The sequence below is a fragment of the Lepidochelys olivacea genome, assembly GCF_965140295.1.
Source record: "Lepidochelys olivacea isolate rLepOli2 genome assembly, chromosome: 2".
Lineage (NCBI taxonomy): Eukaryota > Metazoa > Chordata > Testudines > Cheloniidae > Lepidochelys > Lepidochelys olivacea.
The window spans coordinates 33,343,808-33,487,986 of NC_140412.1; the positions used below are offsets into that span (position 1 = coordinate 33,343,808).

Consider the following 144,179-nt stretch of genomic DNA (forward strand, 5'->3'; position numbering starts at 1 on the left):
CTCTCTGCCCTCCATGCCTGGCTGGGCCCGCCTCTCCTGGTATCTGGCGCTGCATTTTCCTGAGGCAATGTGTGAGGGGGCATGCAGGGTCATATGCCTCCCCCCAAGATTTCTGCCAGGATTCACACCAGAATGTGGCCAGCAACAACCTTTTGGCACTGTGTGGGAGGGAAGGTATGCGAGTTGCTTCCAGCTGCAGGAGAGGAGGAGTGGGGAAGGGATGACCTGGCCCATATCTTCACAGAGCTCATCTCTTTTCCCCTTCCCCTCCACAGGAAGCAGCTTGTCCCTTCCTGCCCGCACAGTGTCAAAAGACGGCTAACACCACCAGGCTGCTGCTGGTCACTCACATAACACACCCGCCTTTGGCTACAGCACGGGCAGGAAGGCGTTAAGCCCTAAGGATGCATTGTGCACCAGGGCCCCGGGAACCTGACTGCAGGGGCTTCAGTGGCCATGGAGCCTGGTCAGAGAGGTGGCTCAGCAGGAGAGGGTGCCTAGGGGACGGAGCAGCTCTACGCTCTTTGGGGACAAGACCAAGGGTGGTGTGGGGCAGGCGAAGAGGGTTCTAAGCAGTGTTTCCTCTAATTTTTTACGTACATGTGCGGAATGAATTTCGTTATGTGCACCAATATGGAGGTGATGTGTGGCGGGGGTGGGGGCGAGGGGTTCAGAGTGTGGGAGGGGGCTCAGGTCTGGGGCAGAGGATTGGGGTGTGGTGCTCTGACTGGAGGTGCAGGCTCTGGGGTGGGGCTGGGGATGAGGAGTTTGGGGCCCAGGCTACCCAGGGGAGAGAGGACTCCCCCCAGCCCTCTCTCGCGGCAGCAGCTCAGGGCTGGGCTGGGGCAAGGGCATCTCTTCCCCGTTGCGGCAGCTCTGGCGGAGTCAAGCTGGGGGAGGGGTGCCTCTCCACAGTCACGGCAGCTCCAGCAGGGCTAGGCCAGGGGACGGGCGCCTCTCCATAGCCGCAGTAGCTCCGATGGGTCAGGGCTGGGCCGCGGGAGGGGCACCTCTCCCCACCTGCGCGGCCCTTGGTAGCCCGCTGCACAGCCGCGCAGCTTACAGGCAACTTAGGCGCTAAGTCCCTGCTGGGAGGGGGGCCTGCTTTGAAGCCTGTAGATCCAGGGCAGGAAGAGGCTGGAAATCACTTTCTCCTCCCTCCCACCCTCACTCCAGAATCGGCACGCAGCAGGGGTAGGGTGACCAGGTGTCCGGTTTTGGGCCGTTGACTGTCTGGGTGGCAGCACCATTGTGCCGCGCAGCAGGGCTGGCAGTCTCCCTGCTAGCCGCCAGGCTGTGCGGCTCCCGGCTCGGGAAGCAGCCAGCATGTCTGGCTCTTAGCCTTAGGGATGGGGCACGTGTGCCCTGCCCCCCACCCTCCCACAGCTCCCAGATGGCTGTGGAGGGGTGGAGTGGTGCGCGCCTCTCCCACTGCTGCCCAGCCCTCTTCTCCTCATGCTCCTCGTGTGGCTGGGCTCGAGCTATGGCATGTGCCCGTCAGTGAACTGCAGTCTGTCTGTCGTCCCATCGCCGGCAGCCAGGAGTTTGAGGTATGTGTATCCCCATCTCCGAGTGCTGGGAACGGGGCTGCACCCCCATTCCCCTCACTACATCCTTCCCCATCCCAACCCCCCCACACACATCCATACCCCATCACTGCATCCCTCCCCGTCCCACCCCCACTCCCCCTCACTTCATCCCTCCCCCATCCCATCCTGTCCCCCACACCTACCCATCCCAGCCCTGAACCACTTACAGCATTCTCCCACCCACTCTCTCCACCTCCCAGAGCCACCACCCAATGTCCCTCACCCCCTACAGCCCTGCACCCCATTCACCTCCATACACTGTGGCACTCCCATTACCTACCTATTCACCCGTGCCCCCCACATCCTCATGCACCTGTAGCCTTCTGCCTCCCCCTGCATCCCCATCCACTCCCATACCCCCAATAGTCCCTCCTCTCTCCTTCACTTCCCCTCTCACCACCCTGCTCTTGTCCTTGGGCTCTTTCCCTCCCCATCCTCTCTCCTCCACCCCCACCCTCCTCCCTTCCTAGCTAGGTGATTCAGGCAGCCCCTGGAAAAGTGTCTCTGTGTAGGCAAGTGTGTGCATGCATGCACTGTATGTGTATAAGAGACACTGTCATTTTACGTAGGGAGGTGTGTGTATTGCCACATGTGTGAATAAAATTTGCAGCCTAACTCTTTGACTTTTCTTCCTTTTGCTGGCTTGCGCACAAAAAAATTGATGACATAAAATGTGTGTGTATTCATTTCATAACAAGTTTTTAAAAGAGAAGGGAACTCTAAAAGAAATGTATTATTTCTTAAAAAGTGAATGTTGTTGAGTAGTAATTGCAGATGAGCCAGAGTATCAGACGTTTCTCCCCATCTTTGTCTAGCTCCATTATAAACTCTTTGTTGCAGACTCTCTCATTTTTTGTGTATGTCCAGCACTTACCACCCTGGAGTCTTGATCTTAGCTGGGGTCTCTAGGCACTGAACAACAATTGTAGTAATAAATAATGTGGAAGTATATGTGCATGCTAGGTGTGTACACATGAATACACGTGTGTATCTGCATGTTGGTGTGGGAGTCAGTTTCTACAGATTTATGTATATAGGTATCTGGACAGGTGCATTTCTGTGGTTATACTCTATCAATTCGTATTTGGGCTTCAGGAGTGGGCCTTTAATGGACCTAGTGCAGATGTGATAATATGTGGTCCTAATTCCACACATAAAATTACAATAACTTTAGTGAACAAAAAACCTGGAGCTGGTTACAAAAAATGGGAAGAGGGGAGGGAAAGAATCATGAAAACCTTTGTGAAATTTCATTTTTTTTTAAATTACCCTTTTTGACTATTTTACTGCCAGCCCTAGTGTCCTGTGACAAATAAAACCGGAACTTAGCATAATACATCTGTCAAAACAATAAATATTCCTCTTGGGTCCTTGCAGTGAAAATGAGCATGGGACAAAGGGTGGGGGAGAGCAAGCAACAGAGGGAGGAGGGATGGAGTGAGTGGGGGCGGGGCCTCCAGAAGGGGCAGGGCCTCAGGGAAGGGGCAGGGCAGTGGGCGGGGCAAGGATGTTCAGTTTGCTGGAATTAGAAAGTTGGCAACCCTAAGCAGGGGCTGCGCTGACAGTCCAGCAGGGGGAGCGGCCTGGCCCCGCACACATCGCAGCTTCACCTCGCACCAGCCTTTTTCACCCACCCCCATCATCGGCCACTGAACCCTCCCACTCACCACTGGTGGGCGGTCGGTCGGTCGGCTGGAGAGTAGGGATCCAGCCAGCAACAGGACCCACCAGGAACGATGGGGGAGGAGGCAGAAAATACCAGACAATTGCCTGTTGTTAAGAACAAGTTGGGACACCTGCAGGAGGCCTTAAATACGGGACTGTCATGTTAAACAGACATCTGGTCACCCTATCCAGGTGGGATTGTACTTGGGCAGGTAGCCCAGGCTGTTATCTGTGCTGCAGCAGCTACACTGTTATTTTTAGCAAGCTAGCTCAATCAGTGCTAGCTGAGGTATGCCTACACGTGCTGCAGTTGTGCCTCCTGTCTGCTGTGTATACATATAAAAAGAAACTAGCAGGCCTTTGGTATGAGCCTCAGACTTTTGTGGGGTAGGAAGGGGTCCCAGGAGTACCTGAAAAATCTCAGGACTCTTAGCAATGCCACAGTCTTGGGCCATAGTATCCATAAAAATGACATTAAATAACATAGCAGGAAATGAGAGAGATGGGCCCTTCACAGGCAAGCCACAACGTAAGCACTTATGGAGCCCCAGAGCCAGTGAATTCACTTAAAGCAGGTGACATTTTCCTGATTTTGTTTTTTATACTAATGTCTACATTTGTTTTCCAAGTGTCAAAGAAACCCAGCCATGGTGTGGAGCCAGAAGGAGCATTTACATCTTTTCAATTTCCCATTGGAAGTAAGGATGCTGAACTACGTCTATCAGAAGTTGAAGCATACTGGCGGTGCAGTGTGGGGGAAGCTGGTACTGCCGCCACCTGTTCTGTGGATAAATGGCCAACATCTTGCTTAAGGGCCATCAGTCCACACCAGGACTCAATTCACAACAACAACTAAAATCCAAAACAGCCACACATTAGGAGACCATCCACATTGTTCTCATAAGAACAGCCATACTGGGTCAGACCAATGGTCCATCTAGCCCAGTATCCTGTCTTCCAACATTGGCCAATGCCAGGTGCTTCAGACAGAATGAACAGAACAGGTAATCATCAAGTGATCCATCCCCTGTCTCCCATTCCAAGCTTCTGGCAAACAGAAGCTAGGGACACCATCCCTGCCCATCCTGGCTAATAGCCGTTGATGGATCTATCCTCCATGAATTTATCTAGTGCTTTTTTGAACCCCATTATAGTCTTCGCCTTCACAACATCCTCTGGCAATGAGTTCCACAGGTTGACTGTGCATTGTGTGAAAAAATAGTTCCTTTTTTGTTTGTTTTAAACCTGCTGTCTATCAACCGATTCAGTGACTATAGGTGGAAAAGAAGAGACAATTGGATCATTTTTCACTCTCATATTAAACCAACTTCCTATGCCTTTTCCAGAAAGCCTCCATTCATAACATATTTATTGTTAGATATAGGGCCTGAAAAAGAACAACACACTGTACTGTGCAACTTGTGACAAAGTTCCTCCTCTGCCTTGGTGGGTCCTACACTTTCGGGTGGATTTGCTCGCCTCAGAGGTTCATGGCAGCCATCCGTTTGGCTGCTTTTGCTAGAGGCTCAAACCTGCCATTCACTCAGCTGACCTCATCACTGGCCAGCATTGGGGAAACAGAGAACAATCTTCGCAGTGTCTGTTGTCCCACCTAGTGGGTTGGGGACAGGCCAGATCCCTTTCCAAATTAGACCCTCCCCTCTCGTGTGTCTCACAGACCAGGTCAACTCCTCCTGTGTCAGATAGGGAGTTGGGGGGATGGGTGAACCTGGGCCCACCTTCTACACCGGTTCCAGCCCAAGGCCCTGTGGACAGCAGCAATCTACAATGTCTCCTTTATCAGCTATGCGACAGCTACAACTCCATGGGCTACTTCCCGATGGCCTCCCCCCAGCACCTTCTTTATGCTCACCGCAGGACCTTCCTCCTGAAGCCTGGTAATGCTTGTACTCCTCAGTCCTCCAGTAGCACGCCTTCTTACTCCTTGCACAACCCCCACTAACTGATGGGAGGTCCTTTTTAAACCAGGTGTCCTGATTAGCTGTTGTATCAACCAGGCAAGGTACTAACAAGCTTCAACAGGACTTTATTTTCAAAGTGGAAACCTCTTTACCAAGCTGCTGCTGCACCCTCTGTACCTCTCCCAGCCTCTCAACTCCTCCCCACTCCTTCCTGTTTCCTGTCCTTTCAGACTCCCAACAGCCAGTACTCCCAATTCTAATAATTACAAGCAACATCTAAACACCACATAAGCCTGCCTGCCACCAGTGATTCTAGTAAGTTTTTAATTGGCTACAGGTGTCTTAATTAGCTTGCCTGTCTTAATTGGTTCTAGCAGGTTCCTGATTGCTCTAGGGCAGCCCCTGCTCTGGTCACTCAGGGAACAGAAAACTATTCATCCAGTGGCCAATATATTTGCCTTCGACCAGACTCCTGCACCCAACTGGTCTGGGTCAGTCACAAACTGTATTTATGGCTGCCATGGCAGAAAGGCGGCCAATAGGTGTGCCAATAATATTGTTATCTGTATGCCAAGATAACAATATGGCCTCTAATAGGGTGATGACAGGACAGTGTCAAAACTGGTGTTCCCAGCTCTCAACTTCAGTGCTCACAGCTTCAACAGCAACTCGCTGGAAGGCCTGGATTCCATTCTCAATGGCAATAGGGGTACCAGAAAACACGATGGTAGTTCCCTCCCCATCCTGACAGATCTCATCCTTTGCATCCTGGCTTGTCTGTAGCACACACCTAACTGTGTTATTATAATTAGATTTGTGCTGTTCTGCTGGGTGATGACAACTCAGCTAGATAAATACAATACCTGCTATATCTCAGGCCTTCAAACGCCCATGTGCTGAGTGGAACAAACTAGTTCAGCATCTCCAAACTGTGGAACACAGATAATGTAAAGTTTGGAACTGAATTAAATCCTACTGTGACAAGTACAAACACTTCAAGAATTTGGTCTGGTGACGTTAATTAATGACCAAACCATTGGTGCTTTGCAATGGATTTCATGATTACCTGAAGGAGGATTAATTATTTCTGCAGCACGCTGGCATAAATCATTTGGCTTCTCTTGGACCCCTCACCAAGTTATTTTAATGATGCTTGGTTTCTGCCTTCTGTGTGAGTTTTCTATCCCACCAGACTATTTAATTCATTCTGGGAATTATTCAGAACAACAGTCTGCCACTCCACCAGCACTGTTGTAATAAAGGGACTTGCATATTTCCATGATTTCAGTATATAACTGATCTACTGCTTTAGATTACCTTCATTTTGACCCTAATTTTAAAAAATGTGTTTCAAATGCACTATGCCAGACTAGATTCATTTAGTCATTCATTTATTTTGAAAGCTGTATTTATTTATTAATATAGAGGGTGTGAGAGTGAAAGTTTCCGTGTTATTTTGGCTTATATTGGCCATATGCCCAGCTGGTGTAAACTGGCGTAGGTCTGTACTACTTGAGGATCTGACCCCCTAATAGTACCTGAATGTTGTTCAGGGACTGAGCAGCTACATGGTTATATACTGCACTGTCCTATCTTTTGTGCCCCCATTAGTTTCTGATGAATCCAATTTTTGGAGAGAGGGGGGAGTTTCTAGTGATTGTGATTGTAGAGACAGCCTTTGAAATAAGAAGTGGTACAGTGCTATCTTCCCAAGTCTTAAGATGGAAACAGTAGAACTGGTTCTTATCTCTCATTTATTTTACACTAAAAATTGGATTTTTTTCATTGTATTGAATTATTCCTATTTTACACATGTGAGAAATAGGAATCAAGCCTAGCAGCTCTAAAGTGTGTGTGAACAACTTCATCTTAAAGAAATGTTAATTCTGGAGCCTACTGAAGACAAATTAAAAGCAAAAAGTGTTGATCAATTCATTGCTCAACATGTCAGCAGAAACTTTACTATTAGTTATTATTTGCATGGAGGTAGCACCTGAAGACCTCCCTCTATATTGGGGCCCCATACTGTTAAGTGATATACAACTTCACAGGAAGATGTAGTCCCTTGTCATAAAGGAAACATTCAGCTACTCTAGGATTCAGGGCAGAGGTTGACTATAGTACCACCACTTCATGACCCCCCATATTAATTCCTGGTTTTGTGAACATTAATATGATATAAATGAGATGATCAGTTAAAACGGTTACAGCTCTAGGCGTTCCCAACAGCTATGTCAAACTCAATAGCATTTCTGCTAAAATGAACTCAGGGACTTAAATTAATTCTCCCCTGCTGCAGCAGTGTGAGGAATTTGGAATCAACATTTTGTTGGATGTTTATGGAATGATGGGAGATTTCAATGTTCTTTGAGGGGCTCAGGGCCAACTACCACTTGACTAATGCTCCCTTTAAAGAGAAATGCAACTCAGACAGATTTTGTGGGCTCAGTTGTTAGCCTGCCTATGTGCCCCATGCAGGGCAGTAAACAAGCATAAATCCCTCCCCACAGCACCTCTGCATGGGCTACCTCTATTGTGAGTTACAACACAGGGATAGAGTAGGTGAGCAGGGAGTGGGCAGAAAGGGGTGAGGAGTGGGTGAAGCCTTGGCTGAGCCTATCCAGTGCACCAGCTAGTGCAGCAGAGCTGGTGTGGAAGGGGAAGTGAACAGCACAAGGTTGGTGCAATTGAGAAGCAGGAACCAATGAATTTTTGATTCTGCTTCACAATTTGATCTTTGCTGTGCTCTTGGGGCAGTGCAGCTATGCACTGCCCCTTACTCACAGTGCATTGCTAGGTGCTAATCCGGCCCCCATGGAGATAACCAGTTGTAGATCTTCCAAAGAGCCTGAATTTAATCACCCCTGGTGACAGCTTTCAGTTATATCTTGGGAATGGAACAAGGTTTCTACTCTGTATAAAGCCTTGATTGGTAAACATCCAACTTCAGTGAGAATCCCAAAGCCAAATGGAGAATGCATTTGGACGTAAACGATGAATGGGCAGATCAGAACTCCATGACTAAACTAAAGACCTAGACTGGTTACATGTAGCAAATTTTATTCACAGAGAATAAATGATGACCCCTAAACGGCTGCTTGAATTAAATAAGAATATTAATGACAAATGTTCAAAATGTAAGACAGATGCCTGTGACTTTTGGCATGAAATTTGGGATTCCCAGAAGGTTCGGGAATAATACACTGGGGTCATTCCTGAAGATCCAAAATATTCCCCAGCTGCTGATCCCCTCAGAGATGTCTTACAATTGGGCCTGGATAAACATAAAATCAATACATACGCATTTCCTTATCTATAGGCTGAGATTATAGACTGTATCATTGATAAAGGAAATGTTTCCCTTTGTAGGAGAATGCAGCCAAGGAATTGTTGATTATCTGTCTCTGAACTTAAATACTCAATGGATCATTTGATTCCTTTAAAAATATGGGGCTAACCTAAGTTATCTGGAGCTGATTCAGGGGTGCTGGAACCATGGATGCGGCAGCACCTCCTGGTTTGAAGTACAACCAAATACATGGTTTCCATTTTCAGCAAGCCCACTATAAAAACTGTTCCAATGCCCTGCTGATCTGATCTTTTTCACTCATGCAACCTGCAGGTGACTGCTTGGAGCTCCGTTGCCTTACTGTTCCCCTGTTCGGCATACAATACTTTTCTCTTTCTATTGATGCCACTTGCCTCTCCATTCTGTATTATTTAGCTCACCTGCCTCAAAACCACCCCACACTGGCACTTGCAGCTCTTGTTATGTTGTTTTAAGAAAATGAATAAAATCAACACAAAATAAGGACTAAATGTTAGCTCTTATCTGGCATGATTTTAAACCCACGAATGATTAGCCTATAACAGAAAAAAAATGTAGCTAGATCCCCCAAGATATAAATAATGGGCCTGAGCCAATGCCCATGCAAGTCTGTGGGAAAACTCTCAAATTACATCGGTGGGCTTCACACAGGCTCATTATCCCTATTTTACAAATGAGGATACTGAAACACAGAGAAGTTAAGAGAATTTTTGCTGGGGACACACACAAAGGAAAGGCTAGAGGTTGGATTAGAACCCATGTTTCCTAACCTCCAGTCCCTACTTCTAACCACCAGGCAATAATATAATACATTCACAAAGCTAAGCCCTGTAGAGCTCTTTCAGCTATAGATTTGATACAACTCCAACTTTTCCATAACCAAGCCAGGCTACCATCTGGTCTGGCCTTCACTCACAATGCAACATGTACCACTGCTTGCCTAAGTGACCTGGGAAAATCTTACTTCAATTTAAAAAGCTATGTGATCTAATACAGACAGATCTGGGAATTCTAGAATAAGGCTGGGATGTTTGGGGTGTCACTTTCCACCAATAGTCAGAACAATTTCTCCACTCAATGATTTCAAAGTTGGTCGGATATCTGGGAACAAAAAAAAAAAGTGTATTACTTATAGTGTGTTTCCTTCAGTTGGATGAATGGATGCCAGATTTCCAGAAAAGAGCCCTGAATTTCATTTTCAAAAGCAAAATATTAGGAAGTTTGGTTTTCCACAGAGGCTACTTTCTCAGCAGCTTTCTCAGCAATTCATTTTAACAGGACACACTTTCTGGCAATAAAAAGAAGATTGTAACTAATATAATTAAGTCTGCAAAACAACCCCTAAGCTGAAATGTGTCTCCCAATAGAACAAGCATAAGATTGTTCATTACAGTGCTCTCCAGGAATAACAAAAACAATTCCCAAAAATGCATTATAAATGGACATTCCCAGAATTAATGATAAAACAAACCAGATGTTCTCTTACATTTGGCTCATAAATGGAAAGCCAATATGCCAAACCAAAAAACCATCGTTGGAAAGCTACAAGCTGTTTATGAAGGAGCTTATACTGTGTTTCCTTTTACTATAACAGAAAGAATTACTTATCAATATTCTTAAGACAATCTATTGATAAATGAAGGCTCCTTTCCAAGGGGAAAGTAAAGGTGAATTTTATATTTTACATAAAGTGAATTTGAATGTAAAGTCATTTGGAATTAAGCAGATACCTTTTTGTCCAAATTAAAAATATTGTATACTTATCTCAAAATTACCTCAGATGCAGTCACAACTCCCCAAAATATCAAAACAGTACAAAATGTGGTCTTGAGCCTAGATACCTTTACTCACATGAATAAATCTGACCCATATGCCAAAAGCCAGTAGGAGAACACTTCAATGTCCCTGGATATTCAATAACAGATTTAAAGGTAGCCATCCTTCAACAAAAAAATCTTCAAAAACAGACTTCAAAGAGCAACTGCAGAGCCACAATTCATTTGCAAACTTAACGCCATTAATTTGGGCTTGAATAGGGACTGAGAGTGGCTGGCTCACTACAAAAGCAATTTTCCCTCTCTTAGCATTGACACTTCCTCATCAATTATTGGGAGTGGACCACGTCCACCCTGACTAAATTGGCCTTGTCAACACTGGTTCTCCACTTGTAAGGTAACTCCCTTCTCTTCATCTGCTAATATATTTATGCCTGTATCTCTAATTTTCACTCCATGCACCTGAAGAAGTGGGGGGTTTTACCCATGAAAGCTTAAGTCCAAATAAATTTGTTAGACTTTAAAGTGCCACCGGCCTCCTTGTTGTTTTTGTGGCTACAGACTAACACAGCTACCCCTCTGATACTTTTTACCCATATGGTTAATCAGTAGTCCGGTATTTATTTTCTACTGAATTGGGTAAGGTTCTATTCCCATGAGTAATGGTTATAAAATGGCCCCTAAGTCTATTAATGCTGTAGACATTACCATATATGAGGGTAAATAAATTTTGTAATATAATGATACCTAACATGGTGGCTAGATCTCAGCTTGTGGAAATCTGTGTAGTTCCACCTAAAATCAATGGAATTAAGCTGATTTACACAAACTGAGGATTTGGACCAATGTGTTTCCTAAGAAAAATAATATCCTTATCGCAAGTAAGTGGGGTGGGGAGAGATGAGTTGGGAAGAGAATGGCAGACAACCACATATGCTGATAGTAGACTAGAAACATTTAAAAAATGTAGCAGCTTTAGGTAACATTAATAGAATAGAAAGATTTCCCATCAAGGAGACAGGTTCCTCTTGCTACATAAATGCCAAAGTTGAGATGCCTATTTTCAAGTCAGGTCATTTCTATTTTTAATTATTGAACTATATTTGTTTTTAATTATCATTAATAATAATTTGAATTGATTTCTATTATACCAACTCATGTAGCAAAGGCAAAAACTAGCCTTCATGCTGGAGGGTCTTGTAATAACAGACCCTACCATAATGCAGTGTATACAGGGGAGTCGAGTTAAAGCTAATGAGGAAATTGTAAAGCTAATTTCCTAACTCTATGCAATTAAATTTGAGATTATTTTCACATCATAATTCTGTATATAATCAATCAAAGCATTAGGTTCAGCTGCAGGTACCTCCAGACCTTGTCCACAGCATAAAAAGTCTTCAGGACCTTTCACTGATGCTGAGCTCTCACATATCAGCATCAGTGAGTAACACATTCTTCCACCATCTCCATTTGGGTTGGGAGATTGTGTTCCATCCTTGCTGATGATGACCGGTCATAGTAATATTGTTTGGATAACAGCAACACAATTTACTTGGTCCTAAAATCATTGGTCCTGAGAAAACTGCAATGGGTGCTGAATGTAGTGGCCTACCTCTTCAGCTGCATGGGTTAGCACAAGAACACCACCCTGTACTCCTTCCAGAATACCACACAAAGCTTAAGGTCTCTGTCCTCATTCTCAAGATGCCAAATGGTCTGGAGCTAGGATACTTGAAGGATAGCCTCACTCTCAGATCTTGACTTCCTTGACTATTTTGCCCTCAGCCACAACAGAATTTGTCCAATGAAAGAGGAACATTCATTTGTGCAGGAGACAGGGCCTTCTTGCACCGTAAAAGACCCAAGAGTCTCTGGAGCCTAGAGCAGTGGTGGGCAACCTGCAGCCCATGAGGGCAATCCGCTGGCGGCCACCAGACAGCTTCCTGCAGGTCTCATTGACCGGGAAGGGCAAACCGGGGCCACTGGGTTATTTTTAGTGGTGTACACAGCGTATATGCCTGTCGCTGGAACTAAAGAAATAATAATAGGAAATTGTATTCTATTGAGAAATATTGGATCCCACAGCTAAAGCATCAAGACCGGGGCAGGAAAATGAGGAGAAACTGAACTCTGAACTTTCACCATTTATACTGTTTGGTAACTTTTGCCATTTGTTTCAGTTTATGCAGTGGAATTAGGTTAGTCAGTTTAACTTTACTTTCCAGTTTTCCAGTCAATTTTGCATTCTGGTATTCCTGTATTAGTAGCTGAGTTGGGCAAATCAGATTTTGTGTTATCGGGACGAATCCTATGAAATCACTTCCGCCACATATGTTCCCCTTTTGGGTTCACTTTCTGAGAACATCAAAGCAATCCGTTTAGATCGGTCAAAACATCTGTACACAACACATTCCAGACTCAAATGGAGGCGTATTGGTGGAAAATTAACTGTTATGCATGAGTACTACTAGTACTTCTATGGTCTTCCAACCGGAGAACAGAAACAACATCGTGAAATTCATCAAATATTCACAATCAATCTGTAGAGTAAAAATCTCAATAAGTTTAAATAATGAACAAATTGAAGAAAGCCATGATGTATCCACAGATCTTCCGTGAGCAGCAAGGCCCTTATCCAAAGCACATTGGAGCCAATGGGATCAGGTGCTTAAACAGGCCTCATTTGCCCAGTACATTATTTGTGCAAATTAATAAGCAGCTCTAACTTGCAAGATTGTACATAGTTTGGGTTGCAAAGACTACAGGGGAGGAATTTTTATTTGACTAACAAAACCCTGTTTCTATTGGAATTCTCTCTGTGTGTCTTTTCAACTTCAGGAGTGACTTGGGGAAGCCTGCTCTTTACGCTGAAAGCAGTATGAGGATGACATTCTCTCAGTGGACGCACAGTTGTATTTTCAGTGTGCTTCCCACTGGCAGCAGAAACATACAGTGCTTTACATTTATTTGGCTGCACAGTAACGAGGCAACAGTTAAAAAATATTGCTGCAGATAACAAGAGTCATGTGGAAACCTTCCCCTCTCTTTTACACTGCTGGCACAACTTTTAAAATGTGTCTGAACAAAGAAACTACTGGTGGAAAGTCCACACTAGCGTATATTTAGTGTCCCTGTTTTAATTTATCAACACAACATCCCTGCTCTCAATATATTTATAAATCAAGCACATATACAGAAAGCCATTTTCATCACTGCATTTGTATCAATGGATTTTTTTCACTGATTCACATTAAATTATTAGATATTTCGATCACTTTATGTTACCTTTATCTGCACATTTCATACATTTATTTCAGTAGGTCCTATGGGTGAGAACTTAAATCAGTCCTCTGTGCTCTCTAGGGACAGTAATGATTCCATGGTGCCTTTAGAAAGAGCAGTAGTTTATCCTGATGTCCTCAGCCAAAATTCGTTTTGTCCTAGTCCTGTGTAATACCCGGCAGCTTTTCAGTGGTTCTGCATATATACAGGCTCTGATTCTAGAAACCCTTATTCCCTTGAGTTACATCAACATAAACATGGAGTAACCCAGGGCAAAGCAGGCCCTATGGCCCAAATCCTCTTGGACACTTGACTCCTCTGGTAATCAATGGGAGTTAGGTGCCTAAATAATTTAAGGATCTGGGCCTAAACACCTACTCCTATCAATGAAGGCTGAAGGATTGAGCCCATAATTGGTAGAACTCATTGAGATCTTTCAGGCTGAAAGGTGCTATATGAATATAAACTATTTAAAACATATTATGTATTTTTAATATTGTAATTCACCTAGGTCTTCTGATCCTGTTGACCCTTACGTTTCCTATGCAAAGAAAGGAACTTTGACCCTTTCTCCTGCAAGTTACCATTACTTTAGTGTTTTTAAATTAATTCCCCAGGCCTACAGTTAATTAAGAACAAATTATTTGCCAGAATTCTGAGGTGTGTAATTGGACTGGTAAAAAACCTTGAATGTTTAGATTATTCTTCATTAAAGGACACAATGTCAAAAAAGTTACAGGCAAAACAGTTTATTGTTCTCTGCTAAAACCCTAATTCAATATTTACACTAATGAAAAATCAACAATAGGCAAGTTGAAACCTTTCCCTAAGGTAATAGAAAAACATAAATGTTGCTAATCTGCAGCAAGAGAAATTTAGGTTGGATATTAGGAAAAGCTTTCTATCTATAATGGTAGTTAAGTTCTGGAATAGGCTTCCAAGAGAGGTTGTGGAACCCCCAAACACCCGTTTGGGATGATCTAGGTTTATTGGTCCTGCCTCAGAGCAGGAGGGTGGACTTGATGACTTCTCAAGTCCACGTCCAGCACTTGATTTCTATGATTCTATGATCATCAAGATATAAATTCTGTTGTGGAGAAAAGGAGACTCAGCAGATGAATTCCAGTCAAGCAGAAAATATTATCACAGTAGTGAGAGCCAGATTCTGGCTTAATCTACCTTCTGCATGAGCCCATGGGTTTCAGTGGAAATAAACATGACAAAATGCAGCCCATCTGATCGATAAACTTCTCTGTAGTGTTGTTTGGTTGCTTTCAGTTTACTATCTTCGTATTTCTATTATATTAAATATATATATATTAAATCTGAAGATAAGCTAATACATTTTTATTTGTTCTTAACATGTCTGTTCTATCAGTAATTTGCAGTAGTGAGGAATTGCAGAATTGACTATATACAGAATTATTATTTGTATTACAATAGCTTATTATGTGCGGCCCTTTACTAACATATTGAAAGATGGGCCTTGCCCTTCTGCCCTGAAGAATTTACAATCAAAAGTTCCTGATCCTGCACTAAGGATCTAGCAGGCACAGAGCTGTTCAGTGAGACGACCCATTGGGAGTTCTGTGCATAAAACATCCCATGAGACTGCTTGTGTAAGTAAAGTTACTCACACACAAGCGTTGGCAGGATCCATGCTTGAAGAGTAATCCAAATCAAAGAAAAGGAAGGCACAGTTTCAAATCTAAAATGTTTTTCTCATTTCATCATGATCGATTTTGATAATGAGGCCTCTCCCCAAGTATTTCCTTTGTTGTCTGACTATTAGACTAGGGAATTAATTATTATTAGTGCTTGTAGCTTTGATTGTTGTGTAACTATGGGAACAATTCCATGTATCAGTTTGCTTCTCTGTGTCTTTAGGAAGAAACCTCACTATACTTATCATTTTTGGAATCCATTTTTCTGGATTATAATATTTGTAAATATTCAAACATCCAAGTTAAAACTATTTTAGATTGTGAGAGTAAAAGATTAATTGTCGCTATTATTTGTACAGTGCCATAAATATGCGTGGTGCTTTACAAACAAATAAGGGTGGGATTTGCAAAAGTTGCTCACCATTAACCTAACTGCCCCCACTGCAGCCTATGACCATTACCATTGATTGCAATGGTAGCAGATTTAGGACATCCAGAGTGCATCTGAAACCTCTCCCCTCAACCTCTTAAAAGATGAGGTCCCTCCCTGGAGTGTTTACAATACGGGGGCCTAATCCTGCAAACATTTACTACTGAGCCTAGTACTTACTCAGCATTTCTTCCCACACCATCTGGTGCATAAGGCAGAAGTCAAACAGCACCAGTCATTTCTATCCTGGGCCCTTTTTTCCAGATCTTTCATATTCAGATGCAATCACGCACGCTCCATAGCACAACAACAGATGAAGTGGTGCCTAGATTCACTCCTCTCTCTCTTGCCCTGGGATTGCAAAAGAAATGCTTGTTTAGGTAGCATATTATCATCAGGCATTCTTAAATGATGTCCCAAATACCTCCATCTCTTCTTCCATGCTACTTGCACTCTTGTCAATAGTTGTGCCCATTTGAGGACCACTTCATGGACTTATTCTATCAGTCTATTTTACTCTGTGTATGCTACACAGACACCTGTATTGAAAGCTGATCAATTTGCATTGGATAGACTTATTATTTTTCCAGAACTCTACTCCATGTAGGAGGATGTTTAGTATGTTGCTTCTAAAGATTTTAAGTTTGGTCTTTTTGCTAATCACATTGGACTTCAATACTGTCTTGAGTCTTTAAAATGAAGCACTGGCTTTATATATTCTGGACTTTATACCACACATGAAATCACTAGTATTGTGAATTATGCTACCAAGATAAGTAAATTTATTAATAGTTTTCAATGATGCCCCTTCCTAGTAGATGAAATCATTGGTAGGTAATATAATTTTCATAACTTCTGTCTTTGATTTATTGATAAGACGACCTACTTGCTTGGCAGAATTTTCGAGATCGTCTGTCTTTTTGTGCAAATCTTCTATTTATTCATAAGACAGAGATCTGCAAGTCTTCCTCCAAGCTCACCATCTATCCATGCAATGCCTATTCTGACAGTCTGCTGCACAACAAAGTCACTTCAAACAAGATGAAGAACAAAGATGCAACTTTGCCTGACATCCATGTTAACTTTAAACCAGTCTGCTAACTCCTGGTTTATCTTTACTTCATGCACATTGAGAGTTCTGATACATTTTTAATAATTCTGTTGGGGATTCCATAGGTCTTACTGCCAGTCATAATACCACTGAAATCAATAAACTATGCATGTGTTTGCAAAATCAGATCCTAGATTAAGACAAGACCGCCAGATGACGTAGACTAACACTAAGAAAAGGAATAGACATGGAGACAGGAGTACAAGGGCTACAGCAATATGATCATTTGATTGCTGGAAATGATGCTCACACATTTTTGGAGTTAAGATATTGTATTTATTGCTTTAGCATATCCTTTAGGAGTTTTAATGTATCTGAGTAGTTTATGTTATAATAGAAAGTAATTACATGTAATTTGCTAACCTGTCATACAAGGAATCTCCTGTTAAATGTAATCAAGGGGAATGACAGTCTCATAAATATGAGATATCTAAACACTTCTGAAGAAAGATGACTTCTGAAAGCTGTGTGACTGCAGTAGTCATCTACCTCCTACACCAAGTTTTAAAATAATAATAAAAAATGGTTTTAACATCTCCAGATCCTTGTTCTGATCTGACACCACAAATTTGGCTCTACGCAGCACACCCTGCACTTAAAAAAAAAAAAAAAAATAAAAAATCACATGTGTCAGTGCTTTGGCGTGGGAATTAACACTCTGATGACTAGAAGGAAAACATCTGAGAGATTTTAAAAGTTATACTCAGGTGCATGAGACAATGGAGCCACGTCTGTTTTCATCAGATGAGGAGCTGGCACAATGGATTTTGAGTTGTTCTTTTTAAAATATTGCTCTATAGACCTACACCAAGTACAGTACAGCCATAACAGATAGGAAAAGTATCTAAAATGTATTGGGCCAAGGCATTTCACAACTTCAATACACATTGTGTCATGGCTGCGTTGCATTGTACGAATAGCCGTAGCCAGGCATGAGGGGGGAAGGAAATAAAGGGATTAAGAAAAATATCAGAAAAACAAATGGTAAAAGGAAAGGACAAAAAGGATGGGCCTTTCAAAAAGCTTAATCTGCTCCCATTGAAGTCAGTGGGAGTTTTACCATTGACCAACGGCTATAGAGTTAGGCCAGAACTGAGCACTTTTGAAAACCCAACCCAAAATGTTTAAGGATTGGTGAGAACAGAGGAATTCTCTGGAGAGATTTGCCCTGACTACTCTCGGAAACATATTTAGCCAAAGGAACCCCAACAATGTTTCAGCTAAAATAGTTCCATAGCATGATTTGATTTACAAACAAATAAGGGTGGGATTTGCAAAAGTTGCTCACCATTAACCTAACTGCCCCCACTGCAGCCTATGACCATTACCATTGATTGCAATGGTAGCAGATTTAGGACATCCAGCATGCATCTGAAACCCCTCCCCTCAACCTCTTAAAAGATGAGGTCCCTCCCTGGAGTGTTTACAATACCGGGGCCTAATCCTGCAAACATTTACTACTGACCTAGTTTTCAGTTGACAGAATCAATCTGTGTAAAAGCAGTATTTAAAAATTTGTTCTAGATCAAAGGGTTTTGAAATTGAAGCCAATTACCATAGTATGATTAAGGGACTTTAAACACAGTTTCTAAGTATGAGTTTAAGAAAGTGTTAAGACATCCAGCAAGAAACAGCAAGGAGATCAAGCAACTTGATTGCTGATGGAAGAAGCAATGGAAAAGAACAGAAAATCTGAGTAACTCTGGTACATGACAGGTTTCAGAGTAACAGCCGTGTTAGTCTGTCTTCGCAAAAAGAAAAGGAGTACTTGTGGCACCTTAGAGACTAACCAATTTATTTGAGCATGAGCTTTCGTGAGCTTGTTTCATGGTCTCTGCGTATATAATGTCTTCTGCAGTTTCCACGGTATGCATCCGATGAAGTGAGCTGTAGCTCACGAAAGCTCATGCTCAAATAAATTGGTTAGTCTCTAAGGTGCCACAAGTCCTCCTTTTCTTTCTGGTACATGAATGACAACAGAAATCAAGCTAGAGATGAGATGACCAAGAGTGTGTGTAGAATTTTAACCAAGAACAGAGATGTGAAAAGATGAAAGTTTTACCAGCTCAGGTCATCTGGAAGAAACTATTAGATAGGCTCAAACAACATGAAACACCTAAATGTCATATGGTTCAGAAAATACTAGTGAAATATATTAAATATCAATAATTTGAACCACTGTGAGACTAGAATCAGGCAAGGATTCCAAAATTGATTATAATACATTGCAACCACCATGTGTTTATTAGGGTATGATCTGCTGTATTCTAAATAATCTGATTGTAGATACGATATGATGTATGACTTAAGAAAACTTTATTCTTAAATTTGCAAAATACTTTGTACATAGGAATAACTCTTATGATTATTAGGAATGAAAATTACAGACCTCCTTTTTCTGCTATAATCACAGATACATAAAATGGAAAAGTTTTTAAACTGACATTCCATTTTCATCACTGCTTAGGCACAAAATGTGAAAGACATCATAGATTTATGCAGTAGCCACCAAGGAAATTCTATTCAATATAAATCAGTGAAATTGGATATATTCATATTGATCAGGCAGAGATTAGGGAAAGATGCTCATTCCTCAGCAGTCAAAGTGACAGATTGTATAGGTCTTCCACAAATCTGACATGGTTTCTTAATTAGAAACATAAAGGAAACATATATACAAATCCCACTGGCATCTGGAGGAAATGAGGGGAGAGTGCCAAAATGATAAACCAGTATTTATAGGGAATTCTTTCCAAGAATGAATAACTTTTGTTTAATTATATTAAACAAGTTGTGTAGAAATACTAGGAGTAATATAAACATGCCTGTCATTGAACAAAGTAGCAATTCCTATTTAAAATAAGCTAATTAGTTTTACTAACTTAATACATTTGAGAGCTGATGTGAAGTCCCAAGGCTTAGCCTGCTTACATTATAACAACCTTACCTGATGGTCTCTCAGTGGAAAAGTCAAACCTTTATGGGGCAAGAGAAATATGATCCTATATATTATTCTAACATTAACAAATCTCTAATGCAGCTGAGTCCATTGAGATTGTTCAGATAAAATCTTATCTATGGCATGATTTGTGTTTCGTTTTTACAATCAAAGTTGTAATTAAAAAAACATTTTTCCAAAAATAGAAAAATCCTTTGCCATAAACAGGACGACAACAAGAAACTTTTCTTTTCGCATGATCTTCTCCAAAAGAAGCTTTTAGCTGGGAATGGACAGGCTTCGGAATTTAATAGTATGATCGTTTCAAAACTGAGTAGACATGGACACATTTCCTAATAAATGTGTCCTCCTTTTTCTCCCAACTATATCCTTGAATCATAGCCTATTTTGATCTTTTTAAACGTATACACTTTCACCACCAGGAATTTACAGGAGCCAACACTTACTTACTTTATAACCATAAATAACCATCCTAGACAACCCAAATAGGTTAGATTTTTTTAAAAAAAAGCAACTTAAGCTTATAAATGTGCACAATAAACATATGCCACGTAGAACAAGTGCGCAGTGAGAGTATAGATTGTACTTATTGCAAGGAAAATAAGTGTCATGCTTGTTCACAAATATCTGACACTTTGCTTGTTCTAGTGCAGCATTTCTCAAATGTAGCCACCGTGGCCACATGCAGCCACCAGGGGCTTTTCTTGCAGCCGCAGCCTTCTGCATGGTTATTGGTGGGGGGACAAAGCAGTGGCCCCTCTCTGGAGACACAAAAGCTGGAGGAGCAGGCAGCCAGTGAGTTTCCCCCTTCCATGGGTGGTGCTGTTAGGCTTCAGCCCTGGGGTGGCAGGCTCCAGCCATGGGGCTTTGGGCTTCCTTCCCCAAGCTCACCATCCCTCCCCGCCATTGCCCCTGGCTCCATGCCCACCTCCCCATTCAGGGCTCAGTTTGTCCCCGGGATTGTCAGGGCTGAGTAAGTCTGCTGTGAAAAGCGATATTTGTGTGTTTGTTAATATCGAGGGTGACCAGATGTCCCAATTTTATAGGGACCGTCCCGATTTTGGGGTCTTTTTCTTATATAAGCTCCTATTACCCCACACCCCCGTCCCGATTTTTCACACTTGCTGTCTGGTCACTCTAGTTAATATCACTTTCCACAATAGACTTAGTAGCTAGCAACCAAAAAAAGAGAAAGAAACAATAAGAAAAAAGACAAGAAAGTGCAAAGCACCTTATTTGTGTTTCTATTCTGTTTAGGTCCACTGAAGAACAGAGACAACTGTACATTATTTTTATTATTGAGTCTGCAAAAAAAAGTCCTACATAAATTAATTACAATGATTTGGGCATGTATATGTGCATATTTATTTGGTTTTCCTCAAGTTAATTAAGTATTTTTAGGAAATATGGTCAGAGTGGTCCAGAGCAAGAGTTGGTGGCTGCACTCCAAGGCCACCAAAAATTTTGTTGTGAGAACCCGTTAGTGTATGAGGGATGCTCAAGGACTTTGGTTATTACTTGGATCTCTAGCATTTTTGGGTGGATCTGAGGAATAACGTTTCACCTACCATTTCCAAACATAGGCAAGATTTTTGGATTTTTTTTTTTTTTGTGGCAGTGGGAAGGAAGCAGGGATTGGCACCACCATGTTGCGTGACGGACACTTGACAAAATTACCGTACTTAGTGACAGACATTGAGGGGGAGGGGGAGTTATGTCATTCAGTCATTACATTTTTAAAAAAATTACCATGGACCTCAAAATTTTTACCATGGACACTTGTGTCTGTGTATGGACACGTTGCTGACTCCTGGAAGGCAGAATCAGCAAGATAACTCTTTTCAGAGAAAACCCTAAACTTACTTGACTCCTATCATAAAAATCAGCATCACCGCATGCTTCTGGCAATAGAACAAATGGAGCCCAGCTTCTTCTGCTGCAGTCTGTGCATATTTCCCAGAAAAATACTGCAATGGACAATTGTCTTAATAAGCTGTGGGCCTGACTATCCATCTACTGCAGGGTGCTGTGTTCATTCTAGCAACTTTTAGCTATTTATATAGTACTTTATAAATATTAATCAATCATCACTGTAGCATAGTGAGGTAGACCAGCATTATTGTCCCCCTTTTACAGACAGGGAAAATAAGGGCCAGATTGTGCTTTGAAGGCATTGGCCTATGCTGATGGTATTGCCAAATCACACCTCTAGAAGAGCTCTGAAAGCTCTTCTGATTATTACTATTGTGGTAGCAGCTAGGAGCCCCTGTCATGGACCAAGACCTCATTGTGTTAGGCACTGCATGAAAAAAAAGAAAAAAACCAGAATAAGATGTTCCCGTCCCCAAATGCTTACAGTGATCTGGCTGCTTGGTACTGTTGGAAAGTATTGTTGATGAAATAATAAGAACAAATGAAAAGATCAGGACTATGGAATATGCTCAAATGTTTTTTAACATCTTGCCTTACTGACCCAATTGATAACAGAGTAGCATCTTGTCCATAGGTGCCAATTCCGTGGGTGCTCTGGGGCTGGAGCACCCAGGGGGGAAAATTGGTCCCCGCTTCTCCCCACAGTGCTTGCTGCCACAAAACACCTGTTTTGCAGCATAACAAGCTCTGGAAGGGAGTGGGGAAAAGAGGGAACATGGCGCGCTCAGGGGGGTAGGCGGGGAAGGGGCCAGGGCAAGGATTTGGGGAAGGGGTTGGAATAGGGGCGGGGCAGGGGCAGGGGCAAAGGGGGGGTCAAGCACCCACTGATGCCAGCAGAAGTTGACGCCTATGACCTTCTCACTTTGAGAAATGCTGATAGGCAGGTCTTGTCTCCTATAATACAGCATCCTATGCCAGTCTGACACACTTTTAAAGCATTGGCCTATAAGGGCTTGTCTACACTTACAGCGCTGCACTCCATCTCCCCAAGAGGCAGTAGTTATGTCGATGGGAGAAGCCTTCCCATCAACATAACACTGTCTACACCAGGGATTAAGTCGGTATAACTCTGTCACTTAGGGATGTGAATTTCCCAAACCCTGAGTGCCGTAGTTATACAGACATAAGTTTGTAGTGTAGATCAGAGCTGTATAAAAGAAACTCAAGAACAGCCTTTGCACCTACATTGCTGAAAAGATTGCAAACATTGGAAGGGAATAAAAATACTGTATGTAACTTGTGCATGTAAATTATGCCTCTCTCATTTAGGCCACTCTGTTTCTGAATGAATGTCCTCACTCCACATAAATTAACCATGGCTGCATACATGTGTGAATCACAGGATACCAATTTATCAGAGAAAATAAGCCCTTTGACACAAATTTTGCTCACCTTACTCATGTGAGCATTCCTCCCATTGAAGCCAACGGGGCTGCTTGCATGAGTACAGAGAGCAGGATTTGGTCAATTAGGTGGCTATCAAATTTAAATTACACCAATAACTGAGATGCATGGGTATCAGCGACAGGATGACTGGACCCAGAGCACACAGTTACTCAAATTCTTCAGTGTCTGTTGGAATGCTTAAAGGCTAAAACAATCTTGGGCTCCTTCCAGCCAGTGCATATCACTGTCAGCTCTTCAGATAGTTTACCTTTCCCAAGAAGCTTTTTCTTACCTTATCAATTTCCAGATCTACTGCCTGAGCTCTCCAATTACTGCATTTAACTACAGCCACATTACATATACTTTACACCTCATCTTTATCTATTCCATTTTGGTGATGTGATCTGATGCAAACTTCTTAAACAGAGCGTTGAGATTTAAGTGACTGACATCTTTAGGCTTACTTCCTAAAAAGCTTTCAGTTTAAGCAGGAGCTCATATGGAGCCTTGAGAAGCTGGCACAGTGAGCTTTCAAATGTAAATGATCTTGTCCACAAGCTTGAACACAGTATTAGTCAAATGGAAGTATTCTAGAAATGCAAGGTAAAAAGGCCTATAGATGGAAAAACCTGTAATACTCTTTGCTTTTCTGATCAGTTTCTTAAAGGAGACTCTAGAATTTGAGAAGATACCACAGGAGACAATCAAAATGAAAAGGGGACTTGAGAAACTAGAGACCAAATTCACATCTTAGTTTAATTAGTTTAAAGGAAACCTGCAAAGAAAAAAAAATTGGCTCTTTTTTGTTTCTTTATTAGATAGAAAGAAAGCCTAAAAGGGGTTGTTTTTGCCTGCTTTTTAGTAAAGTGAATAAAAAATGCTGACAATTTTTATAAGAAATTTCCTCTATTTCAAATTTGTAAAAAGATTGACCAACTTCCCCCCGTTCCCAGTACACTTTTTATTATTTGACATTTATTGTAGCATTCTGGAAAATCATGTTATCGATCTACAGATTAATATAAGCAGCAAATTTCTCATGAACAAATATCCAGAATCAGAGCTGTGTCAGTTACCTTTGATTTGACACACAGGTCACAATCTTGTTTCTGTTCCCTGATTGAATGAGAAAAATACTGCATGATTTCTAATCCCCGTGCTCAGATTTATAATGTCAGAGTTCCCTCTGACGGATTGTCATCTAATGTTTTGTTAAATTTGATGTTTCTTTGAGCATTCCTGCCGCAAAACTAAAGGAATATTAACTAAGAGCAAACAAGAAACAAACGAATGCAAGCACAGCAAATCTGAGTCAATATCTGTGGAAAAGAGATACTGATGTAAGTATAATAATAAGTGACAATGGAGATGAAATTAACAATTATTGTAAAATAGCTGAGTTATTGAACTGGTTTCCTCATATCAGCATTAATAAGAAAAGATATTAGGAGATAATGGAGACGTTTACGATAATCATCCACAAACCAAGTAGGAAACAATTGTTAAGGCTGTTCTTGTACAGCGTATCTGGGGTAATGAGATGAAACTGAATGAAAGAAAACCTAGGCTAAATAAAAACTTTCTGAAATTGAAGAGTGACTAAACAGTATCAGGATAGACAAGCCACACAAGCTACTGTTGGGCACAAGGTCCCCAGTCCTGCAAACATGTAGGCACATGCTTAACTTTACACAAGTGGCACTATGCACATGGTTTCAGGAGAGGTGCCAAAAGTTGTATTTAGGCATCTAACCAAGTGGCCTGATTTTCAGAGATACTGAGGACACACAGCTTCCATTTAAGCCCATCCTTGAACTCCGTGACCTCCTTCAGGAAAACACCCCTATTCAGGAAAGCACTTAAGTGTGTGCTTAAACTTAACACATGCTTAAGTCCCACTGATTGAAGTCACCTGCATAAGTGCTTTCCTGAATAGGGTGCAGAGGGAGTTGTTGGTTGCTCAGTGGCTCTGAAAAAAACAAAACAAAACAAAAAAACCACCCCTCCTTTAGGATGAAGCTTTAGGCAGGCAAGTTTGAAAGTCTTGGGCCCAAGGGCAAGGCTACACTTGCAGATGTAGAGCGCTTTGAGTTAAACCCGCCTTCGGAGAGCGCAGTAGGGAAAGCGTTGCAGTCTGTTCACACTGACAGCTGCAAGCACACTGGCGTGGCCACATTTGTGGCACTTGCAGCGGCACTGGGAGCAGTGCATTATGGGCAGCTATCCCACAGAACACCTCTTCCCATTCTGGCTCTGTGGCTTGTGGGAAGGGGGCGGGGTGGAGGGTGCGGGGCATTCTGAGTCCTGTCCCAATACCCCACGATGCATCGGTTCACATCCCAGCAATCCCTCTGCTTCCGTCCACATTTGGCGCCATCTTTCAACGTTTTGTGTACTGCGCGCTCTGTCTTTCCTTTCCATCTGTGGGAATGGAGCCCAAACTGTTGAGGAGTATGCTGACGAGTCTCGCCAGCACATCACATTTGGCAGTTGAGTTATTCCTTATGATCCAAAGTGACAGTGAGGGCTTTGATGAGGATATCGACTCGAGTAACACATGACAGGAGTTTGCTTGTGGCATTCACGGACATGCTCACCACCGTGGAACACTGCTTTTGGGCTAGGGAAACAAGCACTGAGTGGTGGGATTACATCGTCATGCAAGTCTGGGATGATGAGCAGTGGCTGCAGAACTTTTGGATGAGAAAAGCAACTTTCATGGGACTATGGGATGAGATCGCCCCCACCCTGCGGTGCCACGAGAGTGAGAGCTACCCTGATGGTGAAGAAGCGGGTGGCTATTGCAGTGTGGAAGCTGGCAACTCCAGACAGCTACCAATCGGTTGCTAACCAGTTTGGAGTGGGAAAGTTGACCATTGAAATCGTGTTGATGCAAATTTGCAGGGCTATTAATTTCATCCTGCTCAGAAGAACCGTGACTCTGGGTAACGTGCATGACATTGTGGATGGCTTTGCACAAATGGGTTTCCCTAACTACGGAGGGGCGATAGATGGCACGCATATTCCAATTCTGGCACCAGCCCACCTAGCCTCCAAGTACATTAATCAGAAGGGGTGTTTCTCTATGGTTCTCCAGGCATTTGTGGATCACCGTGGGCATGTCACTGACATTAACACAGGCTGACCCGGAAAGGTGCGTGATGCACGCATCTTTCAGAAAGCTGCAAGCTGGGACTTTTCAGAAAGCTGAAAGCCGGGACTTTTTTCCCAGACCAGAAGATCACCGTAGGGGAAGTGGAAATGCCCATTGTGATCCTTGGACACCCCGCTTACCCATTAATGCCGTGGCTCATGAAACCCTATACAGGGAGCCTTGACAGCAGCAAGGAGAGGTTCAACAACAGGCTGAGCCGGTGCAGAATGACTCTGGAGTGTGCTTTTGGCCATTTAAAGGGCCTCTGGCGCTCTCTGTATGGGAAGCTGGACCTGGCCGATGACAGCATCCCCGTGGTTATAGCCGCGTAGTGTACCCTCCATAACATTTGTGAAGGGAAAGGTGAACGATTCACTCAGGCATGGAACTCAGAAGTTCAACACCTGGAGGTAGAATTTGAACAGCCAGAGAGCGGGGCTATTAGAGGGGCCCAGCATGGGGCTACAAGGATTAGGGATGCCTTGAGGGAGCAATTTGAGGCTGAAAGCCACCAGTAATGTCTGGTGCCCTGCACGGGAGTGAGGTGCAGTGGATCAAATGTTAGTAGGAATCTGTGTTTGCTATGCTGACTTGCAGTGCCTGTTTCTTTCCTGGGCTAAGGTATCTTTTACTTTATGCAATAATAAAGAATTTTTTCAAAGCCAAAAAATCCATTTATTGAAAAGAAAATTCGTTTATTGAAAAGAAACACAAGTGCTTGAGAAACAGAAAGGGCAAGGGGGTGGGCTGTGGAATGGTACAATCACAGATTTGCGTATGTCCTGTTCTCATACTCAGCCTTCCTGTCTGGAGTGCTGTGCAATGAGTGCTGCACTTCAGCATGGCTATACTGCATGGTGATGGGGGTTGAGTGCAGTCGGTAAGGGTCGTAGTTTTCAGGGCTGGGTGGTGAAGCTACAGATGTTGGAGGCAGCTGGTGGTGGTAAGAACCCAGATATTGGGGAAAGTGGGTTGGAGGTGACATGGGGGCACATGGGAAAGAATTCTGGGACAAGGGCTGCCGGGTGGGCGGGCATGGTAGTGCTCTGCCTGCATGGCTACAAGCGCCTGGATCGAGTCCGCTTGGCGCTCCATTATGCTTATCAGCCGATCCGTGCTTAGCTGCCAGAGCACTGTGCTTTTGTGCCGGTGCTCCTCACTCTGCTGGCGGATCCTCCTTTGACTGTCCCGCCACTTCTGCACTTTTTGATTTTCATTACTTGAATGCTGCATTACTTCATGCAACATGTCTTCCTTGCTTCTACGTGGCCTCTGATTCTTTGGAGTCTTTCGGCCAGTGATAAAACGGACGGCTGAGATCTCAAGGTTGCATCTATAAAGGGAAAATGCAGGCAGCATTGCTCACCCCAGACAAAGGAATGATTCCCCCATACTTAGAAGCAAGCACAGTCTACACAATAGCATAATTTGCCTGTCCCAAAGCGAGCGCACATAACCCCCAGGAGCCCCAAAATGGTGAGTAAGCACAGGGTCAAGCGTGACTGATTGTTTCATGGCTGTACTGTCCTCTGGGTTTCTTTGCCTTGGGGAGAGCTAACAGCAGCAGGGGGCCCCTATACTGAACACTGTCCTCACATTTTCCACAGGAGTTTGTCCAGGAAAGTATCTTGCTGCTGAGGGTGACCTGGGAAGCAAGGGAGGATCTTCTACTGCAATGCAGCTTCCACCCTGGCCCGTGTGCAGCAAAGGTCCCCCCACCCCTCATGGTCAGCGCCACTGTGCAAGTTAGCCTTACTGGGACAAGGACCACAGTGGCTCTCCCACGAAACCTGTGCAAGCGCATTGCCCAAGTTCTGGATGAGACCTTTGAAGAGATCACTGAGGCCAATTACTGTGATGTGAGAGAGCACATCAATGCCCTATTCCGCATCTAGGCATGCATGCAGCCCTAACCCTCCTCACCCCAAGAGCCCACACCGAATAACTTCCTTCCCAAAATAAAAGCCGCTTACCGGGAACATCCTCTGGTGTTTGTTCTTCCCCAAACACTGGCCGCTGTGACTGGCTACCTTCCTCCTGGCTTGAGAACAGCTCCTGGCTGCATGCATCTAGGGATGCCGGGGTGTCTTCCTCTGCCTCAGCACCCTCGCTCCCACTTTGCTCCTCCTCCTCCTGCCTTGTTGCACTGGGCTCTGAAGTGTCCATGGTGGTCCTCGGAGTGGAGGTGGGGTCGCCCCCAAGTATCGCGTCCAGCTCTTTGTAGAAACAGCAGGTCACTGGGGCAGCACCAGAGCGGCTGTTTGCCTCGCGTGCTTTGTGGTAGGCGTTCTGCAGCTCCTTCACATTAATCCTGCACTGCAGTGCATCCCGGTCATAGCCCCTTTCCATCATGTCCCTTGATATTTGCCCAAAGGTACTGTAATTCTTACGGTTGGAGCGCAGCTGGGACTGGACAGCTTCCTGCCCCAAGACACTGATGAGGTCCAGCACCTTGCCGTTGCTCCATACTGGGGATCACCTGGCGCGTGGAAGCATGGTCACCTGGAAAAATTCGCTGAGAGCACTCCACGCCTGGCTGAGCAAACAGGAAGGGGATTTTCAAAATTCCCAGGGAATTTAAAGGGCGGGTCTGATGGTTGGTCACCTGAGGGCAGGGCAGTAGAGTTCAAAGTGATGACCAGAGTGGCTAGAACAGGCATTGTGGGACACTTCTGGAGGCTAATCAGAGCACACTAACAGACCAGGGTGTCCACACTGATGCTGCAGCGCTCCAGCAGGGGCGCACCAAATGTTATTCCACTCACCGAGGTGTTGTACCAGGAGCGCTGTAGCCGGGGAGTCAGAGCACTCTACGTGCCTTGTCAGTGTGGACGGGTAGTGAGCTAGTGTGCCCGGGGCTCCTTTAATGTGCTCTAACTCGCAAGTGTAGCCAAGCCCTAAGTCTCACACTCCTCCTCCACTTCACCAGATATACAGACACACAAACTGGTACAGATTTATGGAACAGTCTTGTTCAGAGAGTTACAAAGACCATGACATTTTATATGAAGAAAAATCCCTCTAAACAGCATGGCTTTGGTCACATAAATCACAGCCAGGACAAACATACACCTTTAATCATGATTATTTTCTAAAAAAAAATGCAGCTTTTAGATTAATGTAACAATCACTGATTGGCAGTTTACATAATTTAGAACCAGTAATCTAAAACCTGTCTCAAATTAGAAAAATATGATGTGGAAGTAGTTGATGTTAAATTGGAATTTTTCTGATTGCACTATTTATCAGGTAGGATTTCAGTTAATTAAACTGAGCTATGAGTAATATGAAAGGGTATAGTTATGGTCAGTTTTTATCTTTTGCTGTGCAGGGTTGTTAGGACTTGAAAATTACATGCAGGCAGGATTGGAAAAGATCCAGTGTAGACCACACTAACATCTGGTGAGGAGGGCTTACTTTAAAAAAAAAAAAAAAAAGTGCGTCTTGACAGTAGTAAAATAAAAATGACATGCACCTCTGACTAACGGTTATATGAAAAGTTAGCAGTGCGTTAATTATATTTTAATGGGAAAGACAGTGTCCCAATCTCAAATCTTCCAAACCCCAATCTGGAATCTATTCAAGACTGTTTTAACTACATTCTAACGAGTTTGCTTTACATAAATTGCCCTTTAAAAAGCAGTGAGAAATAAAGATAAAACTCTAATCTTTAACTATGATTTCCTGTGCTAGTCAATCATTTCAACCCATTAAAAAACTTTGCTTGGCCTTCAGGAAGGAATTGGCAGGGATTATATTTTGGCATGATAGAGAATATAGCTATCAATATAAAGTACGAATGCAGTTTGTAATGTTAAATATACCAGTCCCATTAACGAAGAGGTGAACAAATATATTAAGTTTATTTAAAGTTTGCAAAGAAGAAAGAATACCGAAATAAGTTATTTTATATAGACAGCTTCTCCCACAAAGGTTCTTTTCATTTTCTTTCAAGCCACTATTTATGCATGGAATTGCCTTCCCCAAATTAATCCTTCATATCCCTCCTGAAGACTCACCTCCTATCATGATGCCTACAGGAAATCACCACCTGTTAATGGGTAAGGAGAAAGCCAGTGGAGATTGATTATCTTTATTTATATTTTAAAATAAACAAAAGCATAGAATCATAGAATATCAGGGTTGGGAGGGACCTCAGGAGGTCATCTAGTCCAACCCCCTGCTCAAAAGCAGGACCAATCCTCAATTAAATCATCCCAGCCAGGGCTTTGTCAAGCCTGACCTTAAAAACTTCTAAGGAAGGAGATTCCACCACCTCCCTAGGCAACGCATTCCAGTGTTTCACTACCCTCCTAGTGAAAAAGTTTTTCCTAATATCCAACCTAAACCTCCCCCACTGCAACTTGAGACCATTACTCCTTGTCCTGTCCTCTTCTACCACTGAGAATAGTCTAGAACCATCCTCTCTGGAACCACCTCTCAGGTAGTTGAAAGCAGCTATCAAATCCCCCCTCATTCTTCTCTTCTGCAGACTAAACAATCCCAGTTCCCTCAGCCTCTCCTCATAAGTCATGTGTTCCAGACCCCTAATCATTTTTGTTGCCCTTCACTGGACTCTTTCCAATTTATCCACATCCTTCTTGTAGTGTGGGGCCCAAAACTGGACACAGTACTCCAGATGAGGCCTCACCAATGTCGAATAGAGGGGGGCGATCACGTCCCTCGATCTACTCGCTATGCCCCTACTTATACATCCCAAAATGCCATTGGCCTTCTTGGCAACAAGGGCACACTGCTGACTCATATCCAGCTTCTCGTCCACTGTCACCCCTAGGTCCTTTTCCGCAGAACTGCTGCCTAGCCATTCGGTCCCTAGTCTGTAGCTGTGCATTGGGTTCTTCCGTCCTAAGTGCAGGACCCTGCACTTATCCTTATTGAACCTCATCAGATTTCTTTTGGCCCAATCCTCCAATTTGTCTAGGTCCCTCTGTATCCTATCCCTGCCCTCCAGCGTATCTACCACTCCTCCCAGTTTAGTATCACCCGTAAATTTGCTGAGAGTGCAATCCACACCATCCTCCAGATCATTTATGAAGATATTGAACAAAACCGGCCCCAGGACCGACCCCTGGGGCACTCCACTTGACACTGGCTGCCAACTAGACATGAAGCCATTGATCACTACCCATTGAGCCTGACAATCTAGCCAACTTTCTACCCACCTTATAGTGCATTCATCCAGCCTGTACTTCTTTAACTTGTTGACAAGAATACTGTGGGAGATAGTGTCAAAAGCTTTGCTAAAGTCAAGAAACAATACATCCACTGCTTTGCCTTCATCCACAGAACCAGTAATCTCATCATAGAAGGCCATTAGATTAGGCAGGCATGACCTTCCCTTGGTGAATCCATGCTGACTGTTCCTGATCACTTTCCTCTCCTCTAAGTGCTTCAGGATTGATTCTTTGAGGACCTGCTCCATGATTTTTCCAGGGAATGAAGTCCCTGGAAAGCAAAACAACTTCTAAAAGATTAGGAACAATCAGTTTATGAATTTGAATTATGGCCTAAGTAAACCTGTGTTCCTATCATTACTCTTGTTCTCCCTTCCCTTTTTCCCTGATATATTGTTTATTCCACATACTTGTCGCATGTTGCCTTAAATTGAACTATAAAGTCTTTGGGGCAGGGACTGTATAATCTTGTGTGTTTGTACAGCACGTAGTACAGTGGGGCTCCAATCCAGATTGAGGCCTGTGTGTGATACTGCAATATGGCTTCTGGTATCTGTGACATCTGGGCAGAGGAGTTTCCAATTATGACCAAAGTGGTCACTGTTGTAGGGAATGGGGCATTGTGGGAGAACTGCTGGAGAACTGTTAGGGTCGATGCAGGTCATGCAGTGTCTACACTCACACTGAGTCAACCTGAATAGGTCAACCATGGCTTTATGCCATTCAGGGAGGTGGTTTTACTGAGTCACTGTAATGGAGTGCTTACAAGGCCGGAGACAAATTTGAGCACAGACACATGCACACACTGGTCGGCACAATGCGACTTATGTCAACATAACTTTGTAGTGTAGACCTGGCATTAGTTTCCCCTGCTATTGATGTGAATATTTCACACAGCAACAGCAAGTTACATACATATTCAAATATAGGTAAATATGATTATAAAACCACAAAAACTGGCATGGGGTTGCTAGGGACTTTCAAAGGCTATGTCTACACTAGGCCCTGGTCTACACTACAGGGTTAGGTCAAATTTAGCCGCATTAGGTCAATTCTACACAAGCAACCCTGTTCCGTCGACCTAAAGGGCTCTTAAAATCGACTTCTTTACTTCTCCCCGGCAAGGGGAGTAGCGCTAAAATTGACCTTGCTGGGTCAAATTTGGGGTAGTGCGGGCACAAATCAATGTTATTGGCCTCCGGGAGCTATCCCAGAGTGCTCCAATGTGACCGCTCTGGACAGCACTTTCAACTCCGATGCACTAGCCAGGTACACAGGAAAAGCCCTAGGAACTTTTGAATTTCATTTCCTGTTTGGTCAGCGTGGCGAGCTCAGCAGTACAGGTGACCATGCAGTCCCAGAATCACAAACAAGCTCCAGCATGGAGCGAATGGGACACTGGATCTGATTGCTGTATGGGGAGAAGAATCTGTGCAGGCAGAACTCCGATCAAAAAGAAGAAATGCCAATATATATGCCAAAATCACACAGGCAGGGCGTGATGGACAGAGGCTACAACAGGGACACACAGCAGTGCTGTGTGAAAGTCAAGGAACTCAGGCAAGCCCACCAAAAGACAGAGGCAAATGGTTGCTCTGGGTCAGAGCCCCGTACATGCTGCTTCTATGATCAGCTGCATGGCGTTCTAGGGCGGGACCGTACCACTACCACTGTCCGTGGACACCTGCAAAGGGGGGAGTCTCACACAACATGGAGAAGGATTTTGTGGATGAGGAAGAGGAAGAGGAGGAGGAGGAGAAGGAGAACGCGCAGCAGCAGGCAAGCGGTGAATACATTCTCCCCGGCAGCCAGGATCTTTTCATCACCCTGGAGCCAATGCCCTCCCAAGGTGGGATCCCCGACCGTGAAGGCGGAGAAGGCACCTCCGGTGAATCCACATTTTTAACTACAGTACAGAGTTTAAAAGCAATCATGTTTAATGTTTTCCCTGAAGACCTGGGATGCATTTGCGGCCAGTACAACTACTGGAAAAGTCTGTTAACGTGTCTGGGGATGGAGCGGGAATCCTCCAGGGACATCTCCATGAAACTCTCCTGAAGGTACTCTGAAAGCCTTTGCAGAAGGTTTCTGGGGAGGGCTGCCTTATTTCATTCTCCACGGTAGGACACTTTACCATACCAAGCCAGTAGCAAGTAGTCTGGAATCATTGCAGCACAAAGCATGGCAGGAAATGGTCACGGGTTTTTGGTCACATTCAAGCAAGATTCGGTCTTTATCTTTCTGTGTTAGCCTCAGGAGAGTGATATCATTCATGGTCACCTGGTTGAAATAGGGGAATTTTTTGTAAGGGAACAGTAAAAGGACCCCGTTCATGCTGGGCTGTTTGCACTTGGCTAAGAGGGATCATCTGATAGCTACGTGGCAGGGGGAGGGGTGAAGGGATCATCCCAAATAGCCACACGGAGGGATGGGGGGAAGTGTGTGCTTCACATCCACCTGAAAACCGCAGCCCCTCCTTTTAAATGGCAAACCCAACCGGCATTGCTTGCTATGGGAAAGGAGGACACTGCAGTTTGAAAACATTCCCACATGTTATGAAGGTGTTAGAAGCCAAACCCGCGTAGCCTCTGGCTTACCATGGCTGCCTGGAAACTGAATTCTGTTGCCCAGCCATGTGTGATGTGTCATCATACCAGCAGGATCTCAATGTAAAAGGCAAAATGCAACCTTGTACCTAAAGCACATGTGCTGTCTGCTGTGAATTTCTTGATTCACTGTGAAAGAGTTTCCCTTTTGTTCTTAGAAATATATCATCTTAAATTTTACTCTCCCTTTTTATCCCCCTGCAGGTGCAAATGTTTCTATTCTCCCCCTATCATCTCCGTTCCTGAGGTTATCACAGATTAGAAGGCAAAAAAAAAAATGCACTCTCGATGACATGTTTTCCAAGCTCATGCAGTCCTCCCACACTGATAGGGCACAGCTGAATGGATGGAGGCATTCAGTGGCACAGTCCAGGAAAGCATTAAGTGAGCGAGATGAGAAGAGGCAGGATGCAATGCTGAGGCTAATGGGGGAGTAAACAGACATGCTCAGGCATCTGGTGGAGCTGCAGAAAAGCCAACAAGAGCCCAGACCGCCGCTGCATCCACTGTACAACTGCCTGCCCTCCTCTCCAAGTTCCATATCCTCCTCACCCAGACGCCCAAGAACACAGGGGGGCGGGAAGGCTCTGGGCACCCAGCCACTCCACTCCAGAGGATGGCCCAAGCAACAGAAGGCTGTCATTCAAACAGTTTTGATTTGTAGTGTGTCTACAATAAGCAATGTGCCCTTGTCCTTCCCTCCTCCACTACCCCACCCGGGCTACCTTATCAGTTATCTCCCATTTTATTTTAATTAATAAAGAAAGAATGCATGGTTTCAAAACAATAATGACTTTATTTCCTTTGCCAGCTGTGATCGAAGGGGGGAGGGTGGTTGGCTTACAGGGAATTAAAATCAACAAAGGAGGTGGGTTTGCATCAAGGAGAAACACTCAACTGTCACACCATAGCCTGGCCAGTCATGAAACTGGTTTTCAAAGCCTCTGATGCGCAGCATGTCTACCGGTGCTCTTCTAATCGCCCTGGTGTCTGGCTGTTCAAAATTGGCAGCCAGGTAATTTGCCTCAATCTCCCACCCCGCCATAAACGTCTCCCCCTTACTCTCACAGATATTGTGGAGCACACAGCAAGCAGTAATAACAATATTGGTTGTGCTGATGTCTAACCTAATCAGAAAACAGCACCAGCGAGCTTTTAAATGTCCAACGGCACATTCTATGACCATTCTGCTCTTGCTCAGCCTATAGTTGAACTGCTCCTTACTACTGTCCAGGCTGCCTGTATATGGTTTCATGAGCCATGGGAGCAAGGGGTAGGCTGGGTCTCCAAGGATAACTATTGGCATTTCAACATCCCCAACAGTAATTTTCTGGTCTGGGAAGTCAGTCCTTTCTTGCAGATGCTCAAACAGCCCAGAGTTCCTAAAGATGCGAGCGTCATGCACCTTTCCCAGCCATCTCACGCTGATGTCAGTAAAACGTCCCTTGTGATCCACCAGTGCTTGCAGCACCATTGAGAAGTAATCCTTGCGGTTTATGTACTGGTTGGCAAGGTGGTCCAAGATAGGGATATGCGTTCAGTCTATCGCCCCATGCTCAGGGGCCAGGTTCTGCACGCACTGCAGTATAACGCGCAAGGTGTTTACAATGCTTACAACAGCACCGGTGAGCTGAGCAGGCTCCATGCTTGCCATGCTATGGTGTCTGCACGGGTAACCCAGGAAAAAAGGTGCGAAATGATTGTCTGCGGTTACTATCACGGAGGGAGGGAGGGGAGACTGACAACATGTACCCAAAACCACCCGTGACAACGTTTTTGCCCCATCAGGCATTGGGAGCTTAACCTAGAATTCCAGTGGGCAGTGGAGACTGCGGGAACTGTTGGATAGCTTCCCACAGTGCACCGCTCCGTGTGTCGATGCTAGCCACAGCAGTGAGGATGCACTCTGCCGACTTAATGCGCTTAGTGGGGACATACACAATCGACTGTATAAAATCGATTTCTAAAAATCAACTTCTATAAAATCGACCTAATTTCATAGTGTAGACATACCCTCAGAAAAAAGGTGTGTGTTTACAAGCTAGCTAACACATGACAGTTAACAGGTTGTAAAGACATGCAAGTTGTAGTTTTACCTTGATAGTGCTGGTTGACATGATTGGTAAAGTCACTTTGTCTACAGTAGCAGTGAAATCAATGGCAAAACTCCCATTGACTTCAGTGGGGTCAGGATTTCACACTAGGATTTTACACTGTGTTAGTCATCTCACTGTATAAACACATCTTTGTTCCTATTGAAGATATGGCCTCTGGTTACCAGAAAACAAAGGGTTAATTGTAGCTTTCATTAAAAAAAAGTTCCTCATGCTTGGAGACAAAACTTGAAAACATAACCTGAGTGTACCCTAAATGCTCAAAACCCAGAAGGCAAATAAAAAAGAACCTCAAAACTACTGTTTATTTAAAAATCTCATGATCTTTAAGCATCTGTCTCATGATTTCATAATGCTTGAGGTTGACAATACTGCTCTCCTGGCTTGTTTTATTTAAAATTACTTCACCTATCATTAGACAGACAAGGTGGGTGAGCTCTGTGTAGCTTGAAAGCTTGTCTCTTTCACCAACAAAAATTGATCCAATATAAGGTATTACCTCACATACCTTGTCTCTCTAATATCCCGGGACCAATACAGCTGCAACAGCACTTCACCTATCATAGTCAAGGGGGAAAAGCAATTGTGCTAAGGAATGTTGTCACTTACTATGTCTTACAGGCCTTCAAACTCCTGCTGATAGTTAAGAGTACACCCTCTTTGTGCTAAATTTCTGGTCCTGTTGCACCATAAATTCCAGTTCAGGGTACTAAGTCCTGTCATCTCACTTGAGTTCAGGTGGCACAAATGCTGAGTCATTCATCCTTGGGTCAGTAACGCTGAACTCATTTTCTTCCACCTTCACAAATACATTTTAAAAATCATAAGTCACCCACCTCGTATAACACCAGTGGGCAAGACAAAATGCTGACTTGGGCAGATTGGGTTTCAGCCGGAGGGCAGCTGCATGCAGACACACGAGCAAACCCATCTGCTCCTCTAGGTGCCAGGCTTGGCTCCCTAGGAGCCACTTTATATAAGCTTAGGCATTGCTTCTTTCTATAGTTTCACTACAAAATGTTGAGAGGCACCTAAGGACCAAGCACCTGCAAAATACACTTATTCTGAAGAATAATCTTTCATTAAACAGCATCTAAAACCACTAACTCAGCAAATAAATACCTACAGTGTTCCTGAAAGCGGAAAAAAACAGGCCAAGCAGTTTTTCTTCCAAGTCTGAAAATTAATTCCCAGGCTGTGAACATAGCCAAATTTTATCCCACAAATACATTTTTGGCTGCTTTTAAATCCCTAAGTATATTGGAACCAGTGACTGAGTTTTTACCGAGTATCTGCTCAGTAGTTAAAATTCAGTCACTACTTCCAATATGGAGGATCACTTACAATGAGTAAACTGGATCTTATACAATAATAGTCAATCTATAAAGGGACTAATATGGATCCCTTCTACACATAGCTGCTGGGGCTGCTGCTGCACCTCCTGGCTTAAAGTGGTTTCTATCATGCACAGGGTTTACAGTTTGGTTCAGTGGCTCTCAGCAACCCCACTGTACAAATTGTTCCAGCACCCCTGCTTCTATACTGTTTAATTAAGAGGGGAGAATTAAATTAAAATTAAATTAATTAAAACAAGAGAAGCAGAAGCATGCAATATCTTTTTACACCACATAGTTGCCTCTGGGAGCAGTAAGCGACTTTAAGAAATTTTGGAAGCACAGAGACAAAGGATGACTGATACTTTTGCTGTCAAGAGGTGAGACTTTCTGAACAGCCCAACCAGTTCTGCAGAGGGTGCGCTGTGCAGTGTCAGTCCATAGCCCCTATCTATCACCGAGAAAGACTTGATAAGAGGGGATTAAAAAGGAGGAAGAGAGAAAGGTGAGTGGAGAGACTGAAGGGCTAGGCACATAAAGCTTTATTGGAGCAAAATTCTAATTCTTTAGAGCTAGGTGATACTTCGGTTTGTGAGATTTTCTTTTCAGAATTCCTGCGTCATTCAAGCAACAGCCCCCTGGATGAAACTGCCACAGGTCTTTTAAAGCCGATGACATTAAGCTCAGGGTCAAACACCAGCAGGCAAAGCGGTGAGCCCTTTGGTATCAAAATGCTCCTGTTTAGTTGTCTTTCAGCACATGCTCCTTCCAGCAGGATACTGGAAACTCCCCTCACTCCACCAGGATTGCGTTTACAGATGGGAATCTTTCTTCCCTTTCACTCACGGCTGCTGTTTAGCAGCATTACGGCTCAGAGCTGCCTTTAAGGCCCATTTCTGCACCACTAATACTGCAGAGCTGCTCCCTCCCCATACTGCATCTGGGAACCAAAAATCCCATCTTCAGCTCCCCAGTGTACAGCATCTTTTAGATAGTGTAATTTGAAAGCAATGTCACAGGCTGGTCCCAGGAGAGTCTTTCAGGCTTTAATCACAGACCACAACCACTCTAGGTCTCCTTCAGCACCACCACGTTTTATTGTATTCTTCAGGCCTCAGCCTGTAGCACTCTTCACATATACTTAGGGTGAACAGTCAGCAAATGTGAAAAATGGGGACGGGGGGTGGGGGGGGTTAGCAGCCTATATAAGAAAAAGCCCTCAAAATTGGGACTATCCCCATAAAATCGGGACATCTGGTCACCCTACATATACTTATAGCCCATAGCCAGCTTCCCCACCTACTTCTAGGGAAGGGAGCAGTACTAGCAGTATCCAGTCCTACCTACTTCAGCCTTCCTTCAGGCTCCCTGCTCTTCTCCAGTGCTTCCTTCCTGTCTGTTTATATAACCCCAGCTCTGTGGGTTGCTTCCCTTCAAATAGCCTTTCAGCTGTAGCTCTGTGCAGTTAATTGGCACCCTCTGTCAACTACCTGTCTTCCAACTAGGTCCCAGTTAGCATGTACTGGTGGGTATTAGAGTGACAGGGTGCTGAGCTGGCTCCTGGCTCAGCACACCCTGTTACAAGCACCCATAACTTAATCTCTTCAAATTCTCCAAAAAACTCTACTACTCTGAAGGCTTTCATAGCTCTATCCCGCCACCGCCAGCACCACCCCCACCTCGCCTTGCCAGTGCAGCATCACAAGGGGAATGAAAAATGGAGCTCTGGTTACAATCTGAACTATGGAGCTGCTCCCAAGCAGACCACATCCAGGGGAAATTTTAATGAGCTGTAACTCAAAAAGAGTCAGACCAATGCACCATACAAAATAAGGCCCTGACCCTGCAGTGGGACTCTGCACGGATGCAAGCACAGAGGTCAACCTGTGTGGATCTCATTGTGGGATCAGGGCCAAAGACAGTTAGGTAGCTTCTATGATTAATCCATTGCTACAAAGGAATAAAAACACAGTGACTCAAACCCCACACACTCAGGCTAGCCTGCAAGTGGAACCCAGATCTGTAGCATTGAACTAAAGGAAACTCTCTTAAGTATTGCCCATAGAAAGACCTTTTAGGTCTTGTTTACATGGGAAAGTTGTACCAGTTTAACTCAAATCCTTTTAAAAGCTGCCATAACTAAGGCTATGTCTACACTGGAGACCTTACAGTGGCGCAGCTGTACCGATGCAGCTGCGCCACTGTAAGGTCTCCCACGTAGCCACTCTGTGCTGACAGGAGAGAGCTCTCTGATCGGTTTAAACAATCCCCCGCCCATGAGTGGCAGTAGCTGTGTCTGTGGGAGAATGTTTCCCACCAACAAAGAAGTATCTGGGTGGACAGCGCTGTCGGTGTAACTTATGTTGGTCAGGGGGTGTTTTTTCATACCCCTGAGCAACGGGGCTAGAGCCAGTGTAGACATAGCCTAACCCAGTGCAAACCTGGTGTGGACATACTTTGATTTAACTTAAAACTGTTCCCAACTGACAAACTGAATTGAAAAAAAAATGTTCCTATACTGAAATAAGAGCATCCACACAGTTTAGGCGGGTATTGCTATATTGGTTTACTTTCATACTTAGGTGATATCCATGAAACTTTCCTGTGTAGTCCTTCCCTCTGGCTCTCTTATTTCAGAAGACACAGTTTTTCCTTTTGCTGAGTCAATTCTAAGGAGACCCATTTCATCCGGTTACCAGGATGAGTTGCAGTGTAGACATAACCTAAAAAGAAAAACTAGTGGCACAGTCTTAGAGCCCAGGTCAATGGATTTGGCCTTACAGAGCTCTGCTGCAGGGCTAAAAATAGCAGTGTAGATGTTCCTGCTTGTACTGAAGCCCAGGCTCTGAGACCCTCCCCCTCGCGGGCTCCTTAGTCCAGTGACCTTTTGGCAATTTTCATGCCAAGCCAATTCTCAAAGCCAAATAGGTTTTTATAGGAAAACCTGGTTGCAGCCCTAACTATCCAGTCATGACAGTGATCGTGGAGTAATGTCAGGTGTTCATTATATATCCTTTTTATAAATCCTTTTTGATGAGATTACAAGCTTGGCTGATAACGCTGTTACCTTGAACAGAATCTACTTAACTTGGGTAAGGCGTTTTACTTGATGTCAGATTACATTTTGATTAAAAGCTAGAATATATGAACATGGCACACAATAAATAGATTAAAAACTGGCTAACTAATAGGTCTCAAAGTGTAATTGTAAATGTGGAATCATCATCAGGCAGGTGCATCCCCAGTGGGGTCCCTCAGGGATCAGTTCTTGGCACTATGCTGTTTACCTTTTTATCAATGTCCAGGAGAAAACAAAATCACTACTGATCAAGTTCGCAGATGACACAAATATTGGGGAACTGGTAAATAATGAAGACGACAGGTCACTGATACAGAATGATCTGCATCTTTTGGTAAACTGGGTGCAAGAAAACAATATGTGTTTTAACTTAGATATATTCCTGTTAGCTGAAAACAAGGCAGCTTGGTTCCAACACTGAAGAAGCTTTAAAGCTTGTCTTTCTCACCAATAGATGTTGATCCAATCAAAGATATGACCTTACCCACCTTGTGTCTTTAATATCCTGGGACCAACATGGTTACAACAACATTGCATACAAAAAATTCAAATTTGGGCTGACTCTTTAGAGGTCTATGATTAACGTAGATTCTGAAAGATAGATATGTTACTTCCCTTCCCCCCGTGTGTATTATGAGGAATCTGGTATTTTGGTGTATTTGGAAAAATCAAATTAAAATGTGTTTCAATATGGCTAAATGTAAATGTATATATCTGGGAACAAAGGATGTGGGCCATACTTACAGTGTGGGGGACTCTATCCTGGGAAGCAGTGATTCTAAAAAAGATTTGGGAGGTGTGGGGGATAATCAGCTGAACATGAGCTCCCAATGTGATGCTGTGGCCAAAAGAGCTAATGCATCCTGAGAGGCATAAACGGGGGAAATGTTGAGTAGCAGCAGAGAGGTTATTTTTACCTCTGTATTTGGCACCAGAGTGACTGCAGCTGGAATACTGTGTCCAGTTGCGGTGCCCACAATTCAAGAAGGATGTTGGAGAGTGTTCAGAGAAGAGCCATGAGAATGATTAAAAGATTAGAAAGGACATGACTTATAGTGATAGACTCAAAGAGCTCAATCTATTTAACTTAAAGAGAAGGTTAATGGGCAACTTGATTACAGCTTATAAGTACTTACATGGGGAACAAATATTTAATAACAGGCTTTTCAAGCTAGCAGAGAAAGGTATAACAATCCAACGGCTGGAAGTTGAAGCTAGACATATTCAGGCTAGCAATAAGGTGTAAATTTTTGACACTGAGGGTAATTAACCACGGGTCTTGGTGGATTCGCTGGATGTTTTTCTAAAAGATCTGCTCTAGGAATTATTTTGGGGAAGTTCTATGGCTTGTTGTTATAAGGAGGTCAGACTAGATGATCACAATGGTCCCTTCTGGCCTTGGAATCTATAAATCCTCGCAGCTGTACCAGGCCCTAATAAAGACAATTACCCTACACAGACAATACTTGTACAAGACTAAATTAACGCATGCCTTTGTGAAATAAACTCAAACAGTGAGTTTGAATACGATGTACCTTATGAGACACATGGTTTAGCAGGGCTTAAACCTCATATACCTCAAACATATCTTTTAAAGGGGGCACTCAAACTGGAAACAACACATGCTGCATAGGGAAAGCCTGGCATACAGTTAACTTATTGATTTCTGTTTAACATACTACAGACCTTCTGATTCTACAGCATTACATGTTTTGAACCTTTTAGTAAAGTGGAGGTTTCTCGTTTCAGTTTAACTGCTGTTAATCTGTTCCAAATGTTAACATTGCAAATAAGGTCTGGTTACTGTCTCGGCCCTGAGTTGATAATAGGAACAGAGTTGATCAGCATCTGGTTTAGTTCAGAGTACAACTTGCTGCCTAATACTGCAGAATTTGGGTTGGAAGATCCCTGCATTTCACGAACACCACAAAAAAAATTTTTTTTAAACTAATAGCACTTGCATACAGTCATGTGTCATTATTTATTGCTCTATAGGTTTGCTAAAGATGGAATATCACATTACTAATTTTGGCAAATTCCAGCACACGTAAACAGGCCAAAACCTCTTAACATAAATTATACCAGAGCTGCCTAATGATAATTAAAAAAATTCATGGTGCATGCTTTCCAGAGTTATGATGGAAAAACATTTTTAAAATAAGAAAAAAAAATTAAATCAGTTTCTTATTTCATCTTTTCCTGCTGAACACAGATACATGATCATGTAGTTGACAATGCCATATTCTCAATATATAGCAAATATGGTTAAATCTGGATGCAATGGTGACCTAAAATAATTTTATAAGCAAAATAGAGCATTTTAAGGGAATACAAAAAGCTGTTCCAAAGCCCTCATGCAGCTCCAATTAAAGTAAAAATAAAGACTCCCAATTACTTGAATCTGAGCTAGATAAGGGCCAAAATTTAGAGAGAATAACCAGTACCACAATGATCCCTCTAATATTTACAAACGTTTAATCTACTGCTTCCCCCCCACAGGTACCTTTCATACCTTTCTCACAAATTCCTTTACTCTGTGTTCCACCGATTCATAGCTGATCACACCAAAATTTCATATACCACTGACTTAACCAAACTTTGCTTTCTAATCTAAATAGTAGAGGACAAACAGATACTTCATCATAAACCTTGACAGGGCTTGCAGGTTTGGGGGGCCTTAATTAGCATCACACTATTTGCATGCAGAAAATCAGTCTGGAATAATTAATGAAAGTTGTAGGCCATGAGCAAACCTTTTACAGTGTCCACCAAAGTAACAAGGATAATAATGAAAAACAAACAAACTTATATTGGTTGCTCAGCAGTACTTACAAAACAGTTTTATATGTAACGTGAGTTGAGTATTATCACCCCATTTTACCGATGGGGAAAGTGGCTAAATGAGAATAATTTGCCCTTAGTTACATAGGAAAGCCAAGAATAAAACCAAAATGTGACTGACTTCAAATCCTCTATGCTGCCTCCTACATATTTGCCATATTTCTCCCCTAACACAGAATTCAATATACCTATGAAAAGGAAGAAAAAAAATCAAACATCATTGCCCTTGCTGTTATTCCTCTATTTCTGAATACCAGTATCAGAGAAATATCACTCAGTGCATAATCTGTAGAGGATTTCATGACCTCAAATGCTATGCTCACTCAGCAGGCAGAACAGTAGGATGGTAGCATGGAAGGCAATGTTTACAGAGGTCTTTTCAAAAGCATCAGCATAGTGGGAAAACAATGCTTCCCTCCGCCCACCCCCCCATGACCAGGACTGCAGCCAAGTAGGAAAAACGTGAAAACTTGGCACCGATTGGGAAATTTAAAAACTTAGCATTTTCTGAAGTGCTGGCATTGCTGAAATGACACGTCTCCCTTAACAGTGCCAGATTTTAACAGCCTCCCTGCTAAGCAAAGAAGGCTCATGTTAAAGCAGCTGATTCTGTTAAAATCACAACAGGTTCTCTCGCTCCTAGGAAAGCATAAAGCCTGGAGGCCGTATCTATGTTCAATTCATATTAACCAAAGAGAAACTACATGCCAAAGATGCCGCCTGATAACCAAAAGGGAACCTAACTCTGTCAGTTCCATGTGTAACCCTGACAGACCCTGGTCGGCAGGAACCCCAGTCAGCAGAATCAAACCGGGGAACCTCTGCAGCTTAGGGCATAAGCATCTACTGTATGAGCTAAAAGCCAACTGGCTGTTAGCTAAGGCTCATTCTCATTCTCTCTCTCCCCCTGGTGCCCCTAGATGGGACAGAACATTACACCCAGGAGGTGTGCGGGTTACATATGCTGAACAATATTACCAGGCGTAGGCCCTGATCCTGCAAAGGAATCTGTAAGGGCAGGACCACACCCTCACACCAGGTGTCAACTTATCTCAGTCAGCACACATGTAGAGCAATATGTCAACACGAGAGCTGGTTGGGAAACAAAAGCACACTTTCACATGCCAATTTTTGAAAATTACCCTATCTACTCCATGCTGAAGAAAGACCCCATAGGATCTTCTTTATATACTCGACAAGAGCCTTTCTGCTGGAAAACACATGGGTGTTAAGCCAAAGAAGTTTAAAAAAAAAAAAGAGTGTATTCTATCATCATGTTGCTGTTTGTACTAAACACATTAGGCCAGGCCCTCCTCTGCTAGAGTGAAGTGACACTGCCCTACTGATGTTAAGTTTCAGCTATGCTGATTTACACTGTTTAGACACCTGGCCCAACACGTAAACAACAGAGCTGGTTGAAAAAAAAAATTTAAGTGTGAGTGAAATTTTGCAATGAAATCCCAAATTGCAATGAGAAAAACAATGGAAGTTTCACAAAAATTGGTGTCTAAAAATGTGGGTGCTTCCCATCAGCCCCAGTAAACAAACCTTTGCTCTAAAAACAAAGTCCCCGCAACATACCATGAGTGATCTTTCAGGTTCCCATAGGTTCACAATCACTCATATTACAAGATGTTACTCAGTGTGGGCCACATCAGGCCCAAAACATTTGTTTTTATTTACTTATACATAATGTAGAAAGATATTTTTGAAGGCACTATACTGAGTCATGCAGCTGCAGTTCGTGAGGGGCAGAATTACAGGCAGCCATGTGTTTTGTTGATGATTCAGCTGATGAGTTGTCTCTTCCTCTTGTGTCCTGCAAAGAGATTTAGATTAGGCAGGTTGGCCTTCCTCTAGCACCCAGGATTCCCTCTTGACTGAACAGGGCTCTCTCTGTTCAAGTTGCATAGAAGTTATAGAATCAATCGCAGTGTAGGACTAGAAGGGACCGCAAGAGGTCTTCTAGTCCACTCCACTATATTCCTTTGCTGAGTTGATCCAACGAAGGTCTTCTGCGGATGTATTTAAGGTTCATTGAAAGGTCTTCCTAATCAATCTTTGACCATTTTTAGCCTCCCTCTTCATTAAAACTTCCTAGAGGTTGTTTGTCTTATTGCCCATGTTGGATGATATCTACCCACATGCCAACCATCAGAAATTTCAAAGTAGTTTTTTCCAAGTAAACTATTTTCCTACTTTATCCCTTTAAGCCCTCTGCTGGTCCAATGTAGTTCTAGTCCTCTCCCTCTTTAATGTCTCGTATCTAACCTGGCCTCCGACCCTGCATACACTTGTGTGGAAGAGACATGGAAAATAACGAAAGAATAAGATTATGTGGTTACTTGGATGAGCAGAGTATAAGTCTTTTTTCTAAATAGATCTCTTACATCACTGATTTCTATGATTTTCCTGGCTTTGAAGCACTGTCTGCATTTATCTAGCTCAAAATGTGTATTTTATGATCTCAGACACCAATCCCACCTGCTGTTTGTTCCTTAAGACTCAATGCAGAGGTGGTGGTGGTACCCAGAAAGGTAGCTTCCAACTATAGCTATGAGAGATTTGGAAAATATATCCTGTCCCCATTTTCATTAAAAAGAGGGTAGCACATTAAGGACAACATTCTCAGAATGGGTGCCTAAAGTTAGGCAGCTAAGCATGTGACCTGATTTTCAAAAAAGAGCTGAGCAGCTGAAAACTGCCACTGAAGTCACTGGGAGCTGTTTGAACAGTGATGTTGAAAATCAGACAACTTATTCCGCTGCCTAAATATGGACCTACGAGCCTAAGTTAGGAGCTTATTTTTTAAAACCTTTGAATGCATATTGACTAGAGTGAGGAACAATACACCAGACCATTGGTCCCATTCCACATGGCAAGTCCTTTGCATTTTAAAAAGTGTCATCATTATTTGTAAAAAGGAGTACTTGTGGCACCTTAGAGACTAACCAATTTATTAGAGCATAAGCTTTCGTGAGCTACAGCTCACTTCCTCAGATGCATATCGTGGAAACTGCAGCAGGCTTTATATATACACAGAGAATATGAAACAATACCTACTCCCACCCCACTGTCCTGCTGGTAATAGCTTATCTAAAGTGATCATCAGGTGGGCCATTTCTAGCACAAATCCAGGTTTTCTCACCCTCCACCCCCCCACACAAATTCACTCTCCTGCTGGTGATAGCCCATCCAAAGTGACAACTCTATCACCAGCAGGAGAGTGAATTTGTGTGGGGGGGGTGGAGGGTGAGAAAACCTGGATTTGTGCTAGATATCACCAGCAGGAGAGTGAATTTGTGTGTGGGGGGGGTGGAGGGTGAGAAAACCTGGATTTGTGCTAGATATCACCAGCAGGAGAGTGAATTTGTGTGGGGGGTGGAGGGTGAGAAAACCTGGATTTGTGCTAGAAATGGCCCACCTGATGATCACTTTAGATAAGCTATTACCAGCAGGACAGTGGGGTGGGAGTAGGTATTGTTTCATATTCTCTGTGTATATATAAAGCCTGCTGCAGTTTCCACGATATGCATCTGAGGAAGTGAGCTGTAGCTCACGAAAGCTTATGCTCTAATAAATTGGTTAGTCTCTAAGGTGCCACAAGTACTCCTTTTCTTTTTGCGAATACAGACTAACACGGCTGCTACTCTGAAACCTATCATTATTTGTGTTACAGTAACTTCTAGAGGCCAGAACCACAGGGTGATAGGCACTGTACAAATACTTGACGAAAAGAACAGTCCCTGCCCTGCAAAAGCATACATGTTGGACCAGATTAGAGTAGGTCCAGAAAGAACCATTCTGAAACTAAGGACTTGAGCCATTGGTTATTTATTCAACATTTTCATTCTCCTTTAGAACTTTTTAAATATATTTCTAGCTGAAAATAAATCTAAGTAAATAACGCTCCAAGGGCCTTTATAGTAGCTTGTTAGTGAAATAAAACGACAGCCTTGACCTTAGAGAACAGAGGATACAGCAGCTATGACTTTTGATAGTACTATTAACAAGTTTTCATGGTTTTCATTCTTCATTCTGACTTAAGCAGAAAAAGCTACAACAACTTTCTAGGGAAAGGAGATACTCCCCTGTATTGGGTTCTCATACTGCTACCCACATAGTGATCTATCCATACTTAACGTGATTTCCAAAGCTTAAAATGAAACAAACATTCCCATTCTCCCAGTGACAGCTTCAAGTGTCATACTTCTCTCTCTCCCCATAAACACACACACACAGAAAGAGAGACACACACCAGGACCAGCTCCAGGCACCAGCAAAGCAAGCACTTGCTTGGAGGAGCACATTTCCAGGGGTGGCATTCTGGCCATCCTCTTCCCCCCCCCCCCCAGGCCCCGCTCAGTCAACCGATGAGCCCCTGTGTGGGGTGGAGTGGCGGGCTCAGTGCAGGGGTCCCGGCCTGGGGGCAGTCCCTGCCCTGGCCCCCTGCTGCGGGGGGAGCGGGGCAATGCAGCTCCCCCCCCACCCCCCGGTCCGCCCCTGCCGCACATGTCACAAGCAGCGGAGAAGCTAGTGCCAAGCCGAACGGAGCGGAGCCTGGGATCGGAGCAGGACCCGCAGCCAGTAAGGGACCCGCTGCCCCGGGTGGCTCGGTGCTGGGCGGGCGCCCCCGGTCCGCCCCCATCCCCACAGCTGATCCACGCCCCCTCCCCCTCACGCTCTGTCAGTTACTGTCCCCTCTGCAGGGGTGGGGCAGGTCTGAGATCGGGCTGGGGGCCCACAGGCAGGATGTACAGCCCCGAGCACCTCACTCCAAACACTGCTATAGCATTACATGTTTTTTTTGTTTGTTTTTTTTTAACATTACCAGTATCTGTGGCTTCTGGTGAGCGCAGTTTCTCAGAACTGAAATTACTAAAATGTTATTTGAGGTCCACCATGTCTCAGAATCGTTTGTCAGGACTCGCATTCATTTCAATTGAAAGGACCATTGCAAAAAATTTAGATTTCACTGAATGATTAAAAGACTACACAAGTATAAAAATGAGAAAAATTCAGTTCATATAAATTCTTTTAATTTATGAGAAACTGGGCGCACTGGAAGACACGAACATTTTTTATTCCAGTGTATAGCTGAACCCAAATTGTTTGTAATTGTGATTTTGTTAAAATTAAATGAATACACTAATAGGAAATTGTTTTATTTCACTAACTACAAATTCTCTGTTTTCATTTTTTTAAAAAATGGTCAAAAACAAAAACACACACACACTCAGCAAAGTGCAACCATGTTTAAAAGCCTTCCTCCCCCCCGCCCCCCAAAAAAAAAAAAAAAGCAGAGGGCAGGGGGGATGGCCAAAATGTTTTTTGCTTGGGGCGGCAAAAAACCTAGAGCTGGCCCTGACATAGACACAGAGAGAGAGAGAGAATTTAGTATAGTACATATACACACATACACAGAAAGAGAGAGAACAAAAATGCAAAACAACTTGTCAGACACACCACTGTGTCAAGCTCAATTACCTAAAGAAGCAGAAATGATGGTTAATTTTTGTTGTTCACTTTTTGAAACTGCCTCAGCGCTGATCTTTGCAGTCATTTCCTCAGGGAACCACATCAGCATGATATAAAATATCACTTCCAAATGCTATGTCCAAAAGCTAAAAGCTTGTTACAGAAAGTTATGATACATTTGGGGCACGAACCTTCATTCTTTTGGTAGAACTCACCTGAATATTAAGAGGAGATCTGCCTGGGTAAGCACTGCCTCAGGAGTAAGCAGTTCCCAGTGCCTGCCCCAGGTATTTCATTTTAAAGAAAGCATCAACTTAGGTTCTGCTCCTGCATTGGCAGAAGCTCAGGAGTAACTTTACTCAGCCTAGAATAGCTCTTTGTTTATTCTTAACACTAAGGCTGCTGGGCAGGTTGCAAGGCTTCGTACTAATAGCAGCCCAGTGAAAACAATTGCAACACAGACAGACAAGGGGACAGAAGTAAGTTTGCACTTACAACCTTCGGGCTTGATTCTCCACAGCATTTCGCCTAGAGTGGTCATTAACACCTGTGCAAAATCAGAATACAAAAGGACATAAACTTAACTAGCTGCATAGAATTGAGCCCCGGAGCTATGCTGATTTACACCAGCTGAGGCCCTTAATTCCTATAGGTAGAACTGGCAGCTTGAACTAGTGTAAAGCTCACCTTGGTTGGAAATGTTTTCCCTCCCAGTTAGCTCTATGCCATTTTAGATTATATATTTTTTTAAAGAAACGCAATTAGAAAAACTAAAAATGGTAACAGTAGTTGAGCAAAATTCAAGAGGTTGTCAGAGTCTTGCAAAGACATGTCTTAAATTTACGCACGCAAATAGACCCATGAACTGAGTAGTTCTACTTGTGTGCTTGATGCTAAGAATGTGCATACACCTTTGCAGAATCAGGTCTAAGACATCAATCTGATCTGTCTGGATAGACCCTTACATCTGCACAGAGTCCCACTGAAATCAGTAAGGTTTTATATGGCCACAGTCCACCCACATAGAAGAGACTGCAGAATTCAGGCCCATGTAGAAAAAATACAGACAAAGCATAGGGAAAAGAGTGACACACAATGGAGGTGAACTCCTGGCCCCATGGAAGTCAAGGGGATTTTTGCTTCCAGGGGCGAGGATTTCAATTTATTTATTTTAAATAGCTGGCTGGGATGCTGCTTCTAAGTCTCTTAGTCTCATGATTTTTGCTGTCATTTACTAGTGTTTCCTTTTGCTTCGGTTAATATACTCTTTCCCCATCCTCTGTTATTTCTGCATAGACTGCCCTCCCTGTTAGGCCCATACATTATATTAAGTAGCATGCACACATAGAAAAGACATTTTTCCTGCTTTCCTTTTCCTAGCTACATTTATATTTGTAAGAAAGCTAAATGCTACCATTTCCTGCCCTTAAAACCCCACAAACAAATCAGTGTGCTCTAATTCGGCTAGTCCTCTCTCATTCAGTTCGGTCTCTCACACAGAGGATACTCAAGCTTTGTACTATGGGTGCCTTGGGGAGGGCCGGAACTAACAACCCCAGTCCAGGATGGCCGGTCTGTTCCTGGAATACAGCTACACTCCTATTGGTACCTCACCACGGGACCCCAAGTGCAGAACCAATGGGCACATATTTTAGCTTGTCACATTAGCCCTCTTTGCATTGGCCAACTCAGAGCCCCACCCCCCAGGCATGTGTGTTGTACAGGCCTTTGCACAGCTTCCCTGCACTGAGCCCCTTCCTCAAATAAAAGCCTTGCCAAATGGGCTGGAGAGGGCCTTGCGCTGTCATTTGCACTTGGAGAATTTCTTGAGAGAACAAATAAATGTACCTGTGTAGTAAAGACTTTTCTCACATCACATCCAGCACCTGGACCACAACTTTATATGAGAACTTCCCTCCCCCCGCTCCCCCATTTTCCTTTGAGAAGCAAGATTAATGAACTTGTATTTCTGAAAACTACACTGTGGTTTAAATCCAACTTCCTGCTGGTACCTATCAAAAGGCTACAGATCTCGGAGGGTGCCAAATCGTTTTGGAGAAGACTAATGACTAATCCAAAGTACTTTACCCTACATGTAGATCCAAATATCTACAGCTCCAATCAAATAACTAACTGGTCCTAGAATTCTCTTCTTTCAAGTACTGCGTAAAACAAGTAATAGAAGCAGTGTATAAAGTGAAACCATTCATCTGTACAAAAAAAAAAAGTGTTAAAGCAGCATTGTAATGCTGCTACATTCTGATCTTGATTTGAATAAGGCTGGGAGAATGGTCCCTGCCTTGCAATCCAGGATAGCCTCATCAAGTCACATAAGAAATTATTTTAACTGTGTTGCATATGTTTTAGATCTTAATGGATTTTTAGTCATACTACTAAATATATAGGAGCTCTTCAGTTACAACATGGAGAGCAACTATGACAAACTTGACTGCTTGGTCTTCTTGGAATATGTGGGTGCAAGTAACAAGAAGCTAATGAATTCATGCCAGTAAATCAAGTTTAATTTGCCTTCCTTTTCTCCTTCCTTCTAAAGCTGGCTGAAACACAAGTTCCACTGCAAATGTAATGACTAGTAAACATGGATGCCATCACAAATAGAACACTGCCAAGAGGAAACCCTCTGTTGACTAACAACAGAACTTCCCAAAGCAACTGCGAGATATTCTGGACACTAAACTGCAAGAGGTTTGAGGATCTATTCTACACAAAATATACACATTCTTGCATCTGGAGAACATTGATTTTATTGACATTTTTGATAGACTGAGAGGAAAAAATGTCAGTAACTTTTGTTAAAAAAACCCAGCAGAACAGAGGTTCTTCTGTATACTTCTATGCACTTTGTTCCAATTCAAAACACAAATACCTACCTCCCATCATGCATGCTGTCAAACTGCAGGTGCACAAAACCACATAAGAAATAACAGCTTCTCTGTTCAGTATCTCAAAGCAGAATGCTGTTAACTCAACACATGATGATTCCATATGATGTCTAATCTATGGTGCCAGTTGAAACAATATGGAATGACAGCCTATTACTTTGGAGAGAAGAGCCTGCACATGGACGACAACGCTTAGCACTTACATAGTGCTTGTCATTGTCAGAGCACCTAAGTTAGTGTCATTTATTTTTCAGTTAAATAAACTCCCTTGTATGAAATTCTATTCATTAGACCAAGGCAACATCAATAGTATTTTACACAAGTGTTTCCTATTCTTGGAACAGTCAACCTATATGAAATGCACCCATTACTGAATGAGGTTATCACAGATCTTGGATACAAAACTGTGTAAAGTGAGACTAGTGCGATAAAGGATTTACAATTCTTCATCTGAATAGAAAACTCAATTCTATTTGATGGTATTTGCAACCCCTTTCAATCACTTTCCATAAACATTCTGGCCAACTGTTTGCAAGTGTTAGTGGAAGGAAAATTTCACAAATATTCATGCTAGTGGATTTGCATAAATATTGGCTAGGCCATTTTCTAAACTCTGAAGCTTGGGGAAGCATCCAAGCCATGAGATTAGTCACATAACACAAAGAGGGAAGACCTGATGCAACAGTCGTAGAAGACTGTCTGTCAGCAGTCAACAAAATGACATGTCACTGAATAATTTCAAAGAAGGAACAAAACTGATGTCTATTTGTGGATAATTTGGGAATTAATAAAAGGGCCTAGATTTGACGAATAAGTTGTCAATGTGCTAGTTATGCTGAAAATTGTCTCACACAGAACATCTTATACGTTCATTTTCAAGGACCACCAGCTGTCTGATGCATGGGACCAGTGCACTATCTATTAACACACTGCACAAAAGTTTAGTACAGTTGGCAGAAATAAATTTGGGGGGAATGATTCCTAATTACAAAATGACAAATTACACACAGTAAAATGTTTAAACAGTTTGGATGTTACTACACTTAGTACTTTTGTGGTTTTATTTTAGTGATGATCCTAAACTCAACACAAGGAGCCGAAACTGCACAGCATGACTCTTCTACTTCGCCCATTGGAGTTAGAGATGAATGTGTACGTTATGAAATAGTGGTTTCAATTGATTTTGCATTTTAATGCTACAGTGATAGTAACTAAACTACACTAGATACAAAATGTACAATAAATTGAACCCATTTAGAAAATCTAAACCTCTGAGGCAAAGAAGAGACTTTATTTTTGTACAGAAGTGTTTCAACAAACATTGCTAGAGCTTGCCATTCTTTTTGAACTGCAGGATGCATGTTCTGAAGAAATTAATGGAATTTTTTTAAAACTCTAGAGGGCGCACTCCTACAGTATAAGGCTGTACATTCATGAAGAAATCTCTAGGTTTACTTGAGAGTTTCACACTTAATATTCTCTATTGACATATTACTGTCATGTTAAAAGTACACAATAAAAAGGGCTTGTGAATTAGTTATTGTAGTAAAGTATCTCCTTGATTTACTCAAGTTTAGAAGTGGCTGAATACACACATTTCTTTTAGATATCAGTATAAAAGTGAAATTTTAACTATTTAAAGTATATCCCATAAGACAGGGCAACTTTTTATATAGAAGTAATCTGGAGGTGGAAATCCTTTGACTGTGGAACAGATGAGGAATAAGATCATAATTAAGGACTGAAAATGTTTGTGAGAACTGCCATTTTCTAATCTTGGTACAATTAACATTGAAAACATTCCTAATGTGGAAAAAAAAAATCTTAGCTTTTATTCCTACACTTGATAGTAAAATATTACAAATAATATAGCTAATTCTGAATTGACTAATCAAAGGCAATTCATCTAAAACCAAAATCTGTACATCACTGGCTTCACATTTAACAAGCACCCATGGAAAAATGTACTTGCTATTTTTCACTAATTTTACCAAATTTTCAACCCATTGTTTGGAAACACTTCATGCTTTGTTTCAATTATTCACTGAAAAACCAAATGAATATTTTGTTTTAAACCGTGTCCCCCCCCAAATCTTTCTGAAGTGACCCAAATGAAGTAAACCATGTTTCTGAAATGTGAACTAGTCCTTTATAGTACATGCCTTTTGGTATTTAGCAGGATTGAATTAAGGCAAAACCCACATCCCAAAGCCCCTCTGCCCATGCCCCGCTCCTCCTTGGGGTGGAAGCATGTTTCAGAGTTAAGATGAATAAGTCAGTTCACGTTTTGGAGCTATTGTTCAAAAACAGCAATTTGAGCTATTGCAGGCAGACTCCGGCAGCTATCAGTTACACTTGGGTCACGTTTTCAAGCTATTCTGTGAATCCACAAGGGACAGAAACTTTTAATTTATTTATTTAAATGAAAGCTGAAAGTCTCTGATCTCATCACATGACCACAGGAATTGGGGCCTTAGGAAGGCTTATAGTGCCTTTGACTTAACCGTGCTCTGGGTATAGAAGAATATGAAGTTTAAAATATGAGCTGTGTTATTAACTATATTGATATCCATCATTAAAATCAAGGGTTGAAGTATCTCTTACTGGAATTTTTTAATTGATATAATTTCCACTCTGCAGCCCAGTTGCTGAAACTGCAGTAGAAGAAACAGCTGCATGACTAAATTGCCACAGCTTATGAATTACCAACAGCTTAATTCTGACTGAACCAAAGATCCATAAACCATGAGCTGCACTGTTTTGCTCAGTAAACATCGAAACGAGTACACAACGCTGTATTCAGATAGCTCTTGAAGCATGAGGTGATTTCCTACTGTCCTTAACTGCACAAATAAAAAACGTGCAGGCAGATGCACCAATCACATAGCTGTATAGACAAGCAGATACTTGCTCATGCATTTATACACAAAGGCTCCAGCAAAGTATTAAGCATATGCTTATCTCTAAGCACGTGAGTTCTTTCCACTGAAACCAACGATATGAATATATTGCTTCCATTTCTATACTGCCAATTACACAAGAAAATATCTTAACAAAAACTTTAATATCAAATTTATTCTTGAATAAACTGTGCTCAGGTAGAGTAATGATTCATGTTTGTATAATGAATACTGCTCAGTAACCGTTTACCTTTTACCACATTTTAACTCAAATAGATAATTTTATCTTAATTGAATAACATATAGTATTCATCTATATGTATAAGTCTGCAGGTCCAATACATAACTGTACTTGATCATTTAACAAGTTTATTTCTACATCAGATTATGGCTTAAAAAGCAGTCACTGTACATACAGAATCTAAAGAGACTGAGGTGCAATACATTTAATTTCTTTATGTTATCTTCCTGGGATAAGTTATACATTTTAGTGAGTTTTCATTGTGTCTTCTTCACAGCAGCAATAAATAGACATTTTAAATGTTCATAAAAACATCCTTTAAGATAGCACATTAACAATGGAATTGGGCATTTAAAGTAACGTAAGTCATAGATCATTAAAGGTTGAACATGGAGTTGTAAAATCTCACATTAGATCTCTTTGTGACAGTCTAAGATTGAGTGATTTGCAGGGCTTCCAACATGTCTTCCACTGCCTTCAGAGAGTACTTAGTCTCTTTCTTACTGCGACCTGCAAACTAAAGAAAAAGAATAAACTCACTTTTACCAGTGATGTGACAGAAAATTCACTATACCATGCTGTGCAATAGACTTGTACAAGCTATGGTTCTAAATGTTAATCAAAAATAACTTTTAAAACACAAAAATAACTTTTAAAACAGCCCACCAATTTACTACAAAAAAACCAAACGTTTCACTAAGACTGTACCACTTAAGTTAGCATTTACCTTAACACAGAGCAAAGACAATTTTTCCATTGTCTGCTTTGTGATTTGTCAGAAACATTTTAAAAAGCTGGTCTTTTATTTGATTTAACTTCGATCATGTTCATATTTTGATAGAGGCAGGATATGGACATGATAAAAAACTAATAAGACTCCATATTATTTACAGCACAGGAATGGAATAGTTTACTTACAAAAACATACTGTAAAGCAAGACAGTGATCCCATAAATGTATTCCTCGGTTCAACTGTGATTGTGAGTCAGAACCTTTTATTTAATTATAATCTACCATTACAATTGTAATTCCAGATGGAATTGGAAATAAAGCCTATATTGGTAATGAAGGAATATGTAGCCATGCAAATATTACCTTTGTACATTTTAGCATTTAAAATTCCATGCTATACTAGTAACCTAGCATCAGGGGAGAAAAAAGAGTTGTTAACTACCCCATGCTGATCTCAAAATGAGTTTTCTAACTGTACTGACAATTCCCATCACTCATCAGCCTGACAGAACACAATAGATTTATTGGCTAGGTTGGTGCTTTAGTCAAGTAGGAAAAAAAAGCCGCCACCACCAAACATACACTAAATATTTTGGTGATAAAGTACTGACTATAATTTGCTGTTAGTAAAATACCCTATTCTCTGACTAAATGTTAACATCTAAACACTCAATAAATTTACAGTTTAATGATTTTTTCTTCAAATACCACTGCTGTCCTGCATGTTTAGTCATTGATTTATGATGTGTCCCATTTCTCTTGTAATTAACTTAATTTAGCAAACTTCTCATGACCTGTTGGGAAAGATTAAGTGATCAAACTCAGGTAATATCACAGCAGCAGCAAGCTGCAGGAGCTGTTCACCTGCTTTTGACCCCTTAGGCTACAGTCTAACATTAAGTTTCCCTTAATTCCTAGCTGTTAGCTTTGTGTTGTTAAAAAACTAGACTTGGTATGGGAAATAAAAAGGCATTACAAATTAAATATCTAGAAGCATAAAATGTAGCTATGATGACAAACTGTTTACTGTATCCCTTAACTAAAGAATACCTTGCTTTTACTGGAAGTGGAATGCCATTTAATTTTGCCTGTGCTAGTAGGTGTAAATCCACCTTTTAAATTGTCAGATTCCCATAACTGCCCATAATGATAACACTTCAGAGGAACAGCAGAGATTGCTTTATGCCTTCCCAGCTGATAAAGTAACTTTTGCCTGGATTTGAACAGAAGAGAAGAAAACCTCTCTTCTATGCCCTCCTTTTCCCCCACACAAAACAAGAACAGCCCTAATCAAATACTCGGGGAGGTCCAATTCTTTGAGAAACAGCTTTGATTTAAAAAAAATAAAAATAAAAAACAGATAAAACAGCATGTGTTACGATTCCTGTGACTCTTTCAGTAACAGCACAGAAGCCTGTGCACACTGTGGTCAAAAAGTAATGCTGCATGGTAGAAATAGTTGGGGGTGGGGCAGGGGTGATCAGAGGAGGGAGGCAGGGGATTTCAAAATTAGCAGAATTTTACTTCTGTTTCTGCTTTAAGGACATTGAGAACAGAATTCATATTTTATGTCAATTTAAGTAACATTACTTGTTAGTTTCATGAGCGGCTGCCTTAATGATACTGACATGCACTTTAAATTAGAATAAAACTAAACTCCACATCATAACAAATAGAAGCTTGAAATCTAATCACTTCAAATTTTCCTTGATGACCAATTATTTTTTCTATTCCGGCATTATACTGCAATTCAGATGATTGAGCCGGAATCCTTTTTTTTTTTTTTAAATCATGATTTAATTTTCTGTTTCCCAAATGGTTTGTAAAGGAATCACCTCTCCAATCATAAATAACATGCGACTCACTAACACTGAAGAATTTAGCAATGTGCCTAAGAAACATTTATCTGGAAAGTTACCAGGAGTGGGATCACATAAAAGATTTTCATGAGCATCAATCAAACTTGCTTGCCTCTGCTGAAATGCTTCTACCACAGGACATGCTAAACCAATTATCTAATTGGAGAGCATTAGGTAGCCATATTTTGTTTCAATGTTAAGCGACACAAAGAAGTAGTTCTTCACTTTTTGTGTGATTCACGTCAATAGTTATATAAATGGATTTTATATACAACTGTAAAGAGCTTGCTTTGATACCACAGGTCAGAATTTCCCTAAAAAAGATGTTCTGTGACCTCTACACAATGTAAAACCTAATCTGGATGACAAGCCACCAGTCTCAAGTGTTTAATATAATAGAAATGCACTTATACTTCAATAGTTAGTACTTTTAGAAAGGATTTCATATGATGGGTTAACAGTGTTTTTACAAAGAATTAAACCCAATGCCCTAAGAAGTAATCCTGTTTTAGCATCAGGGTTAGAATCCAGGAGTTCTAGATACCAGACAATTCTCCCTTCCTAAATGGACATTTCTCTACTAGACCAGGCACAGCTAGAGAAGCACTAGTTAGCAGGGATGGACAAATATTGAACACCTAAATAAATATGGATTGCCAAAAAATACATAAGTGCAAATATTTGTACTCCTAAAAAAATTCACGATCTAATTCGACCTTCCTAACTTCCACCACTTTCCTTGGGAGCCTATTCCAGTCTGACAGATCTTGGTGAAAGGAGACCTTCTTGGATAATTCAGCCTAAATTTTGTTTTCTTTAATTTCATCTGTGTGTTCACAAACAAAATAAACCACTTAATACAAGAAACCAAAGTAATTCAATAGTTCGAATAGAGACTCAAGCTACAGGAAAAAACAAAGCAAAAGACTAAAATTAGGTGCCAGAAGCCAGATGAAGAGAAGTAGGCCACTAAAGAAACATTTTTAATTAGGGTTTATCAAAAATAGAGATCCACTGAAAAACAAAACAGCTGAATATTTATCAAACAAACTTGCAGACCTGAACTTGCCAAATTAGAGGAAGTTATCCAAAATTAAGGGTATTGTGCATGAAACTGGTGGGAATTTAAGTTCAAAATCCACATGGAAAAGCATATATTTTGCAGTGGAACTCCCAATACCTCTATACTTCTTCAGTTAAAATATCCATATTCAGAGCCACAAATCCACATTACTTTGCTAGGTAGCCAAATCAGGATGAAGAATGCATCTACCTCTCTGGAGTAGGAGAACAGACATGACTGAAGGACAAACTGAGTTGCTGACAATGCCAGCAAGTCCACGTAGCAGAACTCATAAACCCATGGCAAACTCACTAAGATGTTATGTCTCCTATCTCACTTTGCATAGAACTTTGGGGAATGTGGGAGAAGGGTGGCGTTTCATAGACTATTTAATTATCCAAAATGGAATCTCCTCTCACGAAAAAGGCCATAGGGACTTTAATTGACACAAGTGACCAAAGTTTCATCTTCAACACCACAATATTATGCAACGGCTCTGATTCCATATCAACTCAGAAGGGAGACGGCCACCTTCTGCAACACCCCCATTTCCTGTACCACCTGTGTCGCCAAACCCTACCCGCAGTTTTGTCAGACTCACATTTTAAGCAGGGTGGGACTGGGAAATGGTCCTGTCCAGCTGTGTGTGCACGTGTGTGTATTTTTATACAATATATAAAAGTACACACACGCGCGCACACACACAGAGCTGCTAGCCAAATTCTAATTTGAGTAGATACATGCTACAAATCAAAATCCCCCATGCAGTTTCAGTCAGATATGGTATTTGTCACTTTTTATCCCAAAGTGCTATAAAATACATCTGAACTATGCAATGTGTCACAAAGGAATGAAGGCACAAAGAAGTTCTGACATTTGTTTTAAATATATATATTTTAGTTGCGTTAATGTGATCTGTTCTGGTAAGCATCAACTGAGAAAGGGAAGCCAAATCATTTTAACCTGGCTCCAAAATAACTTCACAAGAACTGTATAACTGCACCATAGAGTTAAAAAAACAAAACAAAAAAAACACACAAATCATATTTCCTGAGAGATCCTGAGCTGTTAAATAGCCACATGAAAAGAACAAGAATAAGTGGCTGTGAATCAAATAACTACAAGCTTTCATTTTTACGAATAAATCTCTAGTTTTAAAGTTGGAACCTGGGACTCAAGATTCCATGGTATTAATCCTGACTATGCCACCAATTCACTAAGGCCAGCACTGTCAAAAACGGGCTTGTGACTTTGAGTATTCAACTTAAGACACCTTAAAAGAGGCCGTTTTCCAGAAAGCGCTGAGCGCCTCTCCCCCAAAATCCAGTGTTTTAAACTGGGCACCCAAGTCATTTTTTTAAAAAAAATCTTGCCTTGAATCCTTTCATCTCTGCTTCTTTTAGTAAATAACACAACTAAAGTAGAAATTCAAAACTATTTTAATTGACTACTGACATACCACATATGATGAAACAATCAGAAACATATAGACCCAAGCCTTGGAGATTCATATAATGCTACCCTGTGCATTCAATGCTAATACTAGAAAGAACAAATCAATAGATACCAAAAAAAACAAAAAAAAAACCCAAACCCAGTACATTATACAGATACTACAGCATGTAAAACATCAGAGTCCTTTACACAGAAATAGAATGCATACATTTGAATCAGATCGTCAGCTGGTGTGACCTGAAATCAACCAAATTATGCTGATTTACGCAAGCTGCAAATCTGTCCAATTTAATTTTAAAAGAAGTAGAAAAGCTATTAAGATATGCAGACATCTTGCCTTTTAGTAACCCATTTTATCATAACATAGAGATATGCAGTATGTCCAGGAAAAGACTTTAGAATGTAGACAAAATACTAACCTGGTAAGCTCTATTGATTTGGTTAGCTGCCCAACTGGCATACTTCATATTGTCCTTTTTCATTTTTGCACTTGCTTTAGGATTGGAAGCAATATGGCTGGCAGACTAGGATTACAAAACAAAAAATAGTAAGAGTGCAAAATACATACATATACAAAAGAGGAGACCATAGGAACTGGTGGTGTGCACCACACACAGTCAAACAGAAAGGAACGAAGAGAGAATGTAAAATGAACCCTTGGCTCATAAAAAGTCTCCAGCCTAAAACTAGACTGTTAAAAGATCTGAGAACTGATCTCACTAAAATGAAAGACTTTTGGGTTCAGCTGTCCACAAGAGGGTCTCTCTCTCCTATCCCTGCAAGGGAGATTGAATATGCCCAGTTCTTTTCCTATCAGTCGTTTTCCATTTATGGAGTGAAAGTGTCACAAAAATAGCTTTCTGTCTCCATCTGCTGGCAAGGAGGCTATAAAACCCAGTGTCTTGGGATATGTCTACACTGCAGTTAAAAACCCATTCCTGGCAGTGCCAGCTGACGCAGGCTTATGCAGCTCGGGCTAAGAGCTGTTTAACCGCAGTGGAGATGTTCAGACTTGGTCTGGATTCTAGGATCTGCAAGGTGGGATGGTCCCACAGCTCTGGTTGCACCCTAAACCCAAATGTCTACACTGCAGTTAAAAAGCCCCTTAGCCCAAGCTTTGAGAGCCTGAATCAGCTGGCATGGGCCAGTCGCTGGTGTCTAACTGTAGTGTAGACATACCCTTAGTGTCCAGACTGACATATTAGGGACATTAGAGATCAACAATTTTAAGGTAGTTCAGGCTTTGTGCATGTCTACCCTTAAAATATAAATACAAACCATATAAATGTTGAACACAGTTTCATTACAGAAGTTTCCATTAACGTAAAACACATAAGGGATAAATTGCTTGCTTGCAGAAAATTCTCAAAACTAATTATACAACTTGTGACTGCAGAAACACTGGGCCTCTTTACGTACTCTGGCAGCAGAAAATCCCATCACCACTCAGTAATGAAGAAGCCACAGATTTAGGAAAAAGGTTTTATTTTATTATTAATTTGGTCTCATTAATGCATAACAATTCAGTGCTTGAGAGTGCCCTAAATAGAAAGGGAAGATATTGCATATAGTATGTTTGATTCATTACCAAACTTCTAATTGACAGCTAGCGTCCACAAATTTTTTTTAATTCCCAAGTAAAAACACATTGTTAACTTAAGGTTAAGACAGTCCTACTATAATAAATATAATTGTTAAAAAGCACACACTGTTACCATTAATAACCCAATCCTCAAAAATGCATGTAAATGGTAAATTAAGGTTAAATAAATAATAATTCTAGTACCCTCACATTTCACTTTATCCAGTTGCTTTTCAAAGGTGAATTACTTAAAATGTTGGCATCTCATTTACACTAGGCTTTCTCTGTTGCTACCCCCGGTGGAGTTGAACTGGTGTAGGAAACTGGGGAAATTTTTGCAAAGTTTCTGTAGTACAGACAAGGTTATAGAATAATTACACCTTTTGCAATTAAATTCCCAAAAAAACCCAAAACCACAATACTGTGCACTAACCAGATCTCAAAGCACTTTACACAGAAGGTTGAAGTAGAATTATCCCATTTGAATATGGGGAACTAAGGGCACAGAAGGATGATGTGAAGGTCAGGGATAGAGCAAGAACAGAATCCAGGTCCTCTTGTGTCCCATAGATTGCAACTGGTGTGGAAGCAGGCCCTTAACGCGTTGGCCTAACAAACAGTTCATTCCTGATATTTAATAACTCTCATTCAAAACAGTAAAACTATTATATTAGACTAGAAAGATTACTGAATTTTAAATGACAACACACAATCAATGAGTATTCATTCAAACTCACCATGTATAGTCCAAACAAAGCTCTCATGTTTCTATTGTTCAGTTTCAATGCTTGTGCAAAATATTTTCTTGATAATTCAAGGTTTTCAAGCCCGCCTTGGGTATATTTAACCTGTTAAAATTAGAGACTGATTAAACCTGTTTTATTTTACTACTTTGAAAACTTGCATGTTCCATCATGCCTCAGATAGAAAATATCTACCTACTGCAGCTTCTGGTGCCTATCTGAATCAAAGAGATTATAGAAACTACTCTTAAAACTGTTAAGACTCATCTAAATCTTGAATGCCATGTGAAACACAAAAGGCAAAGCACTAACCTGTGAGGTATCTGATCTTTTTAATAATCTAATTTAGAAAAAAAAGATGCTTTCACTATAAAAAAAGTCGCTATTTTAAATGTCACTCACCGACATAATAAAGGAGAAATTAAATGAATTAATTCCCATTATTATAGTAACTAGAGGAAGAATACTTTTTAGAAGATGTATTCTAGAAAATTTGGATTTCTAGGAACCAGAAAGTGATATAAGCAGACTCTTAAATTTGAACAATTATCTAATATTTAATCCATGTAAATAGAACAAATTATATTTACTCTCACTAATAATAATGCCATTTTTTTTAATTTAAAAACTGGAATCTAGTGCAAACTGTTAAATATCTTAGGCCAAATCCTGTAATGTTTTCCCAATTCTCTGTCAGGCAAGATTTCCTACAAAGGAGGACTGCAAGCTCTGGCCCCTTGACTGTCCCAAAAACACAACATACTTCCCAAGAAAAGCATTAATAATATATAGAAGTTTAATTTATCATTCATTTAGTTTTGAAATTTCACTGAAGAGCATAAACGTTTCAACAAGCTTAGTTTATTTCCATAAGAATTTGTACATTCAAATGATGGTTTAATTCTTATTTACAATTTAGTAATAGTAGTAATCCTAGGATTTTTTTTAAAAAATCATGACTCAACGTGCAAAATTCTATCAAGTGTTTTAAACTGATGCCTCCCCTTTGTACGTACTTAAAATCCCAAAGAGGAAATATACTAAAAAGAAATCATTTTCATTCTATTTGTATTATTCCTATTAGCTGCAAAACCAGAACAGCTATTCAAACACAACCGATTCTTTTGAAAATACTTACTTCAGCAAATTGCTGACAATATAAGTGGTTGTGTGGATTAGTCATCATAAGCTCCTCCAAACAGAAGGCCGCCTTTGCATAGCTGAGGAACATCAAAAACAAAGTGACATAAAACAAACTGTTGATTTGATGTGGGTATAGGTCTTTGCTATTGTATTATTTACATTTCAGTATTTTTAGCCCTCATTATTATTATATATTGTCTCATTATTTCATGAATTTTATTATAACAAAACAGAATTTTTTTTACAAATTTAAGATTTATTGATTTTTTTTATATAAAATCATAATACGTGGTGAACTGAGATTGGCTCAATGGACATGATCTGATATCACTGTGAACTCATGTATCTTCCAGAGAACTATGCATTGAAGTTATTTAAGGATTCCACACCCAACAGTGCAATGACCAGTATTGAGTATTTTATGTGTTATTTTAATGGACCTGGCACATACAAACAATTAATGTAGGGTGTGAACACGTTAAGACACCTACTAAGCAGCGATGGGTACCACTGTAATTTACAAGACATCTTCTGGTGCCTTTTCAAAGCTTTAAAAAACTCAAACTGCTAAAAAGCATTTGATTAATTTTAAAGACAAACTACCATCATTTTGTTCCACAGCTGAAGAAAGTATTTTAAGTTATTTGATGCTTCATAAGCCATTGAAAATTATGGAGTAAGGCTCTGATTCTGGAATTAACCCCCGCACCAAGGTCTACCCTTTAGGAATTAATTGCAAGACTGAGACCTAACACCTTAACATGAACACCTTTAAATCAAGAATTCCAGGTTTGCATACAGATACAAAATACTATACAAATGTAAATGGAAATATTTATACCATTCAAAAGGGGAAATTACCACTTTTTTCTTTAATTAAGTCTTTAAAAAATAATTGAGAAAAGCTCACAAAACCATTTTTGGGACCTTTTTGTTTTCTAAATATACACCATAAAATTTTAGTGAGGTTCAAATAATTTACACTGTTACCTGGAGAACATTCAGAATTTGGCTTTAAACTAGGTGTAAGACATTTTAGTTCAATGTGGTTTGAAATAGTAAGATGCCCAAACCCAGAAAACTGGCGTTTATTAAGTAAATATTGACAGATATTTACTTTAGCTATAATAGCAAACGAACCATGTTATGAAAGTTTATAGCTGTACAATTTACAGCTGTAATAGGGCCTTTTTTTTTTTTTTTAGATTAGCAGTTTTGGTCCACAATTTACTTATAATATCTTTGCACACATATTTATCATTATACTGTATATACTCGTTCATTAGCCTGTTCGTATATGAGCTGACCCCCACAAGATGGATAGGTAAAAATAGTAAAAACCGTATGACCCTTTCATAAGTCGACCCTATATTTCAGGGGTTGGCAAACTTTGGCTCCCGGTCCATCAGCCACTGGCAAGTTGGGATGTTTTGTTTACCTGGAGTGTCTGCAGGCATGGAGCCCCTCAGCTCCTTGTGGCCACAGTTCGCCGTTCTGGGAACGGCAAACTGCAGCCATAGGGAGCTGAGGGGCTCCATGCCTGTGAATGCTCCAGGTAAACAAAACGTCCCGACCCGCCAGCAGCTTACCCAGACGGGCCAGGAGCCAAAGTCTGCCAACCCCTGAAATATAGGGTCGACTTATGAAAGGGTCATACGGTTTTTAATAAAATTTTAAAAAAATGTTGTAAACAAAATGACAATGTATTAAATATTCAATTCAACGATTTCATAGAGTTTAAAATCAAATTTTGGTGTAGACCCATTTATAAGCCGACCCATTTATAAGCTCTTTGATGCGTCATTTTTTTACCAAAAATATTCGGCTTATGAATGAGTATATACGGTATATTATCATGGCCCCAATTTCAGCTTATACACAGATGGATGGCTACTCCAAGACCCTTCACTGAGGCTACGGAGAGGCACATGGTTCCTCACTAATGGATCAGATTGCAGGACTGGGGACTATTTACAGTTATTAAAGATAAGCATGTGCATAAAACTTTGCAGAATCAGGGCCAAAATTTGTAACTTTAACCAGCTTCAAAGTCAAAACAGAATTTATAACATAGCTGAGAAGGGCAGGGCAAGACCACAATTATTTCCTAAAAAAATTACTTTCAGCTGTTTCTCAGCCAAGAATTTGCATTATTTCATAACCAATACGCTTGAAAACTATTTATTTGATAATGCTCATGGGCATACATTCAATGTGGTTCAATTTTTCAATGAACTCAGATAAATTCCATACACTATTGCTCAAGAAAATTTTTGAAAAAAAGCAGAATGTCAGCAAAAAGTTCTAACAAACTAGAAAGAAATAATCGTGTAGCTATAGCCTTCATTATGTAACATATATTTTTATACATTGTAATAAAAAAGTTTTCCAAGCTATTTGTTTTTCCTATACAGTTGCTGCACATTTCCCAAAAGAAATGGAAAATCTGTGCACTAAAACTGTAAATCTAGAGAGAGTCAGAAGATCTGAGTATTCATTTAATTTCTTTTCTATGGGAACTGGGACTGTTTTTTCTGGCACAATGAGAAGGGCCACCTTTTCCCTGAGAATCTGATTCTTTTACCACTTTGTGGAAAGGAAGGAAGGAAACAATATGATATAATTCAGGCTGGGTGATGAACTAAAGAGAAAAAAAAATAACATGCCTCCGGATGGAAGTTAGAATTAATGCTGCAATATTAGAAAACTTGCACTAAGGCTTTGGGCTAATCCTCTCACACTGGGATTTCCTCCTGTCACTACAGCAATAAAAAAAAGCTAACATTAAATATCCAATAAGCAAGTTCCTTCAACATTCTTGACTGCACTGAGTTTTGTACCCAGGCGACCAAATGCCTCTACTTTGGACCAAATTTTTTTTTTTTTTTTAAATAAAAGAACAATGGTAAATGAATACAATTTGTATTATGTCCTTTACAGAAGTCTCCTAGAAATCCACTCAGAGCATTAATTATCCACAGATAGTTTTTGTAGACTCCAAGCATTTCAAATTTAGATGTAATGAACAACATTATCCAAACAGGATATTCTGAAAATTATTATTCAATTCTTCTTTACATCAGCAGGATTCATTTTGAACAAAATGTAGTCAACATTCTCCCTCTCTCCCCCGCTCTTAGTTAAATCCTTCGTCTTTTTAAATAAAATACCTTGTTAAAGAGTTTGCTAGCTACATCAGGTTCCTAATTGCTTTATGATTTTTTTTGTCATACTGGACACCAAATTGTATACCTTTATATAAATGTATACATGCCTTTAGAAACAGTCACTATGGATTTTGATTTACATGGAGAAGATTTCAACCTAGCACTTCTTATGTAGACTCAAACAACTTACTCATGCTCATTGATGTAAAGTTCTGCAAGTTCATGCCAAGCTTCTTGGTCCCCAACAAATCTGGATGGGGAGAAATTTAAAAAAAAAAAAAAAAAAAAAAGCTTGTGTAGAGATTCTGTAAATGAACAGCATGGAAGAAAAGGCGTAAATCAAATGCAAATTCCATTTTAATTAAAAAGATTTATCAGAATAGCAAAACACAATCCTTTTTCTTGTAAAACACTCACTGTTCCAGATACTCATTCAGCTCTCGGATGGCCTCAACATTTTTCCCCTGGGCTTTTCGAATGGCAATCTTACGCTTTCTTGTTGCCTATGGGTTGACATTAATAAAGGATTAGGCTCTCATAATTCCCTGGGTTTTTGTAAAGAAGGCAATTTGACTGTGCAAATTATTATCTCAATGCAAGAGGAATTCCACTGCAGAACAACTGCTTAGCTGGAGTTTATAAACATACCCTATGACATCCCACTGGGAGATCTGAAAACTCCTCTTACAATCACATTACATATGCTTTACTTTGGATGCAGAAACTGTATGCATCATTTCATCCAAATAAGTGACTGTCCAGATTCTGATAATTACAAAGCAGCAGGATGATGATAATCTTTATCCAACCCCAAGTCTCCCACCCTATCATTCATAAGATCCGTATTTTAGGGATAGTCGGTCGCTAGAGATTAGAGAATCCCACAGTGGCATCTTGATATAAGAACGGTTCTCTGCAACTTAAGATTTTTGCCATGAAGAGCTAAATGTCACTTCTCGTAGTATTGTTTTAAATTGCAGTATCTTCTTAATCAAGCTTTCATCATTCTTAATGTATAAAAAATAATTTTGAGTATGAGGTTAATAAAAAAATAGCTACTACATTTGTGCCCTTCATCTTAAATGATTCATGTGACAAATGTGCAAAGCTTTTCCAAAAACTAACTTGCTTTTCATATGTGTGTGGAAAATGCATTTTAACAATATAAATCCAAAAGATGGAGGTATTGCATCGTAGTAACAGTTTACACTTCCCCCCACATACCAGAAGAGAGACTACACAGCATTTTAGTAATTCATTATTCTGAGCAGCATATATGCACACATGGATTTCTAAAGTGTGCTGACAGTTCTCGAAGGTAGACTTTCCATTGGCTTCAGTGGGCTTTGGATCAGCATGTAAAGGTATGCATAAACTCTAAGAGGTAAAAAAAATTGATAGGAAAAAAAAAGTGTTTAATACTACGAGTCTCCCCAGCCATTTGCTCCAAAACCCTATACCATACCATACCATAAAACACCCCAGCATGCCCTGAAAGTCATCAGATCTGGGCTCTGACAGATCAAGAGACCAAGCAGGGAAGCAAGTTCCAGAGTATAGTCACCTCACAAAGAACGTACTACCAGCAACACTCCACCTCATTCACTTAAACTATTGTCCCTTGAATGATCACAAGTATTGAAGACAGACATGCAAAAGCATTCATCTCTATATCCTGTATGCACTCATACACCCGAACCCCATGTGGTGGCAATAGCCACACTAAATTTTGGTATCTCTTATTTTCTCTCTCCATCCTCTTACTGTTGCTCATGATACCACCCCCCCCCCCCCCCGCATCATACCTAAAATTTAGATTGCACACTTTGGGTAAGGGCCATGTCATCTGTACCACATTTCTCATGTTCCTTTGGGTGCCATAAAGCTATTAATTGTAATTTTAAGGGCATTTGATAAATGCATTTCTCATGCACTTTTGATGGCCTCACCTGCCCTTTCTGCCCCAACCCATCTCCTTTGAAAAAGATCCTAACATTCCAAATACCTGCTTTTTGCCACCATCCTGTCTCTCCTTAAAATAAAACAAAAACAAACAAACCTGTACTATTTTTCTTCCTTCTTTTCCCACAAGTGTGGAATTCCTCCCCCAAAGTTACACTAGGCTGAGCCCCAGGATGTGCTTTACTTAAACTTGAACCTGTAGAAGCTTCACAGCAAAAGTCCCCAAACTGTAGGGTGCACCCCTTAAAGGGGCGCAGAGGAACAGAGGAACTGGGTGCACCACCCAGTCCCGCTCTGCTCTGGCCTCACCCCCAGCCTGACCCCTGGCCCCGCCCCCGTCCTCAATCCCCGACCTGGCAATGGCTCCACACCCAGCCTAGGCCCCTGGCCATAGCTCCATTCCCAGCCACAGCCCACAGCTTCCACCCCCTTACCGCTGTCCGAGTCCACCCTCCCAGGAGCTGGGACCCTGCTCCCGATGAGGGGATGCACAGACGGGGTAGTGGGGACACGACCCTGAAAAGTTTGGGGACCACTGCTTTACAGGCTGATCTCTCATGAATAGAGCTATGATATTCACACACTTTTTTTTTTTTTTTAAAGAAAGTAAATTTCATGGTATAGGTGAGGGGCAAAAAATGCCAAATTATGAAAAGGTCACCAAAGAGCCATCCTCCTCCAGAGTCCTCAAGAAAGTCACCCCCCATAATACTAGGCTCATACATATTTATATATGAACACACAAAATTAGAGAAAAAATGAGTAACAAAAGTACACCATGTAAGGAAAATATCTAGATGCTTGCGTTGCATGGAAATGAACTGTTCAATAAATATTGCTTCATTTTTTATTAAATAAAAAGCTGTTCATTTCACAGTTTGAAATCATATTTCTAAAATTCACTTTTGTGTCATGCCATCCCAGCCACATAGTCAAGCATGGTCTACTTCAGTCTCTACATTTTTGGCTACCCTTAATCCTTTAGGAATCTCTAATTACATACTCATCCTTTTAGGATTTGCCTAATTTAATTTCTTCTAGGTTGGAGGCAAGCATGTAACATTCACTTTAACAGAATTCAAGAATATGAAAAAACTGAGAATGGCATAGTGAAAAAGAAACTTGACACTTACTGAAGTTTACTCTCTCTGTTATTAACTTTGGCCCTCTAAAATTAAATGAAAACTTGAGCAAGTCTGGAAAGAAGCAACACAAATTCTGTAATTATGCTCTAGAAGTGATAAATCAAGTAATCAAATCCCCAACTCAACAGCATTGGGTTAGACTAGTACGTAGAAGATAAAACTCTAATTTCTCCCAATTTTTCCTCTATTGTTGTAATATAGTAGGCATAATTCTTTCCTTTGAGTCAGTATTGTACCAAAATACAGTGTAGTAGATCTCAGTATTAAACTTCAGGTATGATGCAGAACTGAGGTATTAGCATCACTAGTCATTAAAATTCTTGCCCTAGTTGGTATATGGTGCCATTGTACTTAACAGAAAAATGAAAGATGAAATCCTTGCCCAGAAGAGATTAAAATTAACTTTCATACAATCAATAAGAGTAAGGTTAAAAGTACATGGACTAAATAGATGAGAGTATGAATGCTTACTGCCTAAGGCCATGTGGTTACTCCTATCAGTAATGCATATATCTTGGAGGTTCCACAAGATTATTTTAAAATGCTACTCTTTTTTTTTTAAAACCCAAGAGGACAAAGGTCTGTGGCATCATGCTAGAAAGGAGTTTTGAAGAGCAACTTGGAAGACAGAAAGCACTGCTAACAAGGTCTGGGTGAAGGTTAGCTCAGGTGGAAACTACAACATCGAGGCATGCTGCTAGGACAGAACAAAGGGGAAATGAAATGAGAAAAGCCAAACTATGTGGGATCTTGAAAACAAGGACACCATGCTTTGGGACTTAAATTTAATTCAGAGATAGAGAGGAAGCCACCAAAGGGATCTGAAGAGGAACTTGACATGATCAGTGTGGTAGGTCTATTCACAAGAGCAGTCGAGTTAATCCACAAGAGTTAATCCATGTTTCCTGGCCTAACTACAGTTTGGGTAATAATGTTGATACTTCTACTTTTAATGGGAGTTGAGTAGCTAAATCTCCAATTCGCTTTGAAAATTTCTAGCATTAGTTATACACAACAGCAACATACTGTACATCATTTTCTTAAGTTTTTTAAAATGTGTATAATAAGGTGATTTAAAAATATTTGTGATGAAATATAAACAAAGGTAACAGACAAAAACAATGTATTTAATATGCTCAACTGTCAACAGTTTACAGAGATGTCTTTATTTTGGCTGTCTCTCTAATAAAATAAAATAATAATACCTGTACTGTTTTTCATCAGTAGATCTCAAAGCACTTTACAAAAGGAGGTCAGCATCATTATGCCCATTTTACAGATCCGGAAACTCAGGCACAGAGAGACTATCCAAGGTCACCCAGCAGGCCAGTGGCAGAGCTGGGACTACAACCTAGGTCTGCTGTGTTTTAGTCTAGTGGTCTATCCACTAGGATATGCTGCCCCCATTTGAAAGGAATACTGTCTCTATATTTGCAACAAAAGGAATAATTTGTGTAATATTGTATCGTAAGATGCAACATTTACTCTAAACTATTTGGAGACTGAAAACGGTGCAGAACACAATAGCTTGCCTCTTGAGCAAGGTAGCTGCAAGCATCGTAACACTCGTGCTTTGGATCTGCACTGGTTGCCTAGGGGCCTCTGAGGGGAGTTTAATCTGTTGGTTATGACATATGAAGACCTACAGAGAAAGGAGCTATTTTTTGTGACAGGCTGACCGAATTAATTTCTGAATAATTATTTTAATGATGGCAGGGTTTTGCTGTAGTATTAATTATGTATACAGCCTTGCATAGGTGTATTTATTATTTAAAACAAAATAAATAATTGCTCAGTAACAGAACTTAGTTCTGTAGCCACAAAAGGAAAAGAAACACGTTCTTATATTCCCCCATTTTAAAAAGGTAGCTTTTGGATAATGTACTCCAACAGGTATTAATTTAATGCCCCTGAAGGAAGAAAAAGAAAAAAGGAAAAATCAGGAGATGGAACAGAAACAAAACTGCTTGGGGGAATTTAAATTAGCTGTTTAATACAAAAAGAAAAGGAGTACTTGTGGCACCTTAGAGATGAGCTGTAGCTCACGAAAGCTTATGCTCAAATAAATTGGTTAGTCTCTAAGGTGCCACAAGTACTCCTTTTCTTTTTGCCAATACAGACTAACACGGCTATTACTCTGAAACCTGTTTAATACAACAAGCCAACCAACGCATCCAGCAACTTCACTGGCAACAATATACAGAGCAGAGAGCTAAATCTCCCTGAAGAGTGTTTCTTTTCGTCCGAATGAAGCTCCTTCAGTTAAGTAGGCCCTTCCAGAATAGTTTGGAAATAAGACTCTCAGCTGTTACAGTTCTATTCACAGACTACAGTATTCTTCTAGACAGCACAGACCATTCAGACCCCAAGCCAACTATTTCTGGAAACCTTACATCTTTTTTAGGACACAAGTATAAACTGATCATCTGCAACTAGCATCTACTGGATATCTAGTCACATCAGAAGATCACACGATCTGGAATGATTAGCAGGCTTCAGAATCAACAGTGCATAGCATTCAGGTCTGAGATGAATTATGTGCGCGGTTTGAAGACATTTCTTCCCCGCAAGCCCTGCTCCTACCTGCACCAAGCCTCTTGAGCACTACACTTAATTTTCTGCTTCTAATATTTTTCCCATCACTCAACCTCAACCCCAAAACCAAAACAGAACAATTCAGATTTTTAAACCAACATCCCGTCACCTCCCAAAAAGTGCCTTTTGGGGAAAATGTTGAATAAAATGTCCCATGTCTTACTTACAAATGGCAACTTTCAGCTTAAGTGAGCGTTCTGGACATTTAAGAGCTGTGCTGGCATTTCACAGAGAAAGCACAGCACCTGGAAGAACAAAGTGCTTTTAAAATGGCATGGAGTAAAAGAAATTGGTGAGTTAATGTATTTTACTGAAGCTATTTTGTTGAAACTATTTAAAATTGTTGGGAAGGATTTGAAAGGAGGGTGTGACTTTAATAGGTTTTCTATTAATAGGTCTAAAGGTTTTCAATCCCATTAGCAAAATAAAAGGGAAACTGTCTGAATATGGGACCAGGAGTTCACATACTCTCGTGTGTAGCACTGCCAACCTGAAGTATTAAAAAAAATCATGAGTCAGGGTCATAAAATCACGAGATTTAATATTTTTAGAAAACCCAAAATTCAAAATAATAATACATTTTTGCTTTTATTGGTCCTCCAGTTGAAGAGCGTTTAGAGTGCACTCAGGTCATGTTTTCAACCTTTTCTCTGCAACCATGAGGGCTAGAAAGTTTACCAAAAAAAGTTGAAATCCTCATTTAAATCAACAAGACTAATAGCTCGGGCCTTAAGAAAAAAACACTGGTATCACAAGACTTACATGAAAATCGTAATCTTGGGCAATACTGTGATCTAATCCTCATTCTGACTTATACTCCTGCTGCAACCTTGAGCAGCAAGTCATTCTGTGTTTCAGTTTGGCCCCCTGTGAAATGGGAATTATATAGTAACTCCTCACTTAACGTGATCCGGTTAATGTTGTTTCGTTGTTACATTGCTGATCAATTAGAGAACATGCTCATTTAAATTTGTGCAATGCTCCCTTATAACGTTGTTTGGCAGCCACTTGCTTTGTCCACTGCTTGCAGAAAGAGCAGCCCATTGGAGCTAGCTGGTGGGGGCTAGGAACAAGGGTGGGCCAGCAGCCCCCCTAAGTTCCCTGTGTGGCAGCCACCCAGCAGGCTATCAATTGCTGTGCAGTTCAGGCGTCCCTCCCCGCACTGCTGTGTGCTGCTCCTGCCCTCTGCCTTGGAGCTGCTCCTGGGAGCCTCCTGCTTGCTGTGCAGGCAGTGGGGGGGGAGAGGGGGGGGAAAGAGGGGTGCTGATGTCAGAGTGCCCCCTGCTCCTGTACCCTGTCTCCACAGAGCAGCGGAGGACAGGACAGGGCTCAGGTTGGAGGGAACCTGCTGCCAGCAGCTGCTGTCTCAATTTGCTGATCTACTTAAAAAGGCAGTGTACTTAGAGTGGCGCCAGTATACTTAAAGGGGCAATGCGCGCGTCTCTCTCACAGACACACACGCCCCGTCCCCCCACCCCGGCACTTTGGGAAGTGGAGGGAGTGGTGCACTCCAGTGGGATAGCGTGGGATCATCATCAGAGTTCAGTTTCCACCGGGAATGTTTGCAGCCACTGCCATGGGTCTATTGTGTCTCCTCCCTCCGTTCATGCTGCCTTATAGAGTATGAGGCTAAATTAACAACGTGTTAACCCTTGATGGCTCAGCCGACTGTTAGTTCATCATTTAGCAGTAAGGCATTCCTTGGGAAATATCCCACACTCTGACTCCACCACCTCAACCAAGCATCACAATCATAGCTTTTACAGTATTAAATTGTTTGTTTAAAACTTATACTATGTATATGTATAATATTTTATAGTCTTGTCTGGTGAAAAATATTTCCCTGGAATCTAATCCCCCCATTTACATTAATTCTTATGGGGAAACTGGATTCGCTTAACATTGTTTCGCTTAAAGTAGCATTTTTCAGGAACATAACTACAATATTAAGTGAGGAGTTACTGTATTCCTTTATCTCCCAGATGTCATGAGGACGTTTAATAAAGGGTTGAAGACAGATAAGTAATTATTATTTACACTATTAGCAAGATTCTGTTTTTGCATGTATGACGTTGAAAGATATAACTTAGATGCAACTTGACAGACAAAAGCTATTAATGGTACTTTTGCATACAAGGGAAAAATAGCAGTTATATTCTAAAAGACTTGACATTTATTTGTTCCACACATCCAACTGAATACCATCCTCAGTGGAAGTGGTTATACAGACAGTTTATAATTATCATGCACTTTAGGCAGTATTTTAGCTAGGGAAAGTAAAACCTAATAGATTTAAGAAAGGTAAACATTGGTGGAAAAAATAATGAATCTACAAATCTCACTTAATTCAGATTTGGGTTTTCAGTATTTCACAATACATGTTCACCCAAAACTGCCCCAAGAGAAACTAAATTTTAATAACAATGCAATCTCAAGAATATACTATGGTAAGTATTCTAAAAATGAGAGCAGCTATGGAAGTAGAAAAATAAAAGCTGACACCCCTATAGGTAATTTTGAATTTACCTGAAAAAGTATTTCGCATTCTTTATATCTCAGCAAAAAAGATAAGAACAAGTTTGACATACAAATGGCTATTTTTTCCTTTCCAACTAAAGAAGAATTTCAGGAACAGGACGAAAATGTCTGCCATTGAAAAGAAATCTATGTTGCTTGACCATGCAGAACCTATGACATAGAATTCCCCCTATCAATTTCTCAGAGTTTAAAACAAAACACTGGAGCAGCTATTGACTAACTCTGTGAAGCCAACATTTTAATGGAAAGAAATATGTCATCTTTAAGAAAGACATACTATAATCAGTATCATATGGGCTAAGGTGCTTTAGAATGTCACATATTTCTTTATTAAACAATGAACCTTTCCAAGATATTTCTTTTAAAAACTAATAATCCCCACTCTGGTTCAAGAACTAATCCTCCATTTGTCATGATTCTTTTTAATTAGCATTTAGTAGACTAAAAGTGAAGTGAGGATTTGAGCATTTATCAACTTCTGCATTTGATTAGTAAAAACATACCAACAGAGAGTCTGAGATCGTTCTAAATTTCATGGTTGGAAGGAGATATTACCAGGAGATGGATTTGCAGTTACTGACTCTCTTACATGAAGGAACAGTTCCACATTTTGTGTAACTGGTTTCAATGTTACAGAAAATTTAATTTTGTGAACTATAAAAGTAATGAAATTCTTCAAAGCAAAAATCAAGAATATTTTTTGTTTTTATCCATGGTCAAATTCATTTTTATAAAAGGGATAGTAACCTTCTGAAACTAAAGACCAGATCATTTTCTTCAAACCGCAAAAAACAAGGCAGAAGTAAGAGAGAACAAGAATTTTACAGATGTTACTAAATGCCACTCCCCACCCCCACCAGGCTGGTTGGAATGGCTCTTCAGTAAATTTGTTCCTTTCCCTCAGAGCATTCTGTTGGACAACTGCTGCTCCTCCACAAAGGCACCCTCAGGATCCCACCTTACCTCCTCCTGTTGCAAAGTATGTAAAGCCACTAAGTGAGGCAGAGAACATTTTAGGCTGCAGCATTGTCAACATGCTGATGACCCTTAGATCTATGGTTGCCAAGTCTCCAGGATTGTCCTGGAGTCTCCAGGAATTAAAGATTAATCTTTAATTAAAGATTATATGGTGTGATGAAACCTTCAGGAATATGGCCAACCAAAATTGGCAACCCTACTTAGCTCTATGACACCCAGATTCTACAGTCTCATTACTCTCCGTGTCTTTGACAGAAGTACGGATCTGGATGGAAGTGAAGCAGCTGTGATTCAAACAAACAAGACGGTAGCTGTGCTTGTTGGGAGTGGGAGGCAACCTGAAGACTGAACAGAGGCTGTGTTTGCACTAGCTATTGAAGGCAATATACACCTGCTTTTTGTTGAAGTTATCCATAGCCTTGAGATCCTAAGGATGCAGCATAGTACCTGGGTTCCCACAGAACATCAACTACATCCAGCTTGTGCAGAATTCAGCTACCTCCCAGCAAAATGGGGCAGACAAGTGTAAACATACACGGTCAAATCCATGTACTGCTTCCATGAACATGCAACCAAGCTGTTAGTGGAGTTTATTTTTAAAATCCTGGCTGGTCTGGGACCAAATCAGAACCCTGTGTTTGGATGGAAATACCCTGTTTAGGCCCTGACTCAGCAAGGTACTTAAGTGCACAAGTAGTCCCAGTGAAGTCAATGGAACTACTCATGCTTAGACACATTTGCAAATAACTTGCTGAAGAAGGCCCAGAGTATAGAAAATGTCAAGAATAATGTGGAAATTCTACCCAAACACAGATTTCTGATTGTTCCCCTAGGTAGGGTTAAGGCTGGACTTCTGGTCAAATGCAGTCTTCTTCACTGGAGCATAGCTGTTGCTAGACGATACAGCCCCACTATCTATCTAATTTAATCTTCTGATTAGCTGAGCTGAAGAATAAGAGGAAAGTTGTAGCTACAGTGGAAGGTTAGTCCTATGTTTAGGGTGCTAGTCCGGGTCTTGAGACATCCAGGTTCAGTTCTCTGCTCCATCACAGACTATGTGTGATCTTGGGCAAGTTGTTTAATGCTAGATCCACAAAGGGGATTTAGGCTCAGCATTGCAATGCCTAACTTCAAGAGCCTTGTTGCCCAGTGGAATCCTCAGCCCCAAGTTAGGCACCCAAGCTCCCCATGCATTGTATAGGGAGAGTTAGGTGGCTAGGAACAAGATTCAAAGAAGCCTGCATGCTGAGCAGGGAGCTGCTTAAGCTAGCTAATAGGAAATGGAAGGAGAGGGGTGGGGCCCAAGCCCTGCCTCTGGAAGGGAATAGGCAGCTAACTCTGGGCTGGATTCAGAGCTATGAATTCTCTCCTGATGTCAGGTGCCTGAGCAGGTCAGCATTTCCTCACAAAAAAAGGATGATGATCAGGTGGTGATGGTGGTCTGCCCTCTTATACTGTATAGCTCATTGGTCTGAGCACTCACGGAGTATGTGGGAGACCCACTGTGCTTCAAATCTCCACTTCACCTGATTCCGAGCAGAGATTTGAATCCAGATCTCCCACATCCTTGATGAATGCCCTTACCACCGGGCTCTAGGGCATAAGGAAAGCACCAACACACCCTAGTCCTCTGTGTTTCGTGTGGGGCCCAATCCAGTAGGCATGTTCTTAGCCTCTGAGAATGCTTAGCAGATTGGGCCTGCAAGCAAGATAGGGGGGGAACACTTACTCTGAGGATACTGCCGGAGCCAAAGTGATAAGTAGCCTGGGGCATCACAACTAGGGTGGCTATGCGCATGCCCATCAGCAGAAATTCAGACACCTTGGGGACTTCACTGGTGGAAACATAAGAACCTATGATTTTAGGTGGTTGCAGAGCCAGGGTTTTGAAAATCTAATTTCTTTTATTTAGGTGCCTAAAGTAGCAATTACATGCCTAAATCCTTTTACAGATCTAGCCCAGGGGAGGGCAAACTATGGCCCGTCAGGGCTTTCAATCTGGACCAGGGGATTACCAGCCCCATGGTGCAGCAGGATTAAAGCAGGCTCCCTGCCTGCCCTGGCCCTGCGCCACTCCCAGAAATGGCCAGAACCACATCCCTGCGGTCCCTGGGGGAGGTGAAAGGGGCAGAGGACTCCGTGCACTGCCCTCGCCTGCAGGCATCGCCCCCCACAGCTCCCATTGGCTGCAGGCAAGGGGCAGTGTGCAGCGGAGCCACCTGCTCCACCCCACCCCACCCCCAGGAGCCACTGCCAGACATTCTGGCCACTTCCAGGAGCGGCACAGGGCCAGGACAGGCAGGGAGCCTGCCTGAGCCCTGCTGCATGCCACTGCCACCCCGGAGTCGCTTGAGGTAAGCAGCGCTGGGCTGGAGCCTGCACCCCAACCCGCTCCTGCACCCCAACCACTTGCCCTGAGCCTCTTCCTGCACACCACACCCCCACCCAGACCCCGCACCCCTGCCCCAGCCCTACATTCATGGCCTTGCATACAATTTCCACACCCAGATGTGGCGCTCAGGCCAAAAAGTTTGCCCACCCCGATCTACCCCTGTCTCTCTGTTCCCCATCTGTAAAATGGGGTAACACTGCCCTATCTCAGAGGGGTGTTATGAGGATATACATGTTCAAGACTGATATGCTCAAATACTACGGCAATTAAGGGTATATAAGCACCTAAGGGGAAATAGACTGATAGACTCTACTTACTCTGATCAGGTTTATTACTAAATGCTCTACAAGAATACCATTCAAAACATAGTGATAATATTCTCAAACTTGTTAGTGGAGATACTAAGAACTACATTATAAAATATACTTCATAAAATAAAAAGGTTAAAAGTTGAATCTGGCCCCAAATTTTGTTTTTGTAAAATCAAATTTTTAAAATTTTATAAAGGTGTTCCACTATTTTATTTGTTTTTAAAGTTCTGATAGAAACAGTTAAGGACGAATAATTTACAACCCATCTCTAGAAAACCAAAAGACTGGATCATAATGCATACTCACAAGGGGCTGGATTTAAAGTTGCTCAGGTAACCTTAATTCTGGCATTTCCTAACTTTAGAGTGCTTAAACTTTGCACCTTCAATGTTCTTTTAACAGTTTTTTTAAAAAAATGCAAATTCCTAATATTTTTCTAAACTGAGGAAAATAGAAATTCTATTTGGAACCATCCTGAGTCATCAGCAGGGTTCAGATATTATCCACCAGACAGACCTTTAACATTAGAGCTAACACAATAACAGACAGCAGCAGCAAGCTATTATCTTCAGTGTGCACCACACCCTAGAGGAGAATGACACACAGTCTTTGCCACTGGGTTTTATAGCTCTATGCTGACAACAGATGATTGCAGAGACTCTGAACTCCCAAATTCAGTTTTGGGTTCTAGAAGTGAGTCCGCATTATGGGGTTTTAGCCCTTTTAGACCCTTCTACTCCTGTGTCCCCAGCCTGTCTCTGTCCTCCTCTGCTCCTATTCACCCCACCTGGGCTCCTGTCCCTCTCTCATTCTAGCCACACCTTAGATTGACACCTCACACCTTCAGGGCAGAGATTTTTTCTTATTCTGTGTCTGTTCAGTGCCTAGTATGGTGGAATCCTAATCTCAGCTGGTCTCGAGTCACTACTGTAATATAAATAAAACAATTTTAACATGGCTCCAAAATTGAGTGGCTTAATTTTCTTCCAGCTAGAGATCTGAAAGGGAGAATGAAATGTTCTTAAGTGAGGCTTTTACATTTATACAAAACTAAACACCTATGTCAACCCCCATCCTTAAATAGTCCAATAAAATAGCTGTTTGCCATGTTGTTGTAGCCATGTTGGTCCCAGGATATTAGAGACAAGCCAGGTGAGCTAATATCTTTTTTTGGACCAGCTTCTGCTGGTGAGTGAGACTAGCTGTCAATCTTACAAAGAGTTCTTCTTCTGGTCATTCTCTTAATTCAGAAGTTTTAAGTCTAACAAAAACTGACATGAAGATGCACTTTTGTATTTCATGAAGTTAAGTTCATAATTCCATTTACCACAATTAAAAAATCTGCTGGATCTCAAAAAACAAATGATTTCTTAATCTTTGTACAATTCCCAAGCAACTTCTTGTCTGAAACTGTCAATCCATGCAGTGTGCGATTTTTACGACTTGTGTGAACAAACGTCTGTTTCACTTACAGCACTTGCCAAACGAGAAAAAAAAATGTTTAATATATCTAAGCAACTCCATGTGTCAGCACACCAGAAAAAACTGGTGCACGGCAAAGTGAGTGCCAAGACAAACTCAGCCATGGTTACTTTTTTAAAACCCTGAAACATTTATTTTCCTACAGCAGCCACATGTGTGCATGGAAATAATTAACAGGTAGATGACAAATAATTCAAATACCTGACAATTTATCAAGTTTCTATTTGACTTTCACTCTTCAAATGCAAGACTGACCCAATCTATTCTACAGTTATCTTTAACACGCCACCACCACAAACTTTGCTCTATATTGAGCAGAGCCTCCTCTATTTTCAGAATCTGAGAAAGTCAGGATGTCACACACCTGTTCTAATATTTGAGTTTACAATATTTTATACCTTTCACTATTAATGTCTGTACGTATTTAGGGTTTTTAATGGAGAAAAACAATTAGATAATTTCATCAAGCATGATGGTTCCTTACTAAAACAAAATTATACATTTAAATAATAATATCCAACAAACCACAGATTCGGATGATGTTCGCCATTTGGAAACAGCTGAAAAGAGCACCTGCCAAAAATATGTACTTCAAAAGGCTTATGGTCTACCCATATCTTAAATATGGAGCTCCATTTTCCATTAGTTTCAGCAGAATCTTACAACACACATACCTAGCTGACGTATTCTTGTAAAATGTGACTACACTTTGAAAGCATCTTTGCTTTGTTTCAGCATGACTTCTAGAGAAAGCTAAAGGAGTTTTGTTCTTTTCACCACTGGACAGAATTCTGCCCAGTTTTCATGAGCCAGAAATTGTTGCAAAAAGACAATTTAATCTGACTCAAAAACAGGGATATCATCAATGTAAAAGCATGCTATTCAAACAGCCTTTACTTACATTTGTTATAATGTGTAAGATCCATTTCTTCCAAAAATGATTTACATGTATTTTTTTCCAACTTTGTGCATTTGATAGTGGTTGGTGTAGAGTTATTTTTAATCAGACTATCCCTGTATAGTCAGTTTCCCCATGTTTGTGTGCACCCTTTAAACATAAATAGGAAACCAAGGAAAATAAGTGGATTGCAAAAAAGCTAGCGGAGTTTGAAATCCATTGCTGAATGTGAACATGTGACTTCCAAATCCTCCAGCCTGTCTAGAATACCTGAAAGTATCATACGTGTGTAAGTGCCTATCAAAAACTGAAAGAACAAAAATCTTCAGAAAGAGTACATGGGACTCTGTGGCACCAGCCTCCTGAGAGATGAAGACAAAATAATTATGAGTTAAAAGGACATTGTCTGACTTAGTTGCAATTCAAGGAGGAGAAAGAATGTATAACAACTATGCAAAATGGCTTCCCATCAAGCTTTTTCTCTTGACTGTTCATCAGTAAAGAACAGCTTTTTTACCACTGAGAACAGTTTCATTTGATACCTACGGAGGAAAAAATAAATTGGAATGAGAGGAAGTGAAGAAACTCAGATGCATCATAATACCGAAGTGGATGCAAGTCAGGCTTTGTAAGCACAGTGATGTACAATGCTAAGCCAAGAGACCAAGGAGCTTTGCTGCGTGCAAGATCCAGTTACTGACTACTACCTAAACCCTACAAACACTAATACACTTGAGTATCTATGTACATACAGTCACAATGACTTCAATGGGACTTATGTGTAAAGTTACTTAATATGTAATAGTATATAAAGTTACTTAATATGTAATAGTATTTGCCTGATCGGTGACTAAATAAACACTAACAATGGGAGCCAAGACTATGTGACAACATATAATTTAGTATTGCCCTTTTGGGTTATCTTACTAGCTATACATTTTGAATATGAAATAGCCATCATCCTTTCATATTAAAGAAGTCCCCAGTGTAAGAGTATAAGCTGTTCTGGTCAAGAGCTGTGCCTTCTTTTGTTTATGGCAGGACATTGTGGGTACTACTGGAGAGGGTGGGAGGGGAAATGTTGTGTTAAGCATTAGAAAAATATGAAGAGGAAATAATGGCCTGTAGGTTAGAAAGACCCTATATACATTCAGTAGTATTTATGAAGTGTTCAACTGTATTCGTGGGGGGAGAGGGGAAGTGATGGAGGAGGAGGACATCACATATATTATTTCTAATATACAGGCTCTGCTTTCCAGACTATTAAGGAATGAAATATCAACAGAGACTGTGCTAAAGCATCCCATTGAGTAGATGCCACCAGTTGCAGGGCATCTGGATTTAGGGGATCCACAAAACAAAAGAATGGGTGATTTCATTTTAGAAATATCCTTTAATATGCCTTTAACCTACTTATTAGGAGGATTTAAGTTTTTGATTCAACTTTGCAAAATTCCTGTGAAAGCCTCCAAGATGACTGAGGAATGATCTACTAATAAGACAGGACTAGTGATATTTTACTTGTCTATCCAAAAAAAGAACATACAAATTACTTAGCCCAGAAAAATGGGTAAATTTTGCAAAGACTAGTTTAATTTAATTGATGCTTGAAGCTAGTAATTGCAATTTTATCAATCTAAATAATCGAATTTTTCTCAGAGCTCACAAGATACACAGGTGCTATCACTAATGCTCAAACCACTGTCATGCACCAATGCGGATTTAAAAAAAAAAAATAAACCAACAAAACCACAGGATAGAATTAAGTCCTAAGAATACATAGAGAAGTTTACTAATACAAAAATAAGAAGAAAAAAGAAATCATTACCAAATTAAAAAGGCATACTGCCTACCCTTTTTAATGCATTATAACAGGAACTGGAATCAGTCAACTGCCACACAAAAGACCCAAGCCTACCTTTACCATATCATGGTAATTTCCAACTTTATCCAACAGCTGAGACACAGATGAGCTGCTGCCAGCATGGTAGCTCTGGAAAAAGTTAATCATTTGCACCTTCAAACTATTTTGCATATCAGGTGACAAGATAAAGTCTCAAAACAGAAAGTCCCTCAAAGTAATTCCAAAACCAGCACTGAAGCAATACTTAAGAACACACAGCATTGCAGGACTGCAAGTGTCATCTGCATGGATGATGCCAGGAGCCCAAAATCTCTGCACAGTGATTTTTTTAAAATGGGCACACTGTACAGTGAATCGCAGTTTGACTCAAGAGCAAGTTTATAGCCTTCCAGCTATTAAACTGAGAAAGGTAGTGTGCAATTCAAACATTCACAGAACATATTTTTATTTTCAAAATCAGATTAACAGAAGGTAGGGATAGGAGAGACATAAGAGACTAGTTTTAGTCTATCTACCATCTAGAACTGGATTGCCACCAACAGGACTGCTTGACAGCCTGAGCTCCAGCCCAATCCACAATGTCCACACTGCTAGCTTTAGCACACTAGCGTGAGTCTGTCTACCTAGGCTGGGAGGCTTGCTGCCAGCCGCAAGTATAAACATACCCACGGAGGTCAAACAGGACTATCATTTACAGTGATAGGCTCTCAAAATTCAACTTACGTAAAAGAAAATGCAACCATGAATCCTTTTGATGAAAGGAAATTAAATAATTCTGAAAACAAATAAATGCTAGAATATTACACTAGGAAGTTTTAAAAAATGATTTCTCAATTACCCAATGATTTCACTACACTTATATTAGCAAAGGTTTAGTACAAATTAAAACAATATTATTTCCAGGGAAAACATTTAACTTACTGTATTGGTTGAATCTTCTTGTAAAATTCTGTCATATAGCTGCAGGGCATCATCGTACCTATTTAAAGAAACAGAGGTGAATTCTAGAGGTGACGCAGCTCAATTGTTTGGTTAAAAAGTTTTTGATTGGCTCCGTAATTAGGTAACAACATTATAGTATTTTCTATACTTGGTATTGTGCTAACCTTATATAGCTGCAAAGGAAAATGCGTACCAGTCACTGAATTTTACTGTCTGTACATAAACATTTACTCAAGCAAAACTCCTACCAAGGAAGTCTTGACTAAGGATGGCAGCATTGGGTTTCACCAAATAAACGGAAAAATAAATTGCAGTTCTTAGTGGGATATTATTTAGATTGCACCAGAAGCAGGGCAGGTATTTTATATGCCTTTTGTTTCTTCATTCTACCTTTTAAGTTTCCTAGAAGGTCCTTTATTCTCCCTCTCCCCCACCACGACCGCACACAGCCATTTTAAAGACCACCCAAAACAAGAGACTTGCTACTCCATTACAGCAGTGGTATTTCAAAGCTCCAGAGAGTCTCATTTTGGATTTAAAGTTTCTCTTATGATGGTGTAAAGTATAAGCAGCAGAATATAATGGATTGTGAGGCTATCGCAGATACCACACATACTCCTAGTCTATTGCAAAGATTAGATTAACCCCTTCTAGGCACCAGAACAACACAGAGTTACTCCACTATAATTCTGCTACTAGAAATACACAAATAAGTTAACCCATGTTGCTGCAATGAATAGCTCTACTGTTTTAAACCATCTCTGAGAAACAGTCGTCATTTTATCCAGCCCACTTAATAGCTTGAGCTGGTTTTATACAGTGTAGCTATGTAGATACTGTATTACAACTACATGGTGAGGGCTCTATTTGACTTCTTCAAATCTCCATACTACGTAATACTTTTATCAGTTTTCTACAGGGTCTTTACAAACCTAAATAGAATGGCTACAGGCCCAGCTGTTTGACGCAACACTTATTCTCCAGTCTGGTAGAGGATGTTCTTATCACTCAAGACTCATCACTATGATCTGCTGCTATTGAGGACAGCTAGATGTTACTGTTGAGTGACACAAGGTGATCCCACCTCTAAGGCATTAGCTTGAGCACCTATATTGTCAGTTTTGGAAAACTGCTGGTTGAACTCCATTCCCCTGCTGAACGATTCCAGGTTGCCAGCCCATGACGACCCTAAATTGTCATCCCCCACATTTACATTTGCTTGCTTGCCATGTGCTTACTTGATTAAAGATTATAGTGTGGTGTGACTCCAGACTGCCATCCTTTGATCACTAATCCTTTTAGAATCCCTTGAAGAGGGGGCAGAGAACTCAGGGAGAGCAGGGGTTTTAAAAGACAACTCCTAAGCAACCAGAGGAGCTAGTGAACAGGAGAGGTGAGTGAGAGCGCAAGCAAGAGGCACATAGACTTAAACACTAAGTTTAAACTTAGGCCAGTAAGACACACACACAACCCTGAAAGAGTAAAAATAATGCAAGCAAAAGTCCAGCAGCAGAGTGCAGGTTACCCAGTTTATTGCACTGAAAGCAGCATGTACGATTACCTGCCTTGTGGGCAGGTAGCATGTGTGTGCATGCAGTACAAACCGCTCTGGGGCCCTCAGAGAAACAATCCAGGCTTCTGAGGCCAGAGTGGCTGAACTAGAGGAGTTACAGGGAAGAGAGAGGTACATAGATGAGACTTTCAGGGACATAATAGAGCAATCCCACCTCCAATCTGACAGAATCTGTGCTATTAAGGAGGATGAAAGTCTCATGGAAGGAGAACAACAGGCTGGAATGGACGGAAACCATCATCATAGTTGGGAACCTCTTTCCACTTGATGTCATGGCATCTTCTTGCACTTAGGATACTCCTCCAGGGAAGGGAGCCCCAATTATTAAGAAGAAAGAGATAACAGTAATGGAGGATATATGATTATTAGAAATATAGATAGTTGAGTTTGTGATGACTTGAAGAAACACACTGCAAACTGCTTGCTAGGTGCGACGGTTGCAGATCTCACAAGGCCTCTAGACATGCTTATATGTAGTGATTGGGAGGAGCTGGTGGTCATGGTACATGTAGGCACCAGTGATATAGGGAAAGGTAAGACAGAGGTCCCAGTCGCCAAATTTAGGCTGCTAGATAAGACATTGAAGTCCAGGACCTCCATGGTAGCATTATCTAAAATGCTTTCAGTTATATGAGCAGGGGCCAGAAAGACAAGCAAAACTGCAGGGTCTCAATGAATGGATGAGATGAGAGTGTAGGGAGGAGGGTTTTAAGTTTATTAGGAACTGGGGAACCTTTGGGGAAAGAAGGAGCCAATACATTAAGGATGGGCTTCACCTAAACCAAAGTGGAACCAGACTGCTGGTATGTAAAATTTAAAAGGTTGTAGAGCATTTTTTAAATGAAGGGTTGGGGGAAAGCCAATGAGTGTGGTGGAGCACATGGTTCGGGCAGAGTCATCCCTTAGGGATGAGTTTATTAAAGGGGAAATTCTATATACTAGAAAAAAAGACAGGAAAGAAGTTCGTAAAGTACAGGTAGGAGTTAATGAAGAACAGTCAAACGCAAAAGAGTTCCATTTAAATATAACACATGAAGGCAAGCAACTGAATATTGACAAAATGTACAAATGCTAGAAGTCTAAATATTAAAACGGGTGAACTAGAGTGCCTGGCTTAAATGAGGGTATTGATATAATAGGCATCATGGAAACTTGGTGGAATGAGGATAATCACAGGACAAGGTAATACCAGGGTACAAAATATATGGGAATGACTGAATAGGTCACACTGGTGGGGGAGTGGCACCACGTGTGAAAGAAAGTACAGCGTCAAAGTAAAAATCTTAAATGAATCAAAATTGTACCACAGAATCTCTAACGATAGAAATTCCGTGCTTGATCAGTAAGAGTATAGCAGTAGGAATACACTATACACTGACTAGGATGGTGACAAGGACTGTGAAATGCTCAGGGAGATTCGAGAGGCTGATTTAAACTATCTTCATATTAATTGGGTATATGTCACCTCAAAAAGGGATGCAGAGATAAAAATTTCTAGACACCATAAATAACTTCCTTGGAGAAGCTCATCCTGGAACCCACCATGGGAGATGCAATTCTTGATTTAGTTCTAAATGGAGCACATGATCTAGTCCAGGAGGTGAATATAGATGAATCGGTCAGTAATAGCACAAGAATATAATTAAATTTAACATCCTTGTAAGGAGAAAAGCAATAAAGAAACACATCACTGTAGCATTTAACTTCAAAAAGGGGGGAACTCCACAGAAATAAGGAAGCTAGTTAAATGGAAACTAAAAGGAATAGTCACAAGGGTGAAATGCCTGCAAACTGCACAAAGACAATTTAAAAATGCCATAATGGAAGCTCAGACTAATTGTAGATCCCAAATTTTAAAAAAAAAAAAAAAAAAAAAAAAAACAACGAATAAAACTAGTAAGAGGACCAAAAAATGCCTCCAGGGCTAACCAGCAGAGTAAAAGAGGCAGCTAGAGGCAAAAAGACATCCTATAAAAATTGGACATCAAATCCTATTGAGAGTAATAGAAAGGAGCATAAACTCTGGCAAGTCAAGTGAAAAAGATAACAAGGCAGGTCAAAAAAGAATCGAAAGAGCAACTAACAAGACACAAATGGGTTTTTAATACATCAGAAGCAGGAAGCCTTCCAAACAGTCAATGGGTCACTGGAAGGTTCTAAAGGAACACTAAAGGAAGAGAAGGCCATTGCACAAAAGTTAAATGAATTCTTTGCATCATTCTTTACTACACAGGACATAGGGGAGAGCTCTATACCCAAGTCATTCTTTTTAGGTGACAAATCTGAGCAACTGTACCAGACTGAGGTGTCAATACAGGAAGTTTTGGACCAAACTGATAAATTATATAGCACCAGGACCAGACGGTACTCACCCAAGAGTTCTGAAGGAACTCAAATATGAACTTGCAGATATATTAACTGGGATGTAACCTATTGCTTAAATCAGGCTCCATACCAGATGACTGGAGGATAGCTAATGTAGCTATGTTTTTAGAAAAGTCTCCAGAAGTGGTCCCGGCAATTACAGGCTGGTAAGCCTAACTTCAGTACCCATCAAATTATTTGAAACTGTAATAAACAACAAGATTATAAAACACATGAACAAACACAGTATGTTGGGGGAAAAGTCAAAATGGCTTTTGTAAAGGGAAATCATGCCTCACCAATCTAGTAACTCCTTGATGGAGTCCACAAGCATGTGGATAAGGGTGATCCAGTTGATACAGTGTATTTGGACTTTCAGAAAGCTTTTGACAAGGTCCATTACTAAAGGCTTTTAAAAAATTAAGCAATCATAGGGAAGGAAGATCCTCTTATGCATCAGTAACTGGTTAAAAGATAGGAAACAGGATAGGAATAAACGGTCAGTTGGGCACTGTGCAACAAAATGGCAGATGAAATTCAATGTTGAAAAGTGCAAAGTAGTGCACACTGGAAAAAATAATCCCAATTATACATACAAAATGATTGGATCTAAATTAGCTACTGCCACTTAAGAAAAATCTTGGAGTCCAAATAATTCTCTCAAAACATCTGCGCAATGTGCAGCAACAGTCAAAAAAGCTAATAGAAGCATTAGGAAAGGAATAGATAATGAAACAGAAAATATCATAATGCCACAATATAAATCCAGAGTACGCCCACACCTTGAATACTGCGCGCAGTTCTGGTTGCCCCGTCTCAAAAAAAAAAAAAAAAAAAAATTAGAATTGGAAAAGGTGCAGAGCACGGCAATGAAAATGATTAGGGGTATGCAACAGCTTCCATACAAGGGGAGATTAAAAAGACTGGGACCATTCATTTTAGAAAAGAGATGACTAAGGGGGCACACGATAGAGGTGTATGAAATAACGAGTGGCATGGAGAAAGTGAACAGCGAAGTGTTGTTTACCCCTTCACATAAACAAGAACTAGGGATATCACCCGATGAAATTAACAGACAGCAGATTTAAAAAAAAACAAAACACACACACATAGTAGGAAGTACTTCACACAACACAGTTAACCTGTGGAACTCATTCCCTGGAGACGTTATAAAGGCCAAAATTATAACTGGGTTAAAAAAGAGCTAAGTTTGTAGAGGATAGGTCCATCAATGGCTATTAGCCAAGATGGTCAGGGACACAACCCCATGCACTATGTGTCCCTAAACCTCCAACTGCCAGAAGGATTTGGCACTGGCCACTGTTAAGACAGAATACTGAGTTAGATGGACCAATGTCTGACCAAGTATGGCCATTCTTATGTACATATGCCTGCCTATGGTTAGAGTCCATTTGTCAAAGGCATGGGCCAACATCTTTAGTTTGGTCATACAAACCTGGACAGAAGCATGTACAAGCAGACAGAGCTGACCTTCACATTTTTGAGCTGGTTTGAGAACCAATTTTTGCCATCTATTCCGCAACCAAAACCAGATTCCTGTTCACCATGCCACACCAATATGTATATGCCAGAGCTAAGAATTATGGGAAAGGATTAGCAAGACATCTCAAATCAACTCATTTTACATAAGAGTGGGTATGAGAGTAGGATTGCTTAGGTACCTTAGCCTCGTGCTGCAGCAGAAGAGCCCAGCATTCCATTCATTTCAACCCAAACAACAGGCTTCATAGATTCATATCAATTTACAGTTTCAAAACATTCTTTGCAAGGAAAAGAAAGGATGAGAAACATCTGTTAAATGAAAATGGGGTTTTCTCCCTTTACATGTCTTATGTCCAGGATTCGGGGTGGCCCACGATCTCTAGGCCTCAAAAGCCAACACTGTAAGCAGTGTGTTACAGGAAGCATGCTCGGTACCAGCGTTCCATGTTGGCAGTTTCTGGAAGCCCTTTGCAAAATTTCTAGCTGCCACACCACAAGTAGATGGTTTTGGAATAGCTTACTGGAACTTGATATACAACATGTCCAAAGGGGGAAGTCAGGCAAAGACTAGAGGTGCCCTAGAGGACAGTCTACTCCTCTCCTTTGTGGGAAAAGTCATATATTATGGACAGTGAACCCATCTGTAAGCCGTCTGAACCATCCTATATAAAAATGTAATAGAGTTATAGTCCTTCAGTAGGATAGAGCAAAAGCATCCAGAAGGGTTATAGTTTTCACTTTTATATTCTACAAGGTTTTTGGAGTCAACCTATTAGGGTTTTATCCACAAGGACAAAGCTTAGAGAAGAGCTATATTCAGCAGTTATTTGGGGCAGGGCAATGGTTCTGAATGCTACTTGAATTCTGGACCAGTTGGATTAAATATGTTGGTTTATAGCTGTGGCATACAGACTTTGTTTTGCCAAAAAAAACTGTGTAGTGTTTTACTGTCTATAGTTTGATGATGGCAAGTAAAGGACCTTTTAAATCTATCAAGTCCAAATGGAAGATTACAAGTACTGTAATATTGTGCTAGCCAAAATGCAACAGAAGTGCCTAAGCACAATAAGGTCATCATACACAGAACTATTTTTATAAAGGAAAGAGCATTGCATTTATACCCTCTGCTCTGAATTTTACTGTGTGAAGAATTCCTTTTTCAAGAGATATCAAGTACCTTTTTCCAGACAAGAATTAGGTTTTTAAATTCAGCCATACCTTTCCATGTATTCAAATCTCATGCCAGTTAATCGCTTAACCCTATGGCTCCCAGGGAACTGTCGCCTTAGCTCCTGAAGACAAAACTGCATAAATAAAATAAATTCCTCAGAGTTAGTGATTTAGCTTTGAGTGACAAATACTACTTATCACATTAAAAAAAAAAGTCAGAATCAGAAGGCGTATTTGTCACCAGCACTTCCTACCACAACCAGAGAAAAAGCACATCAATACCTAGAAAAAGGTCTACTACTTCCTGTCCAGTGATATCACAAGGATTCCAGAATATGTAGACAGACCACAGACTCCAAGCTGAGAAAGACTCATGGCCAGCGATTAATTATTTTCAGAGTTTAAACTGTTTAATTCAGTCAATACCCTGTGAATATTATTCAACACATGGAAAGAAAAAGAAAAAAAAATACTCCTTGATTAAGTCAACAACTTGGAATGTGACTTTTGATTAAAACAAAACAGCAACTTCTGGGATAAGCAATAAAATGTATTAATAAAGACAAGCTCAGAAATTGAAACCTTGTCAGCTAGAAGACTTAATTACAAGATGAATTTTCCATGCAAGTAGCTAGACAATCAGAGCTCCTTGGAAACAGTTATTTAGCTTGGAAGATTTTTATTTGCTTTTCAGATTTGAGGCCTTCCTAAATCAGTGCACAAAAGAAAAACCCCACCTATAAAAACAATAAGAGTTCAGGTGGCACTTTTTTGTTTAATGAATGTATTCTTTATAATGGAAAAAACTGCCTTTGAAAGAAGCTGTTTATAATGGTTTGCAATACAAAGAAAACATTTATATATAATAATGTTTGTGTCACTGGGTTCAATCAATCCTACAGACACAGGAGATGCAGTCTGCACACTCCTGCAAGCAATGAGACAGCTGAGCAGAAGATATTCACCCCCTATACTATACTTGCCTTTTTTTTTTTTGGGGGGGGGGGGGTAGGTGTCTCTGCTGCTACCTGATTGTGTACTTCAGGTTCCAAATAAGGTGTGTGGTTAACTGGTCAGTTTGTAACTCTGGTGTTTGTGACTCTGAAGTTCTACTGTACTTCAACAGGTAGGTTTCTTAATCTTAAGAGTCTGATTAATCCTACAAAGGCAAAGAAAATGTAACTCTAGCATGTTAGACACAGGTTTTGCAGGTGTCTACCAACAGTAGGTGATCTCACTAAAGCCATGTGTTACAAATATGGAATTGGCTACATGTAGTATATGCATGGGTTATGATCAGTTATTTGGTGCAAGGGAATGAAGAAAATCAGAGGACAAAAAAGAATAATGAGATGAAAACCATCTCAGACTTCTCATTTGGAACAGACACCAGTCCCTTAGGAAAGATGCATCACAGCTGTCAAGTGCTTCACTGCTAAGTAATAGGAATTCAAAAACTATTCACATACTCAGGGGCTGCAGCTGTAGCAAAAAGCCACTATGATGTTAGCTAGTTTGAATTAAATGTGTGGACCTATAACAAAACTAAAATAACCCCAACTCAGATGTAAGGCTTGCTGTAAGTTTTTAGCGTATACGCAGTGCTGTGGATAAGCAGCTATACTCTCAGATCATGCTGTGTTCCTCATAGGACACTAAGAGGCCAGTAGTCCAAACTCAAAGCTGCTGCTTGGGTTATTAGTAAACACAGTATTTGGCAATTTTTGATTTTTTCCCCATGTTGGTCCATTTAAGCATTTCACAAAAGCGTTAAAAAAACCCACAGAGATAAAAAAAACTCAGAAAAATAAGTGGAAAAATAGTATAAAAAGAAAAGGAGTACTTGTGGCACCTTAGAGACTAACCAATTTATTTGAGCATGAGCTTTTGTGAGCTACAGCTCACTTCATCGGATGTACTCCTTTTCTTTTTGCGAAGACAGACTAACACGGCTGTTACTCTGAAACCTAGTATAAAAAGAGGCTTCTCTCTCAATCTATTCATTTATTTCCTTGGTGGAAGAGAAGACTTATCTATGAGAGGAATTCATGAGGCTTGCAGAAAGTGCAATATGGTATATTACGTTACTGTATATACTGAAGTTCACCCTAAAACATGGAACTCAAAATCATTACACTTTTCTAATCCTGGCTATTCGAGAGACTGACACTCTCCCAGTTCTATACTGCCATAGCTGTGGTCAGTGAAGGCACTTGAACTGAAACCCTGGCGTTTAAGTGTGCACAAGGCACTGTAAGAGCAGTCTCAATGCAGGACTCTGAACTATGGAATTCTCTCCCTTCTTGGTCTGAAGAAGCCCAGGCCTGTTGACCATCTGGGCACAACAAAACACAGTTCTTCTCCCATGCCAGGCAGGAGAATGCACTGAGGGTTGAAATGTGTGCACAGAGGTCCTTTTGTCATTTTTCTTTCCTGATTTTGGGAAAGTTGCTGAGTTTGCTTTTGTTTGCATTTTTAATCCATTACCATAGTGCTTAGAGCCCTGCATAGGCGCTTTGTCTTCAATCCTTTGACATAAGATGCTGGAGAAAGAATTAGTTCACTAACCACACAACAATGTTAATTATTAGCTAAAAATCTTACTTTTCCCCCTGCATCTAAGTAGTAATGTTAAAAAAAAAAAAAAGGCTGAATAAGATATCCAAAAGACTTTTTAAGCTTTAGAGACCAATTGTGGCCTGTAACAAACAAATTAAAATATAAGAAGGCTCCCTTAATTTACTTAACAGGCTATTTCTAACAAGGCTATTCACAATGTTGATCTATTAAGAAAGCATATTGAAGTATTCTGAAAAAAAAAAATTTCTACTGGACCAACTTCTATGGCTGAAATGCAGTAACTTTAAGAAATGATTACTGGCAAGGGCACTTGTTTTTTGGTTTTGATTTGTTAAACCACTTCTCCCCCTCATTCCCAGTTATTTTACATGGGCTTAATCCTGGTCTCATTCAAGCCAATGGAAAAAAGCCCCGCTGATTTTAATGGTGTAGTAACAAGCCTCATGTGACTATCAGGTCCTCCCTTTTGTCTTTGCAGGACTCTGGTGTGCTTTCAGGGGGTGAAAAGTGATGTCACATAATGCTGTAACTTCAGCTCCAGCTCTTCCTCCTCAGAACGCATGGGGAGGAGGGAAGGAAAGAATACAACTCAATATATTTGTAGTATAAAAAAGACAAAGCATGTTTAAGTTTATGACTCTTTATATACCACGAAGGAGTAATAAAGGGTACAGCCACATTTTCTGCTTTAATATTCACCTTTAAAAATGCTGCAAGCAGCTGATCATACACATTGGCCTTCCTAATACACTGTGCAAGCATTTAGCTGCATGACTCCTGTTAATGTTAATAATTATCTGCAGCTAAATTCACATGCACAGCTCTGGACACTTTTTCTCCATGTGTTTGAAAAAGTGATAAAATTTGAGAGGTTTCCAACAAATATTCTCTGGACAATATGGCAGTTTTAATATTATTCCTGACTTTCAGCCCATATCAGAGTAGCTATAAATGTTTTCACAGCTAGAAGAAACATGATCTCCCTAAATAAGAGTTACACATTAAGGTGGGTGGAGGAGGTTTCTCCCCAGCAGTATATTTCTTGAAATCCTACAAGGCCGAGCTACATAGTTCCTAGCATCCTATAAAACTGTCCAAAGAATCAATCTGGAATAGGTTCATGTGAAAAAAAAACTTAAGGTTTGAGTGAAATATCTGCTTGACAACTTACCAATGCCAAGTCATCCCGACTGCAGTCCAGGGCAGCAATCATCACCTGTTCATATATTATCCATACTAGATACAAGAGAGACATATTAAATGTGAGAATTGATTTTTCAAAATGATGGGAAACACCTAAAACGTAAATAAGGTTAATGAATTCCGTCTTTGTATATTTTTCCCTACCACTCCTGTACATCATTACTGAAACAGGGACATTTCAACACACTGCTGGAATTAATTAAAAGTACACTTATGCAATTTTATTGCTTCAGTAACAAAGTATCTTTTGACATCTTGAAAGGCAAAAAATACTAATTCTTTGCTTTTCTTAACATTGTATCTACAGTTGTCTGTTGAAATAGACCCATTATGAAATGCACTGTGACCAGATCTGGAGAGCAGCCATACATGCTAGAAAGAAGAAAACTTTTCCCTTAACTGTTTCACTACCTTACTGTAAGTACAATATTGCCTTCTTCCCTGTTCTGTGGGAATTAGCTTATTCCACTGACAAATGTTATTTGTATTAGGATAGAGTGTAGGGGACAACTGAAAATGAGGCCCCATTGTGCTAGGAACTGTACAGAGTAAGAGACAGTCCCTGCTAGGGAGAGTTTACAGTCCTGTTAGACAAGACAGAGAACACGGGTGGGGAGGTGGCGGTGGGAGGAAGGGGAGGGGAGTATGTAACACTCCCTAGAGTGAGCTGAGTGTTAAGTCAATGGGAGTGAAGCGTGTTCAGCTCCTTGCAGGATCAGGCCTGAAGCAAAAATTTTCTACAAAGAGGACAAATAGCCACCACCACTGGTGCTCAGAGAACTTGAGGGAAAACAATTTAACCTTTTATATAGGAATTTCCTAAGAAAGAAAGCACAAATCTAAACAGTAACGTTAACCTTTCCCCATACCAGAATAAAGGCTATTGCTCACTGAACAGGTATTTCTAATTTCATTAGAAGAAAAATTACATTAAAAAAAATTCTAAGTTACCACAAGGAAAATCAGATTTCATTGGAACACATCAGGCCGTAGTCCACTCATCTGGTATCCTGTCTCTAGCAGTGGCTAGCTCCAGATGCTTAGTACAAGAACCCCTGCAGCTGACAGTTATACAATAAGCTGCCCCTGAGGGAAGCCAAGGGCTTTTATATATTTTTAAATCCCATTCAATTGGACTTGGATTTTCTGACCATCCATATAAAAGTTCAGTCCTTCTTTGACCACTGTTAAACACTCAACAGCTTTTGATGAGTTCCACAGGATAAATAAGGTGTTCTTTTAAAAGATGTTCCTTTTTATCAATTTGAAAATGGTTTCCTTTCAGTTTTATTGGATGTCCTCTGTATGATGGGACAGCGTAAACAGATACCCAATTTACCTTCTCTGTGGCATTTGTTAATTTCTATTCTATATAGGTTCGTAGTGTCTTCCATTAGTGCATTAAGTGCCACATGTGGTTCATTCTCTCATGTCTCCACAGGTGAGTTGGTGGGGAAATTGTGTATATAGCGTCATCTTTGAGGGTTGGGTATTTGTTGTTTTATTTTATAGTTTTGCATTCTTCTATTGTGCTCCTCTTACCTATCTTTCAGTCGTTCATAAAAAAGTATTTCCATGCCTCGAGTCATTTTTGCTGCCCATCTATGAACCCATTATGTTTCTACTATATCTTCCTTGAAACAGTGAAAAGAACCCAACAGGAATACAATCAGACCTGTAAATAATTTTTGATCCTCTTACACATTTGCTTGGAAGTCTAGCAATTCAAATGAAGGTTGCAACTAATTTAGCTAGTAAAATCTGATTACAGTAAAATATGGGACACAGATATAGTCCAGTCTACACACACACTCTGAAAATGATGAAGACTGGACTGGACAACAGAGGGCATGATGAAGAGTGACTCAGCCTGTGATGCAGAAGGCAATGGAGTGGCCCACTGTGCAAGGGCTCTGGTAAAGACGGGGTGGGGAGGCACCCCACAAAGCCAGCACCAGCCCATAATAAAATGTAGTTTTCCTCATAACTGATTAACAAGAGCCTAATAAAAGAAGCTAATCCACAGTGAGTTTCTGTTTATTTAAAGAGGAAAAAAAATGACAACAGCTCCCTTTGTTAGGCCCTGCGTTAATTTTACCACCAACTTCCTGCTGGAGCTACTATCAAATCCACCCATGGACTCAGGGGTGCTGAGAAGCATTGAACCAAACGGTAAACCCTGTATATAATAGAAACTACTTCAAGCCAGGGGGTGCAGCAGCATCCCAGCACCCCTAGTCCCAGCACCCATGCATGCAGTCTTACAATGCATTTATAATAGTTGAAGAAGGGAGGCAGCACATGCAAGACTCTTATTAGGTATTTAAAGACTCTTAGTCCCAAGAAGATTGTGCTACAATATACATAGCGAAGGCTGTTTGTATAGATCATGGGTGGCCAACCTGTGGCTCCGGAGCCACATGCGGCTCTTCTGAGGTTCATATGCGGCTCCTTGTCTAGGCACCAACTCCAGGGCTGGAGCTACAGGCGCCAACTTTCCAACGTGCCAGGGGGTGCTCACTGCTCAATCCCTGGCTCTGCCACAAGCCCTGTCCCCACTCCACCCCTTCCTGGTCCCTCCCGAGCCTGCCATGCCAGCGCTCCTCTCCCTGCCCCTGCCCCCAGAGCCTCCTGCATGCCATGAAACAGAGGATCAGGAGGCACTGGGAGCGGGGAGGGGAAGGGGGTGGAGCTGATGGGGGGCTGCTGACATATTACTGTGGCTCTTTGGCAATGTACACTGGTAAATTCTGGCTCCTTCTCAGGCTGGCCACCCATGGCATAGATTATCCATATGACTATCTAAAGATGATGTACTATTTATAATGGTTAGCATTTTAAGATCCCTCTCATTGCAAGAAATCTGGAGAAAATACCATGGTACAGGGAGCCATCTTTACAGTTTCCAGGAAACTTGCAAGTTGAAAGATTTTTGGTCAAATATTAAGAAAATGAGTGCAAGAGTTAGTCCAGGATATATTTTGCTAGATTTTTAGTCACTGGTCTGTTAAAGAAATAATTTATTAAAATTAAATAGGGACTTGTTTAAAGCTCTTCAGACTTCAATTAATAAATATATTTCATCACTATGGTTGCAAAACTTCAATAGCAACTCTAAAAGAAAGGCTGGCAAATGAAAAAAAATGAAAGTGAAAATGTACTTTTTGTATTAAGTTAACTAAATTATAAAAAGGAAAGCCGAAGAAAGAGGAATGAACATTAAAAACAAATCATGGATATTTATCCCTTCCTGCCTGTATGGGATTCATATGCAAATTCTTGCCATGAAGTATTTTGTTTTTTCTACTGCTCTTACATAAAAAGTAATATTGCATTGTTATTTCTGAACAATTCCCTTCTGGTCTGAAGCACTCTACGCCAAGTTCTGTCCCGAGAGACATAGTGTCAAGGAATTAAAATCCCCTGAAAATAGCTATTTTATGTATTGCAGAAACCCAGAGGTGCCCTAAACTACAGCGTCACAAATGCTATTCTATCATAAGAACAGCTTTCGTATTAATTTCTACAACATAGTATCACTTATGGCTTAATTTAAGGAATAGCATTCCCTTTTCCTTATTAAAAAACTCCCCTCGGTTTTTTTTTGCCATCCTTCTGAAGTGTAGATGACCTGTTGAGTGACAGCTAGACAACAAATCTCTGCCAAATGTTCACAGTAGATTCTTATGACTGATCACTATGTGCCAACCTAAGAGTCCAATCATAGGTGCTGGAACTAGGGGTGTTGGGGGTGCAGCAGCACCCTCTGGCTTGAAGTGGTTACCATTATATACAGGGTTTACAGTTTGGTTCAATGACTCAACACCTTCACTATAAAAATTGTTCCAGCACCCCTAAGCTCAATTAGATACGTTTTTCACCTACTTCCTCTACAAGCCATCTTTGAGAAGCAAATTAAGAGCTTAGAATACTGGCAAATTAGAAAATTAAGAAAATAATGTATGTACTCAACATTAGTAGATGCAGAATGACAACAAAAGAGTAAAAATAATATGGAGAGTATAAACAAAACTAGCTGCATATACTAACAGTTACAGATAGTAAAAGGTTTTCAAATAATTTCAACCTACTGTCATCCCCAAGCTTAGATGCATATTCATTAATTAACTCTTCTCCAACTTCCACTATCTGCTCGCTGTTCCGATGGTTTTCTTCCCTCCACTTCCTCATTTTATCACGCATCTCTGAAAAACAAAATATAAGATTTCCATGCAACAACATAATGTGAAGTCTATTTCTGGAAATGACTTTGAGGGGTATAATCTATTCTTAAACATATACAGGAGATCCACAGAAGTAATTTCCACTAATACCAGAATCGCTTGTGGACAGATTGATCCCTGGAACTTTGAAATTGTTATCTTGCAACCCTTGTGTAGACTGTCCAAAAGCGGGGGGGGAGGGGGGAAGTAATCCACTGAATTTGTGAGTTCAGAGGATATTGGATTAACAATCTAAACATCAGATATGAAAAAGACTCCATACAATACAGATTCAGCTCCGAGCATGGCCAATTCAAGCCCTACGATTCAGCGTAGATCAATTTAATATGTGTAGGGCTACACATGTTAATATGTGTAGGACTTCAAACTAACAAAAAATAAACCAATCAAACAAAAACCTTAAAAACTGAGTTCCTCCCCTACTGGGGATGGCAACAGGTTGAAGATCTTATTAAATCTTGCTAAGGGCTTATCCTGGTATTCTTAGTCATAATTACCCTCTCTCAACCATTGGTGCCATTTGTCCATCTGGCTGTCACCCTCTCCAACCCTGAGTGAGTTATATATTTGAGTGATGTTGCATGGATATGCTTTGGAGGGCACTCAGATTCTCCTGCATAGAAAGCACCATTATACAAGATATTACTGTTCATCACTACTGGGAAGGAAGGCGAGTCCACAGAGAGTAGACAGGGAAAAAAAAAAAAAAAAACAAGGAGTTCCACCTTAGAACTGTTCTAAGCTACCAATACAAAACTTCATCATACAAACAAGAAAAACAGAACAACTCCTATTTTCAAACTTGTGATTGGTATCTGCAACATAACCTTATCTGGTAACTTTCAAAGTAAGTTTCAGCATCCCCATGAATTATAACTTTCCTATAGCTAATAGACCTTGCTATATTTTGACAGTTTTCCTTGCATTTCAAAATGCACAAATTAACGAAACTTGACAGTTTAAGAGTAAATGTAGACCCTTTTCCATCTACCAGAAGTGATCTCAGATCTCTCATAAAACTGTTACTGTGTCACATTTTGTATTTTGAAAGTCAACCAAAACCACCACAGGGTTACATTTGATGTGCATGAGTAAAATTAAATGGTTCTTGGCATGACTATCCCTGGCAATTTAAATATTAGACAGCAAGAATGTGACTGAACACAAATGTATCACACAAACTGACAGTCTAAACATACACAAAATAAATAAGTCATCCAATTTTCACCAATTCATTTACTTGACAACCATTAAAGCCTCCATGCCAGGATAACTTTCAAATGTAATACTATCTAAGCTACTAACAACATTCATGTCAACCATTAATCACCAAAGTAGGCTTTGCAGTGATGGAAAAAAGCAAAACACAGAGTATGCTGTATCCCTTGATCACTGAAAGTGAGAACGCAAGCAAAAATAAATGTGCTAGTATACATAAATACAATAAAAAATATGTTAGCTAGATTATAAAGTGCTGCACTCTGAACAGAAGGCCAAAAAAATGAAAAATGTTGGTAATCTAAGCAGACTCATTTTGGGAGGTGGGGGGTGTTAAGCTTATCGGTTGTGTCAGCCAATCATACTTTAAATTTTTAGGGCAAGTACACCTGTACTTTGTAACACAGGGCTGGGTAGTAGCAGTATTGGACTCTGGCAGAGGCGCGGGGAGGTTGGTTAATTTCACTTATATTTATGTTGCTATGTATATAAGTTGATCTAGAAGAACTGATGGATCTGTTTATTTTAGTGTGGTTTAAAAGAAAAATGGTTAAGGTCGTCCAGAGTTACAGATATATAAACGGAAGTGTAAGAAACCCACTGCAACAGACACTTTGTCACAATGGTGGTAATAGAACTGAGCATACTGGGGCCATTCTATGCAAGAAGTGAAATGCAATCTCTGCTCTGGAGAGTTTACAGTCTGGAAGGATGACATGGGCACACTGGAAAACAAAAAGGTACAGTTTGTAGTTACTCCACTTTTACTAGGTTTTCAGTTCACATTTTCTGGGTATCAAAGTCGCTAGACTAAAATCTTAATTTTTGCAAGTATTTTAAGATTTTAATTCTCTTTGTTTGTTCAGTCTGCATTTTGGAATATAGTTTTCGAGTCTTTACATTAAAAACACAATTGAAGAAAATAAATCCATAGTTAGGGGCATGATTACCCAATAGCAGATATTCACATTTTCTGCACTTTTACTTTGATTTGTCTAACTAACTGTGATCAATTATTAGGCAGTTGGGCCCACAACAAGGAGGACTGTATACTTAATGATTTATACCACCAATTTTTATACTACTTTCTTAAAGTCCTTTACAATGGTATCTCTAAGTTTTTCACTCTTATCTGTAAAATAGCAACAGACTAAACAACTTGCCCAGGGTCACACATTAGGAAGTAATAGAACAACTGTGTTGTATTCAGGTTCTTATCTCCTTGCCCTTTACCAGGGTATCCAAGCTTCTGAATGGCAGTCTTGCCAGGAAAGAAAATCCTCACCTACTAACAAAGACCAGTGCTTTATCCACTGGCCCATGTTGCCTCTAACTGTGACAGCTCAACATCTGCAGTTAGCTAAGTTAATGTTTAAGAACCTTACTTTTCTCTGTGGCAATCCCAGTTTTAGTCATCTTATTTGGTGTATAAAATAAAAGTACTTCTTTCTTAAGGACAGCCTGTCTTCCTTCTGGACTATTCTTCAATTATCATGTTTGAGCAAAAAATACAGTTGTTACATTTTAGATGCAGTTGTGATTAAAGATGAAATTGCAAAAGGAAGATCTGCCTATTTCAGCTATTTATTTTTTAAGTAGTATTGAGGGTCAGTGAATGCAATGAGTAATACTAAATGAGCAATATGGTAATATTAATTCATAGAAGCACAAAGTATCATGGTTGGAAGGGACCTCAGGAGGTCATCTAGTCCAACCCCCTGCTCAAAGCAGGGCCAATCTCCAACTAAATCATCCCAGCCAGGGCTTTATCAAGCCTGACCTTAAAAATTTCTAAGGAAGGAGATTCCACCACCTCCCTAGGTAACCCATTTTAGTGCTTCACTTCAATTAAATAACTGCATTGAGTTATTTTGTTTAAGAGAACCCATCCTCAACATACAGGATTCTGAAGACTATCCACCTTCAAGATCACCATCATTTTCTATAGTTTCAGAGTTATCTGCCAATGATAGTGTTTCAACCATATCATGTATGTCACATAGCCACAGTTATCACCTGTAGCAAAAAGAAAAAAAAAATTCCATCATCCAGAAACCACCATAGATAAGTTTGTGATAAGAACCAGATTACAAAAAGAGGTAATTGATGATAAAATTGCCCAGTTTGTTTATGCAACAAAGTCTCCTTTCCATACAATTGAGAACCCACACTTCATTAACATGGTTCAGTCATTAAGACAAGGATACAGTCCACCCAACAGAGCAGATGTCACAGGCAAATTGCTGGATAAAGTGTATGAAAGAAATTGAGCAGTGTGCAAAAGGTCTAGAGAAGTGCTACTCAAAGTGGTGGTCCGAGCCTTCGGCTGCCGGTCTCGGAGCATATTGGAAAAAAAAATTGTTGGTCCCCCACATCAGATAGCTTGAGAAGCACTGGTCTAGAGGGTAAAATTGTTAACCTGAGTCTTGATGGGTGGAGCAATGTCCACAATGATGCTGTTGTATGTGCTTGTGTGACAACAGAAGAAGGGAATGTCTTCCTTAATGAAACAATTGGTACATCAGGAAATGCACACACAGCAGAATACTTACAAGAAGTAGCAGTAAAAGCTATAACAAGCTGCGGAAAGAAATTCAAATGTCTAGTACGCAGCTTGGTCACAGACAGTGCTGCAAATGTATCCAAGATGAGAAGAAATCATTTAGCAGAGAGTGAAGAGAGTCCCAAGCTAACAACATATGGTTGCAGTGCTCATTTGATGCACCTCCTAGCCAAAGTTTTCAAAATAAATCACTTTAAAAACGTATAGTGTGTATCTTCTAACAATGAAACCTACATTTACCTCCGAGTTGTGAAGAATATGTATTAAGGTTATAACAACCAAGAAGAATGCACTTTTATGTAGAAATCCATGATTAAATAGAGCCATCCTGAGTAGTGATTTAAATTCTGATTTAAATCAAATTCACCCTGATGCTATATGATCTGGCATTTGTGGATGCAAGAGTAAATTAGTTGTTTGTTGCAAAGTACTTTGAGGACTTTAGACAAAAGCCCCAAAGTAAAATAATTTATTGTAATATGAAAGTGTAAGGATGAAACTTTCAGAAGTAACTACGTGATTTCAAAGCATCAGCCCCATTGCAGCTTGTACTCATAAGTCACTTAGCAGCTTTTGAAAAACCAACACATAATTCCCTACTGTGTCCATGAGAAGTATCTGTCATTCTTGATAACATTCAAAGGGGTCAGTTGCATACAACTTTCTGTAAAGTTTTCTTTGGGGCTTGAAATTTTCCATCTATTTTCTTTTATTCGAAAATCAGAGTTAAATCTGTACAGCCATTTTTGAGGCCATGTCTACGCTAAAAGGGGTTTGTCAGTGTAGACATAAGCTTATACAAGAGTTCTTTTGCTGGTATAGGTTATACCAATTCCCCAAATGAAATAAACTATAACAGCTCGTGTAACTGTGTCTAAACCAGGGCTTTTTGCAAGTATAGAAGCGTCATTTTAAAAAAGTTTCACCCCTCTACTGGAAAAGTTTCTAGTATAGACCTGCCCTGAGTTATTGGACAATTTTAAGTGTAAGCATGTAGTTTCTCATTAAGGCTTTTTTCTCTCTCAACAATGAAAGGACAGTTGCTAGTGGGTTGTCTGCCAACAGGTCAAGATACCATGCAGGTTTAACAACAATGTGAGCTAAACACATTAACAGAAATTTTGTAACAGAGCACATGTGCGAGAAGGTTTGGAAAGAAGTTTGGACCAGGATACCTGTTCCACACATGTGATGTTACAGTCAGGGAGAGAGGACAAACTTTTCCCTACCAGTTCTCATTTGGGAGATACTGGCATGCAAGGTAGCGTAAATACTGAGAAGAGGGCCAGGGAAAGGGGAATGTGGGAGGGAGGGAGAGAGAGAAGGGAAACGGGGGCAGGAAACAGTGGGGAGAGGAAGGGGGATGGAATGGGGAGGGAAGGGCAAAGGGGGGGGGACACAAATGGGAGCTTTGCATGTGGTATCCCCTCAGCAGATGCAGCTGGGGCTCCCCTGTTAAGCAGGCCCATTGAATCCCCATCCTAATTAGCCCACCCACCTGGACCTCCCCAAGCCTCCCGCCCCCTCACCAAGCCACAACCAGCTGCACCCAGACACACCCCCCTTTACAGGGCCCCATTCCCCCACACTTGGATCCTCTCTGCTGAGCCCCAACCACCTTCATCTGGACACCCCCCCCCCCGGCAAAGTCCCACTGCCCCTGCGCCGAGATGTCCTAAACGAGCACCTGTGCATTCAGATCCCCCCCGCACCCAGTCTGGCCCACACAGAACCCTCTCATCCCACCCTGGAGTCCGCCCGACACACACACTGAGCCCCTCCACACTTGGATCCTGGTGAGCCGAGCCAGCCTGCCCGCACCTGGCGCAGAGGGGCAGGCCCCCACCTCGTACTGTGTCCCGGCCAGGCGCAGCCTCCGCCCGAGTCCGTCCCAGGAAGGGGGCGCTTGGGGGCCGCAGGGTGACCGCCCATGCAGCCAGTGGCCGGTGCGCCCCACTGCCAGCTGGGAGGGCCGGCGGCGCTGGCCTCTCGCGGGGAGCTCAGCGCACTGCTCGGGCCCCAGCCAGACGAGACCCCCCCCAACCACGGCTCCCCCCGCCGGGCAGCCCGTGCTAGTGACCCGGCGCAGAGTCAGAGGGAGGCAGGTCACGGGGGGCGGAGCCCGGCCGGCCGCACGCCCCGGATCCCCCCCCGCATTCGGCCAGGAGCAGTTACCTTCCCAGGTCACATCGTACAGCTCCGAGACCTTCGCCATCTTGCCGGCGTAACCGCCTCCTCCCCGCCCCTGTGCGATCACCCTCCGAGCATGCGCCTGGGGGCTGCGCACGCGTGATGGCGTCTGCTGAAGCCTCTGCCCTGCCTTGGGCTGTGACCGGGCTCCCCGCTGTTGGGTGAAAGGGCGCGGGATGGGGGAGGGGAGAGTGGCTGCCCAGGAGGGGCAAACAACAGCGGGAGGCCGGGGTAGTCAAGGGGTGGAATCAGGCGGGTGGGGGAGGCGCTGCCAGACAGAGGCAGATGGGGGAGCCTCGGGCAAAGTTCCCACAAAGGGCAGCAGAAATAGGGCTAAAAGAAAAGGAGGACTTGTGGCACCTTAGAGACTAACCAATTTATTTGAGCATGAGCTTTCGTGAGCTATATAGGGCTGTTTCCCCCAGCTGGGCAGGTCGGTTCCCGCCTCCCAGGGCTGAGTGTCTACAGGCTCAGCGCAGCCCAGAGCCTGGACAAGGCCGGGCTTCTCCACCTGCAAGGATGGAGTGAGCTGCTGAAGGATCCGGTGAAATATTTCACACACACGCACACCCCTAAAAACTCTGATGGCCATCCATAGTTGTAGTGGTTAAAGAAAGTGGTTATCCGATAGTATGTCTGCATAAAGCCTCAGAGTAGCTAGTCTCAGCTGCTGTTCTGACTGCTGGCATTGGACTGTCTTTCTTGTGACAGAGTAGCAGCTGTGTTAGGCTGTATCCGCAGAAAGAAAAAGGAGGACTTGTGGCAGCTTAGAGACTAACATTTATTTGAGCATAAGCTTTCGTGAGCTACAGCTCACTTTGTTGGATGCACTTCACCGATGAAGTGAGCTGTAGCTCACGAAAGCTTATGCTCAAATTTGTTAGTCTCTAAGGTGCCACATGTCCTCCTTTTCTTTTTCTTGTAGTTCACTATAAATGTAGTTTCATGCCTTTAAAATATTTTTAAATGCTATTTTTATTACTCTTCTTATTCTTAGCACTTCACTTACCTTCATTAATACTATGTCAATGGATGACGTGCTATTTAACTTATATTTTAATACTAGATCCTTGAACATATTAACAGTTGCTAGTAGCTTCAGCAGTCATATCTGACAATATTTCTAGAATAACACTTCCTATGTTTTTACGGCAGTTTTGTCATCTACAATTTTTAATTTTTTTTTAATATATAACAGATTTATTCTTTAAGATCACATGACTTCAAGGCTGACTAATTTCCTGGGTTAGCGTCAAAACTTTAGCTTCCTTTGATTTGCCAATGAGGACTGCCTGTGTCAACTGTTATTTCACCTCTGTATCCATCACCCTAGTGCTTTTTCACATGTCACCATTGTGTGTAGAACTTCATTCCCAGATATTAACCAAAGGCTGTATTTAAGGGTTTCATACAAGATAGTACAGTGCCCTTACGGCCACATTTCTAAAGGTATTTAGGTCACTGGTGGGATATTTAAAAGCATCTAGATGCTTTCAACCTTTACAAAGGTTGCTATCACTTAAAATCTAACTTATTTTTGTTTTGTCTAAAACCAGTGTGTGGAAATTATAACTTGGGGTGGAAAGCTGTTGCATATCTCTCTCCACATTGAGGGAGGGGGAAACTTTATGAGCTTATGCTGTACAGTTTCCTGTGCAGTGCAAGATGGTATAATTTTGGTTTTACACTCCAGAGGGAGGTGCGTGCCTTAGCAACTGGGAGGTGCCTTAGCTGAGCCTTCCCATACAGAGCTGATCTCAGCATCTGTGTGTAAAGCTGCAGCTGGATCTGTGTGTATGATGATGAAAGAGCAAGGTTGGAGAGCTTGGCAACTTATCACAGCACCACAGTGTGAAAGGGAGCCCAGGCTGGTGGGTGAAGTGGTCTCAGTGGTACCCCAGTTTCAGGTGGTACCCCAGGGGAACCTGTCACACCCATGCATTAATCCGCCACTGAAACACTGGAGCACACACTTTTCTATTACTTCATTTGTTGCAGACATAGATGCTGTTGTTCTACCAAATTGTTTATATTGCTAATTGCATATTTTACTTTTATAGCTCTTTATGTATGCTACATATTTTCTTAGGATATATTCTGTTTCTGAGAAATTCACTGTTTTGTACTGCCAAAAATCAGCAATTTTTAAAAATCAATTATTCTCTCACTCCTTTGCATTGGTCTGGGAAGGTGGGGTGCATAATGCTGACCTCCCTTAGTTTGCCTTTTGGCAAAACTTAAGTGCCTTGTTTCCACTATGGTTTTATAGAGTGATAGCTAATAGATGTTAGCTACACAGCAGTAAAAAATAATAATTAAAAAAACCCCACTTTTCTTAACAGTGAGGACACAGATTATAATGCTGACTCAGATGTTTAATGCACCATTATTGTTTGTGGCTTGACCATTCTGATTACGTCGATAACTGCTCTTTTGCCATCAGAGGTATTTGCATCTGAATGTCTGCAGCCCCCCACTGGAGTGGTTGTCATGGAAAACTAGTTAAAACATCCGTAAACTAAAGGAATTAATAAAGGCTTTCCCCCCTCAATTTCCTTTATTCTTTTCCCCATTACTTACTAAGGGCTTGTCTACTATAGCCCTGAGATTTAACACTGTAGAATTCTTTTTCCAAATTACAAAAGGACCTTTATTTGTGTCCAAATTTAAAATAGAGGTTTCACAATGGTAGCCAATGGTGATGGTAGTGCCCCCATCCATCACAAATAGCTGCCCCCTGTCCCAGAGGATGTGGAAAGGTAAAGACAGTGAGCACTTAGGAGTGGAGAGTAAAGATAACCTAGGTCTGGTCCAACGCCTAAATGACGTCTTTGACTCAGTTTTTAATAAGGGTAATGAGGAACCTGGGGGCAGTGGCAGGGTTTGGGAACAATGATATGGAAATAGACATTACCACAGCCAAGACGGAAGCCAAGCTCAAACAGCTTAATGGGACCAAATTGAAGGGTCCAGATAATCTCTGTCTAAGAATAAAGGAAATGACACATGAAATTGCAGGCACAATAGCAATGATTTTTAATGAATCTGTACACTTCGGGGTCATACCTGATGACTGGACAACTGCAAATACAGTACCCATTTTTAAGGAAGAGAAAAGTGATCTAGTAAACTACAGGCCCATTAGTTTGACCTCAGTTGTATGCAAGGTCTTAGAACAAATTTAGAAAGAAGGAGCAATTAATGACACAGCGGTAACAGCAAATGAAATAAAATACAGCATGGTTTTACAAAAGGTAAATCATACCAAACCAACCTGCTCTCTTTCTTTGAGAAGATAACTGATTTTCTAGACAAAGGAAATGTAGTAGATCTAATCTACCTGGATTTCAGTAAAGCATCTGATACGGTTCCACATGGGAAATTATTAGTTACATTGGAGAAGATGGGAATTAATATGAGAATTGAATGTTGGGTAAGGAACTGGTTGAAGGGAAGACTACAACAGGTCATGCTGAAAGGTGTCAGGCTGGAAGGAAGTTACTAGTGAAGTCTGTCAAGGATCCATCTTGGGACCAATCTTATTTAACATTTTCATTAATGAACTTAGCACAAAAAAGTGGGAGTGCGCTAATGAAATTTGCGGATGACACAAAGTTGGGAGATATTGGCAATATAGAGGAGGACCAGAATATCATGCAAGAGATTTTGGATGACCTGAAAAACTGGAGTAATAGAAATGGAATGAAATTTAATAGTGCAAAGTCATGCACTTAGGGACTAAACAAATTTTTTTCCTATTTAATGCTGATGTATCAGTTCTAAACAACAGAGGAGTAGAAAGACCTGGGTGTCTTTGTAAATCACAGGATGACTATAAGCCACCATGTGATGTGGCTGTGAAAAAGCCTAACACAATCCTAGGATGCATCAAGTGAGGTATTTACAAATGCCTCGCTTGATGCATATTAGATTGAAGATAGGAAGTGTTATTACCATTATACAAGACACTGGTGAGACCACATCTGGAATCTGTGTGCAGTTCTGGCCTCCCATGTTTAAGAAAGGTGAATTCAAAGTAGAACAGGGGCAAAGAAAGACAACTGGGATGATCAGAGGAATGGAGAAACTACCTTACCAGAGGAGACTTAAGGAAGCTTGGTTCATTTAGCTTAACAGAATGATGGATATGGGGAGATACTGCTCTCTGTAAATATATCAGAGGGATACATACCAGGGAGGAAGAGGAGATATTTAAGTTAAGGGCCAATGTTGGTCCAAGACCAACTGGATATAAACTGGCCATTAATAGGTTTAGACTTGAAAGTAGGTACAGGTTTCTAACCGTCAGAGGAATGAAGTTCTGGAACAGCCTTCCAAGCAGAGTAGTAGGAGCAAAATACCTAACTTGTTTTAAGACTGAGCTTGATAGGAAGGCCTAAAAAGAATTTTAGGAACAATTACCCAAAGGCTCAAAAAGTAATAGCAATCTTTTTTTAATTACATCAGAAGCAGGAAGCTTGCTAAACAAGCAGTGGGGCCACTGGACCATCAAGGCGCTAAAAGAGCACTCAAGGATGATAAGGCCATTGCAGAGAAACTAAATGAATTCTTTGCATCGGTCGTCACGCCTGAGGAAGTGAGGGAGATTCCCAAATCTGAGCCATTCTTTTTAGGTGACAGATCTGAGGAACTGTTTTAAATTGAGGTATCATTAGAGGAGGTTTTGGAAAAACTTGATGAACAGCAATAAGTCACCAGGACCAGATGGTATTCACCCAAGAGTTCTGAAGGAACTCATATGTGAAATTGCAGAACTATTAACTGTAGTCTGTAACCTATCATTTAAATCAGTTTCTGTACAAGATGACTGGAGGATAGCTAATGGGATGCCAATTTTAAAAAAGGCTCCAAAGGTGATCCCAGCAATTACAGGCCTGTAAGCCTGACTTCAGGAGAGGACAAACTGGTTGAAACTATAATAAAGAACAATATTGTCACACATATAGATGAACATAATTTGTTAAGGAAGTGTCAACATGGTTTTAGTAAAGGGAAATCATGCCTCACCAATCTACTAGAATTCTTTGAGGGGGATCAACAAGCATGTGGACCTAGGGGATCCAGTGGATATAGTGTATTTAGATTTTCAGAGAGCCTTTGACAAGGTCCCTCATGGACCTTATAGGGTAAGAGGGAAGGTGCTCTCATGGATTGGGAACTGGTTAAAAGATAAGAAACAAAAGGCAGGTATAAATGGTGTTACGAGGCAAGGCCAGATGGCTATAGAAAAGTAGGGGGAGATAGATATATTAGCTCCAGGCTAAACAAATCCCTGGTACCACGATAAGTGAAATGGCAGTTGCTCCAGGTCAATTAAGACACCTGGGGCCAATTAAGAACTTTCCAGAAGGCAGGGAGAAGGCTAGGTTGGTTGGGAGACCTGAAGCCAATCAGGGGCTGGCTGAAACGAGTTAAAAGCCTCCCAGATAGTCAGGTGGGTGTGCATGTCAGGAGCTGTGGGAGGAAGTTGTGCTGTTGGAGAGGCTGAGTAATATCAGGCACAAGGAAGGGGGCCCTGAGGTAAGGGTGAAGTGGAGCTTGAGGAAGTGAGGGCTGCTGTGGGGGAAGTAGCCCAGGGAATTGTACATGTCATGTTTCTAAAAAGTTAGCTACCATAGCTGATACTATTAGGGTCCCTGGGCTGGAGCCCGGAGTAGAGGGTGGGCCTGGGCTCCCCCCACCCCACCTTTGCCCCCTGATTAATCACTGAGACTGGGAGACAACATAGACTGTGCAAGGGAGGATAACTTCTCCTCACCTCCCTCACTGGCTTATGATGAAAATGGCTCAGACTGTGACCCTTGTCTCTGGAGAGAGAAGGGTTACGTGGAGGGTCACAATGAGCCTCTGAGGCTAGCGAAATCTGCCAGGAAATGCGGGACCCACGGAGGCAAGGACAGAGCTTTGTCACAATGGTCAGTTTTCAGAATGAAGAGAGGTAAATAGTGGTGTCCCCCAGGGGTGTGTTCTGAGACCAGTCCTATTCAACATATTCATAAATGATCTGGAAAAAGGGGTAAACAGTGAGGTGCAAAATTTGCAGATGATACAATATTACTAAAGATGCTTAAGACTCAGGCAGACTGTGAAGAGCTACAAAAGGATCTCTCAAAACTGGGTGACTATGCAACAAAATGGCAGATGAAATGTAATGTTTATAAGTGCAAAGTAATGCACATTGGAAAGCATAATCCAATCCTAACTATACATATAAAATGATGGGGTCTAAATTAGCTGTTACTACTCCAGAAAGATCTTGGAGTCATTGTGGATAGTTCTCTGAAAATATCCACTCAGTGTGCAGCGGCAGTCAAACAAGCAAACAGAATGCTGGGTATAATTAAGAAAGGGATAGATAATAGGACATAAAATATCATGTTGCCTCTATATAAATCTATGGTACACCCACATCTTGAATACTATGTGCAGATGTGGTCTCCCATCTCAAAAAAGATATACTGGAATTGGAAAAGATTCAGAAAAGGGCAACAAAAATGATTAGGGGAATGGAACAGCTTCCGTATGAGGAGAGATTAATAAGCCTGCGACTTTTCAGCTTACAAAAGAGATAGCTAAAGGGAGATATGACTGAGGTCTATAAAATTATGACCAGCGTAGAGAAAGTAGATAAGGAAGTGTTGTTTACTACTTCTCATAACACAAGAACTAGGGATCATCAAATAAAATTAATAGGTAGCAGGTTTAAAACAAACAAAAGGAAGTATTTCTTCATACTTCGCACAGTCAACCTGTGGAACTCCTTGCCAGAGGATGTTCTGAAGGCCAAGACCATAACAAGGTTCAAAAAAGAACTAGACAAATTCATGGAGGATAGGTCCATCAATGGCTATTAGCCAGGATGGGCAGGGATTGTGAGGAATTAGTTCAGCTGCAGAAGTCTTCCCTGGCGGCTCTTGTGGAGGCAGAAAATAAGTACAGTTATGCTGGGGCCCTAGGTCAGGGCGGGGCAACAATGACTCAGGCCCTCAGGCAGGGGCTACACAATAATACTATGCAGTAGCAATATAAACAGTAGTAAGTCCTGGCCCTAGGTCAGGGCAGGGCAATACTGAGTCAGGAGCTCAGGTCCTCAGGCAGGGCTAAGCAGTAACAGTATGCCCAAGCCTCCAAATGGTCTGGGAGAGGGGGAGAATTGGGTGGCAGGGGGGACGCAGGCCCTCCCGCTCCCCTGCGTCCCAGCCTGGAGCCCTAGGAGCGGTAGAAGGCCCACTGCTGTATCAGTGGGGATCCTGGCCGCAACACACTGACATGGACTCTGGCAATGCTACAGCCAGACTAGGGTCAGCTGCCCCCGGGCTACTTCCTGACTACCCCTGGTGGTACCTGTGTCACAGTGGTGTCCTCTGGAGGGTCCAGCATCATGGGTTCCTCCAGATAGCGGGCACGGGGCAGGTCGGGCCAATCCTGGCATGCACCTTGGGGCACAGGGGCTTCCCAGCTGTGGCCTAGGCTAGAGGCATCTGGCCCTCCAGTGAGCTCTGAAAGCGAGTCTTTATACTTCTGGGTTGCCGCTTGACCCTCTGAGGGGTGGGCTCAGAGCTCCCTAGCTCCGCCCACCCCAGCGTCTGGATGGGCTTGTCCCTCTCTGGGGCGGCAGGGAGCCACACCAGCTCACTACAACCTTCCTCTGCAGTAGGGGGCATGGGTCACTTGCTGGTTTGATCTAGAGTAAATGGTGAATTCTCTCTAACTTGAAGTCTTTAAATTGTGATTTGAAGACTTCATTAACTCAGCAAGAGGTTATGGGTGTATTACATGAGTGAGTGGGAGAGGTTCTGTGGTCTATGAGATGTAGGAGATCAGACTAGATGATCATGATGGTCCCTTCTGACCCTGAAGTCTATGAGCAAGTTATGACTAAGCAGCAAAAGAGAATTCCTAGATGTCACTAACTGCTACCAACAGCAAATTGTGCCAGAGCAGTTTGTAACACTACAGCCCAGCTCATGTTATTCCTGGTCCTGAGGAGAAAGGGACTGGGGTAGCCCTCATTGGAGGATAGTGCCAGGCAGGGTCTATGTGGACCAGCGGGTGGGCTGCTTACTCACAGCACTGGGCTTGGGGCTCAAAGCTGTTCCAGGAAATGGGAAAGGGTGGGGATTATTGAAAATGAGATGTGACAATCACAAATCCACACCGAGCAGCAGTCTGCCCCCCTATACAACCACACATCTGCACCCAGCCCCCTGCACAACCACACAGCAAGTTCCCTTTACAGTTATACACAAAACACAGTCACATCCACAGCCCCCTCTGCACAGTCACACCTCATGCAAAATGTCCCCAAACACCTTGCACCATCACACATACCTCACCCCCCTCCCTTCACAATCACACAAAACCCTACAATATCATCCCAACTTCCCTGAAAAATCACACATACACCTCAGGCCGAATCATCCCACATCACATACACTGCAACTGCTCTGCATAATTACACTGCAAAAAACACCCTGAAAAAAAATCACACTCACACAACTGTAGAGTGCACTTCTAGTTTGCACAGATATGCAAACTCTCTTACACACACAAATTTGATTTGCAAGAGAGTGAAATCTTTAAGACTGCCTTAAAATGAATCCACAACTATATGAGACTGGGCAGGTCTGGATAACTGAAAAGCAAAAAGTGAAAGTCTGATAAATTCCTATCAGAGTTTTCTGCTTTGCTTCAAGAATGAAATAGCTACGGTGAAAGGGGAGAAATCATTGACTTTTCCAGTTTGGCCTATTTGACCTAAACTCAGTTAGAAAGATCTGGTTTTACTCATTTAAAATGTGTACAGATTACGAGGTACCTACTAATCTAGTTTTCCCTTTTAGTATTAGGCATTCTGCTTTAGCCCATCACCAGTGTGACTCTGTCATCCAAGCATCCTTACATATGAGCTGCCTGTGACTAAGATAACAGCAGAGAGATCAGAGAGAGGAGATTGTGGTAGGATCTGCAACTTCTCAAAGGTGAGGCCTACATAAGCATTTTTCTTAAAATCTTCCACTGTTGCAGTAGGACATTGCAGCTCCACCAGTGGTAGAAAAGGTGAAAGCACTACTGCAGAGCAACCCCTGCTGTTTTAACCCATGGATTATCTAACTCTGCACATCATGGGGATCCTGAAAAAACTGCCCCACATGGTGACATTCACATTAATATCACAAACATTGACAACCCTGTTAGTTAAACTTCACATAAACACTTCAAGCACAACATTCTAATCCTGTTGAAGTCAGTGGGAGTTTTGCCATTGACTTCAATGCACCAGGATTTCATGCTTTTTTTTCAGTTTCAGGTTGATTTGGCCTATGTTAGTTGATCTGTATACAGTAGCATCGGTAGGGTACTGGACTGTCACTCAGGAGAGCTGGGTTCTATTTCCTGGTCTGCTGTGTGATCTTGGGCAAGTCACTTTGCCTCTTTGTGCTTCTCTTTCCTGTCTCATCCTTTTTCTATCTCATCTCTTTAGATTGTAAGCTATTCAAGGCACAGACTGTCTCTCACAATGTATAAGTGCAGCACCTAGCACAACTGGGTCCCAACTTCGGTTAGGGCCTCCAAGCACTACTGTAATGCAAATAAGAAATAATAACAACAGTAGGGAGGGATAGCTCAGTAGTTTGAGCATTGGCCTGCTAAACCCAGGGTTGTGAGTTCAATCCTTGAGGGGGCCATTTAGGGATCTGGGGCAAAAATTGGGGATTGGCCCTCTTTGAGCAGGGGGTTGGACTAGATGACCTCCTGAAGTCCCTTCCAACCCTGATATTCTATGATTCTATAGAGCTTAAAGAGGCACTATCATCTTAAAAGCCCATGATTAAGATTTTCAGAAATGACTAGTGATTTTTGGTGCCCAACTTGAGACACCTTCAAGGAGCCTGATTTGTTGAAAATGCCACCCAGAAGTTTAAGCTTCCTAACACTGTCTCACAAATATTTCTCAACTCTGATCTGAAGAGATCTCCTTCAGAAATTAGTAGATATTTCAGGCTCTATCCCCCAAATCAAGCCTCAGTCTCTGTCAATACATTTACCAGTTATTGCCAAATTATATTTTACTCGGTACGAATTATGTTGTCTATTCTGAACTGGACTGAGACCACCAATTGTTTTTACAGTCTGTCAAACAGAAATTAGATGGCCTGGATTTTGGCCACGAATGGACCTGAACTAGAATTTCTCTCAGCTCTACCCACAAGCCTTTAAAGAGGAGTCTTTGCAGGCTCTGCATGATAAGTGGGCCAGGATCCATGAAGAACCACTTGAGTGTCAGATGGAGAGTTTATTTGCATTAACTTCCTAGGTGATTCTACAAGTCCAAATCATGGAGTGTGTGCGCAGTACTACTTTGCACTCTTCTACTTATGGCCTAGCCAGCATCAGGATTGCTCAAGCTGCATGCAGAGCCAGCAGACAGGAAAGTAACTTGTTTCTGCCCTCCACTGACTGCTGTGTAAACCACGCAAGATTTTACTCTATTATTTACAGCCACTAGCATTTTATAATAACGAATGAAATAAAAGCTCTAAAATGTGCTCATAAAATGTATCTTAGTCAGTAACACTTTGCTAACTACCATAGGACTGAAGATAGAGCTTCTCATTTTCAATGTACACCGTGACACAGCTGGGGAACTATCCTGACTTCCCTATAGTGGATTCCTCAAGAATTACCTTTTTTCTTTTGCTGGAAAATATCTGCAAGTACTTCTCAGTTTTGTAGAACACCTTGTCATTTTCAAGCCAAAGGGCACATAGAAAAAATGGGGGGACATGGAGGTCTGAATCTGTATAAACATAGCCAAAAAACCTGGAAGTTCAAGGACATGTCTTCTAAGCAGATGGTGACAATAACCTACTAATTCTTTTTTTCATTTGAAATAATGAAAAACTGGCTGTTTTGTTTTAGAAAACTGGCTATTATATTAATACCTTGGGGGGTCAAATCTTGACATCCTTACAAAGGCAAAACGTCAGTGGGACTCTAGGATACCATAAGTTAAGAATGTATTCCCATTTCTTTGAGGCCAGCAATTGAATTTAACTCTTGTCTTTTTCTAGATTAATATTTCCTCTTCCTTTTTTTCATTACTCGTCTGCTTTCCATAGTATAGCAAGTTCTGCAAAAGGTTGCAGTGAACATAAAAATGTGTGAAGAGTCCTTAGAGATGGATAAATGGAGATGTGATGTAAGATCTCTAAAAATTAACAACTTTGAAAGCTTTATGCTCTGCTGATCTCTAGACCTTAAATCTTAAAATCTGCAGATGGTTGTCAATGACTATGCAACCAGGTTTGCCAGGGAACCCAAACACTCCTTTAACCACATAAAATAATCAAACTTCTTGCCTCTAGCTAAAATTTTTCCCTTAAGTATAAGGGAGTTATAATCGCAAGCCGCACACCAGACCTGCCTCCAGCGAGGCTTTGACATCAGAAGCCCTTCCTTGCAAAACAACTGGTTGACTCCTAGCTTCTGAAAGTAAGCCACAGATGGAAACTTTGACCAGGGAGGAACACAGCTTTTGGCCTGGAATAGATCCTTGTGTAAACCCCAAGAAAACTATTCCTGAATGTCATTTACTGTAGTTCTACATCCCAGAGGAAAAAATCAAACAGTCAAATCTAGTGCATACATTTAAACAGTGGCTCTCACAAATAATGAGCCAAACTGTGGTCTCACACACATGAAACCCCTTCAGAGCACCAGCATTGTATAGATGGAAGTGATAACAGAGGGCTAGATCATGCCCCCTGTAGTAATAAAGCCTGTGGTAGGAGCTAAGGGGAAAAAATCTCCTTTTATGGAGATCACCTCAGTGAAATCAGTCACTAGGCCTGACCCCAATCTTGGACAATCCCCAGGGATCTGTACAGATCCCATGACAACAGTGGGGTGCCAGGGCATTCTTTGCAGAGACCCTTTTCAGTGAGGATGTGGGAAGTCACTATTACTGCCTATGCTTCCATACCAGCTGTGTGTTGCTGGGACCCCCCACACACCCTGGCAATATAATGTTATCACAGTGCTGTATCTTCGATCCTGAGACTCCTGGTGACAGAATCATTTACCTTGGTCAGAGCTAAGGTGTTGTGTTATGAAGTAATATGCATTTCTTTATACCTGATAAGAAAAATGGAAAAGATCATCAGCTGGTGTAAACTGGCATATTCCACTGAAGTCAATAGAATTACATTGATTGACACCAGCCGAGGGTCCTGCCTAGTGTAGGGCAGTGGATAATTTGTGATGCCCTTACTTTTAAATGATGTGAGCCATAATTACAATGCTGCCACGTAGTAACCTTAACTGGGTTTTTTATATTTTTTTTTTTGCTTTTGGAATTTAAATATTGCAGACACCAACATGTTGTAAATTCAGGGCCAGATTCTACCATCCTTCCTTACAGTGAGTAGTACCTTACTCTGTGAATAGTCCTTTTGATTTTAATTGGGGGTAATCACAGAGTAAGGCACTACTCAAGGTGAGTAAGGGTGGGAGAAGATGGTCCTCCATGGATGTAATCTTGAAGTCCACTCAGAACTTCCAGTGAAATCAAGGGGAGTTTGTACTGAAAAAGGCAGACAGGTTCAGGCCCTGTACAGAGTCTTTAGCCATCAGCACCACAAGATGGCTGCTCAGATTAATAGCTGTAATGTCTTTTCCTCCATTGCAGAGTAGTTGTACAATGAGAAGCAGCAAAGCATTATTACAGCAAATTAAAGTTTCAACCACAACATTATTTTTGAAGGTATCACTGTAAAAAAAAAGTCATAAAATGGAAAAAGAACAAGAGCTTATTTCACTACAGGTACAACAAACAATTTCTGGAGTATAAATCTGCATAAGCTGTCAAAAAAGTAGCTACTCTTACTTCACCATACAAAGTATGTGGTAACTGAATCATTTATTCTGTGCTGAGCAGCTCAGCCTGCTGTTCACATGGAAAATTTTTGATCTCTGGAAATAAGAATGAAAGTGTTTCTGCTGGTGAAGGGAATTTATCATCAATTTTAATATTATCTTTCATTTACTCTTTGATGTGTTTATTTTGGTTTAAGGCTCACTGACAGTTGAGGTTAAAATGTTTTACAATCTGATGACAAATCTAATAAAGATGATCTCATGAAATAGTTGATATTCACTGATGTATTGAAAAGATCCATAGATAACACATGTGGGGTTTGGCTTGTTTTGAATTTAGTCAATTTGATCCTGGTGTTAATAAGGCTCAGTTTCTATTTTGTGCAAGTATGCACAATGTTTAATTGCCAGCAGAGTAAAATATATATTTTGTCAGTAAATTAAAAGCAGGATTTATCTTGTTGAAACTTTTAACATTCAGTCATTTGGAATGACAGCACATCCTTTCTATGCATAGAACATTTGTATTGCACATCTTCAGTATGAAGAGAGAGCTTGGTGGTGTACACTAGTATGATTGATTTGTTAGCATTGTTTCAAAGGATCATTCAGAGGATTTTCACATTTTGCTTAGAGGTGAGTCTAACATATCGAAAACATTTCACGCACCAGTAAAAGGAGGGAATGGTGTGTTCAGCTATTTGCAAGCAGTGCACACAGCATCAAATGGCCCAACATGCAGTAAAGTAGTCAAATACTTTTTGGACATGTGCTTTGTTACGTCAGTGTCATGGCACATTGCTTGATGTCAGTAAAAAAGAAAATCAACACATGAACCTGTGAGTGCCTTGTTTGAGTCAGAATTGTTTGTGTAACCCTTCCTTTGCAATTAAGGTGGGAAGGCTATGACAGATACAGAGGCAGCAGAGGGAGTGACTCATGTAGTGGAAGACACAATGAAGATGACTGGATGTGGAAGCTGTGGTATGTACATGATCCTGGAGGGGGTACCTGGTAAGAGTTTTGTCTGCATGAAATGCCGTCTGATAGAGCTGATGGAGGAAAAGAGCCGAGGTTTGGAGATGCAGGTGGAAACTCTGGTTGAGTTTAGAAAGGGGTTCAAGCAGATTATGGAGCAAAGACACAAGGAATCTGAAGGGAAAAGCTCAGACTTGCAGATGGAAGCAGGACTGAGGAATTCTGAGGGGAGACTGAGTGAGGAAAGTGGTCAGTGGAAGCATGTGACTAAAAGAACCAGGCAGAGGAAAAGACGGGCTAGTGAAGGAGAAATAGAGCTCAAGAACAGGTTTGCAGAGTTGGAAAATGAAGAAGGGGCTCAGCAGGTAGTCACTGAAGGTGGAAGGGCAAGGAAGAAGAGAAGAGCGGCTAGTCCTATAGGAAAAGGGGAAGAGTTAATGGAGACCACACCAAATATGAGCCCCAGGAGGATACAGGATGGGTTGAAGAGGATTACAAGGGAGAATAGGAATGGAAAGAACTTGCAGCCAGAGGGAACAGGGGTTAGACTGGAGAATAGCACCATCACCAGGAAAAAGCAGGTCTATGTGATTGGGGACTCTTTACTGAGAAGAATGGACAGGCCTGTAAACAGAGCTGATCCAGAGAATAGAAGGGTATGCTGTCTTCCAGGTGCTAAGACATGGGATGTAGACCTGAGGTTGAAAAGGATCCTAAAGGGAGCAGGAAAGAATCCCCTAATTATCCTTCATGTGGGAACAAATGATATGGCTAGATTCTCGCTGGAAAGAATTAAGGGAGACTATGCTAGGCTGGGGAAGACGCTTAAGGAAATCGAGGCTCAGGTGATCTTTAGTGGGATTCTGCCTGTTCCTAGAGAAGGGCAACGAAGGTGTGACAAGATTATGACTATCAACAGATGGCTTAGGCAGTGGTGCTATAAGGAGGGCTTTGAGATGTATGGCCACTGGGAGACATTCATGGACAGAGGACAGTTCTCTCAGGATGAACTTCATCTGAGTAGGGAAGGAAATAGACTTCTAGGATGGAGGCTGGCACAACTGATTAAGAGAGCTTTAAACTAGGAATTTGGGGGAGATGGTTGGGAGATGTCCAGGTAATCTCCATGCCGGATTTTTAGCAATGAGAGGGAAGAAAACAAAGTAAGAAAGGATACAGCCGTGAGTAGGAGAATTATATAAGGAGGAAGGGCAGTGTGGATACCAGTCTAATAGGTTCTGACTGTAGAATGACCGTGCCTAATAGGGTACAGAATGTGAGCGAGGCCAAACAGCAAAAATTAAGAGGTTTGTACACCAGTGCGAGGAGCCTACGTAACAAAATGGAGGAACTAGAGCTACTGGTGCAGGAAGTGAAACCAGATATTATAGGGATAACAGAAACATGGTGGAATAGTAGTCATGACTGGACTACAGGTATTGAAGGGTATGTGCTGTTTGGGAAAGACAGAAATAAAGGTAAAGGTGGTGGAGTAGCATTGTATATCAATGATGAGGTAGACTGTAAAGAAATAAGAACTGATGGAATGGATAAGACAGAGTCTGTCTGGGCAAAAATTACATTGGGGAAGAAAACTATTAGAGCCTCCCCTGGGATAGTGCTTGGGGTGTGCTATAGACCGCCGGGATCTAATTTGGATATCCTTTTTAATGTTTTGAATGAAGTAAATACTAATAGAAACTGCGTGATCACGGGAGACTTTAACTTCCCAGATATAGACTGGAGGATGAGTGTGAGTAATAATAATAGGGCTCAGATTTTCCTAGATGCGATAGCTGATGGATTCCTTCATCAAGTAGTTGCTGAACCGACTAGAGGGGATGCCATTTTAGATTTGATTTTGGTGAGTAGTGAGGACCTCATAGAAGAAATGGTTGTAGGGGATAATCTTGGTTCAAGTGATCATGAGCTAATTCAGTTCAAACTGAATGGAAGGATTAACAAAAATAAATCTGCAGCTAGGGTTTTTGATTTCAAAAGGGCTGACTTTCAAAAATTAAGGAAATTAGTTAGGGAAGTAGATTGGACTGAAGAACTTATGGATCTAAAGGCAGAGGATGCCTGGGATTACTTTAAATCAAAGCTGCAGAAGCTATCGGAAGCCTGTATCCCAAGAAAGTGGAAAAAATTCATAGGCAGGAGTTGTAGACCAAGCTGGATGAGCAAGCATCTCAGAGAAGTGATTAAGAAAAAGCAGAAAGCATACAGGGAGTGGAAGAAGGGAGGGATCAGCAAGGAAAGCTACCTTATTGAGGTCAGAACATGTAGGGATAAAGTGAGACAGGCTAAAAGTCAAGTAGAGTTGGACCTTGCAAAGGGAATTAAAACCAAAAGTAAAAAGTTCTATAGCCATATAAATAAGAAGAAAACAAAGAAAGGAGAAGTGGGACCGCAAAACACTGAGGATGGAGTGGAGGTCAAGGATAATCTAGGCATGGCCCAGTATCTCAACAAATACTTTGCCTCAGTCTTTAATAAGGCTAAAGAGGATCTTAGGGATAATGGTAGCATGACAAATGGGAATGAGGATATGGAGGTAGATATTACCATATCTGAGGTAGAAGCGAAACTCAAACAGCTTAATGGGACTAAATCAGGGGGCCCAGATAATCTTTATCCAAGAATATTAAAGGAATTGGCACACGAAATTGCAAGCCCATTAGCAAGAATTTTTAATGAATCTGTAAACTCAGGGGTTGTACCGTATGATTGGAGAATGTGCAAATCTCCAAAAAATCTTGTGCAATTGACCGTCCACATGGGAGCGACTGCGGAAGAGGGGTCCACACCTGGACCTTAATAACGCCGGTGTAATCGGCGTCAATGACCCCTGGGATGACAAAAAAACCCTGTTTCCCAGAGTGTGAGCGAGGGAGAACCAGATCCACAAATCCGTCAAGGAGAGGTCCCGTCACCTGGGTAGGTATGGCGCAAACCTCCCCTGGCAACTGAAAATCAGCGTCCTCCTGCATAATCAAATCAAGCCCTGCACTTCCGGCAGTCGCGGCCCTCATGGAGTCTACGGATTTTAAAGCAGAGGAACAGTTGTCTGAGGGGGAAACACCCCCGTTTGGCCCTGGGTTCGGGGGGAACCCGTCGTGCAGTTTCCCGACCCGCTACGACACTGATTAGCCCAGTGATAGCCCTTCCGACACTTGGGGCACTTCTTTGAGGGGCGAGCGGGCACCGCCGAGGAGCGGCACTCCCGCTGAAAGTGACCCTCCTTACCACAGCGGTAACAACGCTTCCCCTCCTTCCTGCTTTTCCGCAGGGCGGCAGCCAGAACTCCAGCTTTATGTGCTTGGGTTCCGATGTTTTGGCACGCCCGCAGCATGTCTGACAGCTCTAGAATTCCAGAGGCTTGTGCCACCTGGAGAGCGCAGCAGCAATCCTCGTTCGCATTTTCAACCGCCATCTTTAACAGGATCTCCTGAGCTGCTGCAGGGCTATCCACCTGTCGGAGGATAGCCTCCTGCAATCTGTTGGTAAAATCCATAAAGGACTCTGATGCACCCTGACGGATACTGGCAAAGCTTTTGGTAGGCTTGCCTGAATCCGGGACCTTCCGGAAAGCATGCTGGGCGCAGGTGGAAATAATGGGGAAGACGGCCTGAGGGAGTTGAGACTGTATCTGAACGGTAGCAAACTGGCCCTCCCCTGCCAAGTGCTCATAAATGATACCGTGCTCTCTATGTACCTGGGCTTGGCGTTCCGCCATCTGCCGATACTCACTAAGCCAAATAACATACTGACTGGGTGTCAGCATCATGCGCAACAGCGCTTTCCAGTCTTCAGGGACCAGGGTGTACCCAGTACCTAGCCCTTCAATAAGACCACGTACATACATGCTAGTCAGGCCGAACTCGCAAATCGCTTTCTTTACCTCTCTGATCACCGAGTAAGGCAAACTGACCCAGTTTGCAACCTGGTTGCCCTGGCCATCATCCTGCCAGGTCACCGGACAAACTGAGACCAGATCAGCCAGCTCCTCTGCTGTAATATCGGAGCGAGTCTTCGCTGCGTGAACCATTTGTTGCACCAGCGAAAGCCCCTGAGTAGACGCAGATGACCCTCCGGGGGGCCCTGGAGCATGGGGCCCCACGAGAGGAGAGCGATCACACACCGGCTCCGGTGGGGAAGACAGGGGAGGCGGTGGTAATTGAAGCGCTGGGGGCGAAGCATGGGGAGGGATGGTTGCAGGAGTGGACGGGGGTGGCGAGATCGGCAGCCCCTCTGTTGGCGCAGGAGAGGGTCTTTCTGAGGCGACACGCTGTATCGCGTCGCGGCAGAGGTGCCAGGCATGTAAAGCCTGCACGGGCGCCCGAGGCTCTTTGTGCAATGTCTGGCCCAACCGCTCCCAGTCCGCTAGCTTAAGGGTTCCAGCTTCAGGGCACCACGGGCATTGGGCACTCACCTCCTGTAGCAGGAGAGTGAGTTCTCGAGTGGGGCAATCATGCTGAGCCTTACACAGCAAATACTGTAGCTCACTGCGGTGTTGCACTTGCAAAGCAGAGAAGGAGCTTCCCATACTTACCACAATGAAAAATACTCACTGGGATCCGTGAAGCGGATGAGTGACACGTCTGAAACCCTTGCCAAGCGAGGTGAGTGCTGAGGGCCCCACGTTTGGGCGCCAGTTGTTTCGGTTCAATACAAGACAGGACACGGCTTTAGGCGAGCGAGCAGGCTGGTTTGCTGACGGGATGCCCCTGTCAGCCTTTCCACCTCTCTTTTATTTCTCTCCCCCCCGCGCATTACATACTCCGACTGCAAAAGGCATCAACAAAGGAAATAATATGACTTGGATTAATATCCTTATTTACCAGCCTCTATCTACTACAATCCTTGTTCTCAGGCCTTGAACCCAGTCCAAGGAAGCTTCCCACAGTTCATGTCCTCTGAGCGACTTCCCATGGTCCATGTCCTTGGACGGAGCAGTGTGTGCACTGCTCCTACACAACAGTCAGGGTGTGCCCTGAATGTTTCCAGGTGCATGAACTCTACATGAACCCTTCAACCAATCCATGAGAGCACCTCCCCTCTTATCCCATGGCAGCTTACTTTATGTAAGAGACTTTGGTGAGGGACCTTGTCAAAGGCTTTCTGAAAATCTAAATACACTATATCCACTGGATCCCCTTGGTCCACATGCTTGTTGACCCCTTCAAAGAATTCTAGTAGATTGGTGAGGCATGATTTCCCTTTACTAAAACCTTGTTGACTCTTCCTCAACAAATTATGTTCATCTATATGTGTGACAATATTGTTCTTTATTATAGTTTCAACCAGTTTGCCTGCTCCTGAGTCAGGCTTACAGGCCTGTAATTGCTGGGATCACCTCTGGAGCCCTTTTTAAAATTGGCGTCACATTAGCTATCCTCCAGTCATCTGGTATAGAAGCTGATTTAAATGATAGGTTACAGACTACAGTTAGTAGTCCTGCAATTTCACATATGAGTTCCTTCAGAACTCTTGGGTGAATACCATCTGGTCCTGGTGACTTATTGTTGTTTAATTTATCAATTTTTTTTTCTAAAACCTCTTCTAATGATACCTCAACATTTTAAAAGGTCAATAAATGCAAGCGATAATGTTCCTACATCTCTATTTTAACTCAGCCTCATTGCAGACTCTGTATATTTTATTATATAAATATAACAACATCAATAAACAAATATCAGGTTACTCATTTTACAAGGAAAACTGAAACAAAATCCATGACAACATTAATACCATGGTGGGAACATTCACTTTTGCATTTTCTTTTTCAATTTCAACTGTTCCATCTTAATGTTGCATTGCTATAGTTTTTTGCAGTTATTTATTCACTTCAGTTATAGGTTTTATGAAATATTTACTTGATATGTGTACTTTGTAGCAGTTCCCTATCATAGCAATATTGGTTTTTTCCTACACTTTCCCTCTGTCCTGGACTATTTGGATTTTTCTTCCCACCACCTGATTTCCAGATTCCCCAGCTGTCCTTTCAGCAGCATTTTGTGGCCCAGCAGAAAATTCCAGCTTTCACAGAAGCTTAATTTGATGCTCATGGCCATCAGCCCTATTGAAGACAATGGGTCTCATTATGTTCATAGACATAAGCACTCCATAAGAGTTTACAGGACTGGGACCTAAATTTGGAATATCGTACAGCTCTTCATTTTGTTTGCACACAAGAACGCAAGTTTAACATGTCTGAAAGGACCAGAAACTTATGAAAAGGAAGGTGGTTTTCTGAGGACAGGAGACAATTAAAAACTGTCACATATTCACTCTTAACATTTTATGGGAGCTATGCAAATCTCTCAGCTGTGATTAGTTATTCTATTCTCTCGGCTAGGATTGGCTCCAGTAGTCAGAATGTTGAGATTTTTACCCCATTTGGCTGAATGAAAGGGAAACAAAATGAAAGAAACGAGGCTGCCGAACTACTGAAAGGGAAAATGCTTTAAAGCTACTTTTAAACCCGTTTGGCTTATTTCCATACTTCAGGCCCAATGCAACTCCTGTTGAAGTCAATGGAGTTTTGTCACTGACTTCAGTGACAGTATAAATGTGCCCTTCTTCATATACCTCTGCCCCACCATCTCATCAGTCTTCATTCATTGTTCAACAATATATATTTGGTTTTCTATTGGGAAAATCCCAGACACTCCATTCCAGTTTAGTTTTGAAACAAAACCTAACCAGATTAATAGAAATATAGGGCTAGAATGGACCTTGAGAGGTCACCTAGTCCACCTCCCTCACTGTGGCCAGATTAAGTATACCTGGACCATTTCTGAGTGGTGTTTGTCTCACCTATATTTAGAAACCTCCAGTGATGGGCATTCTACGACTTCTCTAAGTAACCCGTTCCAGTGTCTAACTATCACTATAGTGAGAAACTCTTCCCTAATATCTAAATATATCACTTCTTGTCTCGGTAGAAGAACCTTGCAGAGTAGTAGAGAAGGAAAAGAAGTGTGAAAAGGGGATCAGAGAGAGAGAGGGGAAGGACAGTTAAGAGGAATAGAAAGGGAGATGAAAGGGACAAGGGCTAAAATATTTGTAAACAATCTTTCATCCCTTTCAAAGCTCAGGTTTTTTATTGCAAGATTTTCCCTTCTTTTTAATTTGCAATATTAATATTGGATCTGATGAAAATGCAGGAAATTTTCTTGAAAAATTTTTATTTCAAATTTCAAAGTTTCAAAATTTTGGGGCCATAGTAAAAGCTGCCCACAAAACAACAACAAAAAGTGGGAAAGATTTTTTTGGGAAAAAATCATCAAAAGTTTTGCACTTAACTTTAAACATGTGCTTTAGTTCCATTGAGGTCAAATTGTGGTCAATGAGACTTAAGTGTGCTTGAAATTAAGTGCTTTGCTGAACTGGGATCTACATCAGGTCAAGAATAACATCAGACCAGGTGAATAGAGGTAGGAAGCACTTTAACTTATTTGCCTATTTACATTTAGTGATAACTTCAAAATTAATTTAATAAAGAGCACTGGAAAGCAGTGGTTCAATTATGGAACAGGTGACTGGCTGCTGCAAGTCATTATAATCTAATCACTCTTGAGTGGCCTCTGTTAAATGAATTGATAGGCCATGTGATTTAGGAGCCTAAGTTTCATTTTCATAAGCTATTTAGGCATTTAGGATCCTATGTCCCATTAACTTTAAATGATAGTTAGGCCCCAAAGCAACTTAAACAAAGAGTAAAATTTTCAACATTGCCTATTTCAGGCAGGTGTCATGGCACAGAACCCACCACCACAGTAGCGCACAGCAGTACTCTTTTTGACAATTTCAGCAAGCAGAACAATAACTGAATGAACATGGAGACTGACCTACTCTCCCATTCCTAGAATCACCATTCCAGGTCAGGGTTAAGGCACATTAAACCTGATTAAGTTCCAAGCACCCAGAAATTCCACTGAAGTCAGTGGGAGCTGTAAGTGGCAGGCACCTTTGAAAGTCAAGCCAATTGGTGGTCCAAGTGAGGTGGACTCTTGCACTGCTGATGCCAGTAGTAGATCTTTTCTGTGGACAAATACAGGACTTCAGTCTCCTGGGGTGGCAATTAAGCACTTTTCATTTACAATATGTGAATCAAAACCAAAACCACTGGTAATTTGCAAGGAAAGACCGTGGCCAAAATTTTCAAAAATAGAACCCTAAAGTTAAGCACCTATAGGTGCATGATTTTCCAATGTGCTGAACACCTAATGGGTCCCACTGAGGTCCCATTCAGTTGTTGGGTGAGTGTTCAGCTCTTTTTAAAATAAGACCACTTGTACTGAGCACAAATCATGCGATTACTCATTTGCTTAAGTGCTTTGCTAAACTAGGCTGGCATGCTCATCACCTTGCAGGAGTGAGTCCATATTTAGGTGCCTATTAAGTATTATTTGTATAGCAGCAATGCCTAGAACTCTCAGTCATGAACTAGGGCCCCATTGTGCAAGACACTGTACAAACACAGGACAAAAAGGTGCCCCCACATTTAGGCTCCTCTTTCTGAAAATCTTGGCTAGTACTACCAACAAGGTTTGTAATTGAGTTTCCAAAATACAAATTGAGTTTCCAAAATATTCTGCCCATGAAAAACTGAGATTGCAGACACATTTTATTTTCACTGGAAGTGGTCAGAGATTTGTAGGTGAACAATGCTCAATGTGTGTTCATCTGGCTAGCCAGCACCACTTGCCTTGAAAAGCAAAAGAGACTATTGTCTTTTGCAAGATCTTATGTGGTCTATCACAGAAGTAGGCTGGGTTCTGGTGTGGGTCCTGCAAACAATCCTCCCTGCCTTCTACAGCTGCTGTTTTGAGGGAAAGGAAAATATTTTGTGGATTCCATGAATTACAACGATCAAATAACCACAAAAAGCATTCAAAATTAAATGCAGCTCTACCTTGAGTTTCATTTTCTTTTCAGAAGGTCCCCGTAATATTGTCTGCATTGGTATTAACCAACTGCAAATAACCTTATCGAGCTATTACAAGCTGCATTTCTCTCTCTGACAATGATGACCCAGTTGCATCGTCTAAAGATGTCATTTAAAAAGTAAAAACAGGCTATTACAAGCGACACAATGAATGCTTTATTCTGGTTACAACTTCTGCATTAAAACTAAGTAATTACTTGGCTGCAGTGATACTTTGTCCCTGGAACGATAAGCTTGCAGACATTTAGCAACAGCGGATTACAATAATGTTTTCCTATGGGTTTGATATTGAATGTTAAAATAAATCACAGAGTCTAGACTGTAATTTAATGACAATTACTATAAACTGTTTCATGTGTTTTGCTTCAAATAAAGGTGAATGCATTAGATTGTCCTCAAAGGGAAGGAGGTTAATTCTGATTCCTCTCGTTGTAACTGTAAAAACTGATTTGAAAGAAAAGTATAAACAGGATAATTTTTAGAACCATACAAAACCTCCTTTAATATACTAGTACTTTATACTCATCAGGATGTCAAAGTGCTTTGTAAACTGTTAATTAATTACCCCATCACTGCTGTGAGTTGGTCAATATTATTATATCCATTTCACAAACTGAGGAGAAGTCGTTTACCCAACATCACACAGCAAGTGAGTTGCACAGCCCACCTTGATTATCACTACAAAAGGTTCCCCAACACCAATCCCCCGCTCTCCTGCTGGTAATAGCTCACCTTACCTGATCACTCTCCTTACAGTGTGTATGGTAACACCCATTGTTTCATGTTCTCTATGTATATAAATCTCCCCTGCTGTATTTTCCACTGAATGCATCCAATGAAGTGAGCTGTAGCTCACAAAAGCTTATGCTCAAATAAATTGGTTAGTCTCTAAGGTGCCACAAGTCCTCCTTTTCTTTTTGCGAATACAGACTAACATGGCTGCTACTCTGAAACCTGACAGCTGGAAAGGGAACCCAATGCGCAGATGCTCAGCTAGTGTAAATTTGTCACTGATGTCAGTGGAGCTACAGCAGTTTATACCAACAGATGTTCTGACTGTCCCCAGCAGTCCTGAGTCCCAGCCCCCTGTTTGAATCATTAGGCAAAACAAAGTCTTTGAGTTTCTATGCCAGATTTGACAAGTATTTTCCTTGTTTATTAGTAGTTAGAATACAGTGTCAGAATCTATGAAACCCTTCACCTTAGGCTCATTCAAAAAGGACCACGCTAACTAAAAGCTTATGCTCAAATAAATTTGGTAGTCTCTAAGGTGCCACAAGTACTCCTTTTCTTTTTGCAGATACAGACTAACATGGCTGCTACTCTGAAACCTGTCACGCTAATTATGTGTAGGAACATATGATTGCAGTTACAAAGAATTCAACATAGTATTATGCTAAGTAAATGAAGACCAAGCTCTCAAAAGTGAAAGGATACATTTCAATTCTCAGTAAAGTTCTGATTTCCTTTCATTCCTCAGCCAGTGCAAAAATCTTCCCAACCCCCATGCAACTGGTGTCTGGCTCCCGCATTGTGGCTTACCTCTCACTGCAGAGCCCTCCTAGGTGGAGAAACCTGTTTCAAAATCAAAAACTTAGACTTAGGCTTCTGAGATTTTATCACACACCTTCGTGAACCCTGATTTCCCATTCTTATGCCCCCCAAACCCACCCTCTTAAGCCTCCTTGTAAATTCAGGCCACTCCTGGCTGTAGCTTTATGATGGGCAGTGAATTACATGCCAACGGATTTATAGAATATACAATGGATTTATAAAAAGAAAAGGAGTACTTGTGGCACCTTAGAGACTAACCAATTTATTAGAGCATAAGCTTTCGTGAGCTACAGCTCTCTTCCTCAGATGCATATCGTGGAAACTGCAGCAGGCTTTATATATACACAGAGAATATGAAACAATACCTACTCCCACCCCACTGTCCTGCTGGTAATAGCTTATCTAAAGTGATCATCAGGTGGGCCATTTCCAGCACAAATCCAGGTTTTCTCACCCTCCACCCCCCCACACAAATTCACTCTCCTGCTGGTGATAGCCCATCCAAAGTGACAACTCTTTACACAATGTGCATGACAATCAAGTTGGGCTATTTCCTGCACAAATCCAGGTTTTCTCACATCCCCCCCCCACCCCCATACACACACAAACTCACTCTCCTGCTGGTAATAGCTCATCCAAACTGACCACTCTTCAAGTTTAAATCCAAGTTAAACCAAAACATCTGGGGGGGGGGGTAGGAAAAAACAAGAGGAAACAGGCTACCTTGCATAATGACTTAGCCACTCCCAGTCTCTATTTAAGCCTAAATTAATAGTATCCAATTTGCAAATGAATTCCAATTCAGCAGTTTCTCGCTGGAGTCTGGATTTGAAGTTTTATTGTTTTAAGATAGCGACCTTCATGTCTGTGATTGCGTGACCAGAGAGATTGAAGTGTTCTCCGACTGGTTTATGAATGTTATAATTCTTGACATCTGATTTGTGTCCATTTATTCTTTTACGTAGAGACTGTCCAGTTTGACCAATGTATATGGCAGAGGGGCATTGCAATGGATTTATAGAAACCAGCAGGCAGTAACAAACTACTAGTTCCAAAAAGCTTATCGTTGTTTTCAAATATATAATCTATTGCTCATTCCCTCAGGAAGGTCACTGTACATCAGAGATGAAAATGATTGTCCACATATGAATTACCACTCAGAAGAAAGAAAAAGCAGGATACCAATTTCTAATGGTCTTTTATAACAAATCACAGTAAAAATAGTAACATCGCTGGCAGAGACCACGAAATTTGCAAATAAACCTACTATACATTCCATGATAGTGAGTGACTGCTCAGAATCAGCATCTACATCAGCATGGGAACTTTCTGCTTCTCCCGGGAAAATCTCTTCTTCCCACCCCTCAATCAAACAGACCACAACATTGGATCAAACTAATCAAACAGACCACAACATTGGACCAAACCTTTTAACTGTATAACATTATCATCCATCTATCTACATTAGGGTTTTGTACTGCTGCCCAATCACCACAGAATCTGAGCGCCTGCCATGTAAAATCCATAGCAATAACTCCTAGTAGACTTCACATAATCTCTCACACTTCTCCCTTTTTGGGATCAAAACTCTGCTGAGGGAGGGTTTGGGATTTTCACTTTTTATATTTTATTAATTTACTTTAGTGTATGTATGCTTAGGGTGGTTGATTTGTTTCTGGATACCTTTTTATGGGGTTGGTTGCATAGGCACCATCTTTAAGAGTTGCTGGGGGGATGCTCAACCCCCACTCTGCATGACACCCCGCCCCCCACTCCATCCCTTCCCCCAAGCCTCCATCCCCGGCCCACCTCTTCCCACCCCCGCCCTCCCCTCTCCCCCGAGCACACCCTTCGCTCACTCCTCCCCCTCACCCCCAGCACCTCCTGAATGCCACTGAACAGCTGATTGCAGCGGGAGGGAGGTGCTGGAGGCTAGGGGGAAGAGCTGGCTCCTGGTGGATGCTGAGCACCCACTAATTTTTTTCCAGTGGTACTCCCACCCCCGAGCAACCACGGAGTCAGCGGCTATGATTCATTGAGGTTTTTTGAATACCACGATTGGAATCATAGAATATCATAGAATCATAGAATATCACGATTGGAAGGGACCTCAGGAGGTCATCTAGTCCAACCCCCTGTTCAAAGCAGGACCAATCCCCAACTAAATCATCCCAGCCAGGGCTTTGTCAAGCCTGACTTAAAAACTTCAAAGGAAGGAGCTTCCACCACCTCCCTAGGTAACGCATTCCACTGCTTCAACACCCTCCTAGTGAAAAAGTTTTTCCTAATATCCAACCTAAACCTCCCCCACTGCAACTTGAGACCATTACTCCTTGTTCTGTCATCTGCTACCACTGAGAACAGTCTAGATCCATCCTCTTTGGAACCCCCTTTCAGGTAGTTGAAAGCAGCTATCAAATTCCCCCTCATTCTTCTCTTTCGGAGACTAAGCAATCCCAGTCCCCTCAGCCTCTCCTCATAAGTCATGTGTTCCAGTCCCCTAATCATTTTTGTTGCCCTCCGCTGGATGTTTTCCAATTTTTTCACATCCTTCTTGTAGTGTGGGGCCCAAAACTGGACACAGTACTCCAGATGAGGCCTCACCAATGTCGAACAGAGGGGAACGATCACGTCCCTCGATCTGCTGGCAATGCCCCTTCTTATACAGCCCAAAATGCCATTGGCCTTCTTGGCAACAACAGCACACTGCTGACTCATATCCAGCTTCTTGTCCACTGTAACCCCTAGGTCCTTTTCTGCAGAATTGCTGCCTAGTCATTCGGTCCCTAGTCTGTAGCGGTGCATGGATTCTTCCGTCCTAAGTGTAGGACTCTGCACTTGTCCTCATCAGATTTCTTTTGGCCCAATCCTCTAATTTGTCTAGGTCCCTCTGTATCCTATCCCTACCCTCCAGCGTATTTACCTCTCCTCCAGTTTAGTGTCATCTGCAAACTTGCTGAGGGTGCAATCCACACCATCCTCCAGATCATTAATGAAGATATTGAACAAAACCGGACCCAGGACCGACCCTTGGGGCACTCCACTTGATACCGGCTGCCAACAAGACATGGAGCCATTAATCACTATCCGTTGAGCCCGACGATCTAGCCAGCTTTCTATCCACCTTATAATCCATTCATCCAGCCCATACTTCTTTAACTTGCTGGCAAGAATACTGTGGGAGACCATGTCAAAAGCTTTGCTAAAGTCAAGGAATAACATGTCCACTGTTTTTCCCTCATCCACAGAGCCAGTTATCATGTCATAGAAGGCAATTAGTTTAGTCAGGCATGACTTGCCCTTGGTGAATCCATGCTGACTGTTCCTGATCACTTTCCTCTCCTCTAAGTGCTTCAGAACTGATTCTTTGAGGACCTGCTCCATGAATTTTCCAGGGACTGAGGTGAGGCTGACTGGCCTGTAGTTCCGTAGATCTTCCTCCTTCCCTTTTTTAAAAATGGGCACGACATTAGCCTTTTTCCAGTGATCCGGGACCTCCCGGTTTTGGGATTTTGACTTTTTATATTTTATTAATTTACTGCTTTTTCAAAGCATGAGTTTTCAAAGATAATGGCCAATCGCTCTGCAATAACATCCGCCAACTTCTTTACCACTCTCAGATGCAGCGCATCCGGCCCCATGGACTTGTGCTCGTCTAGGTTTTCTAAATAGTCCTGAAACACTTCTTTCTCCACAGAGGGCTGGTCACCTCCTTCCCATGCTGTGCTGCCCAGTGCAGTAGTCTGGGAGCTGACCTTGTTCGTGAAGACAGAGGCAAAAAAAGCATTGAGTACATTCACTTTTTCCACATCCTCTATCACTAGGTTGCCTCCCTCATTCAGTAAGGGCCCACACTTTCCTTGACTTTCTTCTTGTTGCTAACATACCTGAAGAAACCCTTCTTATTACTCTTAACATCTCTTGCTAGCTGCAACTCCAAGTGTGATTTGGCCTTCCTGATTTCACTCCTGCACGCCTGAGCAATATCTTTATACTCTTCCCTGGTCATTTGTCCAATCTTCCACTTCTTGTAAGCTTCTTTTTTGTGTTTAAGATCAGCAAGGATTTCACTGTTAAGTTAAGCTGGTTGCCTGCCATATTTACTATTCTTTCTACACATTGGGATGGTTTGTCCCTGAAACCTCATAAGGATTCTTTAAAATACAGCCAGCTCTCCTGGACTCCTTTTCCCCTCATGTTATTCTCCCAGGGGATCCTGCCCATCAGTTCCCTGAGGGAGTCAAAGTCTGCTTTTCTGAAGTCCAGGGTCCATATTCTGCTGCTCTCCTTTCTTCCCTATGTAAGGATCCTGAACTCCACCATCTCATGGTCACTGCCTCCCAGGTTCCCATCCACTTTTGCTTCCCCTACTAATTCTTCCCGGTTTGTGAGCAGCAGGTCAAGAAGAGCTCTGCCCCTAGTTGGTTCCTCCAGCACTTGCACCAGGAAATTGTCCCCTACACTGTCCAAAAACTTCCTGGATTGTGTGTGCACCGCTATATTGCTCTCTCAGCAGATATCATGGTGATTGAAGTCTCCCATGAGAACCAGGGCCTGCGATCTAGTAACTTCCATTAGTTGCTGGAAGAAAGCCTCATCCACCTCATCCCCTTGGTCCAGGGTCTATAGCAGACTCCCACCACGACATCACCCTTGGTGCTCACACTTCTAAACTTAATCCAGAGACCCTCAGATTTTTCTGCAGTTTCATACCGGAGCTCTGAGCAGTCATACTGCTCTCTTACATACAATGCAATTCCCCCACCTTTTCTGCCCTGCCTGTCCTTCCTGAACAGTTTATATCCATCCATGACACTACTCCAGTCATGTGAGTCTCTGTTATTCCAATCACATCATAATTCCTTGACTGTGCCAGGACTTCCAGTTCTCCCTGCTTGTTTCCCAGGCTTCTTGCATTTGTGTATAGGCACTTGAGATAACTTGCTGATCGTCCCTCTTTTTCAGTATGAGGCAGGAGCCCTCTCCTCTTGTGCTCTCCTGCTTGTGCTTCCTCCCGGTATCCCACGTCCCCACTTACTTCAGGGCTTTTAGTCTCCTTCCCCCGGTGAATCTAGTTTAAAGCGCTCCTCACTAGTCAGCCTGCTTGCGAAGATGCTCTTCCTTCTCTTCGTTAGGTGGAGCCCGTCTCTGCCTAGCAATCCTCCTTCTTGAAACACCATCCCATGGTCAAAGAATCCAAAGCATTCTCTCTGACACCACCTGCACAGCTATTCATTGACTTCCATGATTTGACGGTCTCTACCCAGGACTTTTCCTTCCACGGGGAGGATGGATGAGAACACCACTTGTGCCTCAAACTCCTTTATCGTTCTTCCCAGAGCCACGTAGTCTGCTGTGATCCGCTCAAGGTCATTCTTGGCAGTATCTTTGGTGCCCACATGGAGAAGCAGGAAGGGGTAGCAATCCAAGGGCTTGATACTAAACTGGGAGGAGTGGTAGATACGCTGGAGGGGAGGGATAGGATACAGAAGGACCTAGACAAATTGGAGGATTGGGCCAAAAGAAATCTGATGAGGTTCAATAAGGATAAGTGCAGGGTCCTGCACTTAGGACGGAAGAACCCAATGCACAGCTACAGACTAGGGACCGAATGGCTAGGCAGCAGTTCTGCGGAAAAGGACCTAGGGGTGACAGTGGACGAGAAGCTGGATATGAGTCAGCAGTGTGCCCTTGTTGCCAAGAAGGCCAATGGCATTTTGGGATGTATAAGTAGGGGCATAGCGAGCAGATCGAGGGACGTGATCGTTCCCCTCTATTCGACATTGGTGAGGCTTCATCTGGAGTACTGTGTCCAGTTTTGGGCCCCACACTACAAGAAGGATGTGGATAAATTGGAGAGAGTCCAGCGAAGGGCAACAAAAATGATTAGGGGTCTGGAACACATGACTTATGAGGAGAGGCTGAGGGAGCTGGGATTGTTTAGCCTGCAGAAGAGAAGAATGAGGGGGGATTTGATAGCTGCTTTCAACTACCTGAAAGGGGGTTCCAAAGAGGATGGCTCTAGACTGTTCTCAATGGTAGCAGATGACAGAACGAGGAGTAATGGTCTCAAGTTGCAGTGGGGGAGGTTTAGATTGGATATTAGGAAAAACTTTTTCACTAAGAGGGTGGTGAAACACTGGAATGCGTTACCTAGGGAGGTGGTAGAATCTTCTTCCTTAGAGGTTTTTAAGGTCAGGCTTGACAAAGCCCTGGCTGGGATGATTTAACTGGGAATTGGTCCTGCTTCGAGCAGGGGGTTGGACTAGATGACCTTCTGGGGTCCCTTCCAACCCTGATATTCTATGATTCTATGATTCTATGATGAGTCTTAGCAGTCTCTCCATCACATCGTGAATCCTAGCTCCTGGCAAGTAGCAGACTTCTCGGTTTTCCCGGTTGGGGCGGCAGATAGATGACTCAGTCCCTCAAGGAGAGAGTCCCCAACCACCACCACCCGCCTCCTTCTCTTGAGAGTGGTGGTCGTAGAACTCCCATCTCTAGGACAGTGCATCTCATGCCTTCCAATCGGCAGAGTCTCCTTCTGTTCCCTTCCCTCAGATGTATCATCTAGTATACTCTCCGGGGGTATCCATGTTGAGAGTGTCATTCTTATGATATGCAGTGTAGTTGTGGCCACGTCGGTCCCAGGATATTTGAGAGACAAAATGAGTGAGGTAGTATCTTTTACTGGACAAGAAGAGCTCTGTGTGGCTTGTCTCTCTCACCAACAGAAGTTGTTCAATAAAAGACACTACCTCACCCACCTTGTCATTCTTATGATAGAACTGCTTTTTCAAAGCAGAAGGTTTTGTTGTATTTCTTAAACATGGTCAGAAATTGGATTTGACTAAGGAAGTTTATAGGAAATATCCATCATTTACACGTAGGTATAATGGACAAGATCGTCTGCTGGTGTAAATCAGCATGGCTCCATTGACTTTCATGATCTGCACCAACTCTTTGTTCCCACAGAAACTGCTGATACATTATAAAAGACATCATTATGTACTGGTTACACCAGGACTCCTGGATTCTATTCCTAGCTCTGCCATTGACTTACTCTGTTTTTCACGATTCAACCAATGTCTCACTGTAATTAAAAAGTGGAATAATATACCTTGCTAAATGTCTTTGATGGGAGGATCTCAAAGCACTTTATGAGCAATAGCTAATTATGCCTCACAAGACACATGTGAGCCAAGGAGGAAGGATGTTGGTTAACCCACATAATTTCAAGCTATTGCTATTCTGATATCACTATGCTTGCTTATTTAATTTATTTATTTATAATATTTACTTTATATCTTCCTTTTGGCCTGCCCCTTGGGACCTAATATAGAACTGTTCTTTAGCTTTGTCTGTAATTGCTAAACTCTAAGATTTGTAGGTAGGGTATTTGCACCCTTTCATATCTGTCAGCCTTAAAGAAGAATTCTCCTTTGTTTATCAGAGGCATCCAAGTGTATAACAGAACTCCAAAAACAAGGGCTAGAGCCTGAAAAGTCTTATTCTTGGAGTAGCTATGCATGCCTCTAAACTGCTATGCAGAACATGCTGCCATATATCTAAAAGGTCTGGTGTATCACAACAGTCACTGACTGCACTGAGGTCAGTTACAATATAATAATTGCATACACATCCCTAATTGTTCACAAGAACTACTTTCACTTAATACACTAAATTAACACTCATAATTGGAAAAAATACTCTAGACTTCATTTTGGAGTTTGTGAAAAGCTTCTGCCCACATAAGACTATTTAAGAATCACAACAAGACATTCCAGGATGTGTGTCATTGCCACTTCTGAGAAGGATGAAGTCACTTGGCCTTTGGTCTTGTGCTTTCCAGCACACCCGAGAAAAGTAATATCTCATCAAGAGCCAGGTCCTGTAACGTCTTCTTCCTTAATTACCACTTTAGCTTTGCCTAACCATATTAACCCCTATTTAGCAAGCATACTGTTCTGGTCCCTAAGGTGCCTGGAACAAAATAACCTTTAAACATGCTTATCGTTAAGAAATACTTACCTGATACATTAGACAATCCCAGAACAAGTGATTTCAATCTATCCAATAAATAATACATATTTAGTACCTGAATGTTATTTGCCTTTAAATTTCCTTTATATAACACCAAAACAGTAAGTTTAAAAAACACTGAAGTTGTGATAAAAATCAACAAAAGGCAGGAAACTCCAAGACCATCAGAATATTCTCAGGCACGATCAGTGCTGTTCCCCTAATCCTTTTTGTTCTGAATACCTCACTGAATGTGGGATGGTGACATCAGAATGGGTGGGAGCCCCGGATGAGGCAGCAGAACCCATAGCAGCAAAGGAGGCTGTTTGAACAATTATTGAACTTGATAGCCAACAGGCTGAAGACCCCAGTGGTAGCACCTGCATCTGCAACACTGCTAGTGGACTCCTCTCCACGCTGTCAGTTCCTGCAACCAATGGAACCTCTGAAAACAATCACAGGTTGGGCCACGAGTCCAGAGGTAGTGCTAGGGGGGCCCTAAGCAGAAATATTTTTGCCCACCCCCCACACAGCACATAATAAAAAGCAAATGGGGGTGGGGGCTTGAACTGCTCAGGGCACTAAGCAATTGCTTTGTCTGCTTCTGCTTAGTGCCGGCTCTGCATGAGTCTTTCCCTGCACTCCTGGAATAGAAGTGTGCATGGGCAGACATACCCTATTCACTCTACCCCTGTGCAGCTATGTGGTAGGGAGAACAGGTATTCTGGCAATGTGCAATTCTATTACCAGGGAGATTGCACTGACTGGTGTCACTATTAGTAATAAGTGCAACATGCAATGAAAACTGTTTGCACACTTTACTTACTGGTAGTTGGGATGCCTATATTGCTTTTTAATAAATGATCTTTTAATAAAGATTTTGTTTTTACTCTAGATTGGGCTGGAAAATGAAGAAACAAGAAGTTTTATCCAAAGCTATTAACAGAGTCTCTCAAACTCTCTTAAAATAACATAAAAGCAACAGCAAACAGAAAAATTGGTACATATACTACCACAATACACAGCATCACATCTCCCTATGCAACACAAGCAAATGAGTACACAAGGCATCCCTTACTTTTCTTGCTCTCCTGGACCCAGCTCCAGTGATCAGAGGTGCACTTTCTTGTTGCCTGAAACAGTGTCTTGAACCACTCTTAGTGAAGCCCTCTCCCTTATCCTCGCATATGTTGTATGGTGTGCAGCATACCCCAATAACAGGAGTGTCATTGGAACACTGGCATCCAAACAGATTTGTGAACAGCACCATCTTGCCTGAAAAATGCATATTCCACCACTGTCCTGCAACTGTTCAGTGTGTGATTAAACTTTCTCCTGCCAGATGCTCATACATCAGGGTACAACTTCATGAGCCAGGGCAGGAGAGGGTAGGTTGAGACCCTAAAATAATAGCAGGCACAGACATTCCATCAGTATCCATATTATCTGGAGGGAATAAAGTCCTTTCTTTTCCAAACAGGTAAATGCCATATTACCTGAGAACCCGAGCATCATGCACTCTGACAGCACATCCCACATTGCTAGGGGCCTACCAATTTCACGGCCGTGAAAAAATGTGTCACAGACCATGAAATAAGCCCTTCCCCATGCAATCCAATCTCCCCATGCTGCTGGGAGCACCCCAGTTGAGGGCTCCTACTTGCTATTCCAGCCCGGCTGGGGACAGACAGGACTTGTCCTTCCCCAGCACAGCCACTCTTGGTGGGGAGATCAGTCCCACCTCCGGAGGCAGCACAGACGTGAAGGTAGTACAGGCTTTAGTTTTCTATTTTGACAGTCTAAGAAAACTTGTTAAGAGGGAACAGACAAGTTCTCCCAGAATACACAGAGGAAAAATTCCTAGAGCAGCTCAATTTAGTAGGGTGCTGAGAACCATGGGATATATTCCCAGAAATCTTAGGTTACTGCAGGTTAATCTTAGGTTAAATCAGGTTACTGCAGCATGAGGGTGAATGAAGCCAAATGAGCATAACTTCAGTGCAGCTTTGCAGGATGGATGCTGGCAGGTGGGCTTAGTGCCTGGTGCCCATATCTGTGTGCCCAGACCTATGTAAATTCTGTAGTGAAGATGTGGAGCTACATTTGCCACAGAAGCCTGGCTAATTGGCTAGACTATTTCAATGGCAACATTTTGAACAGACTCATGGAGATGAGGCAAGTATCTTGGAAGCTACAGTGAAAGTGGCTGCAGTAATTGAAACAAGAAAAACATGTCTTCAGAATGGATTTATGTAACAGGAAGGTGAGGAATGGGCATAATCTGGAGATGCTGAGGAGTGAAATACAGTAAGATATAGTGAGAGCAACAGTGGGGGGAGGGGAAGAGAAGGAAGAGGCGGGGAGGAATAAACATATACTGAAAGCATGAGGGACACAACCGTGCCAAAGGTAAAGGAGAAGAGAGGAGGCAGCCAAGGTTGGGGCGGGGGGGAGAGGGAAGGTGAGAAGCTCAGGGTTAGCTATATTAAGTTTGAGTTGGTAGCAAGACAGCCAGGAAATTATGTCAGAGAGAAAGAGATGTTAGCCTGAACAGGGATGGAAGGCAGATCTGGGAGTCGGTGATAACTGACAGGTGAATGGAATGGATGAGGTCACTCAGGGATAAGGTGTGCGGGGAAGTGGAAAGTGCCAAGGAGAATCCCTGTGAGATCTCAGTAGAGAGAGAATATTAGGCAATTTAAGAAGAGAATCAGGAGAAGACAGAATCTCTGCAGGGAAAATATCTACCAACAGAATGATCATCTGTGTTGAAGCCAGATGGTAGATCAAGAAGGATGAGCACAAGAGTAAGGCCATGAAACGTGGCCAGGAAGAGGTCACTGATAACTTTGGTGAGTGCTGGGGGCAGAAACAGATTGTAGGGAATGAGGAGAGAAGAAATAATGCTGGGGAAATAAATACAGCATTGCAAACAATACAGTCAAAAGTGTCAATTATATTTCTTCAATATAAAATGGACAGTCTTCCAAAATAAGGTGCATTGTGACTGACTCCATATGAAATTAAATGGGGCTTGAGTGTTTCTGGAAAGCAAGTTAATTCTTTGTAACTAGCAAAAATGACAGGGAACTTAAAATTGTAGGGTGGGGAAAGGTGCGGAGGGGAGGGAGAGAAAGAGGCATGTTTAAATCTGTTAATCAATAAACGATCTAACAATCATTTCATTAACTTGACACAGGTGTGACTATACCAGGCAAGACATCATATTTACTGAAACATAATGGATTCTGATATCTATTACTCTATGGCAGAAACAGCAGCGGGACTCCCTGGAAGCTGCAATGAATTATCAAGGATTTTGTTGTTATTGTTGTTTGTTTTGTTTTGTTTTTTTGCTTCACTTTGAAGACAGCAATTCGTTAAATCATGGAGTACAAAAGAGTGAGAGAACCCATAACTGTTTACTTTTAGAAAGTCTGGGATATAGTAGCCAGGTGAAAAGTATTATTCCCTTTGGCTCCAGATCTGAGAATTCTTCATGTTCCCTCCATTTATTTTGTTTCCTGTGTTGGGTCTCTGTACTAATATATTATCTCCCAAGACTTGGGAAAGATAACTGGCTGCCTTTCAGTGGGCAAAGTTATCACTGCACAAAACAAAATGGATTAATAACAACTGGAGAGAATTGAAATGAAGTCTACTGAAAGCTCTCAGTTCCTATTTTTATGGCGAATGAAGTGTTAGGTCACAAAATCTACACAGGAATCAGACACAGTGAGGACACCCTAGGTCTCTTAATTCACAGAATCATAATTCATGTTTAAGAGTTCAAACACATGTGGGTACTCAGCACTTCTGAAAATCAGGTCTTCAGCACTGAAGGACATTTGAATGGAGAGCTTAGAAAATCATTACCTCATTGTGTCACTTGTTGGTTCAGAGACAGATGTTCCTTTCAAATGTAGGTTAAAATGGTAGGCTTTTCTCAGGATACGTCACCCCAGTTTGACTAGATTCTAATAGCCATTTGACTGGTGTCTGTAGTGAAAAAGCTTCACACAAAGGATTTATGGATTTTCTTTAAATTGTGCTTATCTTTTCTGCTTTGTTATGATGGAGCAGGTCTAAAAATGGTATTAGTGCTACATGAAAACACTCAAACAAAATAAAAACTGAAACATTTTTGGTTTTAAATTGCCCACCCCTTTTCTCTCCCTATTTTTACTGAAGGGAGGGTGGGAAGAGGCAAAACAGGTGACTGCACCCTCTGTTGAAATAAGCATAGGTTTGGGATACAGGAATTCCCAAGTTCTAAGCAGGGCTCTAACAGTGACTTGCCGAGTAGCACTGGGCAAACCACTGCACCTCTCTGGCTCAGTTTCCCCTTCTCTAAAAAGGGAATACTACTACTTACTCATTTACCTCATAGGTTTGTTATAAGCATTACTTAATGTTTTCACAGTGCTTGAAACATTGAGGCACTCACCCAGGGCCTAACTTTCCTCCCACTAAATTCAAGGCTAGAATACCTTTTTATTTCAATGGAATCAGACCTAGAACATTCTGGAGGGCTTTTGAAAACCCTACTCCTAAAGTTCAGTGCAAGTGTTAAGTATTATTACTGTTAGCCAAGGTTTTCAAAAGTCCCTGTGGTTTTCAGTTTCAGTTTGAGACCTAAAGGCGGCTTGATTATCAGAAAGTGCTGATCACTCACCCTCTGATAATCAGGCACCTAAGGTGTCTTAAGATGGGCTTCCCAAAATTCAGGGACCAAAAATCAAGATTTTGAAAATCTTGGCCATGATCTTTCACATCATTTACAGGGAATTATACTCAGGGTGGGATTTCCAAAGACACCTAAGCACAAATACGATTGAAAGTCAGTGAAACTAGTACTGCTAGGTAGAGCTGGGTGAAATTTGTTGTCCAAAACTCTTTTTCATTGAAAACAAGCAGATTTGCTGATTTGTTTCGGTCAAAAAAAATATTGGTTTTGGTCAAACACTTTTTTTTGTACTTTTCAGTTGGCCAAAATTTTACAAAGATCTTTTGCGCTGACCCAAAATTTAATGTTTTAGTTTAATTTTTGGTACAGCCAATGAACCAAAAAATCAGTTATTTACACAGCACTATTGGTAAATTACTTAGGGTCAGATCCTCAAAGGTTTTTAGACACCTAACTCTCATTGATTTCAAAGTGGGTCCAGTTACTAAACAAGAACAAGGCAATCTTAGTCTGGAATAAGAATGTTCTCACATGGAGTTAGTTAATCAGGAACAACTCCAGGTGTACACAAGCACTTCGGCACTTTTGAGAATCCCACCCTAAGTCCTTAAAATAGTGCTAGATGTTACAAATGACTTCCTTTTTCAGGCCCTCAAGTGCACTGGGAACTGCACATTTGCAACTTAATGAAACTGACAGTTTAGTTCAGAAAATGTATAAACATAAAATTTTAAGTTTTTTCTTTCTAGTCTGTTTTTTATCATTTTTAAATACCATATAATTTAGATAACTTTGTGTGTTGTCTAAATTTAAGATGTATCACAAATACAGCTGGAAAGAAAGGGTTAAAAAAAACCCCAGCAGGGCAGAAAAAATAGTAAAAGTGTCCATTGGAGATAAATTGTAAAGGACAAGGGATTGACCTATTTTTCTGTGGAGAAGTGGGAGGTTAATACAAAATCCATGATGAATAACTAATGGTTATGAAATCTTCTGGTTACCACAAATCAGTGTATATTCATAGGGGTGTAATATGTAAATATTTTTTTTTAAATGTACACAGTGTCATTTTAAATGTCAAAATCTTTAAAATTATAATTGAGGCTTGTATTATATTAATTATATCATGCTAAAGCTTATAGGGTTGCAATTACCCCCTGGGCAATATATAATACTGTTCAGAATCAAAAATGAAATATCCACAATTAAACCACAATCTGGAAAGATTATAACATCTGTGTGTCCAGTAAACTTCATACCACCCAACCACCAATTGGTTGATGCTTCTACAAGTTAAACCTCACTAGCCTCTACAAGTAGGAAGTACTATTTAATATATTAAAGCTACGTTGAATATGGCAGAGAATATAAACAGAGGCCATAAGGGTATAATTAAAAAATTCAGGGTTGGTTGTTTTTGTTTTTTTGCCATTTATATAACATATGAAGCAGGGTAGTGGTTGTTATTTAAAAAACAAAACAAAACCTACCACCATTAGACAAGAGTCTAATGTGGTAAACAGTGCCCTATTTGTAATGAGTTGCACTTCAAATTACAACACAAAGTATGCAAAGTGGATGAAGCTAGCTGACTAGTTCCAAGTTTTCTTAGGTCAAACTTTTTTCCCCTTACCAATGGTTTTCACTTAATGCAAACTAACCCTGTGGCAGATGCCCAACCTAATGCTTAAATTATGTAATTTTCCAAAAGTAATGTCAAGTTCTTTTGCTATTTCTCTAATATGAATTGATTAGACTGAGTGTCAGAACTCTATTAAAAACATCTGAAGATGGAGAATGCCTGGGGAAAGTGGGTACATCAGCAGAAACATTAATATTTTCTTTCAAATGGAGAGACTGATTTTGTTGATGCTGCACATTTCTCTGTGCTGGAATGGATTGGATAGAATTTCAGACTCTGAAAAAATATGAACTCTTATGTTTTGCTGCCTAGTTATACTTTATAGAGCTCCATTGCCCTTTGTGGAGTATACATATATATATCAGTATACTGACGTGTGTGAATGTTCAAGGTAAATATGTAAAATACTTTTACTGCAATTTAACATTGCTTTATTACTTAGGATTTACACCAGTAACACACAAGAAAGCAAGAACAGAGAAAGACAAAGCAGGCTGCTCCCTAAAACAGAGAGGCACAACTCACCCTACCTTACTCTGGGCTGGCTCTTTGCAGACTTATTCTGATCACAAGCTTCCTTGCAGAGCACCCTGCTTGCAAGAAGGACCAGGAAATCTCTTCCCCTCCCCTAACTCTTCAAGTACTGACTTGCAGTTCCAAACATAGTCCTTAACACATCACAGAGTGGAAGTTTATTTGGATGGCCAGTTTATATATATATATATATAAACTGGCCATCCAAATAAATATATATATCCCTTGGGGAGGGATAGCTTAGTGGTTTAAGCATTGGCCTGCTAAACCCAGGGTTATGAGTTCAATCCTTGAGGGGGCCTATTTAGGGATCTAGGGCAAAAATTGGGGATTGGTCCTGCTTTGACAAAGCAGGGGGGTTGGACTAGATGACCTTCTGAGGTCCCTCCCAACCCTGAGATTCTATGATATCCAGTGAAGACATGGCCTAGAGACTAAGAGAGGGACCAACAGTAGGATCCTGTGCCTGAATCTACAGAATGAATTGCTCACTAGAGTTTACTTTTTCAAGCACAGAGACAAAGTTAACAAGCAGACATCTTAGGGTTTTCTACAGCAA

General features: G+C 41.5%; 1 protein-coding gene across 1 annotated transcript; it reads right to left on the reverse strand.

Annotated features, from left to right (window-relative positions):
• Positions 1–54,792: 54,792 nt before the first annotated feature.
• On the reverse strand, positions 54,793–104,410 carry EMC2 (ER membrane protein complex subunit 2). The gene is made up of 11 exons (XM_084618841.1): positions 104,333–104,410; positions 98,224–98,337; positions 94,101–94,165; positions 90,398–90,483; positions 83,719–83,776; positions 67,050–67,135; positions 66,823–66,882; positions 63,461–63,542; positions 62,317–62,427; positions 60,417–60,521; positions 54,793–55,405 (listed from the first exon to the last, which is right to left on the reverse strand). Exons 1-11 carry the CDS (start codon positions 104,370–104,372, stop codon positions 55,319–55,321), a joined length of 894 nt encoding a protein of 297 aa, XP_084474967.1. The 5' UTR covers positions 104,373–104,410; the 3' UTR covers positions 54,793–55,318.
• Positions 104,411–144,179: the final 39,769 nt, after the last annotated feature.

What these genes read in the sequence shown, in the direction of transcription:
- EMC2 (XM_084618841.1), bottom strand. Translation starts at nt 104,372, where the DNA reads ATGGCGAAGGTCTCGGAGCTGTACGATGTGACCTGGGAAG. An exon ending in AAGAAGATTCAACCAATACA is followed by an intron (nt 67,136 to 83,718) that starts GTAAGTTAAATG and finishes GTCAACCCATAG; the next exon opens with GCAACAAGAAAGCGTAAGAT. An exon ending in CTTTACATCAATGAGCATGA is followed by an intron (nt 63,543 to 66,822) that starts GTAAGTTGTTTG and finishes GATGTTCCTCAG; the next exon opens with CTATGCAAAGGCGGCCTTCT.